This window comes from Pristiophorus japonicus, chromosome 3, assembly GCF_044704955.1.
Source record: "Pristiophorus japonicus isolate sPriJap1 chromosome 3, sPriJap1.hap1, whole genome shotgun sequence".
Lineage (NCBI taxonomy): Eukaryota > Metazoa > Chordata > Chondrichthyes > Pristiophoridae > Pristiophorus > Pristiophorus japonicus.
Genome location: NC_091979.1, coordinates 197,483,416 through 197,627,594, shown reverse-complemented (window position 1 = coordinate 197,627,594; position 144,179 = coordinate 197,483,416). Strand labels below are relative to the sequence as shown.

At 45.8% G+C, this 144,179-nt stretch overlaps 1 protein-coding gene, 1 long non-coding RNA gene, 2 other non-coding genes and 2 pseudogenes across 6 annotated transcripts; 4 read left to right on the top strand and 2 right to left on the bottom strand.

The window, feature by feature from the left end:
• The first annotated feature begins 1,781 nt into the window (after positions 1 to 1,781).
• Positions 1,782 to 1,900, top strand: LOC139260518 (5S ribosomal RNA; annotated as a pseudogene).
• Positions 1,901 to 1,903: 3 nt separating this feature from the next.
• On the top strand, positions 1,904 to 1,985 carry trnas-gcu (transfer RNA serine (anticodon GCU)). The gene has a single exon. It is a non-coding gene; the product is annotated as a tRNA-Ser (tRNA).
• A 36-nt stretch (positions 1,986 to 2,021) lies between these two features.
• Positions 2,022 to 2,094, top strand: trnav-cac (transfer RNA valine (anticodon CAC)). The gene has a single exon. It is a non-coding gene; the product is annotated as a tRNA-Val (tRNA).
• A 24,977-nt stretch (positions 2,095 to 27,071) lies between these two features.
• LOC139260067 (uncharacterized) lies at positions 27,072 to 30,246 on the bottom strand. Its single transcript, XR_011592714.1, has 3 exons — positions 29,976 to 30,246; positions 27,335 to 27,535; positions 27,072 to 27,144 (listed from the first exon to the last, which is right to left on the bottom strand). It is a non-coding gene; the product is annotated as an uncharacterized lncRNA (long non-coding RNA).
• creb1b (cAMP responsive element binding protein 1b) lies at positions 29,015 to 135,284 on the top strand. Of its 3 annotated transcripts, none has more exons than XM_070876194.1 (8): positions 29,015 to 29,243; positions 84,988 to 85,095; positions 89,342 to 89,485; positions 111,917 to 112,017; positions 117,722 to 117,861; positions 126,480 to 126,662; positions 128,882 to 129,038; positions 133,788 to 135,283. In XM_070876194.1, the coding sequence occupies exons 2-8, from the start codon at positions 85,000 to 85,002 to the stop codon at positions 133,930 to 133,932; spliced, it is 966 nt and encodes a 321-aa protein (XP_070732295.1). In that variant the 5' UTR covers positions 29,015 to 29,243; positions 84,988 to 84,999; the 3' UTR covers positions 133,933 to 135,283. The 3 variants fall into 3 exon arrangements, with proteins under 3 accessions (XP_070732295.1, XP_070732294.1, XP_070732296.1); XM_070876193.1 differs by lacking the exon at positions 29,015 to 29,243 and adding an exon at positions 30,395 to 30,544; XM_070876195.1 differs by lacking the exons at positions 29,015 to 29,243; positions 84,988 to 85,095 and adding an exon at positions 30,395 to 30,544 and having other exon boundaries at positions 133,788 to 135,284.
• Positions 60,623 to 60,861, bottom strand: LOC139260607 (U2 spliceosomal RNA; annotated as a pseudogene).
• Positions 135,285 to 144,179: the final 8,895 nt, after the last annotated feature.

Here is a 144,179-nt window from a genome sequence, read left to right as displayed (position 1 = left end):
GCCCGGTACCACCCAGAGTGGTAGCTCGTGCATCGCTCCATCATAGGAGATCTTTACGGGAGCACTGCCGATTACAGGAATCAGTTCTTTTGTGTAAGTTCTTAGTTTCGTGTGAATTGGAGTTAAGACTGGCCTTGAGGCCTTGTTGCACCACAACCTTTCGAAAGTCTTTTTGCCCATGATGGACTGGCTTGCGCCTGTGTCCAGCTCCATTGACACCGGGAGTTCAACATTCAGCATTATCGTGGTGAATGTGTGTACCCCATGTACCTCTGCCTCCTCTATCTGAGGCTCTGCTTCTTCATGATCCTCCTCTCCAACCTGGTGGTTTACAGGTTTAACAGGCTTTGCAGCTCACCTGCACACTCATTGGAGGTGTCCCATTGTTCCACAGCCCTTGCAAATGTATCCTTTGTACCAGCATGAATGGAAATGATGATCACCCCCGCAGCACCAACAAGGTGTTAATGGCCTTACCTTCATCGCCCTTGTTTGGTGGACTCTGAGACATCTGCGGACGTGTAGCTGCAGGTATGTGTGACCTGCCCTGTACGTTACAATTCGAAAACAACATCACTTTGTTCACAGTACTTGTAGCAGCACTTGTGTGCTGAGAGATTTGCTTAGTATTGTCACTGGTGGCAATGATCGCCTGGGCTATCGCTATGGCCTTACTCAAGGTTGGGGCCTCTACAGTCAAAACTTTGCGAAAGCCAAGTACGAAAAAGTCTCTGAGCATATGCTCCAAATGTCCTTCAAATTCGCAATGTCCTGCAAGGCGTCTCAGCTCGGCGACCTAACTCGCCACATTCTGGCCTTCAGATTTTTTGCAGGTATAGAACTGGTACCTCGCCATCAGAACGCTTTCCTTTGGGTTCAAATGCTCTCGGACCAGTGTGCACAAATCAGCGTACAATTTCTCCAAGAGTTTCGCTGGAGTGAGTAGATTTTTCATGAGGCCATACGTTGGTGCCCCACAGATGGCGAGGAGGATCGCCCTTCATTTGGCAGCGTTCTCTTCCCCATCTAGCTCGTTGGCCACGAAGTATTGGTCAAGTCATAAGAACATAAGAAAATAAGAATTAGGAACAGGAGTAGACCATCTAGACCCTCGAGCCTGCTCCGCCATTCAAAAAGATCATGGCTGATCAGGCCGTGGACTCAGCTCCACTTACCCGCCCGCTCCCCGTAACTCTCTTAATTCCCTTATTGGTTAAAAATCTATCTATCTGTGACTTGAATACATTCAATGAGCTAGCCTCAATTGCTTCCTTGGGCAGAGAATTCCACAGATTCACAACCCTCTGGGAGAAGAAATTCCTTCTCAACTCGGTTTTAAATTGGCTCCCCCGTATTTTGAGGCTGTGCCCCCTAGTTCTAGTCTCCCCCACCAGTGGAAACAATCTCTCTGCCTCTATCTTGTCTATCCCTTTCATTATTTTAAATGTTTCTATAAGATCACCCCTCATCCTTCTGAACTCCAATGAGTAAAGACCCAGTCTACTCAATCTATCATCATAAAGTAACCCCCTCATCTCCGGAATCAGCCTAGTGAATCGTCTCTGTACCCCCTCCAAAGCCAGTATATCCTTCCTTAAGTAGGGTGACCAAAACTGAACGCAGTACTCCAGGTGCGGCCTTACCAATACCCTATACAGTTGCAGCAGGACCTCCCTGCTTTTGTACTCCATCCCTCTCGCAATGAAGGCCAACATTCCATTCGCCTTCCTGATTACCTGCTGCACCTGCAAACTAACTTTTTTGGGATTCATGCACAAGGAGCCTACGGCCACACTAGTCTGAAAATGCCCGATCTCGTCTGATCTTGGAAGCTAAACAGAGTCAGGCCTGGCTAATACTTGGATGGGAGACTGCCTGGGAATACCAGGTGCAGTAGGGAAGAGACGAAGTGGCTGAGAGGTTAAGGCGATGAACTGCTAATCCATTGTGCTCTGCACACATGGGTTCGAATCCCATCCTCGTCGTCGTTGGCTTACAGCTTGACCATGTTTTACCACAGTGTTTCTGTAGTGTAGCGGTTATCACGTTGGCCTCACATGCGAAAAGTCCCCGGTTCGAGCCCGGGTGAAAACATTATTAAAATCCAAAAGAGTTTCATGCACAAGGACCCCCAGGTCCCTCTGCACCTCAGCATGTTGTAATTTCTCCCCATTCAAATAATATTCCCTTTTACTGTTTTTTTTCCCAAGGTGGATGACCTCACACTTTCCGACATTGTATTCCATCTACCAAACCTTAGCCCATTCGCTTAACCTATCCAAATCTCTTTGCAGCCTCTCTGTGTCCTCCAAACAACTCGCTTTCCCACTAATCTTTGTGTCATCTGCAAATTTTGTTACACTACACTCTGTCCCCTCTTCCAGGTCATCTATGTATATTGTAAACAGTTGTGGTCCCAGTACCGATCTCTGTGGCACACCACTAACCACCGATTTCCAACCCGAAAAGGACCCATTTATCCCGACTCTCTGCTTTCTGTTCGCCAGCCAATTCTCTATCCATGCTAATACATTTCCTCTGACTCCGTGTACCTCTATCTTCTGCAGTAATCTTTTGTGTGGCACCTTATCGAATGCCTTTTGGAAATCTAAATACACCACATCCATCGGTACACCTCTATCCACCATGCTCGTTATATCCTCAAAGTCGCTCCACAAAAGTTTCCCAATCGTCTCCCTCTGAAAATTTCTCACTGTTCTCTGCATCTTTGGGTTCGCTATCTGTATCTCGTCGCCAGTTGTAGTGTATGGAGAAAGAGTCAGACTGAACACTGTGAGCTCAAAGTAAAATGTGACTGCAGTCTTTTATTGCAGGTCTCCAGAGTTCCTCTCCAACCTGTGAAGCCTTCTGAAATACCTGTGCTCCCATGAGATTATGGGATCCCTTGGGACTCCGGGGAATGAGCCCTCTGGTGGCTGTACAGAGTAAATGCAAGTCCACATATATTACAGTCTCTCTCTCTCACTCGCCCGTCTCTCTCTCACTCTCTCTCTCTCTCTCTCTCCCCCATCTCTCTCTCTCTCCCATCTCTTTCTCTCTTTCTCTCCCCGTCTCTTTCTCTCTCTCTCACCCCATCCCTTTCTCTCTCTCTCTGTCCCCATCTCTCTCTCTATCTCCCCCTCCCCAGCCTCTCTCTCCCTCTCTCCCCACCTCTCTCTCCTCTCTCCCTTTCTCCCCGCCTCTCTCTCCCCCTCCCCGCCTCTCTCTCCCGCCTCTCTCCCCCGTCTCTCTCTCTCTCCCCCCTCTCTCACCCCATCTCTCTCTCTCTCTGTCCCCCACATCTCTCTCCATTCCCGCCCCCCCTCCCTGTCCCTCTCTCTCCCGCCCCACCCCTGTCTCTCTCTCTCCACACCCATTTCTCTCTTCTCCCATCTTTATCTCTTTCTTTCTCTCTGTCTCGCTTTCCCCATCTCTCTCTTCCCCCAAACCCCGTCTCCCTCTCTCCCCACTGTCTCTCTCTCTCTCTCTCCCCATCTCCCTCTCTCCCCACTGTTTCTTTCTCTCTCTCTCTCCGTCTCCTTCTCTCTCTAGCTCTCCCCATCTCTCAGGGAATGATCAGCCATGATCTTCTTGAATGGCGGTGCAGGCTCGAAGGGTCGAATGGCCGACTCCTGCACCTATTTTTTAAGTTTCTATGTTTCTCTCTCTCCCTGTCTCTCTCCCCCGTCTCTCTCTCTCTCCCCCCACCTCGCTCTCTTCCCCCAGCCTCCGTCTCTCTCTCTCCCCCCGTCTCTCTCTCCTCCCCCATCTCTCTCTCTTCCCCCCGTCTCTCTCTCTCTCTCCACCCCTCCACCCCATCTTTATCTCTTTCTCTCTCTCTCTTCCCGTCTTTCTCTCTTCCCCAACCCCTGTCTCTATCTCTCTAACTCCCTCCCTCTCTCCCTCCCCATCTCTCTCTTTCTCTCCCCATTGCTCTCTCTCTCCCCCGTCTCTCCGTGTCTCCTCGCCTCTTTCTCCCTCTCTCCTCCGCCTCTCTCTCCCCGCTTCTCTCTCCCTCTCTCCCCCATCTCTCTTTCTCCCTCTCCCCACCATCCTCTCCCACTTCTCTCTCACCCCTTCTCATAAGAACATAAGAACATAAGAATTAGGAACAGGAGTAGGGCATCTAGCCCCTCGAGCCTGCTCCGCCATTCAATAAGATCATGGCTGATCAGGCCGTGGACTCAGCTCCACTTAGCCGCCCGTTCCCCGTAACCCTTAATTCCCTTATTGCTTAAAAATCTATCTATCTGTGACTTGAATACATTCAATGAGCTAGCCTCAACTGCTTCCTTGGGAAGAGAATTCCACAGCTTCACAACCCTCTGGGAGAAGAAATTCCTTCTCAACTCGGTTTTAAATTGTCTCCCCCATATTTTGAAGCTGTGCCCCCTAGTTCTAGTCTCCCCGACCAGTGGAAACAACCTCTCTGCCTCTATCTTGTCTATCCCTTTCATTATTTTAAATGTTTCGATAAGATCACCCCTCATCCTTCTGAACTCCAACGAGTAAAGACCCAGTCTACTCAAGCTATCATCATAAGGTAACCCCCTCATCTCCGAAATCAGCCTAGTGAATCGTCTCTGTACCCCCTCCAAAGCCAGTATATCCTTCCTTAAGTAAGGTGACCAAAACTGCACGCAGTACTCCAGGTGCGGCCTTACCAATACCTTATACAGTTGCAGAAGGACCTCCCTGCTTTTGTACTCCATCCCTCTCGTAATGAAGGCCAACATTCCATTTGCCTTCCTGATTACCTGCTGCACCTGCAAACTAACTTTTTGGGATTCATGCACAAGGACCCCCAGGTCCCTCTGAACCTCAGCATGTTGTAATTTCTCCCCATTCAAATAATATTCCCTTTTACTGTTTTTTTTCCCCAAGGTGGATGACTTCACACTTTCCGACATTGTATTCCATCTGCCAAACCTTAGCCCATTCGCTTAACCTATCCAAATCTCTTTGCAGCCTCTCGGTGTCCTCTACACAACCTGCTTTCCCACTAATCTTTGTGTCATCTGCAAATTTTGTTGCACTACACTCTATCCCCTCTTCCAGGTCATCTATGTATATTGTAAACAGTTGTGGTCCCAGCACCGATCCCTGTGGCACACCACTAACCACTGATTTCCACCCCGAAAAGGACCCATTTATCCCGACTCTCTGCTTTCTGTTCGCCAGCCAATTCTCTATCCATGCTAATACATTTCCTCTGACTCCGCGTACCTCTATCTTCTGCAGTAACCTTTTGTGTGGCACCTTATCGAATGCCTTTTGGAAATCTAAATACACCACATCCATCGGTACACCTCTATCCACCATGTTTGTTATATCCTCAAAGAATTCCAGTAAATTAGTTAAACATGATTTCCCCTTCATGAATCCATGTTGCATCTGCTTGATTGCACTATTCGTATCTAGATGTCCCGCTATTTCTTCCTTAATGATAGCTTCAAGTATTTTCCCTACTATAGATGTTAAACTAACCGGCCTATAGTTACCTGCCTTTTGTCTGCTTCCTTTTTTAAACAGAGGCGTTACATTAGCTGCTTTCCAATCCGCTGGTACCTCCCCAGAGCCCAGAGAATTTTGGTAGATTATAATGAATGCAGCTGCTATAACATCCGCCATCTCTTTTAATACCCTGGGATGCATTTCATCAGGACCAGGAGAGTTGTCTACCTTGAGTCCCATTAGCCTGTCCAGCACTACCCCCCTAGTGATAGTGATTGTCTCAAGGTCCTCCCTTCCCACATTCCTGTGACCAGCAATTTTTGGCATGGTTTTTGTGTCTTCCACTGTGAAGACCGAAGCAAAATAATTGTTTAAAGTCTCCCCCATCTCTCTCTCCCCCTCTCTCCGTCAATTTCTCTCTCTCTCTCTCTCCCCAGTTTGTCTCTCTCCCCTTCTCTCTCTCCCCGTCTCTCTCTCTCTTTTTCTCTCTCTCTCTCCCCATCTCTCTCTCTCTCTCTCTCTTCCCTGTTTTCACAAAAGAGAGCGGCAATGCAGACACTTCTATCGAGGAGGAGGAGTGTGAAATATTAGATGGGATGAAAATAGTGTGAGAGGAGGTATTAAGGGGTTTAGCAGTTTTGAAAGCGGATAAGTCCCCAGGCCCGAATGAACTGTATCGCAGGCTGTTAAGCGAAGCAAAAGAGGAAATAGCAGAGGCTTTGAGCATCATTTTCCAATCATCTCTGGTGTCAGGTGTGGTGCCAGAGGACTGGAGGACAGCTAATGTGGTATCTTTGTTTAAGAAGAGAGAAAGGGATAGATCGAGTAATTACACACCAGTCAGCCTAACCTCAGTGGTGAGAAAATTATTGGAACAAATCCTGAAGGACAGGATAAATCTACATTTAGAAAGACACGGATTAATCAAGGACAGTCAGCATTGATTTGTTAAGGGAAGGCTGTGTCTGACAAACTTGATTAAATTTTTCGAGAAGGTAACCACGAAGGTTGATGCATATGATACATAAGAACATAAGAATTAGGAACAGGAGTAGGCCATCTAGCCCCTCGAGCCTGCTCCGCCATTCAACAAGATCATGGCTGATCTGGCCGTGGACTCAGCTCCACTTACCCGCCCGCTCCCCGTAACCCTTAATTCCCTTATTGGTTAAAAATCTATCTATCTGTGATTTGAATACATTCAATGAGCTAGCCTCAACTGCTTCCTTGGGCAGAGAATTCCACAGATTCACAACCCTCTAGGCGAAGAAATTCCTTCTCAACTCGGTTTTAAATTGGCTCTCCCGTATTTTGAGGCTGTGCCCCCTAGTTCTAGTCTCCCCGACCAGTGGAAACAACCTCTCTGCCTCTATCTTGTCTATCCTTTTCATTATTTTAAATGTTTCTACAAGATCACCCCTCAACCTTCTGAACTCCAACGAGTAAAGACCCAGTCTGCTCAATCTATCATCATAAGGTAACCCTCTCATCTCCGGAATCAGCCTAGTGAATCGTCTCTGTACTCCCTCCAAAACTAGTATATCCTTCCTTAAGAAAGGTGACCAAAACTGCACACAGTACTCCAGGTGCGGCCTCACCAATACCCTATACAGTTGCAGCAGGACCTCCCTGCTTTTGTACTCCATCCCTCTCGCAATGAAGGCCAACATTCCATTCGCCTTCCTGATTACCTGCTGCACCTGCAAACTAACTTTTTGGGATTCATGCACAAGGACCCCCAGGTCCCTCTGCACCGCAGCATGTTGTAATTTCTCCCCATTCAAATAATATTCCCTTTTACTGTTTTTTTCCCAAGGTGGATGACCTCACATTTTCCGACATTGTATTCCATCTGCCAAACCTTAGCCCATTCGCTTAACCTATCTAAATCTCTTTGCAGCCTCTCTGTGTCCTCTACACAACCCACTTTCCGATGTAGTGTATATGCATTTTAGCAAAGCATTTGATAAGGTACCATATAGAAACATAGAAAATAGGTGCAGGAGTAGGCCATTCGGCCCTTCTAGCCTGCACCGCCATTCAATGAGTTCATGGCTGAACATTCAACTTCAGTACCCCATTCCTGTTTTCTCGCCATACCCCTTGATCCCCCTAGTAGTAAGGACCTCATCTAACTCCTTTTTGAATATATTTAGTGAATTGGCCTCAACAACTTTCTGTGGTAGAGAATTCCACAGGTTCACCACTCTCTGGGTGAAGAAGTTCCTCCGCATCTCGGTCTTAAATGGCTTACCCCTTATCCTTAGACTGTGACCCCTGGTTCTGGACTTCCCCAACATTGGGAACATTCTTCCTGCATCTAACCTGTCTAACCCCGTCAGAATTTTATATGTTTCTATGAGGTCCCCTCTCATTCTTCTGAACTCCAGTGAATACAAGCCCAGTTAATCCAGTCTTTCTTGATAGGTCAGTCCCGCCATCCCGGGAATCAGTCTGGTGAACCTTCGCTGCACTTCCTCAATAGCAAGAATGTCCTTCCTCAGGTTAGGAGACCAAAACTGTACACAATACTCCAGGTGTGGCCTCACCAATGCCCTGTACAACTGTAGCAACACCTCCCTGCCCCTGGCAGACAAGTCACAAAAGTAAAAGCTCACGGGATCCAGGGCAAAGTGGCAAGTTGGATCCAAAATTGGCTCAGAGGGAGAAAGCAAAGGGTAATGGTTGATGGGTTTTTTTGTAACTGGAAGGATGTTTCCAGTGGGGTTCCGCAGGGCTCAGTACTGGGTCCCTTGCTTTTTGTGGTATACATCAATGATCTAGACTGGAATATAAGGGGTATGATTAAGAAGTTTGCAAATGATTCAAAAATAGGCTGTGTGGTTGATAATGAAGAAGAAAGCTGTGGACTGCAGGAAGATATCAAATAACTGGTCAGATGGGCAGGACAATGGCAAATGGAATTTATTCCGGAGAAGTGTGAGGTAATGCATTTGGGGAGGGCTAACAAGGAAAAGGAATACACATTAAATGGTAGGACACTGAGAAGTGTAAAGGAACAAAGGGACCTGGGAGTACATGTCCACAGATGCCAGAAGGTATCATCATCATAGGCGGTCCCTCGAACGAGGATGACTTGCTTCCACGAGTTCACAGGTGTTTCGATGAAGAACCCGATGTTGTAGTCCTGAACTCCAATTGAGGGTCTGGAAGATGCCTGTGGGTGAATTTTTTTCACGTGTGGTGGGCATTGCACACCAACCACCACACAGGCTTGACAGAACAAGGTCTTGGTCCAGTGGCAAGGGTTAACCAAGACGACTGGAGACCAGCCCTGCTGCACGGACCCAGCGGGCACACACATATCGCAGTGTGGGCTGGCCCATGCTGCCCCGGCCCTCGGCTCTTCTGGGCCTCGTACCCTCATCTGTCGCACCTCCGCCACAACCTCTCGCCACTCTGCCGCCATAAACATACATAGGCATCTCGCCACAAACACTCGCCGCTCATCCGCCCCGACCTTCTGACTCCTCTCTGTACCTGGGTCCCGCCGATGTTCCTGCCCACGCTCCAAAACGGAGACCAGGGTTTTGATGACGTCACCCAGTCGCCCATCTCAAAATCGGCGCACACTTGGAGTAGCTCATGCTGGAGGTTGAAATGGTAAGCTGCTCCAGCTCTTTAATAGCCCGACCTGCGAAGCTGTTCTCTCACAGGTTGGGGGGACAGAAATCAACAGCACAAGTGCCCCAATGAGAGGGGAGGTGCCAGAACACATGGCAAGAGTGGAATGGATGGGAAGGAGAGTGGAGAAGGAAAGAACTGGAAGGGTTGGAGAAGAGACTGTCTCTGTGAAAGAGTGATGAGTTAGACGGAATATATTCAATGACCCAGCCTTCACAGCTCTCTAGGGCAAGGAATTCCACAGAATTACGACCCTCTGAGGGAAGAAATTCCTCCTCATCTCAGTTCTAAATGGACAACCCCTTATTCTTAAATTATAAGAACATAAGAATTAGGAACAGGAGTAGGCCATCTAGCCCCTCGAGCCTGCTCCGTCATTCAATAAGATCATGGCTGATCTGGTCGTGGACTCACATCCACTTACCCGCCCTCTCCCCGTAACCCTTAATTCCCTTATTGGTTAAAAATCTATCTATCTTTGACTTGAAAACATTCAATGAGCAAGCCTCAACTGCTTCCTTGGGCAGAGAATTCCACAGATTCACAACCCTCTGGGAGAAGAAATTCTTTCTCAACTCGGTTTTAAATTGGCTCCTCCGTATTTTGAGGCTGTGCCCCCTAGTTCTAGTCTCCCCCACCAGTAGAAACAACCTCTCTGCCTCTATCTTGTCTATCCCTTTCATGATTTTAAATGTTTCTATAAGATCACCCCTCATCCTTCTGAACTCCAAAGAGTAAAGACCCAGTCTACTCAATCTATCATCATAAGGTAACCCCCTCATTTCTGGAATCAGCCTAGTGAATCGTCTCTGTACCCCTTCCAAAGCTAGTATATCCTTCCTTAAGTAAGGTGACCAAAACTGCACGCAGTACTCCAGGTGCGGCCTTACCAATACCTTATACAGTTGCAGCAAGACCTCCCTGCTTTTGTACTCCATCCCTCTCGCAATGAAGGCCAACATTCCATTTACCTTCCTGATTACCTGCTGCACCTGCAAACTAACCTTTTGGGATTCATGCACAAGGACCCCCAGGTCCCTCTGCACCACAGCATGTTGTAATTTCTCCCCATTCAAATAATATTCCCTTTTACTGTTTTTTTCCCAAGGTGGATGACCTCACACTTTCCGACATTGTATTCCATCTGCCAAACCTTAGCCCATTCGCTTAACCTATCCAAATCTCCTTGCAGCCTCTCTGAGTCCTCTACGCAACCCACTTTCCCACTAATCTTAGTGTCATCTGCAAATTTTGTTGCACTACACTTTGTCCCCTCTTCTAGGTCATCTATGTATATTGTAAACAGTTGTGGTCCCAGCACAGATCCCTGTGGCAGACCACTAACCACTGATTTCCAACCGGAAAAGGACCCATTTATCCCGGCTCTCTGCTTTCTGTTCGCCAGCCAATTCTCTATCCATGCTAATACATTTCCTCTGACTCCGCGTACCTTTATCTTCTGCAGTAACCTTTTGTGTGGCACCTTATCGAATGCCTTTTGGAAATCTAAATACATCACATGCATCGGTACACCTCTATCCACCATGCTCGTTATATCCTCAAATAATTCCAGTAAGTTAGTTAAACATGATTTCCCTTTCATGAATCCATGCTGCGTTTGCTTGATTGCACTATTTCTATCTAGATGTCCCGCTATTTCTTCCTTAATGATAGTTTCAAGCATTTTCCCCACTACAGATGTTAAACTAACCAGCCTATGGTTACCTGCCTTTTGCCTGCCCCCTTTTTTAAACAGAGGCGTTACATTAGCTGCTTTCCAATCCACTGGTACCTCCCCAGAGTCCAGAGAATTTTGGTAGATTATAACGAATGCATCTGCTATAACTTCCGCCATCTCTTTTAATACCCTGGGATGCATTTCATCAGGACCAGGGGACTTGTCTACCTTCAGTCCCATTAGCCTGTCCAGCACTATCCCCCTAGTGATAGTGATTGTCTCAAGGTCCTCCCTTCCCACATTCCTGTGGCCTGCAAATTTTGGCAAGGTTTTTATGCCCCCTAATTCTAGATTCCCCTATGAGTAGAAACATCCTTTCTGCATCAACCCTATCAAGCCCCCTCAGTATCTTATATGTTTCAATAAGATCACCTCTCATTCTTCTAAACTCCAATGAGTATAGGTCCAATGACGATAGCATTACATTTCCCTAAGTGATCTCAGTCGTCACTCACTGACATCCACCCCTAGCCCAGTTCACAGAGACTCTGCACCCACTTCGTACTCAGTTCTGAAGGTAGCAAGCCAGGTAGATAAGGTAGTTAAGAAGGCATACGGAATGCTTGCCTTTATTAGCCGAGGCATAGAATATAAGAGCAGGGGGAGGTTATGCTTGAACTGTATAAAACACTGGTTAGGCCACAGCTGGAGTACTGCGTGCAGTTCTGGTCGCTGCATTACAGGAAGGACATGATTGCACTGGAGAGAGAACAGAGGAGATTTACGAGAATTTTGCCGGGAGTGGAAAATCTTAGCTATGAGGAGAGATTGGATAGGTTGGATTTGTTTTCCTTGGAACAGAGGGGGCTGAGGGGAGACCTCATTGAGGTGTATAAAATTATGAGGGACATAGATATATTGGATAGAAAGGGTCAATTTCCCTTAGCAGGGGGCATAAATTTAAAGTGATTGGTAGAAAGTTTAGAGGGGATTTGAGGGGAAATGTCTTCACTCTGGGAGTCTGGAACACATTACCTGAAAGGGTGGTAGAGGCAGAAACCCTCACCACATTTAAAAAGTACTTGGATGTGCATTTGAAGTACCGTAACCTGCAGGGTTACGGACCTTGAGCTGGAAAGTGGGATTAGGCTGGATCATCATAGGCAGTCCCTCGAAATTGAGGAAGACTTGCTTCCACTCTAAAAGTGAGTTCTTAGGTGACTGAACAGTCCAATATGGGAATTAAAGTCTCTGTGACAGGTAGGACAGACAGTCATTGAAGGAAAGGGTGGGTGGGGAGTCTGGTTTTCCGCACGCTCCTTCCGCTGCCTGCGCTTGTTTTCTGCATATCTCGGCGATGAGACTCGAAGTGCTCAGTGCCCTCCCGGATGCTTTTCCTCCACTTGGGGCGGTCTTTGGCCAGGAATTCCCAGGTGTCGGTGGGGATGTTGCATTTTATCAAGGAGGCTTTGAAAGTGTCCTTGAAACATTTCCTCTGTCCACCTGGGACTCGCTTGCCTTGTAGAAGTTCCAAGTAGAGCGCTTGCTTTGGGAGTCTCATGTCAGGCATGCGAACAATGTGGCCCGCCCAATGGAGCTGGTCGAGTGTGGTCTGTGCTTCAATGCTGGGGATGTTGCCCTGATTGAGAACACTGACGTCGGTGCATCTGTCCTTCCAGGGGATTTGTAGGATCTTGCGGAGACATCATTGGTGGTATTTCTCCAACGATTTGAGGTGTCTACTGTATACGTCTCTGAGCCATACAGGAGGGCGGGTATCACTGCAGCCCTGTAGACCATGAGCTTGGCGCTAGATTTGAGGGCCTGATCTTTGAAAACTCTCTTCCTCAGGTGGCTGAAGGCTGCGCTGGTGCACTGAAGGCGGTGTTGAACTTCGTCGTCAATGTTTGTCCTTGCTGATAATAGGCTCCCAAGGTAAGTGGTCTTGGAAAGTGGTCCACGTTTTCCAGGACCACGCTGAGGATCTTGATGACTGGGGAGCAGTGTTGCGTGGCGGGGTCAGGTTGGTGGAGGATCTTTGTCTTACGGATGATTCATGTAAAGCTCACGCTTTTGTACACCTCAGTGAAGATGTTGACTATGACTTGGAGTTCAGTCTCTGAATGTGCGCAGATGCAAGCGTCGTCCGCGTACTGTAGTTCGACAACAGAGGTTGGGACGGTCTTGGATCTGGCCTGGATATGACGAAGGTTGAACAGGTTTCCACTGGTTCTGTAGTTTAGTTCCACTCCAGCGGGGAGTTTGTTGAGTGTGGAGCATTGCAGCAAGAAAGATCGAGAAGAGGGTTGGCACAATGACGTAGCCCTGCTTGACCCCGGTCCGGACGTGAATTGGGTTTGTGATGGATCCGTTGGTCAGGATCACTGCTTTCATGTCGTCGTGGAGCAGACGGAGGATGGCGACAAACCATGGACCGAAATTGCCTCCTTCCGTGCTGTAAACTTCTATGGTTCTATGATTCTATGAGTATGTGGCCTCCTATTCTTCTTACCAAAATGTACCACCCCACACTTATCTATGTTGAAATTCATTTTCCAATTACACACCAATTTTGCAAGTTTATTATGTCTACTTATATTTTTTGCCGTCTCCCTCAGTATTAACTATACCCCAAATTTGGTGTCTGTAAATTTTGAAATTTTACTTCCAATTCCTGAGTTTACATAAATGGTGAAACGCAGTGGTCCCAGCACCGATCCTTTTGGAACACCACTTCCCACCTTTTGCCATTCTGAGTAGCTACCCTGAACCCCTACTCTCTCTTTACTGTTTTGTAGCCAGCTTGCTATTCATTCTGCTACTTGTCCCCTCACTCCACATGTTTTGACCTTTGTCATGAGTCTACTATGAGTAGCTTATTGAAGGCCTTTTGAAAATCTAAATATATTACCACTACTACATTACCCTTGTCTACCCTTTCTGGTACTTGTTCAAATAATTCAATAACTTTGGTCAAGCATGACGTTCCCTTTTGAAATCCGTGCTGACTATTCTTTACTATATTTCCGGTTTTTAGATGTTTTTCTTTTATGCCTTTGAGTAAAGATTCAATTTTCTTTCCTACAACTGACATTAAGCTAAATGGTCTATAGTTCCCTGAACTTGTTCTATCTACCTTTTTAAGTATAGCTGTCTTTAGTACTCTGGCACTATTCCATTATCTAATGAATTATTTATATATATATAATAGTGCCTCTGTTATCTTTTCCCTAACTTATTTTAATATGTGCAGCTGAAAAGACAGCTATATTTGTCCAATGGTGTAACAGGTGTCATTGAGATGCACTGGATGCATAGTGTGATACAAGTGTCAGCATGGCTCAGTCAGTAGCACTCTTGCCTCTGAGGCATAACCTTTTAGGTTCAAGTCCCATTCAAAACACTGAGCATAATATCTTGGCTGACGTGACAGTGCTGCACTGTTGGAGGTGCCGTCTTTTGGATGAGACATTAAATAGAGGCCCTGTCTGCCCTCTCAGGTGGATGCAAAGGATCGCACAACACTATTTGAAGACCTGGGGAGTTTTCCTCACCGTCATTTATTGCCTACACGACTTAAATTACATACAAAATGTTGAGAAGGTGAAGCATGAAATAATAGCATTATGAAGCTATTTTGTAAAGCTCAAAAAGAAAGAAAAACTTTCATTTATATAGCGCTTTTCACGACCACCAGACCTCTCAAAGCGCTTTACAGCCAATGAAGTACTTTTGGAGTGTAGTCATTGTTGTAATGTAGGAAACATGGCAGTCAATTTGCACACAGCAAGCTGACACAAACAGCAATGTGATAATGAACAGATGATCTGTTTTCAGTGATGTTGATTGAGGGATAGATATTGGCCAGGATACCGGGGATAACTCCCCTGCTCTTCTTCAAAATAGTGCCATGGGATCTTTTATGTTCACCTGAGAGCAGGTTTAACGTCTCATCTGAAAGACATCACCTCCGACAGCGCAGCTCCCACTCGGGACCGCACTGGAATGTCAGCCTAGATTTATGTGCTCAAGTCCCTGGACTTGAACCCACAACCTTCTGACTCAGAGGCGAATTTCTGGTTTACAGGATGGAAATAACTGGCCTTAAAACCATAATTGGTTTGAATAAGTTGGTTTAATAAATAATATAATTTACAGCCGATTGTTTGCAGTTACTGAGCACTGAAACAACACAATACCAGATCATTTGGTCTAGAATGCACTTCCTGAAAGGGTGGTGGAAGAAGATTCAAGAGTAACTTTCAAAAGGGGATTAGATATACACTTGAAAATAAAACAATTGCAGGGCTCTGGGAAAAGAACAATGGAGTGGAACTAATTGAATCATTCTTTCAAAGGGCTAACACAGGTATGATGGACAAAATGATTTCTTTCTGTGCGGTAAGATTCTATGAGACTTCCAGCTGAAAGAAAATTGAATGACATCAAAGAATGGTCACACATTCTTCTGGAAAGCAAAGACTGTGGAGAAAGGTAGTGTTAAAACAGTTCTCTTCAAGTTTGGAATTCCTTGGATTATTTTGCCCCATTTATGAGATCCAGGACCAAGCTAATGGATTTGTTATAAAAAGTGGAAACAGATATCGAGTGAGTTCAACCCTACACGGATCACCCAGCCACCCCCACCCTCCACCCACCTCTCCACCTCGCCCCTGCAACCCCACCTTCATACTACATTGCTTTGGCAACATCCTTTACACGAGGACCTTGATGAAGAAGGTGCTGACAAACAAACGTGACATGCAGCACAAGATTTGAATGTCTACAACTCCAAGTGACTGGCACATTACTCAGTGTTAAGCATTCCCTGCTCTGAGGAGTTACCTCACCTGGATTCAGTGCAGTTTGACAGGGAGTACAACCTCCCGATTGCCTGACATGATCATACATGCATACATCAGGAGTTCCAGAGGCTTGTGTGTATAGCTAAATTCTGGCATTACCAAAGTTAAAATCTGTTTCCTCCACTTTAATAGGGCTAATAGACTATAAGAAGCTTAGTCATCTTTGGATTCAGGCAGGGTGCTGGAGGACTGGAGGACTGCTAATGTAGTACCCTTGTTTAAGAAGGGAGAAAGGGATAGGCCGAGTAATTACAGGCCTGTCAGCCTAACCTCAGTGGTGGGAAAATTATCGGAAAAATCCTGAAGGACAGGATAAATCTACATTTAGAAAGGCAAAGATTAACCAGGGACAGTCAGCACGGATTTGTTAAGGGAAAATCGCATTTGACGAACATAATTGAATTTTTCGAAGAGGTAACCAGGAGGGTCGATGAGGGTAGTGCGTACGATGTAGTGTATAGAGACTTTAGCAAAGCTTTTGATAAGGTCCCACATGGCAGACTGGTCATGAAGGTAAAAGTCCATGGGATCCAGGGCAAAGTGGCAAATTGGATCCAAAATTGGTTTAGAGGTGTGAAACAAAGAGTAATGGTTAATTGATGTTTTTGTGAATGGAAGGATGTTTCCAGTGGGGTTCCGCAGGGCTCAGAACTGAGTCCCTTGCTTTTTGTGGTATACATCAATGATCTAGATTTGAATATAGGGGGTACAATTAAGAAGTTTGCAGATGACACTAAAATTGTGGTTGATAATGAAGAGGAAAGTCATGGACTGCAGGAGGATATCAATCTACTGGTCAGGTGGGCAGAGCAGTGGCAAATGGAATTTAATTCAGAGAAGTGCGACGTAATGCACTTGGGGAGGGCTAATAAGGAAAGGGTATACACGTTAAACGGTAGACCACTTAGAAGTGTAGATCCCTGAAAGTAGGAGACCGGTGGGTAAGGTGGTTAAGAAGGCATGCGGAATGCTTGCCTTTATTGGCCAAGGCATAGAATGCAAGAGCAGGGAGGTTATGCTTAAATTGTATAATACTCTGGTTAGGCCACAGCTGGAGTACTGCGTGCAGTTCTGGTCGCCGTTTTATAGGAAGGACGTGGTTGCACTGGAGAGATGTGCAGAGGAGATTTACAAGGATGCTGCCTGGAATGGAGAATCTTAGCTATGATTGGGTAGGCTTGGTTTGTTCATATTGGAACAGAGGAGGTTTAAGGGAGACCTCATTGAGGTGTGTAAAATTTTGAGAGACCTGGATATAGTGGATAGCAAGAGCTTATTTCCCTTGGTGGAGGGGTCAATTACGAGGGGGCATAGGTTTAAAGTGGTTGGTGGAAAGTTTGGAGGGGATCTGAGGGGAAGCTTCTTCACACAGACGGTTGTGGGGGTCTGGAACTCACTGCCTGGAAAAGTGGTAGAGGCAGAGACCCTCGCCACATTTAAAAGGTGCTTTAATGGTCATTTGAAGTGCCATAACCTGCAGGGTTACGGACCTCGAGTTGGTAAGTAGGATTAGACTGGATAACCTCTTGTTGGCTGGTGCAGATACGATGGTAACTACTTCAGGGAATCTAAGACGGCCAGAGTGCTCACCTGTAGTAGTATCGATCGCCTGGATGGGTCGGAGAGGAATTTTCCCAAATTTTTTTCCCCAATTGGCCTGGGTTTTTATCTGTTTTTTTGCCTCTTCCAGGAGATCGCATGCTCCGTGTGAGGTGGAGTGTAAAATGTTGCGATGCATGGGGTGTCGCTGTTGTGTGGGGTCGGACTGGTTGGGCCGGATACTCTGTACTTGTCCGCCATTGTACATTGTTCATAGGTTTATATGTAACCTTCAGGGCTGTTAATCGAGGGTCGTGTGACTCTTTGTCGGACACACTGCGCTCTATATTTCTGTTTCTATGAAAACTAAAGCTTTCTTTGTTGTCATATTGAATTTAGATCATTTGATTTGAAATATTAATGGAGTTAGCTAGATAATACATTGTATTAACATACTGTGGCTGACATCCCTTCCATCAGACAGCCATGGAGGAATTTGGAAACAAGGATGAGAATGTTAAAAATCAAGGCATTGTTTAACCGGGAGCCAATGTCAGTCAGCGAACACAGAGGTGATTGGTGAATAGGAGTTGGTGCGAGTTAGGACATGGGCAGCAGAGTTTTGGATTATCTCAAGTATATGGAGGGTAGAACATGGGAGGCTGGCCAGGAATAGTCAAGTCTCAGGTAACAAAGGCATGATGAGGGATTCAGCAGCAGATGAGCTGAGGCAGGAGCGGAGTTGGGTGATGTTACTGAGGTGGAAATAAGCGGTCTTAGTGATGGGGTCGCATACAACATCAAGACTGCGAACAGTCTGGTTCAGCCTCGGACAGTTGCCAGGGAGAGGGATGGAGTCAGTGGCTGGGGAACAGAGTTTGTGGCGGGTACAATATTCCCAATATTTAGTTGGAGGAAAAGACCCAAAATGCTTTACAGCCAGTGAAGTACTTTTCAAGTGTAGTCACTGTTGTAATATAGGAAATATGGCATCCAATTTGCATACAACAAGGTCCCACAAACAGCAATGTGATAATGATGAGATAATCTGTTTATTATTTAATATTTTTTTAAGTTGTTGATTGAGGGGTAAATATTGGCTAGGATGTCGAGGAGTGTCAATGTTAGTGTTTTATCAGAAGAATCACTCAACACTCAGAGTTGGTTCCAACGCCAATGCGGCCTTTATTAACGCCAGCGGGGAGGAAGCCTCAGGACTGGATCCAGGCACTTCACTCCGCAGAACAAAGGGTTTCATGGATCTTTATATGTTTTACAACACTTTACTACAGTTACATCATATAGATTATAAATTTAATTAGACCAATAGATAGAGTTAGATTCTAAACATAAAGTGGCTCATGTGTTGCTAAGAGATGTGTTGCTAAGAGATGTGTTGCTAAGGGGTGTGTTGCTAGGAACGACTCATGTTCCAGGCCCCCCTTATCTTACTGCCCTTGGGTGCTGTCTTTGGTAGCCTCCTTATCTTAATCCTGTTACAGAGTCGTATTGTCCTTACTTCCACCAGAACATTTAGTCCTGAGGCCTGGCTGATTAAAGACACCTGCAGAATTTGCTTGTTATTCCTGTGTGTGGGAAACAACAATTATCAGTTTCCAGGAATGCGGTCTAATTCAGCTAACAGAAATCCCTTGAGGCTTCACTGGCAGCCATTTTATGATACAAGTTACATATAGTTCTAACCTTATACTACAGGTGCCGTTGCCCTAGGATGCCTAATGCCTACAACAAGGAGAATTGGCAAAAAGGTGGGAAATGGTGTTCCATAGGGATCAGTGCTGGGATCACTGTTGTATACAATTGACATCAACGATTTGGACTCAGGAATCTGAAGTCAAATTAAGAAATTTCCAAAAGGCACCAAATTGGAAGCTGTAGATACAAAGGAAGAATGCAACAAAATACAAGAAGACATTAATAAACTTGTAGAATGGGCATGTAATTTGCAAATTAATTTCAATATAGACAAGTGTGAGGTGGTGTACTCTGGTAAGAAGAATAAGGAGGCCACATTTGGTAGGTACATTTTGGTGATACATTTTGATAGGAAGAACGAGGGTATAAACTAAAGGGTACAAATTTAAAGGGGGTGCAGGAACAGGGAGACCTGGGGGTATATGTGCACAAATCGTTGAAGCTGGCAGGACAGGTTAAAAAAGCATACGGTTCCTAGGCTTCATAGAGACATAGAGTACAAAAGCAAGGAAGTTATGATGAACCTGTATAAAACACTAGTTTGGCCTCAACTGGAGTATTGTGTCCAATTCTGGGCGCTGCACTGTAGGAAGGATGTGAAGGCCATCGAGAGGGTGCAGAAATGATTTACAAGAATAGTTCCAGAGATGAGGGACTTAAGTTATGTCGATAGACTGGAGAAGCTGGGGTTGTTCTCCTTAGAGCAGAGACGTTTGAGAGAAGATTTGATAGAGGTGTTCAAAATCATGAGGGGTCTAGACAGAGTAGATGGGGAGAAACTGTTCCCATTGGCGGAAGGATCGCGAACCAGAGGACACAGATTTAAGGTGATTGGCAGAAGAACCAAAGGTGACATGAGGAAAATTTTATTACGAAGCGAGTGGTTATGATCTGGAATGCACTCCCTGAAAGGGTGATGTCGGCAAATTCAATCATAGCTTTCAAAAGGGAATTGGATAAGTACCTGAAGAAAATAAATTTGCAGGGCTACGGGGAAAGGGTGGGGGAGTGGGACTAGTTGAAGTGCTTTTGTAGAGAGCCGGCACAGGTTTGACGGGCCGAATGGCCTCCTTTGTGCTGTAACCATTCTATGATTCTATGATTCTACATACTACTTGGATAATAGTCTAAATGGGGTAGAGGAGACAAGGGATCTTGGGGAACAGATACACAAACCACTAAAAGTAGTGATACAGTTTAATAAGGCCATATAAAAAGCAAACCATCACTGAGGTTCATTTCTAGAAGGATAGAATTGAAAAGCAGAGAGGTTACATTAAACTACACTTGGAGTACTGTGAACAGTTCTGGTCTCCAAATTATAAAACAGATATAGAGGCATGAGAAAATGCAAAAAAGATTCACAAGGATGAGACCAGAATGGAGAGGTTATATCGATCAGGAAAGATTGAACAAGCTGGGATCATTTCTACAGAAAAGAAAAGGCTTGGGGCTAACCTGATAGTGGTCTTTAAGATTATGAAAGAGTTTAATAGGGTAGAAGTGGATAAAATGTTTCTTCTTCTTCCCACCAAAACTAGGGGTCAATGAATATAAGAGTCACCAATAAATCCAATATGGATTTTAGGAGAAACTTCATTGCCCAAAGGGTGGTAAGAACGTGGAACTTGCTACCACAAAGAGTAGTTGAGGCAAATAGCATTGATACATTTATGGGTAAGCTAGATAAGCACATGAGATAGAAAGGAATAGAAGGGTATGCTGATAGGGTTAAATGAAGGGTGGGAGGAGATTCGTGTGGCCAAATGGCCTTTTTCTGTGCTTTAGGGCTCAATTTTCTCCAAGCCCATTTTTTGGCATATTGCCAGAGTTATGCCCATTTTTCTAGGCCAGAAACGCTCCAGAAATATTTTGCCAAAGTTTCCCCGATGTATTATTCCAATTTGGCGCCACGCAGCGTGTCCAGTCACCTCGGGGGGTGGAGCCTGCTGTATGCACCAAAAAACAAAGCCACACCTTCTGCGCATGCGCGGGGAAAAAAGTTACGTTTTTACGTCGTTCCAATGGACGCGCATGCTCAGTACCGCTCGGATTTGGCAATCGGCCTTTTTTAAAGAGCCTGTTGTGTGTGTGAGAAGGAGTGCTGTGAGAGCATTGGGAAAATCGTAGTTGGAGCAATAGAAGATGCAACGTGATGCAAGGACCAAGAATTTTATACAGGAAGAAGTGGAGGCACTAGTTATTGTGACTGAGAACAGATGGCAGGAGCTGGACACCAGCAGAGGTCACATAAAAGTTCCACCCAAAGAAATGAAGAAACGCTGGAACCAAGTTGCAGACGATTACTGCGCAGTGGTGACCACCACGAGATCTGGAGGCCAGTGTAAAAAGAAATGGCAGGACCTTGGTCAAGTAGTTAGTGTAAGTAATATTTTCATTTATTCAAAAGAATTGCAATTGAAATTGTAAATGTGACCAGCTGTATATATCCCACCCAGCAGAAAGACACCCTCTCTAAAAAGTTGCATTTTCATCTTTGCAGAGGAAGGTGGCACATAATAAAAGGGAAAGAATTCAAACAGGAGGAGGCCCGACAAATCTGCACCCACTGACAACCTTGGAAGAGAGGGTTGCTGCTTTGATGGGTCCTGCCTGGAAAAAAGCAATCGTACTCCACAAGCTGGGCCCACACTCGAGGGAGAGGGTAAGTCCTGCAAATTCATCATGGTCCTTCAAATTTGCCTGCTGCCTGGCCTGCGATGTGTGAGTCTACTTATACCATCCACCCTGCCCCCTCCTCTGCTGTTAACCATTTGACTGTTCTGTTATCTTTTGCAGAACTTGAGGCCAACCGTGACAATGCAGATGAAGATTCAGACGAGGATGAGCCTGAAGAGGAGAACATCTTCTATTCCAACCCTCCAGAACAAGAACATGGGGGTGAGGTGTTGAGTTCTTAACTCTTAAACATAATCACACGAGGCACGTACTGCAGACACAGTCACTCTGTGACCTTCACCTTTATTACCTGGACCAAGGAGTGCTGGCCCTGCGAGGGACCTCCCCTTATATACCTGAATCTCCAGGTACGAAGTGTCTCCCACAAGTACACCCCGTGGTCAAGGTGTGCATTTCTAGTAAGTATGTACAGTATATAGTGGTTACATGAGGGTTACAATTGTATAAGGGTTACAGTAGTATGCTGGTTACATACATGACATGAGGGAGAGGGGATGGAACTGGATGAACTTCCCACTGTTGTACTGACTTTGGAGGAGGTGCCACTCATGGAGGTGACAGCCCCTTCCGTGACTAGTGGTTTGACTGTTGGTGGGACATTCCATGGTTTCACACCTTCCAAGGTTGCGGGTCCCAGTGGTGTGGTGCAGCGAGGCACACCCAGGGCCCCACCGTCCCAGGTTGCCAGTCCCAGTGGTGGAGTGCAGTGAGGCATATCCAGGGCCCCACCGTCCTAGGCTACAGGTCCCAGTGTTGGGATGCGAGTCACACCCTAACCCTAAATGCCGAGCTCGACCGCGCTCTCCTGAGGTGCAGGATCTAACAGATGTGGTTCAGATGATGTCATTGAGTGCGGAGAGCATTGATCTTACCCGATCACTCCTGGACGCCATCAGTGGGGTGAGTGATGAGGTAGCGGGACTATTGGGAGAAGTAACAGCAATGACACGGGAAATGGGAACGATATCTGGGACCATCAGTGAGGGAATAGTGGGCATGAGAAAGGGAATGTCAGAGGTGGTGCAAACCACGTCACTGACCATGAGGGAGGGAATGTTGCAGGTAGCTCAGACAGTTTTGCTCAACATAAGGGAAGGAATGTTGCAGGTCGTTGAGACACTGTCAGGACACATGAGGGACGGCCTGTTGGAGTTAACTGCTGCAATAAGGGAACACGCCGAGACCTCGCATCCATTGGCAGAATCAACAGTCACACCCACTCCAATTACCGCACCAGCCTCTGAAGAGCCCAAAGCCGGGCCCTCCAACTTGCCGCCTGACGCTGATGCCCCCCACCCTCAAGAAGTACAGTACCTGAGATCTTAGAAAGAATAAGCTTGGTATCAAGCCCAGAAACACTGTGCCACCGCCTGCGGGCAGGGGTGGTGGAATGTCCATGACCAAGCGCAGCGGGCGGTCTGAGAATAAGGGGGATGAGAGATGGGTGCAGCCGTTCTTTGCTGCTGCTGCTGTTATTATTATTGTTACTGTTGTAACTGTTCTCAAGTTAAAAGTTTTTTGTAAGTTATGTAAGTTTACAAGTTTATAAGTGATCTTAAAGTTTTTTAGGGATCTTAAAGTAAAGATTGATACAAGAAAAATGTTATGAAAGTTAAGGACATTGTAAACTTTTGAATAAAATATATTTTATATTAAAACTGAATCATGTTCCATTAACACAACACATTACGGAACAGCTCCAAACAGTAAACATGTCCATGTGGAATAGTTGTCGCTGCGCTCTCAGGCGTCAGTAAAGCGTTCACAGATGAGCTGCTGGTGCAATGCTCGAGCAATCATTAAAGGAGCCCGATGGCTACAAAACAAGCCGTGGAGGGGAGGGTGGGGGTTGGGGACGAGAGAGAGCGAGATGCCGATCGGAAGGCTTGGAGCCCGTGGAGAGAGGTGACTCATGCAGTGAAGACTGCAATGAGTGAGGTGGGGGTGGGGGGGGAGAGAGAGAGAGAAGTCACAAGACTCCAATTAGTAAAGGAGAGGGGGGGGAGAGGATAAGTCACAAAACCTTTGGGTGTGGTCCATCCATACAGACCTGGGGCTCAATTTTCCCCAGTATTTGCGCCGTTTTTTTGGGAGCAGGCTGCTTTTTCTGGCCCAACTTAAAAATCCCCAGTTTCCCCAATCAATTTGCACCAGCGTAACTCAGTTAGTTACGAATTTTTTAAGTCAGTTTTTTTTTCAGCCAAAGGGAGCGTAACCAGCCATCTACGCCACTTCTGGCCATTTAGGGAAATTTGGCCAGCTGATAGTTACTCCATTTCTGCTTAGGCCAGCGTATGTGGCCTGTCCTGAAAAACCTTCCCTAGAGTTAAGGAAATTGGTGCAGGTAACGGAAGCGTCGCAGAGGATGCCCGGACACACTGAAAGAATTGAAAAACACATAGCAGCAACTTACCTCCAACCCTGCCCGAAGGCTGTCCGGTCCCATTCTCGGTCCCCGGTTCACACACACATTCCGGCCCCATGAGAGAGAGAGAGAGAAAAGCTCGCATTGTGTCCTTGGTTACCATGGCAGCCCGATCTTTTTGGCACAGATCAAGGCTCCACCCCAAAACTAAAAGTCGGGTTAGGCCACTATCAACAAGTTTGCAGGCTGCGCCATTTTCACCACCCCCCCCGTGGTGGGCAATGGTAGCCGACTGAGAGCATCCGCACAGTTCTCAGTGCCTGTCCTGTGGCGGATGGTATAGTTATATGCTGATAGCGCGAGTGCCCACCTTTGTATGCAGGCTGAGGCATTAGTATTTAGCCCCTTGTTTTCAGCGAACAGGGATGTGAGGGGCTTGTGATCGGTTTCCAGCTCAAATTTGAGGCCAAACAGGGACTGATGCATTTTCTTTACCCCGAACACACACGCTAATGCCTCTTTCTCAATCATGCTGTAGGCCCTTTCGGCCTTAGACAAGCTCCTGGAAGCATAGGCGACAGATTGCAACTTTCCCGCAACGTTAGCTTGTTGTAATACACACCCGACTCCGTACGACGACGCGTCACATGCTAGCACAAGTTTTTTATACAATACAAACAGCTTGGAGCATAAAATGTTTCTGGCTTTCTCAAAAGCAATTATTTGTTTTTTTTCCCCTTACCCAGTTCTCAGCTTTGCGCAATAACACATGTAGGGGCTCTAAAAGGGTAATTAACCCCGGTAGGAAGTTACCAAAGTAGTTGAAGAGTCCCAGGAACGACCGCAGCTCCGTGACGTTCCGTGGCCTGGGCATGTTCCTGATAGCCTCTGTCTTGGTGTCTGTGGGCCGAATGCCGTCCGCCGCGATCTTTCTCCCCAAAAACTCTACTTCTGTTGCCATGAAGATGCATTTCGACCTCTTCAGCTGCAGCCCTACGCGGTACAGTCGCTGGAGGTCCTCCTCCAGGTTTTGTAGGTGCTCGGCGGTGTCCTGACCTGTGACCAATATGTCGTCCTGAAAGATCACCGTGTGTGGTACCAACTTGAGTAGGCTCTCCATGTTTCTCTGGAAGATTGCTGCAGCTGATCGAATTCCAAACGGTCATCTGTTGTAGATGAACAGTCCCTTGTGCGTGTTGCGATGCAGGTGAGGCCCTTCGAAAACTCCTCCAGCTCCTGCGTCATGTAGGCCGAAGTCAGGTCGAGCTTGGTGAACGTCTTGCCTCCTGCCAGCGTCGCAAATAGGTCATCTGCCTTAGGTAGCGGCTATTAGTCCTGTAGCGAGAAACGATTAATAGTTACTTTATAATCGCCGCAAATCCTGACTGTGCCATCACTTTTGAGTACTGGAACAATCGGGCTGGCCCACTCGCTGAATTCCACTGGGGAGATGATGCCCTCGCATTGCAGCTTGTCCAGCTCGATTTCCACTCTCTCCCTCATCATGTGAGGTACCGCTCGCGCCTTGTGGTGAATGGGTCGTGCCTCTGGGACCAAGTAGATCCGCACCTTCACCCGGAAAAGTTTCCAATGTCTGGCTCAAAAAGGGAAGGAAATTTGTTAAGAACCTGGGTACATGAGGCCTCATCAACATGTGATAGCGCTTGGATGGTATCCCAGTTCCAGCGGATTTTGCCCAGCCAGCTCCTTCCAAGCAGTGTGGGGCCATCGCCTGGGACAATCCAGAGTGGCAGTTCGTGCACCGTGCCCTCGTAGGTGACCTTGACCATGGCGCTGCCCAGGACAGTGATAAGCTCTTTGGTGTACGTTCTCAGTTTCGTGTGGATGGGGCTCAGGGCTGGTCTGAATGCCTTGTTGCACCACAGCCTCTCAAACATCTTTTTACTCATGATGGATTGGCTAGCGCCAGTGTCCAGTTCCATGGCTATGGGTAAGCCATTCAATTTTATGTTTAGCATTATAGGTGGACATTTCATCGAAAATGTGTGCACCCCGTGTACTTCAGCATCTGCCTCCTCTCTCTGAGGCTCGAAATTGCTTTGATCCATCATGGACCGATCGTCCTCTGCCATGTGGTGGTTGCAGCTCGTTTGCAAGCTCGTTGGAGGTGCCCCATTGTTCCACAGCTCTTGCAAACATTTCCTTTGAAGCGGCATGAATAGGCTGAATGGAAGCCTCCACAACGCCAACAACGTGTGAATTGCCTTGCATTCATCCTTTGTTGGGGACTCTGAGTCATCTGGGTCATCTGAGGCCTGCTGGCAGTTGCAGACTCGTGGGTTCTGCCCTGTACATTTCTGCTCGCAGTTCCAGTTAATTTATGCACATTGCTAGCACTGGTGTGCTGAGAGATTTGTTTGGTGTTATCACTGGTGGACATAAACGCCTGTGCTATCGCAATGGCCTTACTGAGGGTCGGTGTCTCTACAGTCAAAAGTTTTCGTAGGATGGTCTCGTGGCCAATATCCAGTACAAAAGAGTCTCTGAGCATTTGCTCCAGGTAGCCATCAAACTCACATTGTCCTGCAAGTCGCCTTAGCTCGGCAACGTAGCTCGCCACTTCCTGACCTTCAGATCGCTGGCACGTGTAGAACCGATATTTCGCCATCAGCACGCTCTCCCTCGGGTTAAGATGCTCCCGAACCAGTGTACACAGCTCCTCATACGACTTATCTGTTGGTTTCACCGGAGACAGAAGATTCTTCATGAGGCTGTAGGACGGTGCCCCGCAGACTGTGAGGAGGACCGCTCTCCTTTTTGCAGCGTTTCCTTCTCCGTCCAGCTCGTTGGCTACAAAGTACTGGTCTAGTCGTTCGACATAGGCTTCCCAGTCCTCACCCTCCGAGAACTTCTCCAGGATGCCCACAGTTTACTGCATCTTTGCGTTGGATTCATATACTCGTCGCCAGTTATTGTGTTCCTAACACAGATGAGACCGCACACAGGGAGGTTAAAGTAACAATGACCTCAGTCTTTAATAAGACACTCCAGAGTGAGGAACAGGCTTATATACAGTGCTCCCAAGGGATGCTGGGATCCCTTGGGACTTCAGGGGATGAGCTCCTTGTTGGCGGAACATGGGAGTGCATGCTTTACAGATACATAACAGTTATCCTCTTCAGGCTTGTCCTTGTCTGAATCTTCTTCTGCGTCGTCAAGTTCTGCAAAATGTAACAGAACACAGACAAATATTTAGCAGCAGAAGAGGGGGCAGGGTGGGTGGCATCAGTAGACTCACACAGTGCAGGCAGCAGGCTGATTTGAAGGACCACGATAAATGATAGCAACCAAAGCGTAGCTGAAGGAAAGATCCCAGGAACTAAAACATGGCTAGCCCGCGCAGTACTTAACATTTAGCAAAGTCAGACTGTGGAATTTGCAGGACTTTCCCTCTCCCTTGAGTGTGGGCCCAGCTTGTGCAGTGGTGGTTGCTGTTCTCCAGGCAGGACCCATCAAAGTAGTGACCCTCTCTTCCAAGGTTGTCAGTGGCTGCAGATTTGCCGGCCCTCCTCCTGTTCGAGTTCTTTCTCTTTTATTATGTGCCACCTTCCTCTGCAAAGACAAAAACGCAACTTTTTAGAGAGTCTTTCTGCTGGGTGGGACATATACAGCTGGTCACATTTACAATTGCAATTCCATTGAATAAATGAAAATATTACACTAACTACTTGACCAAGGTCCTGCCACTTCTTTTTACATTGGCCTCCAGATCTCGTGGTGGTCACCATTGCGCAGTAATCTTCTGCAACTTGGTTCCAGCGTTTCTTCATTTCTTTGGGTGGAACTTTTATGTGACCTCTGCTGGTGTCCAGCTCCTGCCATCTGTTCTCAATCACAGTAACTAGTGTCTCCACTTCTTCCTGCAAGAAATTCTTGGTCCTTACACCGCATTGCATCTTGTATTGCTCCAGCTGCGATTTTTCCTGTGCTCTCTCACAGCATTCCTTCTCACACACACAACTGGCTCTTTAAAAAGGCTGATTACCAAATCCGAGCGGTACTGAGCATGCGCGTCCATTGGAACGACATCACAAATTTAACTTTTTTTCTCGCGCATGTGCAGAAGATGCGGCTTCGTTTTTTCCCACAGCCGGCGAGGCAACTGGACACACTGTGTGGCTCCAAATTCGAATTTTACATCGGGGAAACTTAGGCAAATTATTTCTGCCGCATTTTTAGCATAACTCTGGCAATACGCCAGAAAACGGGCTTGGGGAAAATTGAGGCCAATGATTTTCTGTGAATTGTCAACAGCAGTCAAAAAATTATTAGACATTGTTCCATGGTCCAACCCCTTTCCTAGCCTGAGCCAGTATTGGACCACGTACCCTAACCTTACTGATTCCTGGGATGGGGGTATTGTCTTCTGAGGAGGGCTTGAGGAGACTACGCCTATATTCTCTAGAATTTAGAAGAATGAGAGAAGATTTCATTGCAATATATAAAATATTTACAGGGTTTGACAGGGTAGATGCTGGGAAGATGTTCCCCTGGCTGGGGAGTCTAGAACTCGGGGTCAGTCTCAGAATGAGGGGTTGGCCATTTAGGACTGAGATAAGGAGGAATTTCTTCACTCAAATGGTTGTAAATCTTTGGAATTCTCTACCCCAGAAGGCTGTGGAAGCTCAGTTGTTGAGTTTATTCAAGGCAGGGATTGATAGATTTTGGGATATTAAGGGAATCAAGGGATATGGGGATAGTGCGGGAAGGTGGAGTTGAGGTAGATCAGCCATGATCTTATTGAATGGCAAAGCAGGCTCGAAGGGCCAAATGGACTACTCCTGCTCCATGTTCTTATTGTATTTTATAGTCTCTTGAATACTCTTGAACACTCTTAGTTCACCTTAACTCTATTTATTTGGGAGCTCTGACAGCCATGTGGAGATTTAAGATGACATTCTCTCTCAATACAACTTGCTGTGCCACCTAGCTAGAGGGCGCTATATATTATCTCATTACACTTGTATATCGGCGTGGTCCTGGCCGACAAGACCATCAGCAGGCTGGGGCCATTAGAAGGAACAGCGTGCGGCAGCCCGGCCCAGAAATCGGCACAGTCCCAGTCTGCAAGACCATCAGCAGGCTGGGGCCATTAGAGGGAACAGCGTGCGGCAGCCCGGCCCAGAAATCGGCACGGTCCCAGTCTGCAAGACCATCAGCAGGCTGGGGCCATTAGAGGGAGCAACGTGCAGCGGCATGCCACTTCAGGGAACAGCACGTGCTGCTGCAGGAGGGCGATGGCTGACTGCAGTGCGGGCAGGTACAGCAGGAGTGGCGAGGTCGGGACAAAGGAGCGGCAAGAGTTCGTAGAGGGATGTGATCGGGATCGGGGCCCAGGAGAGGCGAGGGCCCAGGGGCAGCATGGGCCAGCCCACACTGCGATATGTGTGCGCACTAGGTCCATGCAGCAGAGCTGGTCTACAGTCGTCTTGGGTAATCCTTGCCACTGCACCAAGACCTAGCTCTGTCAAGCCCATGTGGTGGCTGGTGTGAAAAAAATTCACGCACAAGTATCTTCCACCCTTCAGGATGTAGTTGGGGATCCGGAATATCATTGAAACACCTGTGAACTCATTCGTTTTCAGCGTGGATGCGGGTCATCCTCGTTTAGAGCGACCGCCTATGATGATGGCACTTATATTATATAAAAACAGAAAATGCTGGAAATACTCAACAGATCTGTGGAGAAATAGAGTTAACGTTTTAGGTCGATGACCCTTCGTCGATGTTAACTCTGCTTCTCCTTGACCTGCTGAGTATTTCCAGCATTTTGTTTCGTTTTCAGATTCCAGCATCCGCAATATTGTGCTTTTGCCTTATGTTCGCTTAAAAAGATGATAATCATTTTTCTCATACAAGCACTTTAGACCGTAATCCTACTTAAAATAAACTAAAGTCAACGCTCTTGTGAAACACCTCGGGACGTTTACTACGCTGAAGGCTGTTCCTCCCTTCAACAACAAAATGAAGGTCCGCGCATGTGCATATTTACCGGACCACGGGCGGGGCAGGAAGCGGTTCCTTTGAGGTGCAGCGCGCGCTCTCTCGCCGAAGCGTCCCAGAGAGATCGCATATAGATCAATCTTTCTTCCACATATAATCTCTAAGGATCTGGAAAATAGCACGTTGGAACCTATGCATTGTGTAAATTGCGCCTTAATTCCCGCCTACAGCACAGCTATGGAAAGTTTGAATTTGAAAGCACTGCGCATGCGTTTGTCGGACGCGTGCGCAAGGAAGTCGGTTGGGCGCGTATGCGCGTGCGCAACGCAGCAAGCACGCGAGGCCTGTGCGTTTACGTGCGCGCGCAGTTTAGCAGGGACGCGCGTGTTGTGCGCGCATGCGCAAGCAGGACCTCTGGCCCCTTGGAGCCCCCAAGTGGGCGAGCGGATGCGCGCGTGCGCAGAGTCGATTCCCTGCGCCGGAGCCGCCGAGAGCCAGCCGCTCAGTCAGTGAGAAAGAGTGACGCGGTGGAGGTGTAAGGGACTGACGCGGTGTTTACGTCTCGGTGTGAGTGTCCAGTGGCAGCAGAGAGAGCCGGGACTGAGGGAAATAAAACCGGTAAGAGACAGAGAGCGAGATAAATCAAGAGAGAGAGAGGGAACCGGGGGGCGAGGGGAAGCAGGAGCCGCAGAGAGCGCGGGGAGGGAGGTGGCTGGGGGGTGAACAGCAGCTTTCTCCTGGATCTGAACAATGGCGGCTGCGAGTACACAGGGCTCCCAGGCTGGAGAGGGAGAGAGGAGGGAGAAGAGCTCTCTCTGCTCATGCAGCAGCCTCCAGCACTGTTTACATCGAAAAGGCATTTCTCCCCTTCCAGAAAAACCCCGCCAAAAATCTTACTAAACCACCAGCCATTTTTTTTCCACTTTCGATTTTGGCTTGTTGGCTGGAAATAGTTTTTAAGTCAAAATGCAGACAGAAAAGCAATTTTGTTGCTGTTGCAACACCATATTAAAAAAAATCAGTACACTTTGAAGAAAATGGGCGCCAGACCACTGCTATTAACAAGAAATGAGAGACCACGAGTAAATGTTTCTTGTGCCATTGCTATCATGTCTATACACATATAACCCAAAAAAAACGCAATCCTGCTAATTTTTCTCTCTCCTGTTTTATGGGTTTACAAGAAGTAGGATATTGCTGTACAAGTACCCTCTGAATATAAAGGTGCAGAAATACATAAGTTCCACACGTAATGGTATAGGGTATGAATTCTTCCAGGAGTGCAGAAGACCCATGGTTGTGGGTTTATAATGGTCTTTTGTACAAATAAAAAAATGTAGCTTGACCACTGTTACTGATTTGTCACACTGCAGCAGTTGTACGGAAATTACATATGAAAATTATACATTTTCACAGATATTCGCTTCATGATAATGAATGATGCTACAAACAGCTTTAACTTTTTTTTAATTGTTTTTGTTGAGGGTGAAACTTCAGTAAAAATGCATATTAAAAGTTATAAATAGAATATGCATGACCAATTGTGACATTTCCTCAATTTCTATTACCAGTTCAAATTTAAAATGTTTTATGCGACACTTTGAGGGTAGTTAAAGGATTCATTTTGTTTTATAGGAACCATGCAATTAGATAATGCAATAAATTATGTTTTTTGTTAACTATATGCAGGTATGTTAACATTTTTGCATATTTCCTGAGAGATCCTTGGATTTAATGCTGTTCTGCAACAGTTAATACAGTAATAAGAAAAAAAGAGTTGACATTAAATAAAATGACTTAGAATCATTGTGCATTCTTGGTTTTACCATCAAGACTTTTTTAATGAAACCGCTGCTATTCACCATTGCATAATACAGTCAGAAAGCTTATATATTTTTGCACAAAGTACACAGTGAAGTGCTGATTTTATCTGAGGTCATAACATTATACAGCCAGGTAATGTGTACTTCTGTTAGATTGTGTATTTTGGTGGGCCGCATATAGTAATTGCTCTCGGGTATTAGTGTCTGTTCCAGTCAAGAGATTAGAAACTTCTCCTATTACAGGAATTTAAAAAAAATTGACATGTTTCCTTCTTTGCAATCATAAGTGGAAGAGTTAAGAGTGGGAATCATTTATCTAGGTTTTTTTTTTAAAACTGCAAATGGGTTTCAAGGGATGTAACAAAATACATATTTTCAGAATACTTGCATCAAGGTATTTTTTAACTTATTCATAATTTATTGTGAAGTGAATATATATTTACACAGGATATCTTGAACTTAGAGTTAGTATGGGGCAGCTAGATGTCCATTTTATAACTTCATTAAAGAAACAGTAGTAAATTGCCTCTGGCATTGTCAATGGTCAGTTGGTGAATATAAGTTTTAAAAATTATATTTATATTGGGAGAGACTTCAGAACTTGCTTCACAGAGCCACCTAGTGGCTGGATCCCACATTACATCTGTCTTAGCCATCTATCGCCACATCTGGCAGGATCACTGCAAGCTGTACTGGGCCTCACTCTTTGCCAAAACTGCTCACTCATAGAGGATCATTTTGGATACCACCCCATTCCTCTGGCTTCTTTTCTCCACTACCAACTACCTCCTTGAATTCCACTACTCTGCCCCTTCAGCATCAAAGAAAACCCAAAGATGTTTTATAATTACATAAAGAGTAAGAGGATAACTAAGGAAAAAGTAGGGCCTATTAGGGACCAAAATGGTGATCTATGTGTGGAGGCGGAGGATGTTGGTAAGGTACTTAATGAATACTTTACAGCTGTCTTCATAAAAGGAGTACGGTGCGGACGTTGAATTTAAGGAGGAAGAGAGTGAAATATTGGATGGGATAAACATAGTAAGGAGTGGTGCCAGAGGATTGGAGAACTGCTAACATTGTACCGTTGTTTAAAAAGGGAGGAAGGGATAAACCGAGTAATTGCAGGCCAGTTAGTTTAACCTCGGTGGTGAGCAAATTATTGGAATCAATTCTGAGGGACAGTATAAACCTTAATTTAGAAAGACACAGATTAATCAAGGATAGTCAGCATAGATTTGTTAAGGGAAGGTGGTGCTGACTAATTTGATTGAATTTTTTGAGGGGGATAAATGAGGGCAGTGCATTTGGTGTAGTCTACATGGACATGGATTTTAGCAAGGCTTTTGACAAGGTCCCACATGGCAGGCTGGTCAAAAAAGTAAATGCCTATGGGATCCAAGGGAGAGTGGCAAATTGGATCCAAAATTGGCTCAGTGGCAGGAAATAAAGAGTAATGGTTGACAGCTGTTTTTGTGACAGGAAGGCTGTTTCCAGTGGGGTTCCACAGGGCTCAGTACTCGGTCCCTTGTTTTTTGTAGTATCTATTAATGATTTAGACTTAAATGTAGGGAGCATTATAAAGAAATTTGCAGATGATGCAAAAATTGGCCATGTGTTTGACAGTGAGGAGGAAAGCTTTAGACTGTCGGAAGATATCGATGAACTGGTCAGTTGGACAGAAAAGGAAAATGGAATTCAATCTGGAAAACTGAGGTAATGCATTTGGGGAGGGGCAACAAGGGAGGATGCTGAGGTGTGGAGGAACAGAGGGACCTTGGAGTGTATGTCCACAGATTCTCAAAGGTAGCAGGACAGGTCGATAAGGTAGTTAAAATGGCATATGGAATGCTTATATAAATATAAAAGCAGGAAAATTATGCTAGAACTGTATCCAACACTAGTTAGGTCACAGCTTGAGTACAGTTCTAGTCACCACATTACAGGAAAGGTGTGATTGCACTAGAAAGGGTCCAGAGGAGATTTACGAGGATGTTGCTAGGACTAGAACATTTTAGCTGTGAGGCAAGTTTGGTAGGTTGGAATTGTTTTCTTTGGAACCGTGAAGGCTATGGGGAGATTTAATTGAAAGAAAGACTTGTATTTTACATAGCGCCTTTCACGGCCACCAGACGTTTCAAAGCGCTTTACAGCCAGTTAAGTACTTTCGAGGGTAGTCACTGTGGTAATGTGGGAAACGCAGCAGCCAATTTGCGCACAGTAGGATCCCACAAACAGCAATGTGATAATGGCCGCCTTTGATCTTACAAAGGCCTTTGACATTGTCAACTATAAGGGACTATGGAGCATTCTCCTCCATTTCGGCTGCCTCCAAAAGTTTGTCACCATCCTCCGCCTGCTCCACAACGACATGCAAGCTGTGATCCTAGCCAACGGATCCATCACAGACCCAATCCACGTCCGGACCGGGATCAAGCACGGCTGCGTCATCGCACCAACGCTTTTCTCGATCTTCCGTGCTGCAATGCTGCATCTCGCTCTCAACTAGCTCCCTGCTGGAGTGGAACTGAACTATGCAACCAATGGAAACCTGTTCCACCTACATCGCCTTCAGGCTAGATCCAAGGTCGTCCCATCCTCTGTCATCGAACTACAGTACACGGACGACGCTTGCGTCTGAGCACACTCCGAGGCCGAAGTCCAACCATCGTCGACGCCTTCACCGAGGCGTACGAAAGCATAGGCCTTACACTAAACATCCGTAAGACAAAGGTCCTCCACCAACCTGACCCCACCACAAAGCACAGCCTTCCTGGCCATCAAAATCCATGGCTCAGCCTTGGATACCTTGGGAGCCTATTATCAGCAAGGGCAGACATCGATGATGAGGTCCAACACTGCCTCCAGTGTGCCAGTGCAGCGTTTGGTCGCCTGAGGAAGAGTGTTTGAAGACCAGGACCTCAAATCTGGCACCAGGCTTATGGTTTACAGGGAAACCCTCAACGCCTCCTTGGTGAAGTGCAACATCCCCACTGGCACCTGGGAATCCTTGGCCCAATACCGCCCAAAATGAAGGAAGAGCATCCAGGAGGGCGCTGAGCACCTCGAGTCTTGTCACCGAGAGCATGCAGAACCAAGCGCAGACAGCGGAAGGAGCGAGCGGTAAACCAGGCTCCCCACCCACCCTTTCCTTCAACCACTGTCTGCCCCACCTGTGACAGAGACTGTAATTCCTGCATTGGACTGTACAGCTACCTGAGAACTCACTGAGTGGAAGCAAATCTTCCTCGATTTCGAGGGACTGCCTATGATGAATGACCAGATCATTTTTTTTTGTTATGTTGATTGAGGGAGAAATATTGGCCAGGGCACCGGGGATAACTCCCCTGTTCTCCGAAATAGTGCCTTGGGATCTTTTACGCCCACTTGTGAGAGCAGACGGAGTCTCGATTTAACGTCTCATCTGAAAGACAGCACCTCCAACGGTGCAGTGCTCCCTAGATTGTCAGTCTAGATTTTTTTTGTGCTCAAGTCCCTGGATGAGGAGCCTAGATAGAGTGGATAGGAAGACCTATTTCCCTAAGTAGAGGGGTCAATAACCAGGGAGCATAGATTTAAAGTAGTTGGTAGAAGGATTAGAGGGGAGATGAGGTGAAAAATTTTTCACCCATAGGGTGGTGGGGGTCTGGAATTCACTGCCTGAAAGGGTGGCAGAGGCAAAAACCCTCATCACATTTAAAAAGTACTTGGATGTGCACTTGAAATGCCGTAACCTACAGAGCCATGGACCCATGGAATGTGGGATTAGATTGGGTAGCTCTTTTTCAACCGGCATGGGCCGAATGGCCTCCTTCTATGTCGGAATTTTCTATGATTCCACTCTCTAACTGTCCCCCATGCCAGATGACATTGTAAATGGTTCACCCTCCTTTGGGACTGTCCCCCCTCTCTTTTCAAATCCACTGTCATCACCCCACTCCTCAAAAGACACACTTGATTTCTCTTGACCTTGCAAGCTATTGCCCCAAGTCCAACTCCTCTTTCCTCTCAAGTACTTGAACACGTCGTCACCTCCCTAGTCCATTTCCATCTCACCTGCTTCCTGTCAGTCAGATTTCACCCAGAAGCAGTAAAATGGTTCTAAATGTAACTGACCATACCCTCCTCCTCCTTCAATGACACTCCTTTCGCTTGGCTCTATTATTACCAAATCGAGAGATGTTTTTCTTCTCATCGACACACGTTTGCTTTGGGTAACCCTCCCCCCAGGATACAACCTTAACCTCTTTTCCTCATCTACATGTTGCCCGTTGGCAATATCATCTGCAGATATGAGGTCGGCTTCCACGTGTACATTGATGACACCAACTGTACCTCTCCGCCACCTCCATTGATTCCTTCATGCCCTCTGTGTCAGTCTACTTGTCTGATTAAAAAATATAATGGTCTCGGTTAAGGAGATCTTCGAAGTGCTCCTTCCAGTGGGCCCTGGCTGCCTCATGGTCTTTAATGAGTGTCTCTCCATTCTTGGCCAGCAGTGGGACGGGGTGGGGCCTTGGATGCTTGGGCCGTAGATGGACTTAACTGCGCTGAAGAAACCTCACACGTCGTGGTTATCGGCCAACTGCTAAATCTCCTATGCTTTCTCCACCCACCAACTATTTAGGTCGCGGGTTTTTTGTTGGATGTCGGCCTTCAGCCGCTGTAGAGCTGCTTGGCTGCTCCCGAATTGGGTTGCTGCTTTAGGTTGAGAAATGCCTTGCGCTTGCGGCTTATTAGCTCCTGGATCTCCTAGTCGTTCTCGTCAAACCAGTCTTGGTGTTTCCTGGTTGAGTGACCGAGCATCTCTTCGCAGGCGCTGGTTATGGAAGCCTTGATGGCAGACCAGGCACTGTGGGCATTCGGGGTCATCGAGGGTCGCCAGGTTGGCAGTGAGGCGCTGGATGTACAGGTATAGGGCCTCCTTAACTAGGTCTTTTGGGTGCCCCAGTGTTGATTTTTCTGCAGCATTTTTTCTGTTGCCTTCGCTACATTGATAATGGAGGAGCGGATTAGGTGGTGGTCCGTCCAGCAATCGTCGGCTCCTGTCCTGGCGCGCGGGTGATGCGCCCGTCCTTGTGATCCCTCGACTGAACGATGACGTAGTACAGCAGAGGCCAGTGCTTGGAGCAAAGGTGTTGCCTTGATGCCTTGTACATGTCCCTCTGATGGAACAAGGTGTTGGTGATGACAAGGTCATGTTCTAAGCATTTTGTCAGGAGCAGGGTACCACTGGAGTTGGTTTTCCTTACCCCCTCTCTGCCGATCACGCTTCCCCAGAGGTCTGTGCCCTTACCAACTCTGGTGTTGAAGTCGGCGAGGAGGATCAGCTCGTCATCCGTAGGGACTCGGGAGAGGGAATGTTCACGGCTGGAGTAGAATTCGTCTTTGGTCTCATCTGTTGCGTCGAGTGTTGAGGCATACGCGCTGATGACTGGCGCACTGGTTCCCAGAGGGCTAGGGTGAGTCGGAGAGTCATGAGACGTTCGCATACCCCGCAGGGGGAATCTCTCAGATTGCCCACCAGCTCATTCTTGACAGCGAAGCAAACTCCATGAAGGTGGCATTCTTCTTCTGGTTTGTCTTTCCAGAAGAAGGTGTAATCACCACATTGTTCTTTGAGCTGACCTTCCCCTGCCCGCCGGGTCACACTTAGGGCAGCCATGTCAACGTCGAATAAAAACAGAAGCTGCTGGAAATCTCAGCAGGTCAGGCAGCATCTATGGTGCCACAGATGCTGCCTGACCTGCTGAGATTTACAGCATTTTCTGTTTTAATTCCAGATTCCAGCATCCGCAGTATTTTGCTTTTATATTAGATGTCAACCACATCTGAGCTCCTGGGCAACAATAGCTGTGCGGCGTTCTGGTCTGTCGCTGTTGGGGTTATCCATGAGGGTCCTGACGTTCCAGGTCCCGAACTTCATTTTGAAGGGTGGAAGATGCCTGAGCTTAACAAGGTTTTGGTCCAATGGCAAGGGGGTCCGAGACGACTGGAGACCAGGCTCTACTGTATGGGCCTAGTTGCCTATGGTGGGATGTGAGCTGTAATCTCAACACTGGGCAGCGCCTTTGGGAGAGGTGGTGGGAGATCTCGGGTGTGATGAGGGACGCTGGGGCCCTACTCCATTTTAGCTTCTCAAAGGGTCGTGAGAGAAGTCAGAGTGGCCGCCGCCATTACTCGCATCAGTTGCCCGACATGTGGCTTCGCCAGCTGCTTTCGTCTCCGCAGATTGGGTGGCTGGCCGAAAGGACTCTGGGGTCACCGCTGAGGCCGGCGTTGAACTGGCCGAAGGGACTCTGGGGCTGGCGTTGAACTGGCCGAAAGGACTCCAGGGCTGGCGGTGAACAGCGGAGCTCCCTAGGGAGCTGCCATCCCGGGCGCCAGCTTGGGAACAAAAAGATCTCCTTAACCGAGACTCTGCCTTCGACACGAGCGTCCTCGACTCCATCACACAGCATGCTACCCGCCACCATCTCAGCAAAATCCCAGCCCTGCACGAGGTAGAAAAGGCCATCCGTCAGCTCAAGAACAACAAGGCATCAGGCGGAGAAGCGCTATTGGCACAAATGCAGGACCTCATCTTGAATCTGGAAGGAGGACAGCATGCTAGGAGATCTCAGAAATGCCATGACTATCTTCAAAAAAGGGAACAAGTCCGACTGCGGTAACTACAGAGGAATCTCTCTGCTGTCAACCCCTGGGAAATTCATTGCAAGAATCCTCCTCAATCGTCTTCTCCCTGTGGCTAAAGAGCTCCTCAGTGGATGGAATCCGCATTGCGACTCTAAGAGGCGTGACAATTACAAGAGAAATGCAGGGAACAGCATCAACCTTTGTATGTCGCCTTTGACCTCACGAAGGCCTTTGACACTCAACCATGAGGGACTGTGGAGCGTCATCCTCCATTTCGGCTGCCCCCAAAAGTTTGTCACCATCCTCCGCCTGCTCCACGATGACATGCAAGCCGTGATCCTGACCAACGGATCCACCACAGACTCAATCCAAGTCTGGACCGGGGTCAAGTAGGGCAGCGTAATTGCACCAATGCTTTTCTCGATCTTCCGTGCTGCAATGCTCCCATCTCACTCTCGACAAGCTCCCCGCTGGAGTGGAACTAAACTATAGAACCACCCATCGCCACCTCCAGGCTAGATTCAAGATCGTCCCATCCTCTGTCATCAAACTACAATATGTGGATGACGCTTGTGTCTACACACACTCCGAGGCCGAACTCCAAGCCATCGTCAACACCTTCACCGAGGCGTACAAAAGCATGGGCTTTGCGCTAAACATCCGTAGGACACAGGTCCTCCACCAACCTGACCCCGCCACACAGCACTGCTCCCCGGGTGATCAAAATCCACGGTGAGGCCTTGGACAATGTGAACCATTTTCCATACCTCGGGAGCCTACTTATCAGCAAGGGCACACATCGATGACGAGGTCCAACACCGCCTCCAGTGCGCCAGCGCAGCCTTCGGTCACCTGAGGAAGAGAGTGTTTGAAGTCCAGAACCTCAAATCTGACACCAAGCTTATGATCTACAGGCAGTAGTGATACCCACCCTCCTATATGGCTCAGACGTGGACCATATACAGCAGGCATCTCAAAATGCTGGGAGAAGTACCACCAGCGCTGTCTCCGCAAGATCCTGAAAATCCACTGGGAGGATAGACTCACCAACATCAGTGTTCTCGCTCAGGCCAACATCCCCAGCATCGAAGCACTGACCACGCTCGACCAGCTCTGTTGGGCGGGCCACATATTCCACATGCCTGACACGAGACTCCCTAAGCAAGTGCTCTATTCGGAACTCCTACACGGGAAGTGAGCCCCAGGTGGGCAGAGGAAACATTTCAAAGACACCCTCAAAGCCTCCTTGATAAAGTGCAACATTCCCACCAGCACCTGGGAGTCCCTGGCCGAAGACCGCCAAAAATGAAGGAAGATAACCTGGGAGGGCGCTGAGCACCTCGAGTCTCGTCGCCGAGAGTGTGCAGAAACCAAGCGCAGACAGCGGAAGGTGTGTGCAGCAAACCTCCTCCCCACCCACTCTTTCCTTCAACCACTGTCTGCCCCATCTGTGACAGAGACTGTAATTACCGCATTGGACTGTACAACCACCTGAGAACTCACTGCCTATGATGATGACTTGTCTGATCCATTCTTGGATGAGTCAAAATTTCATCCAGCGGAGCATTGGTAAAATTGAAGCCATCGTTAGAAATTCTGTAGCCTCCCCATCTCCCTCTGCAGCTACTGTTTGCTTGAACCAGACTGTTTGCACCCAATCCAACCCCAAAGCTGAACTTCCGCTAAATCAAGTGTCACAATATGCAACAACTTGCATTTATTTAGCCTCCTGACATAGAAAATCATCTCAAAGGGCTTTGTAGAGGAGCAAGAAAAAAAAAAAAATGGTGAGACAAAGAAGGAGCTTACAGGTTGAACCTCCCTTATCCGAGACTGCCTTGTCCGGCACCATTCCTGGCCGCTCCGACATGAACAAATTGAAGTCCTTCCTCGCTGCTGACTCCCGCAATTGTTGGCCTGATCCCGGATCCACTGCCCCCTCCCACGATCTCTCTGCCGTACTCCCAGCCCCAAGCTAGCCAGCCCCGATATCCCCTTGCTCAGTACCTGTACCATGCAATTTAAAGTGACCTCCCCTCGTCTGGCAAAATCCTTTATCCGGCACAGACCAGGTCCAGGGGGTGCCAGATAAGAGAGGTTCTGTATTAGATGGGGTGACCAAATCTTTGTTGAAAGAGGTGGATGTTACTTCTACCTCTTAAAATGACCTGCCTCCACCTCTGCCTCAGCCCATCTTCCAATGAAGCCCATGTCTATGTTTTTGTCACTTCTGGACTCTATTCCACTGCTCTTCTGGCCAGTGTCCCATCCTCCATCCTGCACAAACTTATGCTCATACAAAACCCTGCAGCTATTATCCTGTCTGTCTTGACTAATGCCACTGTCCTCATTAACTTACATTGGTTCCTGGTCCCCCAAAGCCTCATTTAAAATTCTTGTCTTTGTGTTCAAAATTCTTCATGACTTCGTCTCACTATATTTTTAACCTCGTGCAATGATACAACAACCCCTTCCTCTTCCTGTTTCTCTGAATCCAGCCTGTTGTGCATCCACCCCCTTTCACTTTGCCGACATTCTGGAATCTTCTCCCTAAACTGCTCTGGCTCCATTTAAGACGTTCCCTAAAATCCACCTCTTTCACCAAGCATTTGGTCTTTATTTCTAGTATCTTTGTCTCATCGTCCATTATTTCCTTTGGGATGATTTTCTATGTTCGAGGACTAAATAAATGCAAGTTGTTGCACATTGTGACACTTGACATAGTGAAATTAATGGGAAGTGTGTGACCAAAATACCGAGACTTTGGGAAGTGAGGCCTGTAGATAAGAAGTGCACTGCTACTAGTTAATACAGATATTTTGATAAGAGTTTATATGTCAATGTCAGAAAGAAAAGTATTTATTTAAGTATATCTAAGCTTACTGTTCACTCAATACTGCATTTGTAACTTTTGTGTCTGCCGTAAAGACCAGTTTTATGCTTCAGTAGTATGTGCAAATCTTGTGTATACCATAGCAGAAAACTCGTGGTTGGAAACTATACAGAACAAGCTATTTCAGAATAGATAAAAGGAATTATTGGGTGACTCTTTTTTATTTAATTGTTTTTTGCAAAGTACATCAAAATCAGACTTGAAGGGTTAACATATACCTGCCATTATTTGACACATAGTTTGGGAGATGAAGAAAGAACTTCAACTGCAGGTAATCTCTATGTCCCAAAGCGCTTTACCGCCAATTATGTACTTTTGTTGAAGTGTAGTCACTGTTGTAACGTAGGAAATGTGGATGCCAATTTGTGCACAGCAAGGTCCTACGAACAGCAATGTGATAATGACGAGATAATCTGTCTTTAGTGATGTTGGTGAAGGGATAAATATTGGTCAGAACATCGCAGATAATTCGTAAGATCATCGCAGAAAAAAAAACATAAGATGATCAGCAGGACAAGAACAGCTGCCATCTGAGGTGCATTAAATGCAGTTGCTTACACTGCCTTGGATTGTTCCATTGATTTACTGTTTGCGATGGATGGTTGTCTTAATTCCTAAACGGTAAACATGAACTAGATGGAGCAGGAAAGAGAATCAGACATGGAGGACCACAAGACCCTTACAGAACCATCGCATTTTATTCTTAACCAATTTGATTGGGATGAAAATCAGGAAGCTGTGTTACAGACATACGATACTCCCCCCCCCGCCCCCCCCTCCCAACCCCCAGACAGATTTTGCTCTTTGCCTCCCTACGGGCCGATGCTCAAATGTAAAGGATGAAGAAAAAAGTTTCATACAGATGCATCTTGTAGGGTCAAATTACCCCTTTTTATATCCCGGTTTGCCCCTCCGGGGGGGGCGTGGGGTGCTGGAGTTAACAGGGCGCAATGGCTCTTCGCCCAGAGGAGCGGCGTCTCCGGGAAAACTGCCCTGGAGTCTTGAGGGGCGCTGTCACCGCCCTGCACCGACCCCTTTGCGCCCCACGGGGGTCACGAGGCTGGTGCGGGCGGATGTCAAGGGGAGGCCTTTAGCGACCCGGGCCGCCATTTATATTTGTCGCCTGACTCTTGTGTCAGCCCGACAATGGCAGCCCTTGCATCGATCAGACCGTCATTGTGCAGTCCGGCACTGCGTTTTGGGTGCCGGGCTGCTGGCCTGGTTGATCTTGTCCCTGATGGCCCAGTGACGGCCTGCAGAGTGTCAGCGACCCTCCCCTTTAATTCCACGTCGGGGGCGAAACTTCCGAGTCGGGCGCAGGAAACCCTGGCTCCGGGAGGTTACCGCCTTCAATCGGGGCAAGGGGCAATTTCTACCACTTGTTAAATCTGTATTGAATATGTATTTTGTGAAATCACCTTTTGTATTAACCAACTATGTACCTGATGATTATTAACAGGATGTAAGCATTTGTTATAACCTCACACATGTACCATGACTTGTATTTTTGATATGTAACTTCTATAGTTCTTTAAATCATTTTTAGCATTAATCAAATAAGTCCTTACTACTAGGGGGATCAAGGGGTATGGTGAGAAAGCAGGAATGGGATACTGAAGTTGCATGTTCAGCCATGAACTCATTGAATTGTGGTGTAGGCTCGAAGGGCTGAATGGCTTACTCCTGCACTTATTTTCTATGTTTCTATGTAATTCCCCTGCTTTTTTTTGAAATGGACGCATTTATTTGTAACAGAAAAATGTTCCGATTGGGTCCCCTTGATCCCGTGACCTGATTGGTCCCCTTGGAGGATAAGACACACACAGCAGCCTCTCTGGAGTGTGTAATTAGAACCACTCTGCCTACGAAATCGGTGCCTTTGCAAAGTGTAATTCGAGCCATTCTGACGACCGACTCCAGACAGGAGAGAACTCACTCTTGCAGGTTAAGACCACCCCGCCCTCTATCCCAGCCCAAGTTCCCGCTCCATCCCAGCCCAAGTTCCCGATCTTACCACTCCGCAATGCCATAGATGGGGGTCACGGATTGTTATCAGGTTTATTGGGTATGAAGTGAATAGTGACAGTGTCGTGACTTCCGGATTTCAACCACCCCAATTATGTCATTTGTCACACATGCACCGAGCTTTCTGAGAAATCGGGGGTGGTTTAAAGAGGATGGGGTTGGAAGAATGTGATCAGTCTTCGCTTAGTTCACTCTTTCTTCTCTGGTCCCCTCTTTTTTTTTTCCCGTCTCCTCTCTTTCCCCCACCCCCGTCCGTCCCCTCTCTTTCTCCCCTCCCTCCTCCCGTCCCCTCTCTTTCTTGCCCCCCTCTCCCGTCCCCTCTCTTTCTTGCCCCCCCTCTCCCGTCCCCTCTCTTTCTTGCCCCCCCTCTCCCGTCCCCTCTCTTTCTCACCCCCCCTCTCCCGTCCCCTCTCTTTCTCACTCCCGTCCCCTCTCTTTCTTCCCCTCCGTCCCCTCTCTTTCTCCCCCCCCCCCCCCGGCCCCTCTCTTTCTCCCCCCCCCCCCACCGTCCCCTCTCTTTCTTTCTCCCCCCCCAGTCTCTCTTTTTTTTTTCTCCCCCCCCCCCCCGGCCCCTCAGTCACCATCCATCAACATAGGCAGTCCCTTGGAATCGAGGAAGACTTGCTTCCACTCCCACAGTGAGTTCTTTGATGGCTGAACAATCCGATACGAGAGCCACAGACCCTGTCACAGGTAGGACAGACATTTGTCGAGGGAAGGGGTTGGTGGGGCTGGTTTGCTGCGCGCTCCTTCCGCTGCCTGCACTTGGCCTCTTCATGCTCTTTGCGTTGAGAGTCAAAGAGCTCAACGCCCTCCCGGATGTACTTTCTCCACCTCATGCGGTCTTCGGCCAGGTGTCAGTGGTGATGTCGCACTTCACCAGGGTGACTTTGAGGATGTCCTTGTAACGTTTCCGCTGTTCTTCTTTGGCTCGTTTACCAGGAAGGAGCTCCGCATAAAGCATTTGCTTAGGGAATCTCGTATCTGGCATGCGAACTATGGCGAAGCTGATTGAGTGTGGTCAGTGCTTCAATACTGGGGATCTTAGCCAGGTCGAGGATACTGATAGAAACATAGAAAATAGGTGCAGGAGTAGGCCATTCGGTCCTTCGAGCCTGCACCACCATTCAATAAGATCATGCCTGATCATTCACCTCAGTACCCCTTCATCCTTTTAGCCGTAAGGGTCATATCTAACTCCCTCTTGAATATATCCAATGAACTGGCATCAACAACTCTCTGCAGTAGGGAATTCCACAGGTTAACAACTCTCTCTGAGTGAAGAAGTTTCTCCTCATCTCAGTCCTAAATGGCTTACCCCTTATCCTTAGATTATGTCCCCTGGTTCTGGACTTCCCCAACATCGGGAACATTCTTCCTGCATCTAACCTGTCCAGTCCTGTCAGAATTTTATATGTTTCTATGAGATCCCCTCTCATCCTTCTAAACTCCAGTGAATATAGGCCCAGTCGATCCGGTCTCCCCTCATATGTCAGTCCTGCCATCCATTCGCTGCAGTCCCTCAATAGCAAGAACGTCCTTCCTCAGATTAGGAGATCAAAACTGAGCACACTATTTCAGGTGAGGCCTCACCAAGGCTCTGTAAAACTGCAGTAAGTCCTCCCTGCTCCTATACTCAAATTCCCTAGCTATGAAGGCCAATATACCATTTGCCGCCTTCATCGTCTGCTGTACCTGCATGCCAACTTTCAATGACTGATGTACCATGACACCCAGGTCTCGTTGCACCTCCCCTTTTCCTAATCTGCCGCCATTCAGATGATAATCTACCTTTGTATTTTGGCCACCAAAGTGGATAACCTCACATTTATCCACATCATACTGCATCTGCCACGCGTTTGCCCACTCACCTAACTTGTCCAAGTCACCCTGCAGCCTTTTAGCGTCCCCCTCACAGCTCACTCTGCCACCCAGCTTAGTGTCATCTGCAAACTTGGAGATATTACAATCAATTCCCTCATCCAAGTCATTAATGTATACTGTAAAGAGCTGGGGTCCCAGCACTGAGCCCTGCGGCACTCCACTAGTCACTGCCTGCCATTCTGAAAAGGACCCGTTTATCCCGACTCTCTGCTTCCTGTCTGCCAACCAGTTCTCTATCCACGTCAGTACATTACCCCCAATACCATGTGCTTTGATTTTGCACACCAATCTCTTGTGTGGGACCTTGTCAAAAGCCTTTTGAAAGTCCAAATACACCACATCCACTGTTTCTCTCTTGTCCATTCTAACAGTTACATCTGCAAAAAATTCTAGAAGATTTGTCAAGCAGGATTTCCCCTTCATAAATCCATGCTGACTTGGACTGATCCCATCACTGCTTTCCAAATGTGCTGCTGTTTCATCAATGTCCAAGTGTCTAAGTTCCCGGGCAACTATAGCGGTGCGGTGTTCCGGCCTGTTGCTGTTGGAATTGTCCATGAGGGTCCTGACGTTCCAGGTCCCGAACTTCATACTGACGAAGTGGAAGATGACTGTGCGTGAGTTCTTTTAACGTGGGGTGGCCGCTGCACACCGGCAACCACACGGGCTTAGCTGAGCAAGGTCTTGGTCCAGTGGCAAGAGGGTCCAAGACAATGGAGACCAGGCACAGCTCTATAAGCCTAATTGCCTACGGCGAAGTGTTGGCTACAAGTAGCGCCATTGATGGTAGATGGCCCGATGCTTAGTTGGTGGGCAGGAATTAGGAAGATGACTTCCAAAGTTATTTTAAAAGTTAAAAGTTGATAAAGATTCCCAATTTATTTAAAAAGTTTCTAAGAGTTAAAAAGTCTAAGATGTAAATCAGTAATAGTTTATAAAAGGTTATAACTCCCAGTCTCATTCACACACACAGTCTCTCTCTCTCTCTCTCTCTCTCTCTCTTTCCCCCCCCCACCCTCTCTCTCGCCCCTCCCCCTCCAGTCTCTCACTACCTTCGATTTTTCTCTCCCACAGAAGTACACGAAAAGTTATGTGTAGATAATCACAGCAATATTTGAGACAAATGTCCAAATGAGCAAAGTAGCTCCGGGCTCCTCAGCAAAGCAACATGGTCAGCAGCAGTATAGCAGTGCCGGGCTCCTCACGATACAGGCTCCACTTCCGGTTTCGAGGAGTCTGCACATGCGCTGGGCAGTTGTGCGCATGCTGTAGCAGGTCGGAGGCGGAGTCCAGGGCACACACAAAACTGTTGCAAATAATCACTCAGTTTGAAAATAGTGCCATGGGATCTTTTACATTCAGCTGAGGGGGCACTTCTAACTGTGCAGCACTCCTTCAGTAGTGTCGGCCATGTTTTTGTGCTCTGCAGTGGGTCTTGAACCCACATTTTCTGACTGAGGTGAGTGCTACCACTGAGCCATGGCTGACACTGTTGGGTTCAAAGACTTCAGTCATACATATAGCTAGTAGGGAGTCAGAAATGGGGAAAGTATCAGGGCTAGCTTTTTAATAGGTGGATCGGCTAAAGAGTAGCAGTTTGATTTTTACTATAAATAAATGAAAGTCGTGCACATTGAGACATGGGGGAATTCAGCCTCCCGAAAATGGCGGAGTCCAGTGGCTGCCGATTTGCGGTTGAATGGCCGCCGCTAGCGAAATTCACCTTGGTGGATTTTCCGGCGGTTCCCACTTTCGTCCCGCTGCTGCTGCCTTCAATGCGCGCACCGCCGATCTCCCATACCTCCATCTAAATTCAGCTTGAAAAATCTTCAATCCGCGACGTGGTGTCCTCGACGGCTTTTTCTGTTTTCTGTGTGTGGGACCTGGCGGCCATTAAAGGCGAGGGCCCACTGCTGTGACCGGCATTTTATTTTTTTGCCGGCCGATTTTCAGATCGGCCAAAGATGTCCTCAGGTTCAGCTGGGCCATCAACAGGCCGCTGGCCCGGCTGAAACCCTCCCTGGTGGTCCGGTGGACCTAAATAAAATCTTTGCAGAGTTCGCAAAGGTTCTCCCCTTTAAGTGACGTGGTGACGCACACATGTCATGACACCATCACCGACCTGCTGATGATTGACTCCATCCCACCTTCACTTCTGCCCCTCTAGTTGTTGATCCTCCACCCCCATTATGACCGAATTCCAATCTGCCTGAAAAAAAAAGACAGAGCTAAATTTCAGGAAAGAGACCACCTCATCCAGTGCAGCGGAAAAAACACTAACAACAGTAGGTGTGCCATATATCCGATGGGCCTGAATTTCTATCCCATGAAGTGCACAGGATAAAGATATATTGGCCATCCAAGGTGGATGAGCAAAAGGATTTTGTAATTATTAATCATTTACTGATTCTATTTTGTTAATGTGAAGCTGTTATCACCATACACTGAGATGGGCATTCGATTGCAAGCTGAAACAAGTTATTCTAACCTTAATACATCGTTAAAGCCACATTGAAATACTATCTTCAAAAGGGCAATTGATGTGTAGTAGGTGGTTCAGTGAAGAGCGATAGCGATTCCAGGATTTGGGGATCTAAGTTTTGAAACAAGACTGTTTCCATTCATAAAAGATTGAGACATATGATGCATATTTTTAAAATAGTAAGCATTAATATAGTTGCAATTAGGTCATGTATTTTAGACTGAATGCAGAATTGGAGGACGTAAATGTAAGACTATGACATCTCAAGCAACACCAGATTAAGAGGGGCTATTCTACCCCCAACTCCACCACCCCCCTCTCCCTTAGAGTTTTGGATATGTAGAATAGACTTCTACATAAAGCAGTTAATGCGGTTCTGGTTAATACCTTTTAAAATAGGAGCCAGATAAATCTTTGATTGGGAATGAGATTGAGAGTTACCTAGAAGGGTAAGTACAAATAGGTGATTGAATGCTTTGTTTGAGCATGCTTCCTGAATTACTAATACTCCCATGATTGTTAAGAAATGCACCTGGTTTAAGATGTATATTATGTATGCTATAAGGCTACATATTTACTGTGGAGTTTTGCTTGATGTACCTTCAAAGAGGCAGGTGGATTTTTAAAACTTTGCTGGGGATGCTACGAGGGTTGGGTGGAGTCCACAAAAAAGGGAAGACAGTGGAATAGGTTTGATGACCTGAAAAGGTGGCTTTCCTTCTGTTTTCTTAGGTTCTTGATCCCCATTACCTTGTAAACCGTCTCTCACCAGAAGTTATTAGTTATAGTTTATGAACCAACCCATTTCTTCCACTGCCCGTGTCCTAACTCGCACCAAGTCCCGCTCACCCATCACCCCTGTGCTCACTGACCTACATTGGCTCCCGGTTAAGCAGCGCCTCGATTTCAAAATTCTTATCCTTATTTTCAAATCTCACCATGGCCTCGTCCCTCCCTATCTCTAATCTCCCCAAGTTGTCTGCACTCCTCTAATAATGCCCTCCAGAGCAATCCTGTTTATAATCGTTCAACCATACCATGCCTTCTGTTGCCTTGGCCCCTCAGCCCTGGAACTCCCTGTCTTAACCTCTCCGCCTCTCTAACTATCTTTCCTCCTTCATGACGTTCTTTAAAACATACCTCTTTGACCAAGTTTTTGGTCACCTGCACTAATTTCTACTTATGCGGCTTGGTGTCAAATTTTTATCTCCTAATACTCCCGTGAAGCGCCTTGGGACGTTTCACTACGTTAAAGGCACTATATAAATACAAGTTGTTTTTGCTATTTGCCCAGAGCAAGATATTTGACATTGATCGGAGTATCATCTTGCGTCACATGCAACACATTTGCTGGAATTGCATGAAGTGATGTTTATATTTGCAAATCTGTAACAAATTATTCTTTCCTGTGGGTCGTTTCCACAACGAAAGGCATTTTTACATAGACAGGTCGTTAGCCTGACTCTCAATCCCTTATGTTCGTGAATTCAAGTCCCGCTTCAGAGATTTGAGCACAAAATCTAGGCTGTCATTGCAATGGAATACTGAGGGAGTGCTGCACTGTCAGAGATGCCGGGTGAGATGTTAAACTGAGGCGCCATCTGCCCACTCAGATGGGCGTAAAAGATCCCACGGCGTTATTTCGAAGCAGAGCAGGAGAGTTCTCCCCAGTGTCCTGTCCAATATTTATTCCTCAATCAACAGAACTAAAAATAGATTATTGTTGTTTGTGGGACCTTGCTGAAAATTGGCTACCGCGTATTTCGCGTTACAACAGTGACTACACTTTAAAAGTACTTCAGTGGCTTTAAAGCGCTTTGGCACCTCCAACATTGCAGCACTGCACTGAAGTGGTACTTGATAATTAGAATATTAGAAGCAATACAGCACAAGTTCAAAAATGCAACAATTGATCACTTCATGCAATTCCAGCAAATTAAAGGACAAATTCCTGTCACATTCCTACAGTTACACCTCGGTTCAAGAAAAAGACTTTCCCTCTCTGCCACAGCTTCACTCTGCCTGAAAGTTCCATGTTTGATAATCTGAGCCAGGGCCGTTGTTGGCTGCAACAATTGACCATCACATGACAGGGATCCTGAAGATTATTCAGTGGCCCTTGCTGGAAAATTTACATTTGTGGCTATTGGCGAGAATAAGATTAGGTTTGGCTGACGCTTCCATGACCAGGCAAGCAGCTGACTGTCCTAGTAACGGTGTGCTAAGTTCTGTGCTAAGTTACCTGATTTCAGCCAGGGCGGCAGCTCGTGCAGAATTGGCCAACATGCCACAAAGCCTGGCGAGGGAAAATATGTGTCGGGGTTTACATTTCTGATTGCTGTCATGGGATCCCTGTTAGAATGAGCATGTGTGCGGATACCTGGTCAGGACAGAATCGGGCTTCACTGTGATGCCCATGTAGTTGAGTATACCACCAGCTCTTACTGGGCAAGGTATTGGAATGTTGCTGGCATTCACAGAACTGTTCACCAGCATGAGACAGCACCTTGCAGAGAAAAAGCAAGAATAACTGGGCAAAAAAGAACTTTATCAGTGCACATTGTTGTGGGGAGGGGTTGAAGACTGGCAACATTCCAGTTTTACAATTACTATGCTGTCCTTACTCAGGAGTTCTCACCTTGTTAAGGTACACTGAATGCAAGAAGTAAATAATACAAAAGCAAAATACTGCAGATGCTGGAAATTTGAAATAAGTAATAACACCTTGTTAATGTTCAGTTACCTTTTGTGTACTTAAACCCTTCTAATCCCTCTAAGTGCTGTGGGGTTACAACTTGTACAGTACTAAGCACTGACTGCAGGTTAAATAAAGCTAGTTGCATTGCATGTAGTCTTATTTAGTTTATTCAGTGGTGATCTACAACGGGTTCTCAACCATTTTGCTTCTGAGGCGCCCCCCCCCCCTCCACCGTGTTATAAAAATTCCACGGACCTCCTGTAACACAATATTAAGAGTGGTTCATGTGACGTTAAAAACCGGCAGCAAACTCACATGATTCCCACAACAGAAAATTAGATAGATCACCAGTGCACCTAAGCTCCTGGCTCACTTCCCAATGCAAAATGGAGTCAACTTTCATGGCACGTGAGTGATGCCCCTAGGACTTGGACTTCGAGCTCCCGGCGGCAGCGGGCAGTTTGATCAGCTGCCATGGACAAGCAGTGGTTGGCCGCATAAAGAGTGTAAGTGAAGTCAGCCGAACGTTCGCCAATACTTTTTGGTTAATTCTCGGCCCATTACACCACAAAACAGACATCAAATCCCACCGACCTGTTGCTCCACTTACCCGATTTAAACATGGTGTGCAGTGTAGCGCATCCCGTGCGGCCTGTCAGCTGCCAACTGTCTCTAATGGATCTAGGGAGGAGAGGGGCCCGGGATCTCCACTCCTCCAACATCAATGGCGCATCTTTGTATTGAATTAAACTTTTTTTGGGAGGTGGGTTAAAAAAAATATTTAGCCTATTTCTTGATCTCGTTCTTAGTAATAAATGGGGCACCACTGACATCGATAGTGATCGGTCTCGCTCTATTTTTGTTGACTCTGCTCGCAGAATGAGATTTTTTAAAAGATTTTATTCTTGAAAGTGGCTGATTTGGTGGACCCCTTGAAATCTTCTTGCGGACCCCCGGTTAAGAACCCCGGATCTACAACTCATGTTGATTACTGTAATAGTCCTACCACACTATATCGGTCATCGCTGTAAGCGGTAAAAACTGTATTGGCATCCTTTAAATTATAATTTCTATTAAATAAAAGCTACAGGTTCAGCTTTCTGAATAACAAACTGAAAAGTCAGAGGATTGTTCTGTACATGCATTGTGCATCAGCTTAGTGAAAGGAAGCTAGTTGCAGAAGTTATATACATGGGGCAGAACTGGTATGTTGACTTGCCTAGAAAAAGACAGCAAACAGTACTGTTCTCTAACTGGAACATCTCCAACTCTAATTCCAGTGGGAAAATTCTAAAATTTAATTTTAAGTTAGCCGCAAAGGAATTAAATTGATGTGTTAAGTATTGATTGGTCATTTTTTTCCTTCTGCAGTTGGAGACATTGGCTTCACCCTTTCATCACCATAAACTGAGGCCTTACCCCCTGGCGTTTTCTAATGTTTGCTTTGAGCATTGGTGGCACAACCATGCTGATCTGATACTTAACAGGTGACAACCCCTCAGAGACATTTTGGGCTTTATCAACCTCCATCCTTAAAGTAGTGGTGCTAAACTAATAGATTTACTTGGCACAACCCTTTTTATAGCTTTAAAGCAATGCTTTTGTGAGCAACGAAAACCTATATTTAGGTTTGTTGAACTCCAGCCTTCATATGAGGTTACTAGAATTGCTCAGCAGTTGTGACATTTTTATGAATGCAGTGATTTCCATTCTAGAAAGGATCTTTTGTGATCTTCAAGGTAAAGTAGTTATATGTGAAAAGGTGCGAGTTGCCTTCTATGTGAGTGTCAAGACCGTATCTTATTTCACGTTATTAATCCCTGGCAGCAACTAAATAAATTGCCTCCCTAATTGTGGACTCTATCTTTTCTCATCCTTTGTTTTAATAAACATATAGTGCTGGGATGCCATCTTCCATACCAGTGCTTCCGCAGCCAAGGATTCTACCCCCTCCCCCCTGCCAAACTGTGGTTGACAATGTCCATCCCATTTCCCGCACTTCTGCTCTCACCTCTTCCCTTCTCTCCCAGAACCACGATAGGAGTCCTTCATCTTAACTTTCCACTTCACTAGCCTCCATATTTAACGATTCATCCTCAGCCATTTCCGTCACCTCCAACGTGATGCCACCAACAAACATATCTTCCCCTCTCTTTTCAATATTCCGAAAGCATCGTTCCCTCCGCGATACCCTGGTCCACCCTTCCATCGCCCCCAACACCCACTCCCCATCTCAGGGCACCTTCCCATGCCGGCGCAGGAGATGCAGCACCTACCCTTTTACCTCCTCCCTTCCTACCATCCAGGGCCCTAAATACTTCTCCCAAGTGAAACAGCGATTACTTGTACTACTTTCAATTCAGCATACTGCATTCGCTGTTAACGATACGGTCTCCTCTACATTGGGGAGACAAAAAGCAGAAGATTGGATGATCGCTTTGCTGAACACCACCATTCAGCAAAACGTGACCCTGGGCTTCCGATCGCTTGTCATTTTAATTCTCCGTCCCACTCCCATTCTAATTCTGTGTCTTCAGCCTCCAACACTGTTCGAATGAAGCTTGAGGAACAGCACCTTATCTTTCGATTCGGCACTTTATAGCCTTTCGGACGAAAATGGAGTTCAACAATTTCAGATCATAACCACTGCTCCCATTTTTTCAGTCATAAGTTGCAGGTAACAATTCTGCTTTTGTTACTTTCAGCTCCTCTAAACCCATCTTTTGTTTTATCATCTCATTACCACTCCATTTGCCTTGCCTTCCACCTGATCACAGACCTTCCCTTTTGTTGTCCGTTTCCCCCCCCCCCCCCCCTTTCTCTGCCACTGTACTTGCTTAAAACCTGTTTCATCCAATGTTCCCTATACGCTGTGTGGCCGTGCAGCACTCTGCTGGTCCCTGGTCTTGCACAGCCCAGGACTGGCTTTTTCATTGATAAACGCCACGTTTGCACAAAACTGAATGGACCGCGCAGCCTCTTAAAGGGGCCGCACACCCAAAACAAAAATTACAGGGAACATTGGTTACATTTTCCAGTCTGATGAAAGATCACTGACCTGAAACGTTAAATCTGTTTCTCTCTCCACAGATGCTGCCTGACCTGCTGAGTGTTTCCAGCATTTTCTGTTTATATTTCAGATTTCCAGCATCCACAGTATTTTGCTTTTGTATGTAGTGCTGGGCTACACTTCCATGGGAGTCAGGGGCACTTAGACATTCTGCTCCATTTCTGAATAACTTTGGATTTACGATCTATGTATCAGTGTTTCATCTGGCAGGCATGCAATTCTACCAAATGACTTATCCTGTTATAACTATAAACAAATTTGGAAAAGTGTTTCAAAAGTTGCAAGTCGTCTTTAAACTCACCGAAATTAACTTTACATATAAACAGAAAATGCTGGAAATACTCAACAGGTCAGGTAGTATTTGTAGAGAGAGAAACAGAGCTAACATTTCAGGTCTGTAACCGTCAGAACTGGAAAATGTTACAGATGTATCATCTATTCATTCGTATAATTTTCCAGTTCTGATGAAAGATCACCTGAAACATTAACTCTGCTTCTGTTTCTGCAGATGCTGCCTGGCCTGCTGAAAATTTCCAGCATTTTCTGTTTATATTTCAGATTTCCAGCAGTCGCAATATTTTGCCTTTTAAATCATCAACATTTTTTTACTTTAATCAGAGAAAATTCATCTTCAAATGGAATACGGTTGATCATTATAGCTGAGAAGAGCAGGATAGGAAAGATTTGCAACTGATCTCAATGAAATGCAACAGGAAGTCAGGGGAAAAAACTGGGAAGAATGAGAAAGTGCCTGGATAATAGAAGTCAATATTAGTTACAAACTGTGAGTTGCTTTGTTTCCAACTCAAAGGTGGTGATTACGCAAGTGAGTTGGCATGTGAAATTTTAGGTGCTGTACAGTAGCGCTGTTAACAGTGGTGGCTTATACATTCCTTTTGTGTAAGAGTCTGTGGCGCAGGTGCAGGTTGTCTGTCATGTAAGGGATCTGACGAGCAAGAATTGACTGATCACATTGTCAGAATAACTGCCCATCAACGGTATGGGGCTTGTGGAGCTTTGAGGATTAGAACACGTGGTCTGTTGTCGTGTTGCATGGTTAAACATGGTTATGAAATTATGCCTGAAGCCTTCCTCATGCTGCAATATAAAGGAAGAATTTGTTTATTCGTAGGAGGTGGCAGCATATGTGGGTTGTGCTTGATTATACATCGTTACTTTGATTTTTATAATTTTGTCATTATCAACATGAGAACCGTCCATGCTGGAGAACAGAACACTTTTCCTACTTTTGACACTTTGTCAGTATTTCATATCCCAGGATAGCTGTAGTTTCTGTGTTTTTCCATACCAGTCAACCTTGTAGTTCTCAGCATTGATTGTAAAGCAGTCTTCATTCTGCGTTGGCACTGAACTTGTGGAATGCAAATTGGAATCAGGGCCCAACTGACTCCAGGGCGAAGTGGAGCAAGACTAGCCTCCTGAAGTCGAGCTATACTCTGGGTTTAGATTGCAATAATTGTACTATTGAGACAAAGTGGTTCCACGTTGTATCAAGGATGTACACAGATGTAGTGTAAATGCACAATCTGTGACCCTGTCAATTAGTGCCAGATAATAACCGTGGACACATGCTTGGTTTGACCAGGTCTGAAGCTGTCCAAGGTCATTTCAGAGGTCATTTACAGCCATCGATGACTATTTGATCCAGATACTTTAGTCTGGATTTAAATCTAGAAATAAAAGACCAGTATTTCAACTCATTGCACTACCCAGTCTCCGAAGGATTTGATTTTAAATGAGCTGTTTCACAAGGTAAAATGCCTCGCCAGTTAATGAGGCTGGGGAAACAAGGAGGGCTACAAAGAGTTGCTATGACAACCATAAACAGCTTCCCTTTCCTTAATGGAAGAACATCCAGTGATATGCACCTGAAAGCTTCAAGCTGTCATTCATCCAGTAATGTTTGTCTGATACCTTCCAATTCATGCATCATCCATTTTAAACCTATGATTTCACATACTCCTAAGCTCTCCCATCTAACTCCACATGAACTAATGCTCAAAGATTTAAGTACCACTAAGTATCTGTTGCTCCACCATTCTTTATATACTGTTCATTGATAAAAGTTCAATTTCATCCATGCCACTGTAGTCTGTTGAATTCAGTGGAATGGATGAAGTGAAATCAGGTGAACCAGTTATCATTTTGACACCATTTAAGTAGTAGATTGAGGATTTAATATTTTGAATCACTAATTTTCCATAAGGTATCCATTAACAGTTAGAATTTTAAAGAGCATGCTGTTTGCTGTCAATTTATATAGTTGCTATCAACTTTTTCCATGATATTATTATGTCCAGATTTATACTGGAAACTGCCTATGTAAAGTCACACTATAAGTACACCCTCCTCCCACTGAATGTGCTGCAAAAACTGGCAGGAGGATGTAATTACAGTACGACAAGATTATGTAGGCAGCCCCCTTTACAAATGCAGACATAGGCATTTATAATGCAAATATATAAAAATAAGGACAGAATGTATGACTAACATTGGGACTGAATTATGTTTGCGTCCTGGTCCAATTATCCTCCCCATCCTCTACACTTGATCTTGAATCCCTGTGTGCAGAGCTACGGAGAAGGTAAATATATCATTACTCAAGAGGAAAATTAGAGTATGCAAGACAGACAGTAAAAAGGGCGACAAAGGGAAATAAATGGAAAGTGTATGAGTGCATGTACCCATCCCTATATATGAGAAAAGGACAAATTTGTGGAAGGCATTGGGAGAGCACAATATATACAAATAAGGGGAGTCTGATATAAGCCATACAAAAAGAAAGAATGAGAAAAAGAGGTAGAGACAAGCATAAGTCACAAGACCTTGTGAGAAGCATAGCGAGAGAAAAAGAAACAAAAATAGTCAACAAAGAGAGAGAGAGAGAGACAAGCAGAGACATATTTATAACAAGACTCTTTTGCCCACTTTTTGTAGCACCTGGTGGTAAAGTTGGGGCTCCAAATTTCTGGTAGGCATAGAAATGACCTTGTCTTTCTGGGAGTAGTAGGAAGGGGCTGCTGAGCTGGGGTATGCATTAATTTGTTTCTCCATGCAAAGGAGTGCAAGGGTTGGGGCTGAGTGGGGAGGAAATTTGGTGGCTGGATATAAGGACAGGAATGGTTGGGCAATCTGGAGTTTGAGAAGGAGCACGGAGGCAGGGCTGAGGAAGCATGAACCAATCAGATCTGTAGGACGCAGTGGAAAACTAGGAACAAAATCTTTTCAGATGAACGAAGTAATGTTATAAATTATTATGTAAACACCCAATAAATCATCAATTATAATATCAAAGTGAGTATTGACACCACTGTGTCAGACAACAGTGTGAAATAAACATACTGTTTTAGAAATAATTCAGATCTTGAAAATAGATAAAGCAGCCATGCCAGATGATATCCACCCGAGGGTCCTCTGGGAGATGGGACATGTGCTGTGTGAGCCCCTGGCTTGCATTTTTACTGCGGGTGCAGCGTCAAAAATCTGGAGTTCTGGACTCTGGACCGATTGGTGGCAAATCAGTGGCAGGGTTGTCCGGAATCTGTAAATTGTTCCGGAATCTGGACCTTGCCGATGTCGGGGCCCCGCTGCTGCCTGACATTGAGCCCCGCCTCGCCGCTGCTGCCCTTACCTCGGGGCCTCCTCACCGGCCCGCCCGAACTCCTCCTCAGCGGCGGGCCCTGCCCGAACAGCTCCTCAGCAGCGGGGCCCTGCCCGAACAGCTCCTCGGCGGCGGGGCCCTGCCCGAACAGCTCCTCGGCGGCGGGGCCCTGCCCGAACAGCTCCTCGGCGGCGGGGCCCTGCCCGAACAGCTCCTCGGCGGCGGGGCCCTGCCCGAACAGCTCCTCGGCGGCGGGGCCCGCCCGAACAGCTCCTCGGCGGCGGGGCCAGCGTCCCGGACAGCTCCTTGGCGAGAACCCCCCCCCCTTTCCGAAATCCAGAAATATCCAAACCTGGGCTCGGGTGTTTCCGGATTTGTGACGTCAGAAAGATGATCAAAAGCCCGGAATCCGGAACGGCCTCAGTCCCGAGGCTTCCAGATTCTCCAAGCTGCACCTGTAGCTCACTGCACTATGGGATGGTTCCTACAGTTTCGAAGGAGGCTAATGTAGTCCCCATTTTTTAAAAAGGTGACAAGATAGACCCAGGTAACTATAGGCCCATCAGTTTAACATCAGTAATAGGAATGAATCATAAGGGATGCAATATATGAATACTTAAATAGGGAGGGACATATTAGGGATACCCAACATGGCTTCATAAAAAAGAGGTCATGTCTCACAAATCTAATTGTATTTTTTGAAAAAGTTATAAAGTTGGTTGATGAGGGAAGCACAGTAGACATTGTCTACTTAGATTTCCAAAATCTTTTGACAAAGTAGTGCATAAGAGGCTTCTCTATAAGATCGGAGCCTCTGGTATTAGTGGAAATATATTGAGTTGGATTCAGAACTAGCTGGCAGGACGCAAGCAAAGAGTAGTTATAGATGGATTTGGACTTGTTTGGAGACCGGTCACCAGTGGTGTCTCGCAGGGAATCAGTGTTGGGACCGTTGCTTTTTACTATTTTTATTAGTCATCTGGACTTTGGGGTTATGGGAACAATTTTCAGACGATACCAAGATCTGTGCGAGTGCTAGAACTGTAGAAGTTGCTCGTCTTCTTCAGACAAATCTTAATGTGTTGGGAGATTGGGCTCAAGACTGGAAAATGATGTATAACTTTTAGACAAGTGCAGTGTTATTCATGTGGGCAGGGCAAGTGCTCAACATTCATACACCCTCCAGGGAAAGGCATTAACAATGGTGGAGCTAGAAAGAGATTTGGGCATTCTCATGCATACATCCTTAAAGGGTACACGAGCAATGCTGTAGTGATAGCTAGAGCAAATAGGGTGTTGGGGTGTATCCATAGGACAATTGAGTATAAGACTGTTTTGTCCTTATACAAGACCTTAGTCAGGCCACACTTGGAATACTTTGTCCAGTTTTGGTCTCCTCACATAGTGGGTAATATTGAGGCTCTGGAAAAGGTGCAGATGAAGGCCACTAGACTGATTCCAAGTCGATAGCATCTTAGTTATCAAGATAGGCTAAAAGAGTTGGGACTCAATACCTTAGAGGTTTATAAGATAATGAAGGGAATAGACGGTGTTCCAGCTTACAGTTTATTTCAATTAAATTGGTTACGCAGGACCAGGGATCACAAATTTAAGTTGTACAAGGCTAGATCTAGGTTAGACGTCAGGAAGTAGTTCTTTTCCCAGAGAATAGTTGACCTCTGGAACAAGCTGCCATTTCATGTGGATGCAGACGGCAGAGATCACCTCTTACTGCAACTGCAGGGAATTTAATGGCCAGAGTGATCTCTTCGTCTAGTTTTGATCGCCTGGATGGGTCGAAAAGGAATTTCCCAGATTTTTTTCCCTCCAAATTAGCCTGGGTTTTTAATCTTGTTTTTTTTTTTGCCTCTCCCAGGACATCACATGGTTTTGGGTGGAGTGGAGTGTATAAGTTATAATGCACAATGTATCACAATTGTGTGGGACAGGCTCAATGGACAAGATGGTCTTTACCTGTCCGTCATGGTTCATATGTTCGTATAATGAATTGGAGGTGGGGCGGGACTTACAGCAAAAGAGTCTCTACAAACTACTATGAAGTGTGAGACAATCACTCATAAAAATGGAGGGAGAGAGAAAACAGAATTATAGACCGGTTAGCCTGACATCAGCAGTAGTGGAGAAAATGTTGGAATCAATTATTAAAGATGAAATAGCAGCGCATTTGGAAAGCAGTGACAGGATCAGTCCAAGTCAGCATGGATTTATGAAAGGAAAATCATGCTTGACAAATCTTCTAGAATTTTTTGAGGATGTAACTAGTACAGTGGACAAGGGAGAACCAGTGTATTTGGACTTTCAAAAGGCTTTTGACAAGGTCCCACACAAGAGATTGGTGTGCAAAATTAAAGCACATGGTATTGGGGGTAATGTATTGATGTGGATAGAGAACTGGTTGGCAGACAGGAAGCAGAGAGTCGGGATAAACGGGTCCTTTTCAGAATGGCAGGCAGCGACTAGTGGAGTGCCGCAGGGCTCAGTACTGGGATCCCAGCTCTTTACAATATACATCAATGATTTGGATGAAGGAATTGAGTGTAATATCTCCAAGTTTGCAGATGACACTCAGCAGGGTGGCGGTGTGAGCTGTGTGGAGGATGCTAAGAGGCTGCAGGGTGACTTGGACAGATTAGGTGAGTGGGTAAATGTGTGGCAGATGCAATATAATGTGGATAAATGTGAGGTTATCCACTTTGATGGCAAAAACATGAAGGCAGAATATTATCTGAATGGCGGCAGATTAGGAAAAGGGGAGGTGCAACGAGATCTGGGTATCATGGTACATCAGTCATTGAAGGTTGACATGCAGGTGAGCAGACGGTGAAGAAGGCAAATGGCATGTTGGCCTTCATAGCTAGGGGATTTGAGTATAGGAGCGAGGAGGTCTTACTGCAGTTGTACAGGGCCTTGGTGAAGCCTCACCTGGAATAGTGTGTTCAGTTTTGGTCTCCTAATCTGAGGAAGGACATTCTTTCTATTGAGGGAGTGCAGCGAAGGTTCACCAGACTGAATCCCGGGATGGCAGGACCGACATATGAGGAGAGACTGTATCGACTGGGTCTGTATTCACTGGAGGTTAGATGCAGGAAGAATGTTCCCGATGTTGGGGGAGTTCAGAACCAGGGGTCACAGACTAAGGATAGGGTAAGCCATTTAGGACCGAGATGAGGAGAAACTTCTTCACTCAGAGTTGTTAACCTGTGGAATTCCCTACCACGGAGAGTTGTTGATGCCAGTTCATTGGATATGTTCAAGAGGGAGTTAGATATGTCCCTTACGGCTAAAGAGATCAAGGGGTGTGGAGAGGAAGCAGGAAAGGGGTACTGAGGTGAATGATCAGCCATAGGCTCGAAGGGCCGAATGGCCTACTCCTGCACCTATTTTCTATGTTTCTGTAATACTCTGTCAGATTTTTTTATTTTTATTTTTTTATTTAATTCGTAGCCAATCTTTCCAATTCTTTGTCAAATCACAAACGCCAGAGGTCACCTTGCACACATCAAGGATCACTCTGCGCCAATGCTCTTAGCCAAAAGGCCTAGAGCCACTGCACCGTTCCTGGAAGTACTGCAATACCAGGTTCGTGCCATGGAGGTGGATGGGTCAGGCCCCCCACACACCTCCGTGGAGGTGGATGGGTCAAGCCACCCCACCCACCTCCTATTTCCAAAAAGCATAGGAGAACCACCTTCCTGATCCAGGGAGAACCACTTTGGGGTCATGGTTACTCCCCTGTCAGGTCAGTTACGCATGATCTTAGCCAAAAGGCCGAGAATACTCTGTCAGATAGTACAAATACAAGATAGAGATTAAGCTGTATGTCGTGAGTGGGGAAGACACTGTCATGGCATGCATATACCACAGAATCTTTTTGGTAGGGGGTGATTGTTTGCACTACAGAAATGGTTCTGCAATCTGCTGCGATTTATTTGAAGAGAATGTGGTTTTGCAATCTGATTAGTTGCTGTGGCTCTACGTTATTATGGAATTGCATTCACACAAGCAAAAGCTTTCAATAGCAGATAGGCTTTGTTCCTTGAAATAGCGTGAAAATAATTGGTTTTGTCCTACCCTTTCAAATAAGGGTAGAGAAGTCCATCTGGCTGAGGGTAGGAAATGGAAAATATCTGAGAGATGAATCAGCCCATTATGGTTTATGAACACACTGTTTGAATGCAATCTTTGATTAGGTGAGGGCAGCAAAATAGTGCAGGACAATTTAAAAATACACTTTTGTTTTTAGCTATCTTGTAGAATTTGGTAAAATACTGATTTTTTGCTCACTGTAATTGTAACATCTGCTGAAGACTGACCTCCAAATCTAGATGGAAGTCTTAGTCTGCTGATGTAACACAGCGAGGGTTGAACTTAGAAGTAATTCAGTTGCTGTCACAAAAATAAAGCTCAACGTACAGTTCACCTACAACGAAACCTCAGCAAATAACTTTTTTGTATCCTTGAACTAGTTCTCCCGAGGAGCAGTGTGCTTTAATTCTCTATGTTGGTAAAATAATTATATATTCTCCATAAATTATTGCTTGGTTGAGAAGAGGTGGGCAAACAACCTGTACCCAAGCCTATATAATACCAATCCTGAGCCAAAAACTTGGCGTGTGACAGCATAGCCCTCGGAAGGAAATCCATTGATGGAAGTCCATTGATGGGGCAAGCTAATTTTTTGTGACAGAAATTGCTACTTAAAAAAAGTGTCACAGGGCCAATTGTAGTGTACGGCTGAGACTCACTGACTCTTTTTCACCCTCATGTTGTTTGCACTGACTCCCCTCTGCCTTTCAATCTTGCCTTTCTGCCCTGTTCTTGCTCAGCCACTGGGCAATGATGGGCCTGGTGATGCTGCATTCACTTCTAACTCGGTGAGCTCTAACTGCTTCTGGAACTTTTTAAGCAAAATCATGCGACTGGGACAGGAAAATGTGCCACGGGCAGTAAGTGAAGAAATTTGCATAAGACAATAAATCATTTGGCTGATTGAAATTTTTGCTGTATCGAATACTAATTTATCCAGACTTCAAAAGATTACAGTGACCGTTCAGTACTCACTGGTAGCACTCTCGTCTCTGAGTCAGAAGATTGTGGGTTCAAGTCCCACTCCAGGGACTTGAGCAGATAATCCAAATTGGCACTCTAGTACAGTATTGAGGGAGTGCTGCACTGTTTGAGGTGTCGTTTTTCAGATGAGCTGTTAAGCCGAGTCACCCGCCTGCCCTCTCAGGTGAACGTAAAATATGTTATGGTGCTGTTAGAAGAAGAGCAGGGAAGTTATCCGAGCCAATATTATCCCTCAACCAACATAACCAAAACAAATTATCTGGTCTTTATCACATTGCTGTTTGTGGGAGCTTGCTGTGCACAAAGTGGATGCCGTGATTTCTACATTAAAGCAGTGACTGCACTTCAAAAATACTTAATTGGCTGTAAAGGGCTTTGGGATGTGGTGCTATGTAAATGCACGTCTTTCTCTTTCAAAGGGTTAAAAATGTGTATTTTTTGTCACGTGGTCAGAATGAAAACTTTGGAATTAATTGCAAAGAGTGGCATTTGGTACAGCAGGTACTTTTATTGCTAAGGCTACTAATAATTGGAGCCCAGCAACAACTGCTTGACCTTGTACTTTTTGAGATGGTCATACCATTTAGCTAATCTGCTAATTATGGCTGAGTAAATTGTGGCCACTTAAACTTACAAATAGTATTAACAGGATTTCTTGTCATCTGTGTGACCATTTTTTACCTTGAGGTGGAATGCATTTCTCATTTGATAACTACTAGTGAAATGTTTGTGATTGATCATAAGACAGCAGTGTTCCCATTAATGACGCATAATGGTCATTTTTTTTTTGATCGCCACTAGAGCAGTGAAAAACATCTAGCAGTTTCCCTTGGCGTATTGGTACAAATGCATGCTGGCACAAGAGCATGTTGAACTCTAACATTAAATGTAGTACTGGTGGTTACAGTGGTGGGAGCAATGCTACCATTTTTTCATACATTGGCTTATGTATTGGTACAGATATTAAACAGAAGTTACATGATGATGTTGATACTGTATTCTGTTGAGATAGTTACACATGTTGGTACACAGGGTAGGCATGGGGAGTGGGTGTTGGTGCGCAGGGGCTAACCCTCACATTGACTTGTACCATTATTCAGTTAATGGTGTGTTCCCATCATCCCTCGTGATGGGAGCAATTTTAGGTGATGCATTAAGAATATCACAAGAAACATGCTGGTGCAATACTGAATCACACAGGATTAAGTACTTTTTTTCCCATAGCATATTTGTACCAATACTTGTAAGACTTGTGACAACACTGGAGTGTTCTGAAAATCTAAAGCAAGATAGAAGTGTGCTACAGACTGTTTAGGCTTTGAGCCTATGGGTTCTGCATATAACAACTTGCCTTTACATAGCGCCCTTAATGTAGTAAAACATCCCAAGGTGCTTCACAGGAGTGTTGTCAACAAAATTTGACCAAGCCATGTAAGGAAATATTGGGATAGGTGACCAAAAGCTTGGTCAAAGAGGTAAGTTCTAAGCATCTTAAAGGAGGAAGAGGCAGACAGGTTTAGGGAGGGAATTCCAGAGCTTGGGCCCTAAAGAGCTGAAGGCCCGTCTGCCAATGGTAGAGTGAAGAAAAATAGGGATGTACAAGAGGCCAGAATTTGAGGATTGCCCAGATCTCTGAGGATTGTAGGGCTGGAGAAGGTTGCAGAGATGAGATAGGGCAAGGCCATGGGGAAATTTGGAAACAAGGATGAGAATTTTAAAATCGAGGCAGTGCCGGACCAGGAGCCAATGTGAGCGAGTGCAGGGGTGATGGGTGATATGAATTCCTAATCTTAGCTGTACTATCTGAGGGAGGTGTTGAGTGGAGACAAAAAAAATTGAAAAGCAGCACTTCACTTCTTAAAAAGAAGTTAATGGAAAGCATTTGCATATCCTGGGACCAGAATGCCTGCCTACCCTCACAATTGGGGAATAGTGCAGGGAAACTTGAAGAGGAAGAAAACAAAATTAAATAGGAAAAATAAAAGAAATTGCAAACAATATTTCTGTATCACAGCTGAAATCAGCTATAGTTAACAAACAAGTGCTTGAACCATGCTTTTGTTGATTTGTTATACAGTATAAGAATTCTGAATTCAGAATTAAATTAGCTCCCCTTGTAAACCGAGCTGAGCAAGTGGTTCCAATCCTAACATGCCTGAATTAGTTATGCAAATGAGAAATCATTGAACAACTGACATCTCAAGATATATAAATAAATTTATAGACCTCTGAAGGGAATTGCCCAGTTCCACAGTAAAGAGCTTCTTCTTCAGGGGGTCTCTGGGACGTCCCTCCATTAAAAAAATATCAAAGCGTCTTTACATAAGATCAAGGAACATGAACAAATCCTGGCTTGCAAAGGGACTGACTGCATTGATTTAAAGAAAAATTCACTTTCTGCCACATCACAGAGGTGCTAGTAAAAATATTCATTAATCCTTTGAGTACAGGATTTCCTCTGCAACATTTAGCATGCATACATACAGGACAGTTATTTAAACATACACATAACGCCTGAGATATCTGCGCTCCTCTAATTCTGCCCTCTTGAGCATCCCTGATTATAATCGCTCAACCATTGGTGGCCGTGCCTTCTGTTGCCTATGCCCTAAGCTCTCTCTATCTCTCTCCTCTTTCAAGACACACCCTAAAACCTACCTCTTTGACCAAACTTTTGGCCACCTGCCCTAATTTCTCCTTATGTGGCTCAGCGTCAAATTTTTTGTCTCCTAATACTCCTGTGAAGCGCCTTTGGATGTTTTACTGCTAAATGTGCTATATTTAGGTCCTACAAGCTGAATTTAGAGATCTAGGAGTTAAATTAAAAAGTAGGACCTCAAAGGGAGTAATCCCAGGATTGCTACCAGTGCCACGTGCTAGTCAGAGTAGGAATAGCAGGATAGTCAAGATGAATACGTGCCTTGAGGAATGGTGCAAGAGGGAGGGATTCAAATTCCTGGGACATTGGAATCTGTTGTGGGGGAGGTGGGACCAGTACAAACCGAATGGTCTGCACCTGGGCAGGACCAGAACCGATGTCCTGTGTTTGCTCGTGCTGTTGGGGAGGGTTTAAACTAATATGGCAAGGGGATGGGAATCTATGCAGGGAGACAGAAGGAAGTAAAATGGGGGCAGAAGCAAAAGGTAGAAAGGAGATGAGTAAAAGTGGAGGGCAGAGAAATCAAAGGCAAAAATCAATAAGGGCCACATTACAACATAATTCTAAAAGAACAAAGAGTGTCAAAGAAACAAGCCTGGCTCTGTGTCTCAATGCGAGGAGCATTCGTAATAAGGTGGATGAATTAACTGCGCAGATAGCTGATAACGGATATTAAGTAATTGAGATTACGGAGACATGGCTCCAGGGTGACCAAGGCTGGGAACTCAATATTCAGGAAGGATAGACAGAAAGGAAAAGGAGGTAGGGTAGCGTTGCTGGTTAAAGAGGAGATTAACGCAACAGTAAGGAAGGACATTAGCTTGGATGATCTGGAATCTGTATGGGTAGAGCTGCGGAACACCAAAGGGCAGAAAAAGCTAGTGGGAATTGTGTACAGACCACCAAACAGTAATAGTGAGGTTGGGGATGGCTTCAAACAGGAAATTAGGGACGCTTGCAATAAGGGTACAGCGGTTATCATGCATGACTTTAATCTACATATTGATTGGGCTAACCAAACTGGTAGCAATACTGTGGAGGAGGATTTCCTGGAATGTATAAAGGATGGTTTTCTAGACCAATATGTCGAGGAACCAACTAGAGGGCAGGCCATCCGAGACTGGGTGTTGTATAATGAGAGAGGATTAATTAGCAATCTTATTGTGCGAGGCCCCTTGGGGAAGAGTGACCATTTTATTGTAGAATTCTTCATTAAGATGGAGAGTGACACAGTTAATTCAGAGAGGGTCCTGAACTTAAAGAAAGGTAACTTCGATGGTAATTGATGTGAATTGGCTAGGATACACTGACGAATGATACTTAAAGGGTTGACGGTGGATAGGCAATGGCAGACATTTAAAGATCACATGGATGAACTTCAATTGTACATCCTGTCTGGTGTAAAAATAAAACGGGGAAGGTGGCTCAACTGTAGCTAACAAGGGAAATTAGGGATAGTGTTAAATCCAAGGAAGAGGCACATAAATTGGCCAGAAAAAGCAGCAAACCTGAGGACTGGGAGAAATTTAGAATTCAGCAGAGGAGGACAAAGGGTTTAATTAGGAGGGGAAATATAGTGTACGAGAGGAAGCTTGAAGGGAACATAAAAACTGACTTCAAAAGCTTCGAGATATGTGAAGAGAAAAAGATTAGTGAAGACAAATGTAGGTCCCTTACAGTCAGAATCAGGTGATTTTATAATGGGGATCAAAGAAATGGCAGACCAATTGAACAAATACTTTCGTTCTGTCTTCTTCCTAGGGGACCGAGATCTAGCGAGAAGGAAGAACTGAAGGAAATCCTTATTAGTCAGGAAATTGTGTTAGGGAAATTGATGGGATTAAAGGCCGATAAATCCCCAGGGCCTGATAGTCTGCAGAGTACTTAAGGAAGTGGCCCTAGAAATAGTGGATGCAGTGGTGGTCATTTCCTAACATTCTATCAACTCTGGATCAGTTCCTATGGATTGGAGGGTAGCTAATGTAACCCCACTTTTTTTTTTAAAAAAGGAGGGAGAGAGAAAACACGGAATTATAGACCGGTTAGCCTGACATCGGTAATGGGGAAAATGTTGAAATCAATTATTACAGATGTAATAGCAGTGACAGGATCGATCCAAGTCAGCATAGATTTATGAAAGGGAAATCATACTTGCCAAACTTCTCCAATTTTTTGAGGATGTCACTAGTAGAGTTGGCAAGGGAGAACCAGTGGATGTGGTGTATTTGGACTTTCAAAAGGCTTTTGACAAGGTCCCACACAAGAGATTGATGTGCAAAATTAAAGCACATGGTATTTGGGGTAATGTATTGACGTGGATAGAGAACTAGTTGGCAGACGGGAAGCAAAGAGTAGGACTAAACGGGTCCTTTTCAGAATGGCAGGCAGTGACTAGTGGGTACCGCAAGGTTCAGTGCTGGGGCCCCAGCTATTTACAATATACTTTCAATTCCTTCATCTAAATAATTAATGTAATATCTCCAAGTTTGCAGATGACACTAAGTTGGGTGGCGGTGTGAGCTGGATGCTAAGAGGCTGCAGGGTGACTTGGACAGGTTAGGTGAGTGGGCAACTGCATGGCAGATGCAGTATAATGTGGATAAATGTGAGGTTATCCACTTTGGTGGTAAAAACACAAAGGCAGAATATTATCTGAATGGTGACCGATTAGGAAAACGGGAGGTGCAACGAGACTTGGGTGTCATGCTACATCAATCATTTAAAGTTGGCATGCAGGTACAGCAGGCAGTGAAGAAGGCAAATGGCATGTTGGCCTTCATAGCAAGAGGATTTGAGTATAGGAGCAGGGAGGTCTTAATGAAGTTGTACACGGCCTTGGTGAGGCCATACCTTGAATATTGTGTACAGTTTTGGCCGTCTAACCTGAGGAAGGACATTCTTGCTATTGAGGAAGTGCAGCGAAGGTTCACTAGACTGATTCCCGGATGGCAGGACTGACATATTAAGAAAGACTGGATCGACTAGGCTTATATTCACTGGAATTTAGAAGAATGAGAGTAGATCTCATAGAAACATATAAAATACTTTACGGGATTGGACAGATTAGATGCAGGAAGAATGTTCCCGATGTTGGGGAAATCCAGACCAGGGGTCACAGTCTAAGGGTAAGGGATAAGCCATTTAGGACCAAGATGAGGAGAAACTTCTTCACTCAGAGAATTGTGAACCTGTGGAATTCTCTACCACAGAAAGTTGGTGAGGCCAGTTCGTTAGATATATTCAAAAGGGAGTTACATGTGGCCCTTACGGCTAAAGGGATCAAGGGGTATGGAGAGAAAGCAGGAATGGGGTACTGAAGTTGCATGATCAGCCATGATCATATTGAATGGTGGTGCAGGCTCGAAGGGCTGAATGGCCGACTCCTGCACCTATTTTCTATGTTTCTATATATAAATGTAAGTTGTTGTATTACCTTAATATCATTTGGGTAAATTTTGGGTGGAAAAATATACACATGAAGTGTACAGCTGCATCGAAAGTTTAAATTATGGTATTCCCCAAATTACCAGGGCATAAGTTTGATTTACTGTTTGGTCAAAAATATGAACTTCAAAGCAAATCTTATTTTAATAGGATTTAACCTTTCGTACCAGGTTACACATGCAGGAAGAAGTCATTCAAGGCACCAAGGTTTGGGCCATGTTGAGCTATTTTTGATTCTCATCTTTCCTCAGACGCAAGTGTTTAATCCTTTACAGTCTGTCAGTTTCATTTCTTGAATCCTTCAACCAAGCTGGAATGCAATAAATTGAACTAATTCTTTACTGTTGGGAAATTACTACTTTTTATATTCAGCTATTTCATAAGTTTTTAGGAACGGCATAGGTTATTAAATTCAGCGGATGAGGCCGTGTGTACTACCTGCTTCAGTTACATTAATAAGTGCATTACATCTTTATTATCTTTTAGGTGAACAATTTTCACCTGATTTCTCTTACTTCTGACTTCCCAGTTTTAACTTGTCTCCCCATATATTCGAGCTCTGCACGATCATGAAATATTTGCATGGATCAACTTAATGCCTTTAAATTAGATTACCTCAATTTAGTTTTATAATGAAAAGAACACCAGCTACTTCTACCGTTCCCCTCGGTGTGAATTCTTGATACTTGGAATCATATTTGTTGTTTGCCTCTGTGGACTGTACCAGCTGTAATATTCCTCCTGTGACTGACTAGAACTATGCACATTACTCATGGTAGGGTATGTGGAAAACTAAATTTTGCCTGGATTGCTGGAGCCATATTTTTAAACTCAAATAATGCTAGTCAGCACATCTTCTCAACAATAAGCCAATAGCCTGAAAGTTAATTTTGGCTTGGTGTCAATTTTTAGTGTTAATTAGTCAACAGAGGGCATATATTAAATCGGAGTGTCCTGTGTATGCACGCCTTTGACTCGCGCCCCTTTTTGCACATGCGCTCAATCGGGTCGCGCTTGCGCAGTCCGATAGATGAGGAAGCCAGAAGTGTGGATGAACCGTGTGGAGCTGATTGCCACTGGAGCTGCTTCAAGGGCTTTTGGATTATCTCCAGAACATTTGCCTAAAATATCGCTGTGATTATCTACACGAACATTTTCACAGCCTTCTGTGGAAGAGAAAAATCGGAGGTTGGGAGGGGGAGAGAGCGAGCGAGCGAGACTGGGGCCCGAGAGAGCGAGCGAGCGAGACTGGGGCCCGAGAGAGGGAGCGAGCGGGACTGGGGTCCGAGAGAGGGAGCGAGCGGGACTGGGGTCCGAGAGAGGGAGCGAGCGGGACTGGGGTCCGAGAGAGGGAGCTAGCGGGACTGGGGTCCGAGAGAGGGAGCGAGCGGGACTGGGGTCCGAGAGAGGGAGCGAGCGGGACTGGGGTCCGAGAGAGGGAGCGAGCGGGACTGGGGTCCGAGAGAGCGAGCGAGCGGGACTGGGGTCCGAGAGAGGGAGCGAGCGGGACTGGGGTCCGAGAGAGCGAGCGAGCGGGATTGGGGTCCGAGAGAGAGAGAGGGAGAGCGAGACCGGGGTCCGAGTAAGAGAGAGAGGGGGAGAGCGAGACTGGGGTCCGAGAGAGAGAGCAAGACTGAGGGGAAGAGACGGATAGAGAGAGGGAGAGACTGTAGGGATGGGGTTGGGGTTGGGGTTGGGGTGGGAGGAGGAGAGAGAGACTGGGGCAGGGGAGAGAGACTGGGAGGGAGGGTGTCGTAGGGAAGACGGATCACATTCTTCCAACCCCTCCCCCTTTACACCCGCACCGCGTTCTCCCTCTCCTCTCCCTGTATCTGGTTTCTCGAAAAGCTTGATGCATATGTGACAAGTGACATCATTGGTGCGGGTTGAAATCCGGAAGTTACGACACTCACTATTCACTAAATACTGAATTACCTGATAACAATCTGTGACCCTCACACATTGTCCCATCTGTGGGGAGGCAGGGACGGTTAAGGGCAGGAACTTGGGCTGAGGAAAGCAGAAACTTGGGCTGGGGGGCGGGGGCAGGAACTTGGCCTGCGACAGGGCAGGAACTTGAGTTGGGGGATGGGTTAGGAACGTGGGCGGGGAGGTCTTAACCTGCGAGAGTGAGCTCTCTCCTGTCTGGAGTCGGCAGTCAGAATGGCTCGAATTACACTTTGCAAAGTCACATTACAGAGGCAGAGCAGTTCTAATTGCGCATCCCAGAGAAACTGCTGGGTGTATCTTATCCTCCAAGGAGACTAATCAGCAATCAGGTCATCCGCTCAAAGGGACCCAATTGGAGCATTTCGCCATTGCAAATAACCATGTCCATATTAAATACAAGTTGAACCTCCCTTATCCGGAACCTTCTGGACCTGGCCTCTTCCGGAAAAGGGATTTTTCTGGACGAGAGGTGGTCACGTTAAACTGGATGCTACAGGTACTGACCAAGGGGATATTGGGGCTGGCTGGCTTGGAGCTGGGAATGCAGCCGAGAGATCATGGGGGTGGGTAGGGTTGGGGGCTCGGTGGATCGTGAGGTTCAGGCCAGCGATTGCGGGAGTCGGCAGCGAGGAAGGTCTTCAGTTTGTTCATGTCGGAGTTCTGCGCATGCGGCACCCGGTGGCCGTGAATGGTTCCGGATGAGAGGTGGTTCCGGATATGGCGAGATTGCTTCTTGCAATCATAGAATCACAGAAATTTACAGCACGGAGGGGGCCATTTTGGCCCATCGTGTCCGCGCCAGCTGACCAAGAATTATCCAGCCTAATCACACTTTCCAGCTCTTGGTCCATAGCCCTGTAGGTTTACTGCACTTTAAATGCACATCCAAGTAGTATTTAAATGTGGCGAGGGTTTCTGCCACTATCACCCTTTCAGGAGTGAGTTCCAGACCCCCACCACCCTCTGGGTGAACACATTTCCCCTCATATTCCTCTAAACCTCCCCTCAATTACTTTAAATCTATGTCCCCTGGTTGTTTACTCCTCTGCCAAGGGAAACAGGTCATTTCTATCCACTCTATCCAGGCCCCTCATAATTTTATACACCTCAATAAGATCTCTCCTCCCCCTCCTCTGTTCTCAAGAAAACAAACCCAGCATTTCAAATCTTTCCTCAAAGCCAAAATTCTCCAGTCCAGGCAACATTCTTGTAAATCTCCTCTGCGCCCTTTCCAGTGCAATCACATCTTTCCTGTAATGTGCTGACCAGAACTGCATACAGTACTCCAGCTGTGGCCTAACTAGTGTTTTATACAGTTCAAGCATAACCTCCTTGCTCTTGTATTCCACGCCTCGACTAATAAAGGCAAGTATTCCATATGCCGCCTTAACCATCTTATCTGCCTGGTCTGGTACCTTCAGGATCTGTGGACCTGCATTCCAAGGTCCCTTTGTTCCGCTACACTTTTCAGTGTCGTACCATTTAATGTGTATTTCCTTGCCTTGTTAGTACTCCCCAAATGCATTACCTTACACTTATCCAGATTGAATTCCATTTGCCACTGTTCTGCCCACTTGACCGGTACATTGATATCTTCCTGCAGTCTGCAGTTTTCTTCTTCATTATCAACCACAGCCTATTGTAGTGTGTAAAGTCCTTACTCTACAGCATGAAACCACACGAGGCACATTCTGGGGACAAGGTCACTCTGTGACCTTAACTCTTTATTCACAGGACTCCAAAGACGATGACCCTGCGTGGGACCTCCCTTTTTATACCTGTGTGATCAGGTAAGGAGTGTCTCCCACAAGTTCACCTCTTGTGGTCAGGATGTGCATCTAGGTTGAGTATACAGTAATACAGTGGTGTTACATTGTGGTTACATACATGACATCAACTCCCCCCCGCCCCGCCCCCCCCCCCCCCCGCCAAGTCTTACTGGGATCATAGGTTTAGTCTTTCAGGTGGTCTACGCTCCCTCGTGGAGCGCCGCAGTTGGGGCTCTGGTTGTTGGACATTGACGTGAGTGTCTGTCACCTGTGGTGAGTCCGGGCTGACTGCAGGGACTGTGCATTCTTCTGATTGCTCTTGTTGCTCGTTCACTGGCGGTGTTGTGAGCTCCATCTCATGGTCTTCTTCAGGTTCCTCCGTGTCAATGCTGAACCTTTTTTTACTTGGTCCAGATGCTTCCGGCATATCTGACCATTGTTAAGTTTTACCACGATGACCCTGTTTCCCTCTTTGTCAATTTCAGTGCCCTCAAGCCATTTGGGCCCCATGGCGTGATTGAGGACGAATATAGGATCCTTTATTTCTATACATCTCCCCCTCGAGTTACGGTCATGGTACTCGTTTTGTGACTTGCGCTTGCCCTCAACTATGTCGGTCAGGACTGGTGAATGAGGGACAACCGAGTTTTGAGTGTCCGTTTCATTAATAGCTCTGCGGGCGGGACCTCCATGAGTGAGTGCGGTCGGGATCTATAGGCCAGCAGGAGACGCGATAGGCGGCATTGTATGGAGGGTCCTTGAATCCTGGACATACCTTACTTAATGATTTGGACCGCACGTTCCGCCTGGCCAATGGAGGCCGGCTTGAACTGCACAGTCCTGAAGTGGTTGATGCCATTGCCCGACATAAACTCTCGGAATTCGTAGCTTGTGAAACATGGGCCATTATCACTAACCAGGATGTCCGGCAAGCCATGGGTTGCAAAGATCGCACGTAGGCTTTCCACGGTGGTGGATGACGTGCATGAATTCAGAATGATGCACTCGATCCATTTCGAGCACGCATTTACCACAATAAGGAACATCTTACCCATGAACGGGCCCGCGTAGTCAACATGAATGCGTGGGCCAGGGCCACGGGCTGATCGGGGCCTCCCTGGGGGCATTACCCAGCTGGGCACACATCGTGCACCTGCGAACACACTGATCCAGATCTGAATCAATTCTAGGCCACCAAATGTGTGACCGGGTAATGGCCTTCATCAGCACAATGCCTGGATGCTCACTGTGGAGTTCCCTGATGAATGCCTCCCTGCCCTTCTGGGGCATAACTACCCGGCTGCCCCATAGTAGGCAGTTGGCTTGGATGGAGAGCTCATCCATCCGTCTGTGGAACGGTCTGACCTCCTCAGGGCATGCTCCGTGTGCGGGCGCCCAATCCCCAGTCAGGACACATTTCTTAATCGGGGATAGGAGGGTTAGGGTTCAGATTTTGATCTGGCGGGCTGTGATGGGGGAGCCTGCGCTGTCAAAGGCATCGACAGCCATGACCATCTCGGCGCTTTGCTCCGTTGCTCCCTCGGTGGTGGCCAGTCGAAGCCTGCTGAGCGCATCAGCGCAATTTTCAGTGCCGGGCCGGTGCCGGATGGAGTAGTCATAAGCAGCCAGCGTGAGAGCCCATCGCTATATGCGAGCTGATGTGTTGGCATTGATAGCCTTGCTGTCTGACAACAGGGATGTTAATGGCTTGTGGTCCGTCTCTAATTCAAACTTCCTACCAAAGAGGTACTGATGCATTTTTTTTTACACCATAGACACATGCAAGCGCTTCCTTCTCGACCATCCCATATCCCTGTTCTGCTTGAGAGAGCAACCTGGAGTCATAAGCCACAGGTTGTAGTTGACCCTCAGCATTGCCCTGTTGTAACACGCACCCAACTCCATAGGACGATGCATCAGAACCAATTTTTTACAGGGGTCCTACAGGGTCAACAACTTATTTGAACAAAGTAGGTTTCGCGCCTAATCAAAAGCCCGTTCCTGACAGTCCCCCCAAAAACAATCGCAACTCTTACACAGGAGCACATGTAGCGGCTCCAACAACGTGCTCAAGTTCGGCAGAAAGTTCCCAAAATAGTTCAACAATCCCAGGAATGAACGCAACTCCGATGTGTTGCAGGGCCTGGGTGCTCGTCAAATAGCCTCTGTTTTGGATTCGGTGGGCCGAATCCCATCTGCAGCAACTCTCCTGCCCAGAAACTCAACCTCAGGAGCTAAGAACACACATTTAGACTTCGAGTCGCAGGCCTACCCGGTCCAGTCGGCGTAGTACCTCCTCCAGGTTGTGGAGGTGTTCCTCGGTGTCTCGTCCGTGATGAGGATGTCGTCCTGGAATACGATCGTTCCAGGAATGGATTTAAGCAGGCTTTCCATGTTTCGTTGAAAAATCGCGGCCACTGATCGAATGCCAAACTGGCACCTGTTATAAACAAACAGTCCCTTGTGCGTGGTGATGGTGGTCAGTAGTTTAGATTCGCCGGCCAGTTCCTGGATCATATAGGCTGAAGTGAGATCCAACTTGGTGAACAGCTTGCCGCCTGCCAGCGCGGTGAAAAGGTCCTCCGCTCTCGGGAGCGGGCATTGATCTTGTCGGGACACCCGATTGATGGTGGCCTTGTAGTCGCCACAGATCCTGACAGAGCCATCCGCTTTTAGGACGGGAACGATGGGGCTCGCCCAGTCACTGAATTCAACAGGCGAGATGATGCCCTCTCTCAACAGAAGATCCAATTCGCTCTCGATCTTTTCCCGCATCACATACGGCACCGCTCTGGTCCGGGGTGATGTGTATGACTACTTTAGTGCCTTTGAAAGTCCTGACGCCAGGGTTGGAATAGTGAATCGAATTGTTGTAGGACTTGTGAGCACGAACTTCGCTCCACAGATGACATTGCGTGAACATCCCCCCATTTCCAGTTCATCTGGGCTAACCAGCTCCTCCCCAACAGTGCGGGACCATTGCCCGGGACAATCCAAAGCGGCAGCCGATTCACTAACCCATTGTGTGTGACAGCCAACATTGCACTGCCAAGCATCGGAATGATTTCTTTAGTGTAATTGTGTCTCAATACGTGCTAATTTGGTTCTACTGGCTTTTAAGTGGCCATAGCTTCTCAAATTGCTGAACGCCCATGAGTGACTGGCTGGCCCCAGTGTCCAGCTCCATGCCGTTTAATAAAACCCTCATCATCATTGGTGGCGTTCTGGTGTATGAATTGTGAATATTCGCCACATGGACCCGCTGAACCTCGGCGTCCATTGATTTGCCCCAAAAGTCATCCTGCCTCAAAGAACCCTTTTCTGATCCATCCGCCTCATATATTAGTCTGGTTGCAGACTTCCTGCACATTCGAGCTAAGTGGCCACTGAGATTGCAGTTCCTGCAGACAAACTGTTGAAATCTGCAAGATCTAGCTGAGTGTTATCCCCCACACCTCCAGCATGAGTTAAAGTATCCATTGTTGGGAACAAAGGGACTATGGCCAGGCATTCCGCGCTGACTATCCCTTTGACTGCTCTTAAGTACCCCATCCCGGGCCGCATTGTCCACTGTGATGGTGTGAATATCCGTTCAGCCTGCCATTGTCTCTGTTGAAGCCCTACTCTGGGGTCTATTGCTGCCTGGGGAGTGTCGGACTGCCCCTGCCTGCCTGCCGGGCTCTGAGTCGCATTGATGATGTTGACTCCCTGATCCATCGCCGCGTTACAGGCAGAATTGCGCGCGTATATTATTTTCGTCTCTTCCTCCCCCGCCATGAAAGTTTGAGCCATCAACGCCGCCACTTCCAAGGTCAAATCCTTGGTCTCAATTAATTTGCGGAAAATTCCCGCATGACCGATGCCCTTGATAAAGAAGTCCCTTGGAATCTCCACCCTGCAAGCGTCTGTGAACATACAGAGGCTGGCCAAATGCCGGAGGTCCGCTACGAAGTCTGGTATGCTCTGTCCGTCACGATGTCGGTGGGTGTAGAATCTGTGTCGGGCCATATGTATGCTACTCACCGCTTTAAGGTGCTTCCCGATCAATTTGCTAAGTTCTTCAAAGATTTTGTCCGCTGGCTTTTCGGGTGCTAGTAAGTCCTTCATGAGCGCGTAAGTCTTTGGTCCGCAGCTGGTCAAAAGATGAGCCCTTAGCTTGTCGGCCGCTGCATCGCCCAGCCATTCTTAAGTAACGATGCTTTGCTGAAGCCTCTCGACAAAATCGTCCCAGTCTTCCCCAACACAGTACCGTTCCTCTGTGCTACCAGTGGCCATTATCGTGGGCCGTGAATTCCCGTTTTTCGTCGCCAATGTAAAGTCCTTACTCTATAGCATGAAACCACACGAGGCACATTCTGAGGACATGGTCACTCTGTGACCTTAACTCTTTATTCACAGGACTCCAAAGACGATGACCCTGCGTGGAACCTCCCTTTTTATACCTGTGTGATCAGGTAAGGAGTGTCTCCCACAAGTTCACCCCTTGTGGTCAGGGTGTGCATCTAGATTGAGTGTATACAGTAATACAGTATACAGTAATACAGTGGTGTTACATTGTGGTTACAAACTTCTTCTTCATACCTCCAACATTCAAGTCCAAGTCATTGATATATACCACAAAAAGCAAGGGACCCAGCACTGAGCCCTGTGACACTCCACTGGATACAGCCTTCCAGTCACAAAAACACCAATCAACCATTACTCTTTGCTTCCTATCTCTCAGCCAATTTTGGATCCAATTTGCCACTTTGCCCTGGATTCCGTGGGCTTTTACGTTCGTGACTAGTCTGTCATATGGGACCTTATTAAAGGCTTTGCTAAAATCCATATACACTACATCATGTGCATCGACCCTCCTGGTTACCTCCTCTCAAAATTCAATCAAGTTAGTCAGACGCAACCTTCCCTTAAATCCATGCTGACTGTCCTTGATTAATCCATGTCTTTTCAAATGAAGATTTATCCTATCCCTCAGGATTTTTCCCAATAATTTTCCCACCACTGCGGTTAGGCTGACTGGCCTGGAATTACTCAGTCTATCTCTTTCTTCCTTTTAAAACAAAGGTACAACATTAACAATCCTCTGGCATTACACCTGTAACCAGAGAAGACGGGAAAATGATGGTTGGAGCCTCTGCTATTTCCTCTTTTGCTTCTCTGAACAGCCTGGGATACATTTCATCTGGGCATGGGGATTTATCCACTTTCAAAGCTGCTAAGCCCCTAATACTTCCTCTCTATGTTTATCTCATCTAATATTTCACACTGCTCCTCCCTCATTGCAAAGTCTGCATCACCCCTCTCTTTTTTTTAAACAGATGCAAAGTATTCATTAAGAATCATACCCACGACTTCTGCTTCCACACACAGATTTCCTTTATGGTAAAGCATCTTTGGGTTTTCCCTGATTTTACGTACCAACATTCTTTCATGCTTTCCTGATATCTTTTATAATTGCACCCCTGCACTACTTATACTCCTCTAGAGTTTCTGCAGTATTGAGTTTTCGGCATCTGTCATAAGCTTCCCTTTTTTTCTTTATCTTACCCTGTATGTCCTTTGGCATCCAGGAGGCTGTAGATTTGTTAGCCCTACCCCTTTTTTTAAGGGAACATACTTGCTCTGTACCCTCAGGAGCTCCTCCTTGAATGTCTCCCACTGCTGTCACACTGATTTACTATCAAGTAGCTGTTTCCAGTCCACTTTGGCCAATTCCCTTCTCAGCTCAGCAAAATCAGCTTTACCCCAATTGAGAACTTTTATTCCTGGTTCACCTTTGTCCTTTTCCATAACTGCCCTAAATCTTACTGAATTATGATCACTAGCACCAAAATGATACCCCTTTCACCTGCCCCTCTTCATTTCCCAAAACCAAGTCCAGAACCACCCCCTCCCTTGTTGGGCTTGTTACATACTGGCTAAAGAAGTTCTCCTGTATGCATTTTAGAAATTCTGCACCCTCTGTACCATTCACACTGCTTTTTTCCCAATTAATATTAAGGTAGTTGAAATCCCCCACTATTACAGCGCTATAGTTTTTGCACTTCGCAGCAATTTGCCCACATATTTATTCTTCTATCTCCCTCTGACTGTATGGGGGTCTATAGTACACTCCCAGTAGTGTGATCGCCCCTTTTTTGTTCTTCAATTCAACCCATATGGCCTCGTTTAATGAGCCCCCTCACATATCATCCCTTCTCAGCTGTAATTGTTTCTTTAATCAATACTGCGACCCCCCCCCCCCCCAAATCCCGTCTGAAAACCCTGTAACCAGGAATGTTGAGCTACCATACCTGCCCTTTCAACCATGTCTCAGTAACACTATAATATCGTACTCCCAAGTGTCTATTTGTGCTCTCAGCTTATTTGCCTTATTCCCTATACTTCTTGCATTGAAGGTATATACCATTTAGTGGTAGCAAACTCCCTTGTTGTCTATTTTCTAGCCCTTGCTTTCCCTGTCTTCCAAATTCACTTTCTACTTTTCTGCTACCCAATCCAGCATTGCTTCTCTCCCTACTGAATCTATTCTCCGGTTCCCATCCCCCTGCCAAGCTAGTTTAAACCCTCCCCAACAGCACGAGCAAACCCCTCCGCGATGATATTGGTCCTGGCTCTGTTGAGGTGCATCCATCTGGCTTGTACAGGTCTCACCTCCCGCAAAAACTGTCCCAATGCCTCAGGAATCTAAAACCCTCCCGCCTGCACCATTTCTCCAGCCACGCATTTATCTCTATCCTCTATTTCTGTACACACTAGCACGTGGCACTGGCAGCAACCTGGAGATTACCACCTTTTGAGGTCCTGTTTTTTAATCTCTCTCCTAGCTCCCTAAATTCTGCCTGCAGGATCTCATCCCTCTTTCTACCTATGGGTACTGACCGATATGGACACGACCTCTGGCTGTTCACCCTCTCCCCCCAGAATGCCCTGCATCCTTGACCCTGGCACCAGGGAGGCAACATACCATCCTGGAGTCACGTCTGCGGCCGCAGAAACGCCTGTCTGCTCCCCTGATTATTGAATCCCCTACCACTATAGCTCTTCCATTCTTCTTCTCTTTCCCCCCCCCCCCCCTCCTCCCTCCGTGCAGCTGAGCCACCCATGGTGCCATGTACTTGGCTTTGGCTGCACGCCTAAGAGGCACCAGTACTCAGAACAGAATGTGGGGGGGGCGGGGGGGCTCCTTGCACTACCTGCCTAGTCCTCCTCTTCTGTCTGGTGGTCACCCACTTCCTCTCTGCCTGCACACTCTTTAGCTGTGGGGTGACCACTTCTAGAAACGTGCTATCCACATAGCTCTCAGCCTGAGGGTCCTGTTGTCAACTCATTTGTACAGCGAGGGGCTGAGCTGAAGCACATGCTGAGAAACTTCCTGCTTGCAAGGTATCAGCCTTGGCTCAGTGGTAGCATTCTCACCTCTGAGCCAGAAGCTTGTGGGTTCCACTCCAGAGACTTCAGCACATATTCTTGGCTGACACGCCACTGCAGTACCACGGGAGTCCTTAGAGGTTCCCAGACAAAATCCTACAATTCATTTGCCTCTCTTTCAGGAAATATTTGTTGAAAATTTTATGCAAAGCTGAGAGAAATGCTCCAGAATTAATCTTTAACTTCTCGGACCGACATTTTGTAATCCATGATAACAGGAGACAATGTCAGGAATGTTTGTCTTGCAACACATAGCTACTTCATAGGTCCAGTGAGAAGGAGGAACTGAAGGATATCCTTATTAGGCGGGAAATTGACGGGATTGAAGGCCGATAAATCCCCAGGGCCTGATAGTCTACATCCCAGAGTACTTAAGGAAGTGGCCCTAGAAATAGTGGATGCATTGGTGATAATTTTCCAGCAGTCTATCGACTCAGGATCAGTTCCTATGGACTGGAGGTTGCTAATGTAACACCATTTTTTTTTTAAAAGGAGGGAGAGAGGAAATGGGTAATTATAGATCGGTTAGTCTGACATCAGTAGTGGGGAAAATGTTGGAATCAATCATTTAGGATGAAATAGCAGCACATTTGGAAAGCAGTGATAGGATCGGTCCAAGTCAGCATGGATTTATGAAAGGGAAATCATGCTTGACAAATCTTCTGGAATTTTTTGAGGATGTAACTGGCAGAGTGGACAAGGGAGAACTGGTGGATGTGGTGTATTTGACTTTCAAAAGGCCTTTGACAAGGTCCCACATGAGATTAGTGTGCAAAATCAAAGCACATGGTATTGGGGGTAATGTACTGACGTGGATAGAGAACTGGTTGGCAGAAAGGAAGCAGAGTGAGATTAACGGGTCCTTTTCAGAATGGCAGTTAGTGACTAGTGGAGTGTCGCAGGGCTCAGTGCTGGGACCCCAGCTCTTTACAATATATATTAATGATTTAGATGATGGAATTGAGTGTAATATCTCCAAGTTTGCAGATGACACTAAACTGGGTGGCGGTTTCAATGTGTAATTAGAACAACCCTGCCGGCGTAATCGGTGACTTTGCAAAGTGTAATTTGAGCCATTCTGACTGCCGACTCCAGACAGAACATATCCCTTGGAAGATGGGACTCACTCTCTCAACTTAAGACCTTCCTCCACCCACCAAACAAGTTTATGACCCACCTCTCAAGTGCCTGACACTCCCTGCCCCCCCCCCCCCTGCCCAGGCCAAGTTTCTGACCTCCCCCTGCCCGAGGTCCTGACATTCTCGCGCCTACCCAAGTTCCTGATGTTCCCCACCGCCACCACTTCCCCCCCACCCACCGCGTTCTTGACCACCTCTCCCTGCCCAGGTTCTCGAATACCCCCCCGCTCCCACGGATTCATGACATTCTCCTCGCACCAAGTACCTGACTGATGACTTGACTTCCGGATTTTGTCCAGTCCAATGATATCACTTGCCACATATGCACTGAGCTTTGAGAAATCAAACAGGTGTAGGGGGAGGAGAGGCAGAACGTGGTGCAGGCGTACAGGAGATGGGATTCGTCTTACCATCTGGATCACGTTTTCGCCCCCCCCCCCCGCCCCCGCCAGCTCTTCCCCCCGCACGCGCCCCCTACCCCTCCGCCTCTTCCCTCCCCTCCCCCACCCACCCAGTCTCTCGCTCTCTCTCTCACTCTTCCCCCCCCCCCCCCCCAAGTCTCGCACCCTCTCTTTCCCCCCCCACCCACTCGCCCTCCCACTCTTCCCCCCCCCCCCAAGTCTCGCCCCCTCTCTTCCCCCCCCCAACTCTCGCCCCCCCAAGTCTCGCCCCTTCTCTTCCCCCCCCAAGTCTCGCCCCCTCTCTTCCCCCCCCCCAAGTCTCGCCCCCTCTCTTCCCCCCCCAAGTCTCGCCCCCTCTCTTCCCCCCCAAGTCTCGCCCCCTCTCTCCCCCCCCCAAGTCTCGCCCCCTCTCTTTCCCCCCCCAAGTCTCGCCCACTCTCTTTCCCCCCCCAAGTCTCGCCCCCTCTCTTCCCCCCCCCCCAAGTCTCGCCCCCTCTCTTCCCCCCCCCCCAAGTCTCGCCCCCTCTCTTCCCCCCCCCCCCAAGTCTCGCCCCCTCTCTTTCCCCCCCCAAGTCTCGCCCCCTCTCTTCCCCCCCCCAAGTCTCGCCCCCTCTCTTCCCCCCCCAAGTCTCGCCCCCTCTCTTCCCCCCCCAAGTCTCGCCCCCTCTCTTCTCCCCCCAAGTCTCGCCCCCTCTCTTCCCCCCCCAAGTCTCGCCCCCTCTCTTTCCCCCCCCAAGTCTCGCCCCCTCTCTTCCCCCCCCCCAAGTCTCGCCCCCTCTCTTCCCCCCCCCCAAGTCTCACCCCCTCTCTTTTCCCCCAAGTCTCGCTCCCTCTCTTCCCCCCAAGTCTCTCGCGCCTCTCCCCCCCAAAGTCTCTCGCGCCCCTCCCCCCCAAGTCTCTTGCGCCCCTCCTCCCCCAAGTCTCTCGCGCCCCTTTCCCCCCCCCAAATCTCTCTCTCTCTCTCCTCCCCCCTCCCCCCCCCCCCCAAAAGGCTCTCGCGCGCGCTCTCTCTCTCTCTCTCCCTTCCCCAGTCTCTCTCTTTCCCCCCCCCCCCGATTTCTTCCCTCTCTGAGAAGGCCATGTAGATAATCACAACGATATTCTAGGCAAAAGTACTGGAGGCTCTTGGTACAGTGATTGATTTTTGGAAGATAACCCAGCAAGCTCAGACTCGAGCTCCAAGCTCAGCAAATTGGCTTCCTCATATATCGGACCGGATCGAGCGTGCATGTGCAATAATGGGAAGGAGTCCACGGCATCAATGTGCTGAAGGACAAAAATGTTCATGCAGGTAATCACTCCGTTTATTTATGGCTGTAACTATTTGTGACACCAAAGTTCTGAATGTTCCCCTTGGGGGAACAAGACCGGATTTCTGATTGGTCTCCTTGGAGGATATGATATGCCCAGCAGTTTGACAGGAATGTATAATTGGATGCTACCTGTCTGAGTAATCCGGTACTTTGCAATTTGTAATTTGATCCATTCATTCTGACTGCCAGGCTCCGACACAGTACTGCTTTCAGAGAACAGACAGGGCACAACCTCGCCATTTAGAACCTTCACCACCCACCCCTGCAACAAGTTCTTGACCTTGTGCCCACCCCCGAGCTTCTAACCTCCCCCACACACCGCAACAAGTTCCTGAACTTTTCCCTCCTAAATGAATTCCTGACCTTCCTTCCTCAACCGGGGGGGTGGGGGGGGGGAGGGAGAATGTTGTGCTGGTGTAAACAGGGTGGGGTTGAAAGAACTGTCTTCCCATCTGGATCATGTTCTCGCTCTCATTCTCTCTTCCTCTCGCCCCCCCCCCCCCCCTCCCCCACACTTTTTGATCTGGATCGTGTTCTTCCCCCTGTACCTGTATAACGAGTGATTAAGCTTGACTGAATTATCACTTAACAGCTGTTGTTTACACTTATATTCTGAAACAAATTTGAATATTATTCTAAATTTGTGTGTTTTACAGAAGAGAGTGATGAATCAATTTTACTTTGAAGCCAAAACATCTTTAATGTACGGGAAACCGTTTGCACAGGTCTGCTTGCAGTCTATGTAAAGCCGCTTCACAGTGTGGAGCTCTCTGATATGCTAAAAGTAATTCTGCATGTGATTGTGGCATAGTGCAGGTTTTTAAACTGTCTAGTTTTTATTTATGGCTTTCACCAGTAACTTCTTGAATGCTAAATTAATCTCAATAAATTTTGATTGATTTTTTTTTTTACCTGACTGACATGCCAAGCATGCAACTATCTCCGAATCATTCTGTTTTTGAGTCTCGCCGTATTAGGTTTCTTTGCATCTCTTTCAGCTACGATGGATGTGTGCTCTGTCCGGGTTCCCCTGCCCTGGTCTCGAGTACACCATTTAAAGAAATTGTGTAACCTAAATTTAAGGAGAGTATGTTTCAACAAACTATATAAAGAGACTAATTAGAAGCTGAAATTTCTAATGAAAAACTAGGAGAATTCCTGTTTTACTCAGTAATTAACTAACCACTAGTAAAATTGCATTCCCAGAAATCACACATTTCAAAGATGTGGTTTGCTATGATTGTGATATGGAGAAAATTTGAGTATTTTCATGTCTTGTGTTAAGAATGAATAGCTCAGAGGTTTTTAAAGGTTTTTTGTAGCATTGAATTTTTCCCCCTCCGTTTTGACCCAGAACATTTTTTTTCTGAAGATTTTTGGTGGTTTCGATACCGAATCATACATATCATAAAGGTTCCAGGTTGAATTCCCTGTCCTCTTTAGTTACTTCATCTTGCCTGTGCAGGAGTGATGGGAGTCTGTTGCCAGACCTGTCCCTGGGATAGAAGGCGGGGGGTGGCGCAGCGTGAAATCGCCTTGCGAGCCCACTCCTGGTAGATATCCAGTGATCCAGGACGAGGCTCAGCTTTGCTCCCCTTTCTACAATCAGATACTCATTAAAGAAGTTCTGGTATGAATGATGGTCACTTGGTCATGGTAGTGAAAGGCTGATGCTACCTGTGAGTCCACTGTCTTCAGGCAAGGAAAACGATAAAAATACACCTGAATTTAAATTTTTCAAAATGAAAACTGAAAAATTACTGAAGGAGAAGGATATTAAAAACAAATACCCCCTATACATGTTACATATGTCCATCGGCCATTTATTGTATACTGACCAAGAGCAGCAACATCTCATAATTAGGCATGGCATATTTATGTAACCATCGAAGTACAGAGATACATCAGTGCAGCTACTGAATATAAATCTTATTTGCAATGTTGCAATGCTCTTTTGTGAAAACATAGACATAGAAAATAGGTGCAGGAGTAGGTCATTCGGCCCTTCGAGCCTGCACCACCATTCAAGGAGTTCATGGCTCCATTATTTTGAAAAAATTATTTTTCACTATTTTCAATTTTCACTATTTTCACAAAAGCATTATTTTGAAAAAAACTATATCTACGAACTCACTGTCATTGATGTTGGTGGCACAAAGTTTTTCTTTTTTTCCTCCCCTTCCCCATCGCGCCTCAAGAAACAATTCTGTTCAATATGCTGAGAGTCCATTTAAGCTCTTCAATTACTCCCACTCCCCCGCTGTTTCCCCATAGCCATGCAAATTTTCCTTTTCAAGTATATATCCAATTCCCTTTAGAAAGCTACAGTTGAATCTGCTTCCAGCACCCTTGCAGGCAGTGCATTTCAGATCATCATAACTCGCAGTTTAAAAAGAATTCTCCTCATCTCCCCTCTGATTCTTTGCCAGTTGTTTTAAATCTGTGTCCTCTGGTTACAGACCCTCCTGCCAGTGAAAACAGTCTCTCCTTTACTCCATCAAAACCGCTCATCATTTTGAACACCTCTATTAAATACCCTTTAACCTTTTCTGCTCTAGGGAGAACTATCCCAACATTTATGTGTGGCTACACAAACAGGAAAGCATTCACTTTTTTGAATAACTTGCCAAATAAATAACTTGATGTACAGTGGGCACCTGCTTTTCCCTGTAAGTTATACTCCCAATAGTGTATGTTGCTTATGCTTTCATTCTGTATTTTGGTACTGCAGGTAAAGGACACAATGGATTCTAGTGCAGAGGTTCAACATGGTGACACTGCAATTTCAGAAACGGAAACCCACCAGCTCAGCACAGCACAGCTTGCCACTATAGCACAGGTATTTTTTCAGTGTGCTTAACAAATGACATTTTGTGACCAGTGACAGCACGAATATTTCCAGCTTCAGTTATAAATCTTTTGAGATATTATCCAACCCCATCTTAGAAGGTAGAATGTTGACCTGACTGTTGTGCACTGCATTTGCAACTATCCTTTCACCTCAGAATGGTTTCAAAACCTTCTATCTGATAAATCTGTCAGGGTGTTTAGGACCAGTGCCACAATTGGTCTCAGTGACCCTGGCTAGGGAGTGGAAAAATCAGCCAGGGTCCCTGCTTCACGCAGATCCAGTAACAGATTCAGTGGTAGTAATCTTGCCTCTGAGTCAGAAGGCTATGGGTTCAAATACTGTCGGAGGTGGCATCTTTCGGATGAGATGTTAAACTGAGGCCCCGTTTGTCCATTCGGGTGGACATAAAAGATCTCATGGCACTCTTGTACAGCTTTCTTGCTCTTTTCGCTTTGTTGCTTTAAACGTCAAATTACACACACACTCAGTTGTAGCAAATGGCAGGATCAGGTCTTTTATTCAGACATTCACACTATACAAACCAAGTATGAAAACTACTGAAACACAAACACTTCACAAACCAATTTTCTGCTTGCTCTGATTCCAGTGGCTGCTTGTGAGGCACACACCTTCCGAATGTCTAGTGTCTAATGTGTATGTGTCAAACTCATCTTTATACCAAAAAAGCCTTTGAACTCTTATTTCTTTGCATAGTACATTTAGACAATTAACATGCAGACGATGTAGAATCAAAATGGCATTGTCCTGAAATCACGGCTAACTGCTTTCTGAACTACTATACATAAACCAGATCATAGTAACAAAGGTACACTCAAATACTTAACATACAGGTAAATGACCAGCTACTCATTTCAATGGCTAAATGGCTATCATCTAGCAGCCTGTTTGGATCCAATCATCCTGTTTTAATCCAAACTTCAATCTTCCAACTTTTAACCCTTTCGATATCTCCAGACCGCGCCAAAGCAAAGCGTTTCAGAAATGTGGGCTTGCGCTCCCACAGGCACTATTTCAAAGCAGAGCAGGGGAGTTTCCCTCGGTGCTCTGGCCAATGTTTATCCCTCAACCAACATCACTAAAACAGATGATCTAGTCATTATCACATTACTGTGTGTGGGTGAAAATTGGCTGCTACGTTTTTTATAATACACCAGTGACTACTTTGTTAGTAGTCAACCTCCTTTCTTCTATGGTTCACAACAATATTTTTGAGTAAGCACAAGACATTTTGTAGTGTCATACTCTCAGTCCCGTTCCTGGTGGGCCAAGCTCGCAGCACAAACCTGTCCTTAATTCACCTTTAGTTGAAAGAACAGAAGTGTCACTGTGAATCTGTGCTTTTTTGACCTTTGGTGCAACTTTTGCTGACACTTAACCTGTTGTGTTAATTACTACATGATGCTAAATTATGCATTAAATCTGCATTCTTGAGCACTGTCATCATTCACCTTAGACATTCTGTCTTACAAAGCAATAGCTGCCATTCATATATATACGAAGGGATACCATTTATAGTGGTGACCTTGGAGTCTGCTGCATTTTTCAAAATAATTATGTTTTTAAAGGCGCTTCAATACCATCATGTGACTTTACATAGTTTCCTAGCAGTGTTGAGCATAACAGTTAAAAATGGGGTGGATCTTTTGATTTGGCTCAGGATTGTAACATTTGTTTCACTGGGTGGATAAGCCCAGCCAAGAAAGAATAAGACTAGGTTTATTCAAAAAAATGAGGTGCACTGTCCCTCCTTAACCACTCTGCAGGCTTCCACGTAGTCGACCACACCATCCTTGTCCAATGCCTCTCCTCCATTGTTCAGCTCACCGGGGCTACACCACGCTTGCTTCCACTCTTACCTGCGCAATCGTAGCCTGAGCATCTCTAGCACTGGCTTCTCTTGCCCAAGTACTGTTACCTCTGTAGTCCACGAAGGATTTATCCTTGGCTCCCGTCGCCCTAATCTACATGCTATCCATTGCTGACATCATCCGTGAACATGAGGTCAGCTTTCACATGTACATTGATGACACCTAGCTCTTTATTTATTCCTCATCTTCACTGCAACCCTTTTCTTTTTCCTGGGGAAGGTTCCTGCTCCTTCAACGTTGTTTTAAAATTAAATCCTTTACTCCTCTGCATTATAATTGCCTGTTACATTTCCCTATGTTACACCAGTAACTATATTTCAACAGTACTTCATTGGCTGTGAAGCACTTTGGGGCATCCTGAGGTTCCGAAAGGCCGCACGTACATGCAACTTCTTTCTTTTTCGTTTAACGATTTCTCAATATTGTATGAAGGACCATGGGCTGGATTTGAGGCTTTTCTGTTTTTGGGGTGAAAACGAGGGTGGGGCGGGAAAGTTACCGGCCAGTAATAGGTTGCGCTTTAGTAAAGAAGTTTGGGCATCTGGGCCCTGCGCCACGATGCACAGCACTAAGGGAGATGTTGTACGACTTTCATGGTGCAAGGATGGGAAACTCGCGAACTAAAGTGCCGGGCCGTGTGCGCTCCAAGATAGGCCTTGCGGTAGGGAGGGGGGCTTTTTAAAAAAAAAAAAACCACAAACATTCCCAAAACATTGCCCACGCCACCACAACATAAATCCCTAAAAAAATTAAAAGAACAGTCACTCTCACTTACCTTTACAGCACCATCACCGGCATGGCTGGACCGCTCTGGTTTCCGCGAGGCGCGATTCCAAGCGTACGGGTCGGGTTTGAGTCAAAACTCGGACGGTGTCGCAACCAGAGACGTTGCACACCCAGTGCAGCTTTTCCCGGCGATACTGCTTAGCGCTGCCGCAAAACCAGACCCGAGGATCGCGACCGAACGCAGGAGACCTCGCTGCCCCATTTCACGCCGCTCCAGGGCAAAACCCGAAGCGCAAAGGACTGGAAAATCCAGCCCCTAGTCTCTCGTCACATCGTTAAATTTTGTTCTGATAAAATTAGGTACTGATATTAGTTATCCCCCAGTTTACAGCACCTCATTAGTTTAAATATAATTGTTTTTCAGTATGGTCTCAACTCGTAATATGCTGTATCGGGAAAAACTGTTTACCTTCTCAATAAATTCTGCATTGACACATATCTTCCCATTTTCAAAACCCACCTCTTCAACTGCATCTCTAGCCACCTCTTCCAATTCTCTCTAAAACTCCTCTTTGGTGTCTGATTGCCCCTTTGTAAAATGCTATCCAGTCTTGAATGACTGGCAAGTTCTTTTAGCTTGCCATTGAGAAGATTGAAGCCACTGTCTTTGTGGCCCCTGCCACAAACACTCCATCCCCCTTCCCAGTCACCATATTAGGCTGAACCAGATTGCATCCTCAATGTCTTATTTGACCCCAAGCTAAGCTTCCGACCGTGTACCCTCTCCATCACTTCTGTAACATTCCTCTTCTCTGCACCTACCTCAGCCTATCTGCCACCAAACCCTTGTCCATGCCGACGTTCCATCCAAACTCAACTATTCCAGTGCCCTTCTGGCCAGCCACCCTCCACCCTTGTTATTCAGCTTATCTGAAACCCACCTTTTTGATTTCTTCTAATATTTATTTTTGAATAACAACAACTTGCATTTATATGCACCTTTAAAGTCGTAAAACGTCGCAAAGTGCTTTACAGAAGCATAATCAGACAAAAAAATTGACACGAGCCAAAGAAGGAGACATTGGGACAGGTGACCAAAAGTTTTGTCAAAGAAGGTAGGTTTTAAGAAGAGACTTAAAGGAGTAAAGAGAGAGGCGAAAAGGTTTAGGGAGGGATTCCAAAGCTTGGGGCACAGACAACTGAATGTACGGTTGTCAATAGTGGGAAGAAGGAAGTCTGAGTGCACAAGATGCCAGAATTGGCGGAGCACAGAGTTCTCGGAAGTTATGGGGCTGGTGGAGGTTGTAGAGATAGGGAGGGTTGAGGCCATGGAGGGATTTGAACACAGAATGAAAATTTTAAATTTGAGGTGTTGGCAGACCAGGCAAGAGCCAATATAGATCAGCGAACATGGGAACAGCTCCCTGAAGAGCCTTGGGCCATTTTTCTACATTAAAGTCATATTGTTAAGTGTTTAAAAAAAGTTTGTGTTTCCTGCTCGGAGTATGTTTGTTTTTTTTCATGTTACAGTATCTATATTTGAATGAAATGATTTGAATTAATTTTTGAAGGATGAACTAATTACAGTAACCAAGTTTCCTCATATTTAATATATACAGGTAACAATGCCTGGAATCCAGTCAACAACCAGTCCAACAGTAACTTTCGTGCAGTTGCCGAATGGACAGACTGTTCAAGTCCAAGGAGTTATCCAGGCAGCTCAATCATCCGTTATACAATCACCTCATGTCCAGACTGTACAGGTAACTCCCACTAAGTTAGCCATGTGCTCCAAGTGTGGCTTATATGGACCAAAATATAAGCCACACTTTTCAAACATTAGGGATTAATTTAAGTTTGAGGTGCAGCTTACGTGCAAGCATGAATTATTTTCCGGGGTGGGGGGGAATTGCTCAAATCTGGTCTGCTTGTGAGTAAACAAGCTTCCAGTTTTCCTTTCCGCGTTTATTTTTTATGACTTGTTGCTTGTTTTAGTAATTGTTCTGGTTGTCCTACATCCAGGAATTACAGGTGATTTCCATTTTTCTTAATGTAGAGAAAGCTTTACACCAAATTCGATGACATAGAGCAGTCAGATCTGAAGTGGCTATCATTACTATTTTTCCTTATTTTCAGTGTTTTGTTGGTGTTACTGAAACAAGCAGTAATTCTCAAGTATTTTTGTAAGAGCTTTCGCTGAAACTCGCAAGAGGCTGATGCAATATTTTGTTCATCGTAAAGCTTCATTCCCTTTATGATTTTATTAGATGTGTATGTCTTTGAATTTCTTTTGTTCTGAATTTGTCATCCCTTCTTAAAAGAAAATGGCTCTGTCTGTTTTTCTCCTAAAATACCTGGGCTTTGTCTCCTCTTAAATTTGCCCAGTAAGCTCAGCTGTATCATCTAATGTACAGCAGATGTAGTCAGTTTGTTTGATTGGAGGTTCACTTACCAAAAATGTTCGTGAGCGTGTGTTTCAGAGTCTATAATTATTTGATCTCAAACACTGAATGATTGATCCTTGTCCATGGTACAGACACAGACACAGTTAGACCACTATTTTATCTGTTGTTGAATATGATCCAAAGGTAATACAGAAGCTCATTGGCTTTGTGGGGCACAGGCACGAGTACTGGGGAAAGAGGGAGCTGTTCTGTTGGGATGGGCTCCACTTGAACTGGGTTGGAACCTGTGTGTTTGCGAATCGAATAACTAGGGCAGTAGCCAGGGCTTTAAACTAATGAGTGGGGTGGGGGGGGGGGGGGGAGGATTTAGGAAAGATTACATTTAAAAACAGCAAGAGAAATGTCAAGGCTCTAGAGCAGAGCTTTGGGTAAAAATAAGCAGAGTGGGTCAGCAAGGGACAGAGAGTAACAAAGGTAATAGGGCATCAGTGACTAAGGTGACATCAGGGAAAAATAGAAAAAAGTCAAAGCTAAAGGCACTATATCTGAATGTGCAAAACATTCGCAACAAAATAGCGCAGATAGTAATTAATAGGTTTGATCTAATAGCGCTTACGGAGATGTGGTTGCAAAATAACCAAGGTTGGGAACTAAATATTCCAGGATACTTAACTTTTAGAAGAGAGAGACAAATTGGAAAAGGAGGATAATAAAGGATGTGATAAAGACAGTAAAGAGAAACGATCTTGGCTCCAAAAATCAAGAAGTAGAATCAGTTTGGGTGGGGCTAAGAAACAGCAAGGGGCAGAAAACATTGGTGGGAGTTATTTACAGGCTCCCAAATAGTAGTTGTAATATAGGGCAGAGTATAAATCAGGAAATGAGAGGCGCATGTAATCATGGGAAACTTTAATCTACATGTGGACTGGACAAACCAAATTTGCAGTAATAATGTGGAGGACAAATTAATGGAATGTTTGCAAGATAGTTTTCTAGATCAGTATGTTGAGGAATCAACTGGGGAGCAAGCAATTTTAGATCTAGTATTGTGTAATGAGAAAGGATTAATTAATAACCTTGTATTAAAGGGTTCCTTAGCGAAGAGTGACCATAATATGATAGAATTTTATATTAAGTTTGAAAGTGATTTAGTTAAATCCGAAACGAGAGTCTTAAATCTAAACAAAGCAAACTACGTAGCTATGAGGGGTGAGTTGGCTGAGGTAAATTGGGAAACTACATTAAAAGGTATGACGGTAGACGAGCAATGGCTAGCATTTAAAGGATTAATACATAATTTACAACAAATATACATTCCTTTAAGACACAGGTGCCGAAATTTCCCTCCACCAGAAATGGGGTGCACCTGCCGATTTTTAAGTGCACCATCTGCCCAAATGCATGGGCAGACAATCCGGAGAAATTCAGCTCTTTGGTTTCTTTGGAGTGGGTGGATGTGGTGTCATCAGCGGGTCGGAGGGGCCGTCGACAGAGGGGCGGACGTGCGAGGGGGTCGGAGCTGCCATCGCTCCAAGTCATCAGCACAGCGCTGATGACATCAGCGCGATGCGAACATGTCGCGTTGACACGTCACAACATCCCTCTCCATCAGTTAATGGGGAGGACTGCCGCAAACTCTACAGCTTTTTCAGTGGCAAACACCGGGCCACCAGGGAGGATTTTGGCCGGGACAGCAGCCGGTACCCAAGAGGGGTAGCGGGCTGCTCGTTGGGGCCCGGCCGAACCCATAGCCGCCATTGTATGGCTGACCTGGCAGTCGGCCGACAATTAAAATAAAAGGGCAGCCGCGGCAGTGCGCCCTCCACTTTAACGGTGGGCGCGCCGCCCAGCCACAAGAAGGTTTCTACCGAGGAAAACTGTCAGTGGCACCAGCCGGCGGCTAATCCACTCCCGCAGGGCAATTTCACATGCGGGGCAGAAAGGGGGTCGCCACTGGTTGGTAAGGGGTCGATGGGGCAGCAACACAGATGGAGCGGAGATGTTCTCCGCCAGGAAAATCCACAAGGGCAATTTTCAAAATGTCGGCCCCTCTGTGCCAACCGAACGGTGAGTGCTTACCGAGTGGCGGCCACGGTTCTTATTGAAAGGGCCAATTTCGGCCCCAAAAACTCCACCGGAAAAGTGGTCCAATCATGGCTAACAAGAGAAGTTAAAGATCAAAGGAAGAGGCTTATAATGTTGCCAAAAAGAGCAGTAATCCTGAGGATTGGGAGGATTTTAGAATTCAGCAAAAGAGGACCAAGAAATTGATAAAGAAAGGGAAAATAGAACATGAGAGTAAACTAGCGAGAGAAATAAAAAGAGACGGTAAAAGCTTCTATAAGTATGTAAAAAGGAAAAGATTAGCGAAAGTAAATGTGGGTCCCTTACAGGCTCAGGCAGGAGAAATTATAATGGGGAATAAGCAAATGGCAGAGAAATTAAACAAATACTTTGTGTCTGTCTTCACAGAAGAAGACACAAAAAACCTCCCGGAAATATTGGAAAACCAAGGGTTTAGTGAGATTGGGAAATTGAAAGAAATTAATATTCGTAAAAAAAATAGTACTGGAGAAATTAATGGGACTGAAAGCCGATAAATCCTCTGGACCTGATGGCCTACATCCTAGAGTTTTGAAAGAGGTGGCTATAGAGATAGTGGATACATTGGTTGTCATCTTCCAAAATTCCATAGATTCTAGAAAGGTTCCCAAAGATTGGAAGTTAGCAAATTTAACCCCGCTATTGAAGAAAGGCAGGAGAAAAAAAACGGGGAATTACAAAACCGTTAGCCTGACATCAGTAGTAGGGAAAATGTTAGAATCTATTATTAAGGATGTGGTAATAGGGCACTTCAAAAAATAATAATAGGATTGGGCAGAGTCCACACGGATTTATGAAAGGGAAATCATGTTTGACATTTTTTGAGGTTGTAACCTCTTGAGGCGGCAGTCGAGAGGCGGGAGTTCGTGGAGGCAGAGGCCTACAAAGACCCAGCGGGAGGTCGGACAGGCGGCGGCAGTCGAGAGGCGTGAGTTAGTGGAGGCAGAGACCTATAAAGGCCCAGCGGGATCGGACAGGCGGCGGCAATCGAGAGGCGGGAGATCGTGGAGGCAGAGGCCTATAAAGGCCCAGCGGGAGGTCGGACAGGCGGCGGCAATCGAGAGGCGTGAGTTAGTGGAGGCAGAGGCCTATAAAGGCCCAGCGGGAGGTCGGACAGTAGGCGGCAGTCGAGAGGCGTGAGATCGTGGAGGCAGATGCCTATAAAGGCCAGCTGGTGCAGCTGCAGCGAAGTGAGAAGGCAAAAAAGAAGTAGAAAGAAATCGCAGGGTGACGTCACAGCCAAGGGGATTGGTGAGTAGCTTTTCTTTTTTTCTTTATCAGTACGTAACCTTTAGCATTGTTATTGCCAAATTAAGTTTATCTAAGGATTAAGTCATGGCAGGACAGCTCGGACACATGTTATGCTCCTCCTGTACTATGTGGGAAGTCAGGGACGCTTCCGGTGTCCCTGACGACTACGTGAGCGGGAAGTATATCCGCCTCCAGCTCCTGACGGACCGCATTGCGGCACTGGAGCTGCGGGTGGATTCACTCCGGAGCATGCACGATGCTGAGAATGACGTGAATAGCACGTTTAGCGAGTTGGTCTTACCGCAGGTAAAGGGTGCACAGCCAGATAGTAAATGGGTGACCAACAGGAAAAGCAGTGCAAGGAAGATAGTGCAGCGGTCCCCTGCGGTCATCCCTCTGCAAAACAGATACACCGCTTTGGGTACTGTTGAGGGGATGACTCATCAGGGGGGAGCAGCAACAGCCAAGTTCATGGCACCGTGGGTGGCTCTGCTGCACAGAAGGGCAGGAAAAAGAGTGGGAGAGCTATAGTCTTGATAGTCTGCATCCCAGAGTACTTAAGGAAGTGGCCCTAGAAATAGTGGATGCATTGGTGATCATTTTCCAACAGTCTATCGACTCTGGATCAGTTCCTATTGCCTGGATGTAACATCACTTTTTAAAAAAGGAGTGAGAGAGAAAACGGGTAATGATAGACCGGTTAGCCTGACATCAGTAGTGGAGAAAATGTTGGAATCAATCATTAAGGATGAAATAGCAGCTCATTTGGAAAGCAGTGACAGGATCGGACCAAGTCAGCATGGATTTATGAAAGGGAAATCATGCTTGACGAATCTTGAATTTTTTGTGGATGTAACTAGCAGAGTGGACAAGGGAGAACCAATGGATGTGGACTTTCAAAAGGCTTTTGACAAGGTCCCGCAAAGAGATTGGTGTGCAGAATCAAAGTGCATGGTATTGGGGGTAATGTACTGACGTGGATAGAGAACTGGTTGGCAGACAGGAAGCAGAGAGTCGGGATAAACGGGTTCTTTTCAGAATGGCAGCAGTGACTCGTGGCGTGCCGCAGGGTTCAGTGCTGGGACCCCAGCTATTTACAATATACATTAACGATTTAGATGAAGGAATTGAGTGTAATATCTCCAAGTTTGCAGATGACATTAAACTGGGTGGCGCTGTGAGGTGGACACAGAGTGACTTGGACAGGTTAGGTGAGTGGGCAAATGCATGACAGATGCAGTATAATGTGGATAAATGTGAGGTTATCCATTTTTGGGGCAAAAACACGAAGGCAGAATATTATCTGAATGGCGGCAGATTAGGAAAAGGGGAGGTGCAACGAGACCTGGGTGTCATGGTTCATCAGTCACTGAAAGTTGGCATGCAGGTACAGCAGATGGTGAAGAAGGCAAATGGTATGTTGGCCTTCATAGCTAAGGGATTTGAGTATAGGAGCAGGGAGGTCTTGCTGCAGTTGTACAGGACCTTAGTGAGGCCTCACCTGGAATATTGTTTTCAGTTTTAGTCTCCTAATCTGAGGAAGGACGTTCTTGCTATTGAGGGAGTGCAGCGAAGGTTCACCAGACTGATTCCAGGGATGGCTGGACTATCATATGAGGAGAGACTGGATCAACTGGGCCTTTATTTACTGGAGTTTAGAAGGATGAGAGGGGATATCGTGGAAACATATAAGATTCTGACGGGACTGGACAGGTTAGATGCAGGAAGACTGTTCCCGATGTTGGGGACGTCCAGAACCAGGAGACATAGTCTTAGGATAAGTGGTAGGCCATTTAGGACTGAGATAAGGAGAAACTTCTTCACTCAGAGTTGTTAACCTGTGGAATTCCCTGCCGCAGAGAGTTGTTGATGCCAGTTCATTGGATATATTCAAGTGGGAGTTAGATATGGCCCTTACGGCTAAGGGGATCAAGGGGTATGGAGAGAAAGCAGGAAAGGAGTACTGAGGGAATAATCTGCCATGATCTTATTGAATGGTGGTGTAGGCTCGAAGGGCCGAATGGCCTACTCCTGCACCTATTTTCTATGTTTCTATGAATAGATAAGGGGTAACCAGTGTATTTGGATTTTCGGAAGGCATTTGATAAGGTGCCACACAAGAGGTTATTAAACAAAATTAGGGCTCATGGAATTTGGGGTAATATAATAGCATGGATTGATTAATGGACAGAAAACGGAGAGGAATAAATGGGTCATTTTCGGGTTGGCAGACTGTAACTAGTGGGGTTCCCACAAGTGCTTGGGCCTCAGCTATTCACAATCTGTATCAATGATTTGGATGAGGGGACCAAATGTAATATATTCAAGTTTGCTGATGATACAAAGGTCGGTGGGAATGTAAGTTTTGAGAAGGATCCAAAGAAACTTCAAGGGGATATAGACAGGCTCAGTGAGTGCGCAAGAACACGGCAAATGGAATATAATGTGGCGAAGTATGAAGTTAGCCACTTTTGGGAGGAAAAATAGAAAAGCAGAGTATTTTTTAAATAGTGAGAGATTGGGAAATGTTGGTGTTCAGAGAGACCTGGGTGTTAACAGCAGCAATTAAGAAAGCAAATGCTATGTTGGCCTTTATTACAAGAGGATTTGAGTATAAGTGTAAAGATGTCGTCTTGCAATTATATCGGGCCCTGGTGAGACCACACCTGGAGTATTGTGTACAGTATTGGTCTCCTTATCTAAGGAAGGATATACTTGCCATAGTGAGAGTGCAACGCAGGTTCATCAGTCTCATTTCTGGGATGGCAGCATTGTCCTATGAGGAGAAATTGAGCAGACTAGGCCTATATTCTCTAGAGTTTAGAAGAATGAGAGGTGATCTCATTGAAACACACACAATTCTTATCGGGCTCGACAAGGTAAATGCAGGGAGGGTGTTTCCGCTAGCTGGGGAGTCTCGAACCAGGGGTCACAGTCTCAGAATAAGGGATTGGCCATTTAGGACTGAGATGAGGAGAAATTTCTTCACTCAGAGAATGATGAATCTGGAATTCTCTACCCCAGAGTGCTGTGGATGCTCAGTTGTTGAGTATATTCAAGACCGAGTTCGATAGATTTTTGAATATTAAGGGAATCAAGGGATATGGGGATAGTGCAGGAAAGTGGAGTTGAGGTAGAAGATCGACCATGATCTTATTGAATAGCGGAACAGGCTCGAGGAGCCGAATGGCGTACTCCTGCTCAAATTCTTATGTTCTTAAGAGAGTCAAGCTAGACACTTAACAAATTGGATAGCATACCAGAAATGACCATTCCACCGCAGCATGAGAAAGTAATTCACAAGAGGCTATTCAGATATATCACATGGTGAGACATTTCATTTTCTACCAGGACTTTACCATGAAATTGTGTGATATTTTGTTGCAAAAATAACCATCTCACAAGCCTGGCAGGGAGTCAGCTTTATCATAACACATTTTAAATGAAGTGGCCTGTATACATTTAACAGGCTGCTGGTGGGAATTTACATCCCTGGACTTCACCTCAAGGCATATTGTACATTTAACCAACACAGTGTTCTGTGTTCGCAGACAACCTATTTCACAGAACTGAGAATAATTGTGCTGCATCATTTCTATGGTAATTATAGTTTGCTTAATGCAAGCTGCTTCTCGAGCTATTTACAAGACAGTGGCAAGAGAGCGAGCACAGCTTGGGTACAATATATATTACACAGAGTATACTGCACAGAAACAGGCTGTTTAGCATAACTGGTCTATGCCGGTGCTCCACATGAGCCTCCTCTCGCCCTGTTTCATCTTACCCCATCAACATATCTTTCTATTCCTTTCTCACATGTGTGTTTAACTAGCTTCCCCTTAAATGCATCTGTGTGATTTGCCTCAACTACTCCTGGGGTAAATACCTGCCACGGTCCAGTTTGAAGAACTCTGTAGTCCAGATGTGGACCACTGCCCATCATTTGAGTAGCCCCAGTGTGCAATATGACTGGTTGATGAGTAAGGGTGGAAGGAGAGGAGAAAAAGGTTCGCACAGTAAGGCTGGATTACACAAACATTCGGAATTAATTACTAGCATAAACAGAATGGAAAGAGTTGGTAAAACGAGTGAATTATCAACACTGTTGTTTGAACGGCAGGTGACTCACTTCCCTTGGTTATGATGCAGCGTGCATTCCTTAGTGTGGTTTGCCTACCTTATTTTAACAAAATTAATTTGTCTTGAAATTACCCCTGCGCTATTTGCATATGAAGTTTCTTGGTCTATGTTTAAATATTGGTTAAAAGATGCGAGCTAATAATATCAGACAACACAATTAAACATTTCATCATCTTTGCATCCATTGTCTACGTCAGGCATTTTCACATCATTAAAACTTTGCTCCTTGCAGAGTAAAGCTTTTACCACAATAAAATTGAGATTTTCATCCCCTAAGTCCAGACTGAATTCTGTCCCAGGTCCCAGAAATGAAAGGGTAGTATTCATCCAGTATTTACTTGGCTATACAAAATGTGTACCATGAGGTTATATTGCTTTTAATACTTGCATTGTCTTTCTCCATATAAAAAATTGCATAATGCCTTTAATACAGCAAAACATCCCTTTACAAAGAGGATGTGGGACATCGAGGAGAGTTGGGGGATGCGAGCAGAGGTCGGTTTTGGGGAAATTGCTGAATGTGGAGAGAAAAGTAGAGACAAGGTAGAGGAAGAAATTTCCAGAGTGCTGTGGTGTGATGACTGAAGGCTGTTACCTATGGTGGAATGGAAGTCAGATATATATTTAATTGCCCATTCTGACCCAGCTGTAGACATGTTTTCGTTACATGCTATTATGTCAATATTTATTTTAATCAATGATTCTGACCCTCACATTTGTTGCTTATAGTTTCTGCGTTAATATAGTGTACATGCATTTTAGTTTGATTTTCCTTGGTTTGACAATTTTTCCTTTTTATATCTTCCCGTAACCTGATTTCATTTTTTTTACTATCCTGTCCTGTTTAGCTTCCTTATTACTATGCACATAATAAACCCAGTTAAAAGCTAGCTAGTCAGAAATTATGATTTATTGGCAGAGGCAGGGTTGGGACAAGCCATGGAGGGATTCATAGACTAGGACAAGGATGTTGGAATTCCGTGTGCCGGGCGGGGTGGGGGGATAAGGATTCAGTTCAGTTTAGCAGGAATGCTGTGTCTAGTAATAAGTGAGTAGAAAAAAGTTAAACTGAACATGACGGTGAATGGGATAGGATGGAGTTGGTAGAGTTCTGGATGTGTTGAGAGACCAACGAGGAATGGTTTGTAAAAGTTGAGCCAAGAGGCAGAGACAAGTGATAGTTCAGAGAAAAAAAGACTTGCATTTATATAGCGTCTTTCACGACCGGTTGTCCCAAAGCGCTTTACAGCCAATGAAGTACTTTTTGAAGTGTAGTCACTGTTGTAATGTAGGAAACGCGGCAGCCATTTGCGCACAGCAAGCTCCCACAAACAGCAATGTGATAATGACCAGATAATTTGTGTTTTAGTGATACTGATTGAGGGATAAATATTGGCTAGGACACCAGGGATAAGTCCCCCTGCCCTTCAAAATAGGATCATGGTACCTTTTGCGTCCACCTGAGGGTAGATGGGGCCTCAGTTTAACGTCTCATCTGAAAGATGGCACCTCCAACATTTTGTGCTCAAGTGTCTGGAGTGGGACATGAACCCACAACCTTCTGACTCAGAGGCGAGAGTGCTACCCACTGAGCCACAGCTGACACTGGAGGTGGAAGTTGGGAGAGTGTGGGAGGGCAAGCCTGCATTTCTGAAACTCTTTGCTTTGGGGATTTAAAGGGTTAAAAGTTGGAAGATTGAAGATTGGATTAAAACAGGCTGCTAGACGATCTAATGCCTTTTAGCCATTGAAATGTTGAGTATTTGAGTGTAACTTGTTACTATGCGAATAATAATCTATGCATGGAATCAAAGGACCCAAGTTTCGGGCCGCGCTTAGAACGGCGCAGCCCCGACCTGGACGCCCGTTTTTCGCGCCAGAAAGTGTGCCTAAAAAATACTTACAGATTCTCCGGCTCCCTGCAGGTCCTCTGGAGCTGGGCGCGGCCCAGCACGAGCTGTGGGGGTCGGAGCCAGGTCCCTGCGCTGAAATCAGTGCCGGGACCTGTGGGCGCGCATGTGCAGTACCCAAAACTGTGTGGGAGGGGCCCGAAGCACGCAGCCCCTAGCCCTGGCCGAATGGCCTCACTGGGGCTGTGTGGATCAGGCTGCACCTCCCACGCCCAGCTCCTGCTTCCTCCCTTCAGCTGGCTGTCTCAAAATGCCCCCCCCCCCTCCCCCCCCCCTCAGCTCCCGCTCCGACTCTCTCCCCGACCCAACCTGATTCGACTCCCCCCCCCCCCCCCCAGACTCGACCCGACTTCCGCTCCCCCGCCGGGCCCGTTCAGCCTCCCTCCCTCTTTCTTTCCTCCCTCCCTCCATTCTCCCCTCCCCCCTTCCTTCCCTCCCTCCGTTCTCCCCTTCCCTTCTCCCCTTCCCTTCTCCCCTTCCCTTCTCCCCTTCCCTTCTCCCCTTCCCTTCTCCCCTTCCCTTCTCCCCTTCCCTTCTCCCCTTCCCTTCTCCCCTTCCCTTCTCCCCTTCCCTTCTCCCCTTCCCTTCTCCCCTTCCCTTCTCCCCTTCCCTTCTCCCCTTCCCTTCTCCCCTTCCCTTCTCCCCTTCCCTTCTCCCCTTCCCTTCTCCCCTTCCCTTCTCCCCTTCCCTTCTCCCCTTCCCTTCTCCCCTTCCCTTCTCCCCTTCCCTTCTCCCCTTCCCTTCTCCCCTTCCCTTCTCCCCTTCCCTTCTCCCCTTCCCTTCTCCCCTTCCCTTCTCCCCTTCCCTTCTCCCCTTCCCTTCTCCCCTTCCCTTCTCCCCTTCCCTTCTCCCCTTCCCTTCTCCCCTTCCCTTCTCCCCTTCCCTTCTCCCCTTCCCTTCTCCCCTTCCCTTCTCCCCTTCCCTTCTCCCCTTCCCTTCTCCCCTTCCCTTCTCCCCTTCCCTTCTCCCCTTCCCTTCTCCCCTTCCCTTCTCCCCTTCCCTTCTCCCCTTCCCTTCTCCCCTTCCCTTCTCCCCTTCCCTTCTCCCCTTCCCTCACTCCCTTCTCTCTCTCCCCCTCCCCTCCCTCTTTCCACTTCCCCCCCTCCCCCTCCCCGACACTGACAGAAAGCAGAGAGCTGCCTTTGTGAAGTATCTCAGTAATTTTCATACTGGGTTTGTTTAGTATGAATGTTTAAATAAAAGACCCAATCCTGCCTTTACTATAACTGAGTGTGGGTATAATTCGCCGTTTAAAGCAACAAAGCGAAAAGAGCAAGACAGCCTAAGTGTAGATTTTTGTACGCTCAGAAAAACCTTGCCTACACTTAGAAAATCAGGCGTAGTTACAAATCAGGCGTAGGGAATGGTGGGGGGGGGCGGGGAGGGGGGGAAGTGGAAAGAGGGAGGGGAGGGGGCGAGAGACACACACAGACAGCCAGAGAGGTAGAGACACACTCGGGGGGGGTGGGGGGGCTGGGGCCCCGTCCCAGCATGCTGTTGGAGGGCTCCCGGTGCTGCAGTCGGTAAGTAGAAATTTTTTTTTTTAATTAAAATTTTAATTAATTTTTTTGATTGATTTATTGGTTGATTTATTGATGTATTTATCATTTATTATTGATGGTGGCTCTTTATTTGTAAAACTGAAGTGTTTAATGTTTGTAAACTTGCCTTTAAACCCCTCCCCCCCCCACCCCCACCATTCCCTACGCCTGATTTGTAACTACGCCTGATTTTCTAAGTGTAGGCAAGGTTTTTCTGAGCGTACAAAAATCTACACTTACTCCAAACTAACTTAGAATGGAGTAAGTTTTCGCTGCCTAATCTTTCAAAACAGGCGCAAGTGGCCAGACACGCCCCCTTTTGAAAAAAAAATCTGTTCCAAACTGAAACTATTCTAGCTGACTAGAACTGGAGCAAACTAAATGCTGAGAATTGCAATTTCTAAGATACTCCATTCTGAACCAGTTGCTCCAAAAAACAGGAGCAACTCAGGCCGAAACTTGGCCCCAGTGAAACTCCTCTGCTGATCATCTGAGTTGTGTATAGTAATTCATGACATGCCATTTTGATTCTACATTGTCTGCATGTTAATTGTCTAAATGTACTATGCAAAGAAATAAGGGTTCAGAGGCTTTTTTTGGTATAAAGATGAGAGTTTAGACACTGGACACCAGGCACTGGAATCTCTGAAGGTGTGTCATAAGCAGCCACGGAAAGCAGAGAGCTGCCTTTGTGAAGTATCTCAGTAATTTTCATACTGGGTTTGTTTAGTATGAATGTTTAAATAAAAGACCCAATCCTGCCTTTACTATAACTGAGTGTGGGTATAATTCGCCGTTTAAAGCAACGAAGCGAAAAGAGCAAGACAGCCTTACAACAGAGACCACATGAACATTGAAGATTAGCTCGAGGTCAAGCAGGACACCGAGGTTGCACACTGTCCGGTAATGAATTGATAGACATAAGTATTAAAGAAAAGAGAATTACAGGGGATAGCCTATTACATACCAAATAATCTGCAGGATTTAAACTAGTGGGATGTTGTCACATATGGTGAACAAATTAGAATTGCATACTCTATGTAAGATCCAGGATGTTAGGCAGAAATTGTTACTGCAGTGATTCCCAGGAACTGACTGCACCCCTCTCAACAGCTGGGAGCGGTACTGGAGGTTTCCCTTGATGTACCTTAAATTCCCCTTCCCATACAGTGTTGGGGGGTGGAGAAGGGAAATAGCTGAATAATCCCAAAGATGTGAATTGGCAGATGGAACTGTTGGATCGTAAGAAAGCTTTTTTTTTTTCCCTCTTATGTAATGCTTATCGCATGAGATCAGACATCGGTTGGCTCTGTGAATAGGGTGACAATGTTTTTTCCACACCTTCATGCACATTCAATAGGGCCCTCAAATTTTTGGATTTTATACTTTTGGAAAATTCCATTAATCTATAATTTCTTCAAAATGCCTGCTGAATATGCTGTTAGAACACAATATGCTTCACACACAATCTATGCAGCTCAGGTAACTGAATAGTTATACTATTGTGTCAGCTGAATAGGAGTCTTAAAGAAGAGGATATCCAGTGGGGGTCTAGAGTATATTTTAGTTGGACCATTTTTAATGGTTACCTCAGTGATTGATTTAAGTTCCTTAGATATACACACCACGGCCAGACTAGTGGACAATAACAACAACTTTCATTTAGATAATGCCTTTAACATAAGACGTCCCAAGACATTTTCCCAACGGAAAGTGGTCGCTAGAGTTCTCCTCAACCATCTTCTCTCTGTGACCGAGGAGCTCCTCCCGGAGTCACAGTGCGGATTTTGGCCCCTACGAGGCACAATGGACATGATCTTTGCAGCGCGACAGCTGCAGGGAGCAGCGCCAGCCCTTATACATCGCCGCCTTTGACCTTACAAAGGCCTTTGACACTGTCAACCACGAGGGTCTATGGAGCATCCTCCTCAGTTTTGGATGCTCCCAAAAGTTCGTCAACATCCTTCACCTGCTCCACGACGACATGCAGGCTGTGATCCTTACCAACGGCTCCATTACCGACCCAATCCACGTCCAGACCGGAGTCAAACAGGGCTGCGTCATCACTCCAACCCTCTTCTGAATCTTCCTCGCTGCCATGCTCCACCTCACAGTCAACAAGCTCCCCGCTGAGGTGGAACTTAACTACAGAATCAGTGGGAAGCTGTTCATCCTGCGTCATCTCCAGGCCAGGTCCAAGATCACCCCAACCTCTGTCGTCGAGCTACAGTACGCAGATGACGCCTGCGTCTGCACACGTTCAGAGGCTGAACTCCAAGATATAGTCGATGTATTTACTGAGGCATACGAAAGCATAGGCCTTATACTAAACATCCGTACGACAAAGGTCCTCGCCGCACAGCACTGCCTCCCAGTCATCAAGATCCACGGCGCGGCCCTGGACAAAGTGGACCATTTCCCATACCTTGGGAGCTTCTTATCAACAAAAGCAGACATTGACGATGAGATCCAACACCGCCTCCAGTGCGCCAGCGCAGCCTTTGGCTGCCTGAGGAAAAGAGTGTTCGAAGACCAGGCCCTCAAAACTACCACCAAGCTCATGGTCTACAGGGATGTAGTAATACTCGCCTTCCTGTATGGCTCAGAAGCATGGACCATGTACAGTAGACAGCTCAAGTTGCTGGAAAAATACCATCAACGATGCCTCCACAAGATCCTACAAATCCCCTGGGAGGACAGACGCACCTCGATCAGGCCAACATCCCCAGCATTGAAGCACTGATCACCCTTGGTCAACTCCGCTGGGCAGGCCACCTGTCCGCATGCCAGACACGAGACTCCCAAAGCAAGTGCTTTACTTGGAACTCCTTCATGGCAAACGAGCCAAGGGTGGGCAGAGGAAATCTTACAAGGACATCCTCAAAACCTCCCTGATAAAGTGCAGCAGCCCCACCGGCACCTGGGAGTCCCTGGCCAAAGACCGCCCTGAGTGGAGAAATTGCATCCGGGAGGGCTCTAAGCACCTCGAGTCTCATCACAGAGTGCATGCAGAAAACAAGCGCAGGCAGTGGAAGGAACGCGTGGCAAACCTGTCCCACCCTCCCTTACCCTCAATGACTGTCGGTCCCACCTGTGGCAGGGACTGTGGTTCTCGTATTGGACTGTTCAGTCACCTAAGGACTCATTCTAAGAGTGGAAGCAAGTCTCTCTCGATTCCAAGGGAGTGCCTATGATGATGAGTGGACAACAACAACAACAACTTTCATTTAGATAATGCCTTTAACATAAGACGTCCCAAGGCACTTCACAGGAGCATTATCAAACAAAATTTGACAGAGCCGTATAAGGAGCATTTAAGACAGATGACAAAAAACTTGGTCAAAGAGATTTTAAGGAACATTTTAATGGAGGAAAGAGAGCTGGAGAGGGTTAGGGAGGGAATTACAGACCAGAATTACAGGTCCCTTTAGAGCCTAGGCAGCTGAAGGCACGACCTCCAAAGTTGGAGGCAATGAAAATCAAGGATGCACAAGAGGCCAGAATTGGAGGAGCGCAGAGATCTCGTAAGGTTGTAGGGCTGGAAGAGGTTACAGAGATAGGGAGGAGTGAGGCCATGGAGGGATTTGAAAGCAAGAATGAGAATTTTAAAATCAAGGTGTTGCCAGGCCGGGAACCAATGTAGGTCAGCAAGCACAGGGAACATCTTTAGATATATCAAATTATCATCATAGGCATATCCTCGGAGTCAAGGATGACTTGCTTCCAAACTAAAAATGAGTTCTCAGGTGATTGAAGAGTCCAAGGCGGGACCTACAGTCTCTGTCACAGGTGGGGCAAACGGTGGTTGAAGGAACAGGTGGGTCGGGTGCCTGAATTGCCGCGCGCTCCTTCCGCTGTTGACTCTTGACTTCAGCTTGCTCTCGGCGAAGAGACTGAAAGTGTTCAGCGCCTTCCCGAAGGCTTTTTCTCCACTTTGGGCGGTTTTGGGCCAGGGATTCCCAGGTGTCGGTGGGGATGTTACATTTTTTCAAGGAGGCTTTGAGGGCGTCCTTGAAGCGTTTCATCTGCCCACCTGGGGCTCGCTTGTTGTGTCGGAGCTCCGAGTTTTGGGAGTCTCATGTTGGGCATGTGGACCATGTGGCCCGTCCAGTGGAGCTGATCGAGCGTGGTCAGTGCTTCGATGCTGGGGATGTTGGCCTGAGCGAGGACACTGACGTCGGTGTGCCTATCCTGCCAATGGATTTGCAGGATCTTGCGGAGTTGGCGTTGGTGATACTTCTCCAATGTTTTGAGGTGCCTGCTATACATAGTCCATGTCTCTGAGTCATTTAGGAGGGCGGGTATCACCACTGTAGACCAGGAGCTTGGTGCCGGGTTTGAGGCCATGGTCTTCAAACACTCTCTTCCTCAGGCGACCAAAGGCGGTGTTGGACCTCGTCGTTGACGTCTGCTCTTGTTGACAGTAGGCTCCCGAGGTATGGAAAATGGTCCATGTTGTCCAAGGCCTCGTCGTGGATTTTGATAACCAGGGGTTAGTGCTGTGTGGCGGGGGCGAGAAGGGAGAGGACCTTTGACTTACGGACGTTTAGTGTAAGGCCCATGCTCTCGTACGCCTCGGTGAAAGTGTTGACGGTGGCTTGGAGTTCGGCCTCGGAGTCTGTGCAGATGCAAGCGTTGTCTGCGTACTGTAGTTAAATGACAGAGGGCGACCTTGGATCTGGCCTGGAAGCGGCGGAGGTTGAACAGATTCCCGTTTGTTCTGTAATTTAGCTCCACTCCAGTGGGGAGCTTGCTGAGGGTGAGATGGAGCATTGCAGCAAGGAAGATCGAGAAGGGCATTGGTGCGATGACACAGCCTTGCTTGACCCCGGTCTGAACGTGGAATCCGTGGTGAATCCATTGGTCAGGATCACGGCTTGCATGTCATCGTGGAGTAGCTGGAGGATGGTGATAAACCTTTGAGGACAGCCGAATCTGAGGAGGACGCTCCATAATCCCTCACAGTTGACAGTGTTGAAGGCTTTTGTGAGGTCAAAGAAAACCACGTACAAGGATTGGTGCTGTTCCCTGCATTTCTCTTGTATCTGCCGTGTGGTGAAGCTCATGTCCATTGTAACCCTTAGTGGGCGGAATCCGCATTGCGACTTTGGGAGGAGTTCTTCAGCCACAGGAAGATGATGACTCAAGAGGATTCTTGCAATGACTTTCCCAGTGGTTGACAGCAGGGAGATTCCTCTGTAGTTACCGCAGTCGGACTTGTCACCTTTCTTGAAGATGGTCACGATTACAGTGTTTCTGAGATCTCCTGGCATGATCTCCTCCTTCCAGATAAGAGAGATGAGGTCGTGGATCCGCGCCAGTAGTGCTTCTACGCCATGTTTTAGTGCTTCAGAAGCTTGTATGATGGACAGTTCTTGACTCTGAAGTATTGAAGTTTCATTTGGTCTTAAATGTCAGACATCAAGGGATAGTAATTACATGGTGTTCACCCTCTCGAGTGGCTGAAAGTAAAATGATGGTGTAGGAGTAAGGCACAGCTCTTAAGAACTGTTTGATCCTCTTTTACATCTACCATAAGATCTCGTGAGGGTGGTGCCCAAATCTTCCCATTGATTGGAGCATATCTTGCATCTCATCATATTGTTTCGGGAAAGATCAAATTGGGAACTGAACCTGTTGCAGCCAGACTGAGCAAGTCATTCTCCAGAGCATCTGGACCCAGGCAGTTTGCCTGGGAGTCACTGGCTGGTGCCATGTGATTGGGATGAAGTTTTGCACAGCATATGAAAGGAGTTTAGTAAGGCATCTAGTACCAGGGTACAAGTGGAAAGTGGGGAGGGGTCCTAGACCCCAGTGAAGTCTAATGGTTAACTTGCTGATTTAGGCAAATGTTGCATTTATTATACAATCATAAGAAATAGGAACAGGAGTAGGCCAAACGGCCCCTCGAGCCTGCTCCGCCATTTAACATGATCATGGCTGATCCGATCATGGACTCTGGTCCACTTCCTTGTCCGCTCCCCATAAATTTTATCCGGTAAGAAACTGTCTATCTCTGTCTTAAATATATTCAATGACCCAGCTTCCACAGCTCTCTCAGGCAGCGAATTCCACAGATTTACAACCCTCAGAGAAAAAATTCCTCCTCATCTCAGTTTTAAATGGGCGGCCCCTTATTCTAAGATTATGCCCCCTAGTTCTAGTCTCCCCTATCAGTGGAAACATCCTATCAGTGGAAACATTCTCTCTGCATCCACCTTGTCAAGCCCCCTCATAATCTTATACATTTCGATAAGATCACCTCTCATTCTTCTGAATTCCAATCAGTAGAGGCCCAACCTCCTCAACCTTTCCTCATAAGTCAACTCCCTCATCTCCGCAATCAACCTAGTGAACCTTCTCCGAACTGCCTCCAAAGCAAGTATATCCTTTCGTAAATATGGAAACCAAAACTGTATGCAGTATTCTAGATGTGGCCTCAACAATACCCTGTATAAATGTAGCAAGTCTTCCCTGCTTTTATGCTCCATCCCCTTTGCAATAAATGCCAAGATTCCATTGGCCTTCCTGATCACTTGCTGTACTTGCATACTAACCTTTTGTGTTTCATGCACAAGTACCCCCAGGACCCGCTATACTTGCAGCACTTTGCAATTTTTCTCCATTTAAATAATAACTTGTTCTTTGATTTTTTTCTGCCAAAGTGCATGACCTCACTTTCCAACATACTCCATCTGCCAAATTGTTACCCACTCACTTCGTCTGTCTTTGTCCTTTTGCAGGTTTTTTGTATCCTCCTCACACATTGCTTTTCCTCCCATCTTTGTATCGTCAGCAAAATTGGCTACGTTACACTCAGTCCATTCTTCCAAGTCGTTAATAGAGATTGTAAATAGTTGGAGTCCCAGCACTGATCCCTGCGGCACCCCACTAGTTACTGATTGCCAACCTAAGAATGAACCAATTATCCCGACTCTCTGTTTTCTGTTAGTTAGCCAATCCTCTATCCATGCTAATATATTACCCCCAATCCCATGAACTTTTATCTTGTGCAGCAACCTTTTATGTGGCACCTTGTCAAATGCCTTCTGGAAGTCCAAATACACCACATCCACTGGTTCCCCTGTATCTACCCTGTTCATTACATTCTCAAAGAATTCCAGCAAATTTGTCAAACATGATTTCCCCTTCATAAATCCATGCTGACTCTGCCTGACCGAATTTTGCTTTTCCAAATGTCCTGCTTCTGCTTCTTTAATAATGGACTCCAACATTTTCCCAACCACAGATGTTAGGTTAACTGGTCTATAGTTGCCTGCTTTTTGTCTGCCTCCTTTTTTAAATAGGGGCGTTACATTTGCAGTTTTCCAATCTGCTGGGACCTCCCCAGAATCCAGAGAATTTTGGTAAATTACAACCAATGCATCCCTGCCGCTACTGCTCTTAAGACCCTAGGATGCAAGCCATCGGGTGCAGGGGATTTATTCGCCTTTAGTCCCATTATCTTACTGAGTATCACCTCCATTGTGATTGTGTTAAGTTCCTCCCCCCCCCCACCCACAGCCCCTTGACTATCCACTGTTGGGATATTGTTTGTGTCCTCTACCGTAAAGACTGATACAAAATATTTGTTCAGAGTTTCTGCCATCTCCATGTTCCCCATTATTAATTCCCTGGTCTCGTCCTCTAAGGGACCAACATATATTTTAGCCACTCTTTTCCTTTTTATATACCAATAGAAACTCTTGCTATCTGTTTTTATATTTCGTGCTAGTTTATTTTCATAGTCTATCGTCACTTTCTTAATCATTTTTTTAGTCGTTCTTTGCTGGTTTTAATAGCTTCCCAGTCTTCTGTCCTCCCACTAGTTTTGGCCACTTTGTATGCCCTTGTTTTTAATTGGATACTGTTCTTTATTTCTATAGTTAGCCACGGATGGCTATCTTCTTTTACACCCTTTTCTCCTCACTGGAATATATTTTTCTTGAGAGATATGAAATATCTCCTTAAATGTACACCACAGTTCATCAATCATCCTACACTTTAATCTATTTTCCCAGTCCACTTTAGCCAACTCTGCCCTCATACCATCACAGTCTCCTTTATTTAAGCTTAGTACACTGGTCGGAGATCCAACTTTCTCACCCTCCATCTGAATTTGAAATTCAACCATGCTATGATCACTCATTCCAAGAGGATCTTTTACGAAGAGATTGTTTATTAATCCTGTCTCATTACACAGGACCAGATCCAAGATAGCCTGCTCCCTCGTTGGTTCTGTTACATACTGCTCAAGGAACCCGTCCCTTATGCACTCTATGAACTCTTCATCAAGGCTACCCTGACCAATTTGATTTGTCCAATCAATATGGTGGTTAAAATCACCCATGATTATTGCTGTTCCCTTTTTACAAGCCCCTACTATTTCCTGGTTTATACTTCAACCAACAGAGTTGCTACTGTTAGGGGGCCTATAGACTACACCCACCAGTGACTTTTTCCCCTTTTATTGTTCCTTATCTCCACCCAAACTGTTTCAACTGATCATTTGAGCCAATATCGTTTCTCACTATTGCAGTGATTCCATCCTTTATCAATAGAGCTACCTCATCTCCTTTTCCTTTCTGTCTGTCCTTCCGGATTGTCAAATACCCCTGAATATTTAGTTCCCAGTCCTGGTCACCTTGCAACCACGTCTCTATGATGGCTATCAGATCACACCCATTTGTATCTATTTGTGCCGTCAACTCATCTATTTTGTTATGAATGCTATGTGCCTTTAAATTAGTTTTTTTACCCTTTTTTCCTGCTTGTTTCCTCTCTCCTTCAAACTCACTTTCTTTATTTTTGCTTTCTAATTCCAGCTTTACTCCCCTCCCTACCGAATATAGTTTTTCAGGTTCCCATCCCCCTGCCAAGCTAGTTTAAACCCTCCCCAACAGCACTAGCAAACCCCTCCGTGAGGATATTGGTCCCGGCTCTGTTGAGGTGCAACCCGTCCTGTCTTGTACAGGTCCCACCTCTCCCAGAAGCGGTCCCAATGCCTCAGGAAAAGCCCTCCCACCTGCACCATCTCTCCAGCCACATATTCATCATCTCTATCCTCCTATTTCTGTACTCACTAGCTCGTAGCACCGGGAGTAATCCGTGATTACAACCTTTGAGGTCCTGCTTTTTAATCTCTGTCCTAGCTCCCTAAACTTTGCCTGCAGGACCTCATCCCTCTTTCTACTTATGTCATTGGTCCCGATATGGACCACGACCTCTGGCTGCTCACCCTCTTGTTCTCCCCCCCCCACACCACCACCCCAGCCCCCCCAAGCAATACTGTAATATGAACTAAATTGTTACCTAATCCTGTTGTAAATTACAGCAATTTGCTGCAGCTAGTATCTTCTACTTTAAAATTGCTACTTAGAGACAGGCTGAGAATGGATGCCTTGAGTAAAACTTGTCACAGCTGTCATACTAGATGTCATTCCATATAAAAATGAATTTCCCAGGCTGTCTGTAAATTATGTGTTCCGATAGCATCTTCAAACAGATTCTGGAGGTGAGAAGTATTACCCTCCCTGTTTGGAAATCCTTAACCTGTGTTTTGACACATCTCCTGTTATGCCAGTTGAGGTGAGGATCTGTCGGAACAAACTCCACAACTCAGAGCCTGTACGTTTTGATGGTTGTACGGTGTCTGTTGATTTTTCTTTAGATTTGCAAGACTTGAGGGGGAGATGAAAATAGGGAGTTGATCCAAAACCACTTTTTTGTTAGATTGACCGACTGTGTGCATCAATCAGGAGGCCTACTTGGTAGTTCACGTTAGTAGCATTCTAACGTGTAAAACCTCTGAGTCAGAAAGTTGTGGGTTCAAGTGAGACCCGAGCACACAATCTCGCTTGACACTCGAGTGCTGCACTGTCTTTTGGATGAGATGTTAAACCGAGGACCCGTCTGCCCTTTAGGTGGACGTAAAAGATCCTAAAGCACTGTTTTGAGGAAGGAAGTTTCTCCTGGTACCAAAGCAAAATGCTGCAGATGCTGGAATCTGAAATAAAACAAAAAAGGCTGGAACTACTCAGCAGGTCAGGCAGCATCTGTGGAGAGTTAACGTTTCAGGTTTTGACGAAGGTCATCGACCTGAAACGTCTATCCACAGATGCTGCCTGACCTGCTGAGTAGTTCCAGCATTTTCTGTTTTTATTTGTTTCTTATGGTATCCTGGCCATTATTTATTCCTCACCCAACATCCCCAAAAGAAATAAATTATCTGGTCATTATCACATGGCTGTTAGTAGGAATTTGCTGAGTGTAAATTGGCTGCCGAGTTTCCTCCATTACAACAGTGACTGTACTTCAAAAGTACGTAATTGGGCTGGTGGGTGGGGTGGCTTGACCCATCCACCTCCACGGAGGTGTGTGGGGGACCTGACCTATCCACCTCCATGGCACGAACCTGGTATTGCAGTACTTCCAGGAACGGTGCAGTGGCTCTAGGCCTTTTGGCTAAGAGCATTGGCGCAGAGTGATCCTTGGCGTGTGCAAGGTGACCTCTGGCGTTTGTGATTTGACAAAGAATTGGAACGATTGGCTACGAATTTCAAAAAAAAAATTTAAAAATTGGCTGTAAAGCACTTTGGGATGTCCTGAGGTCATGAAATGTGCTCTATAAGTCTTTATTTTTCTTTTTACCTTGTACAGAACTTACAACAAGATTGGTTAGGAAAATATCACTGGCCAAACTTAGTTTTAAGTCCCATTTATCCTTGGTCTGAAAACTACAGTTTCAGTTAATCTATTGCTGCTGGAGTATTTACCTTGTGGCTAAATTGTAAACTGGAAGTAAACAACAAGATGGACAGAAGACTGAAACTTCTCTCTTTCAGATTTCAACTATACCAGAAAGTGAGGATTCCCAGGAGTCTGTGGACAGCATGACTGACTCGCAGAAACGTAGAGAAATTCTATCAAGACGACCTTCATACAGGTAACGGAGAACTTATCAGTTCTTTCTGTGACAGACTTAATTTGGATTGAACTGCTGACTCTTACAGAGTTTAACCCCAAATGCTGTCCTCCTGTGTAGCAGGTTCCTTCATAGGAAGGGGAGCTGCCTTAAGCCCAAGTACACAGTAAGATGGGCACCATTCATTTTCCTGCTTGCCATTTTGAAAACAAACCTGAACAGGCTAATTGAAAAGTTGCACAAGTTGGCTCCTTTATTGGCCTAATGGGCAAAGGCAATGCTTGATGCACTGAACCATACGGACAAGAAAGGTTCTGAATTCCATTCCCAGTCCAATCTCAGCTGAGGCAGCAGTTGATGCCGAACAATTGGTCTTGTGGGGCCCCTGGACGAGTGAAGATATAAACTATCCATGGTTCATGATTTTCTGTCAAGTGACTTCTCTATATGTGTTAACGTCAGGTAATGGGATTGAGTTTGGAAGTGTTGTCCTTTTTTGTATTGTCCACTTACAAACCAGCTCTCGCTGTCTGGGTTCAAAGGTGAAAAATGGTCGTTTTACCCAAATATCGGAGGAAGGCTGATGGCCGTGGAAATGTAGTTGCAACAGATTTTGCGACATTAACATCAAGTTAACCAACAGCCAGCAGTAAAATTTATTTACCCACGTGAGTTATATTGGTCGCAAATAAAAATCTGGGACTTTCCCGATATGTGTCCCCACCACGCTCCCTGCATGAAGATTAGTGAGGACTGAGAGTCTCTCGGGAATAGCCTTTATTCAAGCTCTCCTCTTTTATATTCTGACCTGAATTTACTTGGATTTTATTTTTAACATGAATTTGTCGATATGTAGATCCTCCAGTAGAATTCCTTGATTGACCACATTAAAGTCAGTTAAAGGATATGTCTGCTCAGTTTTATAGAAACTTAGAAAATAGGTGCAGGAGTAGGCCATTCAGCCCTTCGAGCCTGCACCGCCATTCAATAAGATCATGGCTGATCATTCCCTCAGTACCCCTTTCCTACTTTCTCTCCATACCCCTTGATCCCCTTAGTCGTAAGGGCCATATCTAACTCCCTCTTGAATATATCTAATGAACTGGCATCAACAACTCTCTGCGGCAGAGAATTCCATGAGTTAACAACTCTCTGAGTGAAGAAGTTTCTCCTCATCTCAGTCCTAAATGGCCTACCCCTTATCCTAAGACTATGTCCCCTGGTTCTCGACTTCCCCAACATCGGGAACATTCTTCCCACATCTAACCTGTCCAGTCCCATCAGAATCTTATATATTTCTATAAGATCCCCTCTCATCCTTCTAAACTCCAGTGAATAAAGGCCCAGTTAATCCAGTCTCTCCTCATATGTCACTCCAGCCATCCCTGGAATCAGTCTGGTGAACCTTCGCTGCACTCCCTCAATAGCAAGAACGTCCTTCCTCAGATTAGGTGACAAAAAAACTGAACACAATATTCCAGGTGAGGCATCACTAAGGTCCTGTACAACTGCAGTAAGACCTCCCTGCTCCTATACTCACATCCCCTAGCTATGAAGGCCAACATACCATTTGCCTTCTTCACCGCCTATTGTACCTGCATGCCCACTTTCAGTGACTGATGAACCATGACACCCAGGTCTCATTGCACCTCCCCTTTTCCTAATCTGCCGCCATCCAGATAATATTCTGCCTTTGTGTTTTTGCCCCCAAAATGGATAACCTCACATTTATCCACATTATACTGCATCTGCCATGCATTTGCCCACTCACCTAACCTGTCCAAGTCACCCTGCAGCCTCTTAGCGTCCTCCACAGCTGACACAGCCACCCAGTTTAGTGTCATCCGCAAACTTGGGAGGTATTACACTCAATTCCTTGATCTAAATCGTTAATGTATATTGTAAAGAGCTGAGGTCCCAGCACTGAGCTCTGCGGCACTCCACTAGTCACTGCCTGCCATTCTGAAAAGGACCCGTTTATCCCGTCTCTCTGCTTCCTGTCTGCCAACCAGTTCTCTATCCACGTCAGTACATTATCCCCAATACCATGCGCTTTGATTTTACACACCAATCTCTTGTGCGGGACCTTGTCAAAAGCCTTTTGAAAGTCCAAATATACCACATCCACTGGTTCTCCCTTGTTCACTCTGCTAGTTAAATCCTCAAAAAATTCCAGAAGATTTGTCAAGCATGATTTCCCTTTCATAAATCCATGCTGACTTGGTCCAATCCTGTCACTGCTTTCCAAATGCGCTGCTATTTCATCCTTAATGATTGATTCCAAAATTTTCCCCACTACTGATGTCAGGCTAACCATTTTCTCTCCCTCCTTTTTTTTTTTAACAGTGGTGTTACATTAACTTCCCTCCAGTCCATAGGAACTGATCCAGAGTCGATAGACTGTTGGAAAATGATCACCAATGCATCCACTATTTCTAGGGCCACTTCCTTAAGTACTCTGGGATGCAGACTATCAGGCCCCAGGGATTTATCGGCCTTCAATCCCATCAATTTCCCCAACACAATTTCCCGCCTAATAAGGATATCCTTTAGTTCCTCCTTCTCACTATACCTACTGTCCCTTAGTACATTCGGAAGGTTATTTGTGTCTTCCTTCGTGAGGTCAGAGCCGAAGTATTTGTTCAGTTGGTCTGCCATTTCTTTGTTCCCCATTATAAATTCACCTGAATCCGACTGCAAGGGATCTACGTTTGTCTTCACTAATCTTTTTCTCTTCACATATTTATAGAAGCTTTTACAGTCAGTTTTTATGTTCCCTGCAAGCTTCCTCTCGTACTCTATTTTCCCCCTCTTAATTAAACCCTTAGTCTTCCTCTGTTGAATTCTAAATTTCTCCCAGTCCTCAGGTTTGTTGCTTTTTCTAGCCAAATTATATGACTCTTCCTTGGCTTTAACACTATCATTAATTTCCCTTGTTAGCCACGGTTGAGCCACCTTGCCCGTTTTATTTTTACTCCAGACAGGGATGTACAGTTGCTGAAGTTCATCCATGTGATCTTTAAATGTTTGCCATTGCTTATCCACCGTCAACCCTTTAAGTGTCCTTTGCCAGTCTATTCTAGCCAATTCACGTCTCATACTGTCAAAGTTACCTTTCAGGACACTAGTTTCCGAATTAACTGTGTCGCTCTCCATCTTTATAAAGAATTCTACCATATTATGGTCACTCTTCCCCAAGGGGCCTCACACAACAAGATTGCTAATTAGTCCCTTCTCATTATACATCATCCAGTCTAGGATGGCCAGCTCTCTAGTTGGTTCCTCGACATTTTGGTCTAGAAAACCATCCCAAATACACTCCAGGAAATCCTCCTCCACTGCATTGCTACCAGTTTGGTTAGCCCAATCAATATGTAGATTAAAGTCACCCATGATAACTGCTGTACCTTTATTGCACACATCCCTTATTTCTTGTTTGATGCTGTCCCCAACCTCTACTACTGTTTGGTGGTCTGTGCACAACTCCCACTAGCGTTTTCTGCCCTTCATAACAGCCGTGGGGAAAGGAGTTTGGCTCCAAACAAGCCTCGAGATCTGCTCCAGAGTTGTCTTCCCACTCTGGCATGGTTTACAAGTTAGCTGGTTCCAGTGTGGCTTTTGGCCCGCTTTGTAGTCATTGCTTCCACTGTTTGCATGGGAACCGCCCACTGCAGCTGATATCACTCGAATGGTCAGACTTGGAGCAAGAGCCTACTTGAGGATCTCCACATCAACAACAACAGTGAAAAATGAGTCGAAGAAATTACGAGTGACTGTATGAACATATAATACAACAACAACTTGCATTTTTATAGCGCCTTTAACGTAGTAAAACATCCCACAGCACTTCACAGGAGTGTAATCAAACAAAATTTGGCACAGCCACATGAGAGGTACAATTTACGGCCTGCCTTAGAGGAGAGCGAGGTGGAGATGTTTAGGAAGGGAATTTCAGAACTTAGGGTCTAGGCAGCTGAAGGCACAGCTATCAATGGTGGAGCGAAGGAAATCGGGATGCGCAAGAAGCTAGAATTGAAGGAACACTGAGTTCTCAAGAGGGTTGTCGGGCTGGTGCAGGTTAGAGATATGGATCTTGAAAGGGCTGATTGGAAACAAAAAGTACTCCCTCTTGCCTCTCAGCCCTGCTTTAAATTTAATGTTACTCGAGGTAGACCTGGCTCCTAGCCAGTCAGATGCATCTATTTCTGTATCAATTGCAAATTCAGCTTGGAAATGTGATGTGCAGTTTTAATTACTAACTAAGGTATATGGAGAAGAGCTTTGTCTGAAATTGACATAATCTATTGTTCACACAGTTTGGCAAAAGGTGTTAGAATATAACATTGTTCGTCTCCTAATGACTTACCATTGTTGGAAAACGGCAAATCATTTTCTCTGGCTGCAGTACACTTTAGTAATGTAAAATACAATTTTCTATGTAAGCTAAATCATTTATCATCTGTAGAAAGCATGAAGTTGCATTTATATAGCGAGTTGCCACATCCTTAGGACAATGTAAAGCACTCCACAGCCAATGAAGTACAGTCACTATTGTTATATTGGTAAAAGTGGCAAACAATTTTCACACAGCAAGATCCCACCAACAGCAAATGAGATGAATAACCAGTTAATATTTGGTGGTGTTTGTGAGAGGAAGGCTAGCCACAGATACACCTGTAGTTATACAATAAAAGCTTTCAAATAATCTATAAAAGATTAGGGTAGGTTGAGGAATCACCTTTAATGGAACACATGTCAGTATGTACTGTTCTGGTCAGATGTATGTCTAAATATTCAATTTTATACAAAAAATGTGGTTTTCTCCCCCCGCCCCCTTTTGTATAAAATACTATTCCCTGTCGGGGAGGTTAAGCAGGTAACCAGCTCTGAAGCCTCTTTCTGTCCTTCTTCGTAACCAATCACTAAGAAGTGTGCAAAAAGATTTTTGTGTTTTCTTTGAAATTATTTCCCCATTCACATTTGTGATGCCCTGGCTGAGATTGAAGATTTGAGTCCCCTCATTCCAAACCTCTGATCAGCTGATTTATAATGTACTCAATAACAATAACTTGCATTTGTATAGCACCTTTAACGTCTTAAGACGCTTCACAAGAGAGTTATCAGACTAAATTTGACAACGTGCCATACAAGGAGATATTTGGACAGGTGAACAAAAGCTTGGTTGGCTTTACAGGGAGGGAATTCCAGAGCTTAGGGCCTAGGCAGCTGAAGGCACAGCCGCCAGTGGTGGAGCAAAGCAAATCAAGGATGCGCAAGAGGCCAGAATTAGAGGAACGCAGAGATCTCACAGGAAGGTAGAACTGGAAACGGTTACAGAGATAGGGAGAGGCGGGGCCACGGAGGGATTTGACCACAAGGGTGAGAATTCTAAATTTGAGGTGTTAGAGGATCGGGAGCCAATGTTGGTCAGCGAGCATGGTGATGAATGGACTGAAATCTAGTGATACTCGGCCAGAACAGAATTGACTTTCGAGCCATTTACTGCCATCAAAAAGTATTTCTGGAATACCATTTTGTCCAGCAGCTGTCTGAGTATTTTTTGTTCTGAAATGTTGGTTTCTGTTAAGGTTTATATACATGGTTAAATGTTCAGTTCAGCATGAGATACTTCACTGCTTTGACTATATTTGTAGCTTAGCATGAGTATTTATTGAGTGATTTCCTTTCGAGTCCCTAATCAAGTCTTGTTGCATTCCCTTTTAAGGAAAATCCTGAACGAACTCTCTTCTGACACCCCTGGTGTGCCAAGAATCGATGAGGAGAAATCTGAAGAAGAGTCTGTCCCGACAGTTACTACAATGACGATGCCAACTCCCATCTATCAGACCAGCACCGGGCAGTACAGTATGTACATGTCCTATATCCTTCCCTTACAGAAATACTACAATTTCACTGCAATTAATCGGGGCTGGGAACTTTCCTTTACAGTTGTATGGGGGGAAAATATCCAAATTACAAAGTGACTATACTTAAAGTACTTAATTGGCTGTAAAGCGCTTTGGGATGTCGTGAGGTTGTGAAAGGAGCGATATAAATGCAAGCCTTTCTTTCCTTTAAGTCTTTTTAACATAGAAATTAAAGCACAGGAACAGGCTATTTGGCCCAACTGGTCTGTGTCGGTGTTTATGCTCCACACAGGCCTCCCACTCTACTTCATCTAACCCTGTCTGAATAACCTTTTCCTTTCTCCCTCAAGTACATATCTAGCTTCCCCTTAAGTGCTTCTATGCTATTCATCTCAACTACTCCATGTGATAGCAAATTCCATATTCTAACCACTCTTGGGTAAAGAAGTTTCTCCTGAACTAATTATTGTATTTATTACCTCATAGTTTTGGACTCCCCCATAAATGGAAATAGTTTCTCTACGTCTGCCCCGTCAAACCCCTTCATAATCTTAAAGAACTCTTTCAGGGCAGCCCTCCTTTCCAGAGAAAAGCCCCAGCCTGTTCAGCCTTTCCCGATGGTTATAACCTTTCTGATTTGGTATCATCCGTGCAAATCTCTGTACCCTCCACTGACGCAATATCCTATTTGTAACCTGGAGACCAGAATTGTGCACAGTGCTCCAAGTGTGATCCAACCAAGGTTCTTTACAAGTTTGACAAAACCTCTCTTTTTAATTCTATTCTTTTAGAATTTGATTGAAGTTTTCGAAATGATAAAGGGAATGGACTCATTTGGATAGGTTATTTGAACTAGATAGGGATGAGAGGACAGGAGACCATATAAAATCCATAGAGAGAGTTAGGTTAGATCTGTGTTGTCCAATACATCAGCTACATAACAAAAACAGATTCTTTGGTCATTATCTCATTGCCGTTTGTGGGAGCTTGCTGTGTGCAAATTTATCTGCCGATTTTCCCACATTACAACAGTGACTACACCACTCCAAAAGCACTTCATTGGCTGTAAAGCACTTTGAGACGTCCGATGGTCACGAAAGGTGCTATATAAATGCAAGTCTTTTCTTTACCTGTCGCTAATTTGGGAATTGGGAATACAGAAATGGCTAATTGCATTTCTGATTAGTAAAATTTAAAAAATGACTAATAGACAGCATTGTTAGGCATTTGATCTCAATACTCATATTCACACGTTGAAGAACTTCTACTTTGATCCTTTTGTGCATTTTTTTTGAGTGCTGCTTAGCAATGTTCCCGTTAATTTTTTGGGGACAGCCCATTCAAAATAACGCTCATTGAAAAGCCGGCTGCGTGGGCGGATCAGGGAGCCGCACGTCAGCGCAACTTAAAAGAAGCATTGCCTGTGGGTCAGCTATTTATCAGTGCCATTATTCGCGTTTCAAGTAACAATTACGCATTAAATGAGAATTAAACCCAGCGGTGGTGTCGCTCTTCTAAGTAGTTCACCCTCCATTTAATTCCTATAGCTGTTTCTTATCTGCTTGAAGAATTATTTTTAGTCGCTTATTTAGATCTCGAGGTAAATTATGTCACTGTCAACTCCCAGTTCCTGTGTCAACGTCGCCCTATTTTAATACTGAAACTGATGCAGTTACGACAAAGTTTACACAGGAACTACAAGCCCTCAATTAATATGATTTAGAACATGAGAAAAGGACATTCGGTCGATCATAGCTCGTTCTTCTAGATTTATCCACAGTATTAACCAGGAGAAATAATCACCCTCTCAACTTGAGCAAGCTGAGTAAGTGCTCTTGGGTTGTTCAAAGGTGCAGACAATGGACACAGTAGAGAAGAGAACCCCCCCCCCCACCCCTGAAAAAAGACTAAAAGGAATGGTTCCACTCTGCAGTTTAGTTCCCTTGGAAAAATGTTAACATTTGAGGCAGCCAATGTCTGGGCACATAGTTGGTTGAGATTATTCTAGAATTTGAGCGCATGATCTAGTCTGACACTTCATTAGAGTACTGCATTGCCTGAGGTACAATCTTTCGTATGAGACATTGAACTGAGACCCTGTCTGGTAGCTCAGGTGGTTGTCAAATATGCCACAGCACTATTCGAAGAAGAGCAGGCAGTTCCCCTGGCATGTGAGTCAATATTCTCTCAACAATGACCACCAAAAAAGATTTAACTTGTTTAGATTCATTTTGGTGCTGTTTCTGGGACCCTGCTATGTACAAAATGGCTGCCACGTTTGGCGACCTAAATGTGAGGAATGCCTCACAACGATATGGGATCGGCTTGATGAACCAGTGAGTTTTTTCCTGACCATAATTTTTCGTATGTTGGTATGCAACAACTGCATTTCTAAACAGCAATTTGTTGTATGTGAAGCGCTGTGGGGTGTTTCTGAGAGACCTGATAATGTACCATATAAATACATAGCGTTAACTGAGCATTGCTTTCTAAACCTTTGCAGTCCTTAATCTTTGCCTTAGTAATTATAAAGTAATCTATCTACAGCGCTCCAGTGTGGTTTCTGCTTCAGATTAATCTTTTGCACAGCAGTGCAAAGATATTTACAATACCACATTAGGTTTATCTTTTTGAATGAAGCCATATAGGCAGGAGCTTCTCTTCTTAGTGGTGAGATTTTCAGTCACTATATCACTCTCTCCCTCTCCCCAAAAATTGGAAGAAACCAGTAAGTTTGGAAAGAGATAAATGTGCCAGCTTATCCAGTAGCTAAATTAGGTTTAGTCAGAGGAAGCTAAGTACATTTGCTTTGTAATTGTATTGCATTAACAAGAGTGGATAATCATGTGATAATATTGTCCCAATCCATCGGTGGTTGTGAATTTTCATGGCCACTGCAGTATGACCGCTATAGAATAGAATCAAACAGCTTATAAAGAAGCCATTCAGCCCATTGTGCCTGTGCCAGCTCTTTGAAAGAGCTATCCAATTAGTCCCACTCCTGCTCTTTCCCCATAGCCCTGCATTTTTTCCCTTTTCAAGTATTTATCCAATTTCCTTTTGAAAATTACAGTTGAATCTGCTTCCAGCACCCTTTCAGGCAGTACATTCCAGATCATCATAACTCAGTGTAAAAATAATTCTCAGTATCTGGTTCTTTTGCTAATTGTTTTAAATCTGTGTCCTCTGGTTACTGACCCTCCTGCCACTGGAAACAGTTTCTCCTTATTTACTCTTATCAAAACCCTTCATTATCACACGTCTGTGAAATTCCCTCTTAATCTTGTCTGCACCAGGCAGAACCATCCCAGCTGAAGTCTCCAAATTGTGTGGATGGTCCAAATTGATTCATAGAAAATAGGTGCAGGAATAGACCATTCGGCCCTTCGAGCCTGCACCACCATTTAATAAGATCATTCACCTCAGTACCCCTTTCCTGCTTTCTCTCCATACCCCTTGATCCCTTTAGCTATAAGTGCCATATCCAACTCCCTCTTGAATATATCTAACGAACTGGCCTCAACAACTTTCTGTGGTAGAGAATTCCACAGGTTCACAATTCTCTGAGTGAAGAAGTTTCACCTCATCTCGGTCCTAAATGGCTTACCCCTTATCCTTAGACTGTGACCCCTGGTTCTGGGCTCCCCCAACATCGGGAACATTCTTCCTGCATCTAACCTGTCCAGTCCCGGCAGAATTTTTTATGTTTCTAGGAGATCCCCTCTCATTCTTCTGAACTCCAGCGAATACATTCGATCCAGTCTCCTCATTTGTCAATCCTGCCATCCCGGGAATCAGTCTGGGGAACCTTCGCTGCACTCCCTCAATAGCAAGAACGTCATTCCTCAGATTAGGAGACCAAAACTGAACACAATATTCCAGGTGAGGCCTCACCAAGGCCCTGTACAGCTGCAGCAAGACCTCCCTGGTCTGATACTCCAATCCCTTAGCTATGAAGGCCAACATGCCATTTGCCGCCTTCACCGCCTGCATGCCAACCTTCAATGACTGATGTACCATGACAGCCAGGTTGCATTGCACCTCCCCTTTTCCTAATCTGCTGCCATTCAGATATTCTGCCTTCATGTTTTTGCCACCAAAGTGGATGACCTCACATTTATCCACATTATACTGCAACTGCCATGCAATTGTCCAAGTCACGCTGCAGCCTCTTAGCATCCTCCTCACAGCTCACACCGCCACCCAGCTTAGTGTCATCTGAAAACTCTCAATTCCTTCATCTAAATCATTAATGTATATTGTAAAGAGCTGGGGTCCCAGCACTGAGCCCTGAGGCACCCCACTAGTCACTGCCTGCCATTCTGAAAATGACCCATTTATCCCAACTCTCTGCTTCCTGTCGACCAACCAGTTCTCTATCCACGTCAGTACATTACCTCCAATACCATGTGCTTTAATTTTGCACACCAATCTCTTGTGTGGGACCTTGTCAAAAGCCTTTTGAAAGTCCAAATACACCACATCCACTGGTTCTCCCTTGTCCACTCTACTAGTTACATCCTCAGAAAATTCTAGAAGATTTGTCAAGCATGATTTCCCTTTCATAAATCCATGCTGACTTGGTCCGATCCTGTCACTGCTTTCCAAATGCGCTATTTCATCTTTAATAATTGATTCCAACATTTTCCCCACAACTGATGTCAGGCTAACCAGTCCATAATTCCCTGTTTTCTCTCTCCCTCCTTTTTGAAAAAGTGGTGTTACATTAGCTACCCTCCAGTCCATAGGAACTGATCCAGAATCAATAGACTGTTGGAAAATGATCACCAATGCATCCACTATTTTAGGGCTATTTCCTTAAGTACTCTGAGATGCAAACTATCAGACCCTGAATCCCATCAATTTCCCTAGCATAATTTCCTGACTAATAAGGATTTCCTTCAGTTCCTCCTTGCTAGACCCTCGGTCCCCTAGCATTTCCGGAAGGTTATTTGTGTCTTCCTTCGTGAAGACGGAACCAAAGTATTTGTTCAATTGGTCTGCCATTTCTTTGTTCCCCATTATAAATTCACCTGATTTTGACTGCGAGGGACCTACGTTTGTCTTCACTAATCTTTTTCTCTTCACATATCTGTAGAAGCTTTTGCAGTCCGTTTTTATGTTCCCAGCAAGCGTTCTCTCGTACTCTATTTTCCACCTCCTAATTAAACCCTTTGTCCTCCTCTGTTGAATTCTAAATTTCTCCCAGTCCTCAGGTTTGCTGTTTTTTCTGGCCAACTTATATGCTTCTTCCTTGGATTTAACACTATCCCTAATTTCCCTTGTTAGCCACGGTTGAGCCACCTTCCCCGTTTTATTTTTACTCCAGACAGGAATGTACAATTGTTGAAGTTCATCCATGTGATCTTTAAAGGTTTACCATTGCCAATCCACCGGCAACCCTTTTAGTATCATTCGCCAGTCTATTCTAGCCAATTCACGTCTCATACCATCGAAGTTTCCTTTCCTTAAGTTCAGGACCCTAGTCTCTGAATTAACTGTGTCACTCTCCATCTTAATAAAGAATTCTGCCTATGGTCACTCTTCCCAAAGGGGCCTTGCACAACAAGATTGCTAATTAATCCTTTCTCGTTACACATCACCCAGTCTAGGATGGCCAGCCCTCTAGTTGGTTCCTCAACATATTGGTCTGGAAAACCATCCCTAATACACTCCAGGAAATCCTCCTCCAGCGTACTGCTACTGGTTTGGTTAGCCCAATCTATATGTCGATTAAAGTCGCCCATGATAATTGCTGTGCCTTTATTGCACGCATCCCTAATTTCTTGTTTGATGCTGTCCCCAACCTCTCTACTACTATTTGGTGGCCTGTACACAACTCCCACTAGCATTTTCTGCCCTTTGGTATTCCACAGCTCTACCCATACAGAGTCCACATCATCCAAGCTAATGTCCTTCCTTACTATTGCATTAATTTCTTCTTGAACCAGCAACGCTACCCCACCTCCTTTTCCTTTTTGTCTATCCTTCCTGAATGTTGAATACCCCTGGATGTTGAGTTCCCAGCCTTGGTCACCCTGGAGCCATGTTTCCGTAATCCCAATTATATTATATTCGTTAATAGCTGCCTGCGCAGTTAATTCGTCCACCTTATTACGAATATGCCTCGCATTGAGGCATAGAGCCTTCAGGCTTGTCTTTTTAACACACTTTGTCCTTTTAGACTTTTGCTGTATTGTGGCCCTTTTTGATTTTTGCCTTGGGTTTCTCTGCCCTCCATTTTACTTTTCTTCTTTGTCTTTTGCTTCTGCCCTCTTTTACTTCCCTCTGTTCCTGCATAGGTTCCCATCCCCCTGCCATATTAGTTTAACCCCTCCCCAACAGCGCTAGCAAACACTCCCCTTAAGGACATTGGTTCCGGTCCTGCCCAGGTGCAGACCGTCCGGTTTGTACTGGTCCCACCACCCCCAGAACCGGTTCCAATGTCCCAGGAATTTGAATCCCTCCTCCTGGACCCCTCCTCAAGCCACGTATTCATCTTAGCTATCCTGCAATTCCTACTCCGACTAGCACGTGGCACTGGTAGCAATCCTGAGATTACTATCTTTTGAGGTCCTGCTTTTTAATTTAGCTCCTAGCTCCCTAAATTCAGCTTGTGGGACCTCAGCCCGTTTTTTACCTATATCGTTGGTACCTATATGCACCACGACAACTGGCTGTTCACCCTCCCCTCCAAAATGTCCTGCAGCTGCTCCGAGACATCCTTGACCCTTGCACCAGGGAGGCAACATACCATCCTGGAGTCTCGATTGCGGCTGCAGAAACGTCTATCTATTCCCCTTACAATTAAATCCCCTACCACTGTCGCTCTCTCACTCTTCTTCCTGCCCTCCTGTGCAGCAGAGCCACACACGGTGCCATGAACTTGGCTGCTGCTGCCTTCCCCTGATGAGTCATCCCCCCCCAACAGTACCCAAAACGGCGTATCTGTTTTGGAGGGGAATGACCGCAGGGGACCCCTGCATTACCTTCCTTCCACTGCTCTTCCTGCTGGTTACCCATTCCCTATCTGCCTGAGTAACCCTTGCCTGCTGTGTGACCAACTCACTACACGTGCTATTCACGACATCCTCGACATCGCGGATGCTCCAGTGCCACAGTGCAGTCTGTCAGGAGCTGCAGCAAGATATACTTCCTGCCTGAATTCCCACATAGCACAGGAGGAGCATGACACGTGTCTGGGCTCTCCTGCCATGACATAACCCTTAGATTAACTTAATTTGGCAACAATGTCAAAGGTTACCTACTGATAAGGAAATAAAAATCAGAAAAAAAGATTAAATACTCACCAATCCACCAGCCAATCACTTACCAGCTTGGCTGTGACGTCACCCTTCGATTTCTTTCTACTACTTTGTTTACCTTCTGCCCCTGCACATGTACCAGCTGGCCACCTCGACGCCTCTTATAGGCTTCCTCCGACTGCCCGCTCGAACTCCCGCTGCCTCCTCGACGCCTCTCGGGCCTTTTATAGGCCTCCTCCGACTGCCCGCTCAAACTCCCGCTGCCTCCTCAATGCCTCTAGGGCCTTTTATCGGCCTCCTCCGACTACCCGCTCGAACTCCCGCTCATCCTATTAAATTCTCTTAAAAGGATTGGCACAAATGCCTAGAGGGTGTCACTGTCAATTCTTGAGTCAAACCAAGCCACTTCTCTTCAGTCAGTCTGCTTCAGCCACACTGATTTACCACATTGTGCCTGGGAAGGGAGATAAAACAATAATGAATGTGTGTCCATTCCTGTTGAGAGTGGAGCAGTCCAGTGTTCAGAACACTTCACAAATGCTGTCAGTTTGAAGCTCCAGGAACAGGGCATGATTGAGAAATGAAGGTCAGGTCCCCCCCCTCAGCTTGTTTATTTGAATGCCACCCTGATAGATGCAACCCTTCAAAAATAAATGAAACCTGTCTGTCTAGAAAGCCAATGTGCAAAGACTTGTAGAGCCTATAATTGGAACTAGGGCTTCAAAAAAACCCTCCTAGGAACAGCTGCTGGTCAGTTTTTGAGTATTTTGAGTATTACAGCCCAGAATATTATTAGAAAAAGATGTTCCAATTCTGGTCCCTTGAGCATCCCCTATTTTCATCGCTCCACCATTGGCAGCCGTGCCTTCAGCTGCCAAGGCCCTAAGCTTTGGAATTCCCTCCCTAAACTTCTGCTCCTTTTTACCTTTCTCCTCCTTTAAGACATTCTTTAAAATCTATCTCCAAGCTTTGGATCACCTGTGCTATTACCTCCTATGTGGCTCGGTGTCAGATGTTTGATAATGCTCCTTTGAAACACCTTGGTACATTTTACTAAGTTAAAGGCGCTATATAAATATAAGTAGTTCTTGTTGCAGACTGAAGTTGTTGTTGATTAAAAGGCTGCAGAAATATTCAGATTATATATTTATAGCAGCATTGCCTGCTCCCAATTGCAGATTTACTAATATTAGGGAAGAAAGCTCAAATTAAATTACACTCCCTGCCCAGCCCAAATTAGGACTACTTTTAAAAGTCTCCATTGTAACAAAGAGGCTTCACTGAGTCTTTCTGAATTTAAGTCATTGTTTGATTGCAACTTTCCATTGACCTCATTGTTTGCTGTTGCCAGTTGCTATCACACAGGGAGGTGCAATCCAACTGGCCAACAATGGCACGGATGGGGTGCAAGGACTCCAGACGCTAACTATGAGTAACGCATCAACGACCCAGGGTGGAGCAACCATTGTACAGTACGCCCAGAGTCCCGATGGACAGCAGATCTTTGTCCCGGGCAGCCAAGTGGTCGTACAAGGTGAGGTGTTTTCTCAGGGACTTCTCAAAAAAAAACCTGACGTCCTTTCTAACTTTACAACTCGAGATATTGCGAGTCTCGTGTCTATGTTCTATGATTCTGTGGCACAGCCTATCAATGCAGTGTTTCACCAAGGTTGTTTCAAATGTTGGTTTTATTGTGTGACTGCAGACCTTTATCTCTGTTATACATCCTGTTTTGTATTTGCTAAATTTCGAACCAATTTGACAAAGAAGGGAGGGGAGTTAAATAATGTACCGTGGATTCATAGAATCATACAGCACAGAAGTAAGCCATTCAGTCCATCGTGTCTGTGTCAGCTCCTTGAAAGAGCTATCCAATTAGTCCCATTTTCCCTGCTCTTTCCCCATAACCCTGTAAATTTTTCCCCGTCAAGTATATATCCAATTCCCTTTTGAAAGCTTTCAACACCCTTTCAGGCAGTGCATTCTAGATCACAACACTCATTTTGTTAGGTATTTTTTGAATCGGATGTCGTAAATCAATGAGAAACGTCATGAATTGCTTGGCACTGTGCCACCTGTTGCTGAGAGTGGAGTGGTCAGTGCTCCAAACACTTCCCCATGTGCTGTCGGTTTGGAGCACCAGTGACATGGCATTCTCAAGAGCAGAAGGTAAGGGCTCCCCTCAGCCTGTTTATTTTTTTCCCTCTCTGTTACATGCAGCAGTTCAAGATCTGCTTGAATAGAAAGCCCTCTAGGTTAAGACCTTTGCAGACAGGCTGCTACCTTTTCCATTATGGCACAACTGAATGTTCAAAATGTTTCATTTTCTTTGTTGACGATGAGATTTTTTTAAAGCAATTTAAAGTGAGAGAGGGTTAATGCAGTTACAGATTCTGTCATTAGGTGTTACTAGTGCATTTTTGAATAATGCTTGGTGGAGCCAGATAGTGGTGATAGAAAGTATCATCCGCGATCCCAGCATTTTGACACTTTCAACTCAACATTTGCATCCCTTTTACAAATGGATCCGTTAAATACATATTGGAAGCAACCATGGATCATGAAGGCTTAGGTGCAATGGCCCTCCGGCTTTGTGATTTTTTTTCTTCGAGCTGACTGAAATGATTCGGGGACGAATGTGTATGTAGTTGGTAAGCAAAGTCACATTCAATGATCTTGGAGAGGAAAGGGATATTAGAGTTGAGACGGTAATTTGAAAGAGTGATGGTTGAGGGTAGGCTTTTTGTGGGGGGATCTGTGTGATGGTAATTTTAAGAGTGGTGCCCCAGTAAAGCGAGCCATTTACAATGTTTGCAAGTATGGGGAAAGGATGTGAGGGATTATTGAGAGGTCAGCAGTTGAATGGCGAGGGGATTGAAAAAGTAGATGGATCTCATGGAAGAGGTGGGCTTGGAGTGAGTGAGGGAATTGGAGGCAACATGCAGTCTCTGGCAGGGATGTCCATAGCCGGGTTTTTTTTAAATCCGGTAGCCCAGGAACATTCAGGCCATGGCTGAGGTCAGTTAACTCATAACAACAAAGATGATGAGAATTAAACAGGGAATTTATCCAGCCTGTATAATTGGCAACATAAGAGAGAGGCCTTGACCTGAAAGCAGTGGATTAATACTGGGCACCACACAAGAGTTAGCACATCACTCAGATAATAGGACATTCTGGAGCTCAGATCAAGGTTACAGCTCTTCCCTCAAGTATAACACTCAATTTACACCACCCAAGCAAGTCTATTACAGACTTCACTGTGAACTAAGACCAAGCTCTCTCTATGCAGGAGCTAAACTCATCCCTTCACTCTGGCATACATATTTTCAGCTTTGTCGTGAATTTTAAAATTATGTTCAATATGTAAAATTGCGACAATGTTCAAAACAAAAAATCTGCACCTATCCTACGCTGTATGCATGGTATCAGTAAATATAATTGAAACGCTATACAATACTGTTTTTACATGCAAGATTACTATTTTCTGGTAACTTAAACTTGAGACTTCAAGTATCCTTGGAAAATTATATTTTCTATGTTTATTTCAGATTCCAGCATTTGCAGAATTTTTTTTTTGTATATTAGAAGTTAATATCTGCAGTATTCTGATGTGAATCAAGATAGTTCCTTAAGTAATTAGAGGTCAAGATGTGCTGGCTAGTTCCCTATAGTACTGATACATTAGGACATTGACAGAGTTGACATTTATTTGTTTGTCTGATGTACTCTCTTATGGTGATTTTCACTCAGGTGCCACTGGAGATGTCCAAACCTATCAGATCCGTACCACTCCCAACTCCACTGCCGGCCAGGGAATGGTGATGGCGTCATCCCCAGTCCTGCAGAACCAGCCACAGAATGCTGAAGAAACCACTCGCAAACGAGAAATCCGCCTCATGAAAAACAGGTACTTTTCTTTTCCTCCAATCTTGGAAACCGATGGCTATCCCGTCATGGAAAGATCATCCAAGTTGGTTTCAAGAAAATCATGACTGTGCTCTTCTGAAGGGGTTAGTGGGTAAAGGTGCCACCTGGTGCAAGTCCCAGCTTCCAAGTGCACGTGCGTGCAGCAGATGGCGATGCGGGGACAAACCATGGGCACACAGTCAAAGTGAAGGAATCCGGGGCAGTGGCCACCCTAGGTCACAGCCTATCGCGCTCCCATTGCCCGCATCCTGTGCTGTCCCTCCCGTCCAGTTAGCGGCCACTGCAATGTGGGCGCGTGTGCTGCTCGGCGTCTCTGAGTGTGTGCGGTGTGTGCCGAGGGGAGCTTGCCGGGGGAACAGGAGCACGAGCTGGAGGAGCCCAGGACACCAGATCAGCACCAGGAGTCATACAGCACGTTTGCGGCGGAATTTTTCGAGACACAATACTGGGGCGATGAAGCTACTGGTTTGTGTCACTGATCACATCTATGTCAAGAAATTTCACTGTCAATCTTGGGGAGTCCAAGATAACAAAAGATTCTGGAGATGTATACTCGGATAGCCGTGTGTTTCTGAACAATCTAAACATCTTATATTTTCTCCATCTTTTATTTGTTATACAGTATCCATGGTTTCAAAACCCATGGAATAATAAAACATTTCAATTCAGTCTTTTTTTTAAAAAATTCTGGATCTGTGCTCACGAAACTAATCTCAGCTGAGGTAACAATTGGAACAATTAATCTCAACAACCCTGTGATAGAGGGAGAACAAATCAGCTAGAGTTCCCAGTACTCGTCACTAGACCGTGAACCGGACCGACAATTGTAGAGTGTGAACATCAGATGCGAACAGGATCAGGCTTGACTGTGATGTCCGCCATGGTCAACTCTTGCTTGCACGTAGGACAATAGAAGCTTACGGCATAGCAGGGGTCCATTTTAATGATATCTGACTCAACTACTTCCATATAACAATGCTGTATAAAAAAAATTGCCCTGACCTCTCTTCTCATTCTCTTAGTTTTAAATTGAAGACTCCTTGTCGCTGACCCCTTAACCAGAGGAAATAGTTTTCCCCCAATTATCCCTATCAAAGTGATTCATAATTTTAAAATCTCATCTGCTACAGTGGAAATAGTACCAGAATCTCATAAATATAGGCCCGGATTATGCAGAGCTTACACCCTTGTAAGCCCTGCAAGTTCCAGGTTTCCACATGCACGAAAACCCTGAACTTGCGATCTGTCAAGGATCGTCTTGACAGATCCTTTGAACCGAAAGAAAAATCACTTTCACTGGCGCAGAGTTGAGCTATTTGCCCAACTACTGCCCAGCAAATGCCCACGAAGCCCTTTCGCCTAGTAAAAGCAGGCCTCATTTCACCAGCATGAGGGTTAATATAAAAGATCATTTAAAAATAAAAAATGGTCCACAAACATTTAAAATTAGTTTCTGTAAATTTTGGCCCGGATTAAAATACTTAATGATTTTTCAAAAAATTTAATTTTTACTGTGAATGCTTCATTAAAGGGACTTTTAATTAAATGTGAAAATGGGAGCATTTATTTTTATTAAGAGTTGTGGAAATTACTTAATTATTTGGGGATTCCTCATATGCGAATGGGGATTCTGTTCGTAAATGGAATCCCCATGAACATATGAGCAATCCTCCTTTCTGATTTGAGGACCTGGCCCACATGATCCCAGGGATGCTTGCGAACCCTAAGATGCGTGGGCTTTTATGCTGGCATACGCCTACAGGCCTAGGACCCGAAGCCCAGGAGCCAGCAGGTTGGTTCAAATTTTTTTTGGGTCAGAGGTGTATTCCAGAGGTACATCTCCAAGCACAAATTCAAGCCCAATATTCCCATCCTGATGTGTGGTTTTAATGCCCTTTATGTAATAGGATGCCCAAAATGCAGAGTACTCTAGCTCTGTCCTGACAGTTGTCTTAAATTGATCACAACCTCTTTACTCTTGTACCCTGTGCCCCTATTTATAAAACTCAAAATGCTGTTCACCATTTAATGCCTTTATCTATTTGTACTCACATTTTCAAGGAACTATATATTTGAACATATCTGTCTGTCACTCCACAACTTTCAACATCTTCCCATTGTGTTTATTCTCCATTCCTTACTTTTCCTCAAACGCATTGCCACTTCTCTGCATTAAATTGCATTTGCCTCCCATCTGCCCATTCCTACCGATGTCCTCCATCATCCTCACTGCCAACCCCCCTAGTTTTGCGTCATCGATATATCTGGTGATGCCAATATTTGACAGACCACAGGCCGCCTTACTTGATACCACTTTGAAGTTATCATCGTTAAACATTTTCCCAATTCTTTTTCCTCAATGAAAGTGAAACTCGGAGTACTCCCAATGGGCCCAAGTTTCCCCAGGAGTTGCTCCGTTTTTTTTGGAGCAACTAGATTTTTTTGGAGTAACTTGAAAATCGCAATTCTCCCCATTTAATTTGCTCCAGTGTAAGTGAGTTAGTTAGGTTTTTTTTTAGTTTTGTTTATTTTTCAGAAGGCGGCATTGCCAGCCACTTACGCCTGTTTTAGCCATTTAAACAAGTTTAGCCAGCTAAAAGTTACTCCAAAGTAACTTAGCCCAGCGTATGTGGCCACTTGTGTCCGCTCAGAAAAACCTTGCTGTGAATTAAGAAATCAGCGCAGGTAGCCAGAGATGGGGGCAGGAAGGGAAGCAAGAGGATTTTGCAAAGCACTAAACACCTTCACAACAACATTAAAGAAGCATAAAACCATCATCAATAATAAATGAAAAATAAATCAATTACTAAAAAATAAAAAGTCCTACCTCGCTGACTGCAGCACGCACCGGCAAGCCCTTCGGCCAGGGCTAAGGGCGGGAGGCTCATAACAAGCAGCAGGAGAACCCTCCGGGCTGGTTACCCTGAGAAGGTGGTGGTGGGCCTTCTTGAACGGCTGTGGTGATGGTGCTCCAGCATTTATGGCTTTCTTTTGTCTCTACTGTATGACACTAGCATGAGGCACTGCAAAATCTAACTTAAGCAGTGGGTCAATTCATTCTTGTTGGACAATATAAATAAAAATAAATATGTTGGTCTATTTTGTAGTAGCAATCTTAGAATTCCGCCGCAAATGAGCTGTATGCTGATCTGGTGGCCCGGACTCCACTGCGCATGCGCATAGCTGCCGGCACTGTTTTCGGTGCAGGTCTGTAACTCCGCCCCCCCCCCCCCCCCTACTGTGATTGCCACGCCGCGCCAGACCCTAGGATGGTCCACAGAGCAGAGAGAATCAGCAGCTTCATTTTTGGTGCCATTTTTGGAGTAGAAAGTCGGCCCCCGCACAGGTACGTGCGCTGGAAAAAGGGGTTGGGGAAACTTGGGGCCAATGATTCAGTGCATAAATGCACCGTGTGGTGTGGTGTATTCAACCATACACACCAACCTGGGCTTGAATCCTGGTCCCTACAGAGTTTGCTGAGGTCCCTACAGCGTTTGTTGATTTCAGTGAACCTCAGGAAGAGAAAGAGTAAAGCAGCATCCCCACTCCTGAGTGTTATCCAGTGACCTCTGGCTAGAGTATGCGCATTTGTGGGCAGGGGGTGGGGACCAGGTTCAGACTCAACTATCTATAACTATAACTAACTAGTTGACAGCCTTACACAGAGATGCATAATGGCTACCTGATGGTTAGGCACCAACAATAACTTGCATTTATATAGCGTTTTTAATGTGGTTAAACGTCCCAAGGAGCTTTCATCATCATCATAAGCAGTCCCTCGGAATCGAGGAAGACTTGCTTCCACTCTTAACATGAGTTCTTAGGTGGCTGAACAGTCCAATACGAGAGCCACAGACTCTGTCACAGATGGGACAGATAGTCGTTGAGGGAAGGGGTGGGTGGGACTGGTTTGCCGCAAGTTCTTTCCGCTGCCTGCGCTTGATTTCCGCACGTTCTCGGCAACGAGACTCGAGGTGCTCAGCGCCCTCCCGGGTGCGCTTCCTCCACTTACGACGGTCTTTGGCCTGGGTCTGAGTGGGGATGTTGCATTTTATCAAGGAGGCTTTGAGGGTGTCCTTGTAACGTTTCCGCTGCCCGCCTTTGGCTCATTTGCCGTGAAGGAGTTCTGAGTAGAGCGCTTGCTTTGGAAGTCTCGTGACTGGCATGCGAACTATGCCAGACACGAGACTTCCAAAGCGGAGCTGATCACGTGCGGTCAGTGCTTCGATGCTAGGGATGTTAGCCTGGACAAGGACGCTAATGTTGGTGTGTTTGTCCTCCCAGGGGATTTGTAGGATCTTGCAGAGACATCGTTGGTGGTATTTCTCCAGCAACTTGAGGTGTCTACTGTACATGGGGCTTTACAGGAGCACTATCAAACAAAATTTAACACCAAGCCACATAAGGAGATATTAGGACAGGTAACCAAAAGCTTGGTCAAAAATGTAGGTTTTAAGAAGCGTGTAAAAGGAGTAGGGGTTTAGGGAGGAAATCCAGAGCTTCAGGCCTGGACAGCTGAAGGCACAGCCGTCAAAGGTGGGGTGAAGCAAGAGACCAGAATTGGTGGAGTGCAGAGGGTTGTAGGGCTAGAGGAGTATGCTAGTTTGAGACCCTGCTTTAAAGTGATGGCGTCGGGGGGAGTGGAGGAAAGAGGAAAATTTAGGAGAGGAAGATATTTGTCAGAGGTGGCATTGTCTACTTATTTTAATTCTTCCCTTCCCACTTTCAGGGAAGCAGCACGGGAGTGTCGTCGTAAAAAGAAAGAGTACGTGAAGTGTTTGGAAAACCGGGTTGCTGTGCTGGAAAATCAAAACAAGACGCTCATTGAAGAGCTCAAGGCACTCAAGGACCTGTACTGTCATAAATCCGACTAGCACGCCACTGTCATTCATGCGAATGATCAAGAGACTTGCCCCAAAAGACTATCAGCATGAGCTGGGCGACTCTGCTATCTTTTCTAATGATTTCTCTCCTACACGGGAAAAAAAACAAAAACTGCATGGATGCAGTTCCGGCAGCTGCACGCCCATGCGCCAGGGGATCATGCATCGGATCGCAGGATCCAACCTGGTCAAATCTTTCTTGTTCCAAACTCAAGACAGCCTGGAACCTGGTTTGGACAATTGGAATTTTTCACATGAACATTTTTATATACGAACTAACTTATTGGTACAAAACAATTGTCTAGCGTGACCAGGAAAAATCATAAGCAAACATTTTAGTTTAGTGTCTTCCCCTTCCACCCCTTCCCTTCATTCTTTTTTTCTTCTTGTTGCTCCTGAGCGCAGTATTGTCACGGTCATCCCATTGAGCAGAGTGGGAGCTCGAGTCTGCAACCATGGCCTTGCCTTCATGGCACCTTCAGGTCCATATTATTAAAGGCGCACATTCGTGGGGCGACACGGATGGCTATGCTATCCTCTTCTCACCAAGCCATTTGTAGGATATGCCAGATTACAGCTCAGCAACAATACAAAACCACACCGCACACTGTTGGTAAGTGACTCAGAGTGGTCGGCCCATGTTGGGGCTGAAGACCCCTTTTATCCAGAGAGTTCTGGATACCGAGCGCCTAAACTGCTTCGCTTACCGGCAGTTGAATTAATCGCCTTTTTTTAAAAAAAAAATCTGAGCTTGAATTTTAAAAGTCTTGTTGGTTTGCATTATGTATCTGCATATATTTTTTCCTCTCTAAACGGTGTTGTGATCCAGCCAGACTGTTCTGTCAGTCAAATTGAGCTGACTTAGCCCATGCCCCAAAGGTGGTGAGGCTGGAAGGAATGTTAGTTTTGTATTTATCATTCGACAAAAAAGTATGTGAGGGATCGAATCATAAAACCAATTATTGCTGTAAAACAGCACCCAGAGCAAAGTGGGTGTAAAGCGCTGTTTTTTTTGGGGGGGGTGGGGGGAAGAATAATTGTTGTGAAACTGGTCACCTTGTTTGATGCCTTTGCACTGTATTAATAACACTTTACATTTTTATACTGTATATATATTTCTAAAAGAAGTGTGACTGCAAGGAAAAGAAAACTAGAAAAGGCCAAGGATTTGTGATGCAACCCCTTTACTGCTCAGTAGATAGAGCAGTGCTGTTCCATCAATCTTGAGGTTCAACCCCTTGTCCCCACCCCACAAAATAAACTAGCCCAGTGCAAATTTTAACAGAACAAAGGAGCAATTTTTTTTAAGCTTTTTTTAAAGATGTATTATGAAGAGGATAACAAGACGTGCGATGCAGGGTGTCGCATGAAAGATCTCAGCACACCAATGCGTACAAACGTTCAGTGTCTGGAGCGGGAATAACATCCACCGCAAGCGATCATTTAATGTCTCCCTACAGGTCACAGTGTTGCGATTGCACCAGTTAGGCAATTCTGCCATCCGTTGAGAAGCAGCCTTGGCCAAGGATCTAATTTAGCATAAACTTAGCACTGCCCAGTCTGTCTCAAGGTGTTGTTACAGAGTCAGCTCACTGCAGCCTAAGACACTTTTTGACATTTAAGACAGTCAAGCATGTCAAGTGTAGACAAATTCATCTGTTAGTGCAAAATGGAACAGAAAACTAGGAGGGGAGAGCGCGAGTGAAAGAAAGAACTTGCATTTCTATAACGCCTATCATGACCTCAGCACTTTACAGCCAATAAAGTACTTTTTTGAAGTGTAGTAACTGTTGTAATAGAAAATAGGTGCAGGAGTAGGCCATCCGGCCCTTCGAGCCTGCACCACCATTCAATAAGATGATGGCTGAACATTCCTTCAGTACCCCGTTCCTGCTTTCTCTCCATACCCCTTGATTCCTTTAGCCGCAAGGGCCATATCTAATTCCCTCTTGAATATATCCAATGAACTGACATCATCAACTCTCTGCGGCAGGGAATTCCACAGGTTAACAACTCTCTGAGTGAAGAAGTTTCTCCTCATCACAGTCTTAAATGGCTTACCCCTTATCCTAAGGCTATGTCCCCTGGTTCTGGATTCCTCCAACATCAGGAACATTCTTCCTGCATCTAACCTGTTCAGTCCCATCAGAATTTTAAATGTTTCTATGAGATCCTCTCTCATCCTTCTAAACTCCAGTGAATACAGGCTCAGTCGATCCAGTCTCTCCTCATATGTCAGTCCTGCCATCCCAGGAATCAGTCTGGTGAACCTTCGCTGCACTCCCTCAATAGCAAGAACCTCCTTCCTCAGATTAGGAGACCAAAACTAAACACAATATGCCAGGTGGGGCCTCACCAAGGCCCTGTACAACTGCAATAAGACTTCCCTGCTCCTATACTCAAATCCCCTTGCTATGAAGGCCAACATACCATTTGCCTTCTTCACCGCCTGCTGTACCTGCATGCCAACCTTCAATGACTGATGAATCATGACACCCAGGTCTTGCTGCACCTCCCCTTTTCCTAATCTGCTGCCATTCAGATAATATTCTGCCTTCGTGTTTTTGCCCCCAAAGTGGATAACCTCACATTTATCCACATTATACTGCATCTGCCATGTATTTGCCCACTCGCCTAACCTGTACAAATCATCCTGCAGCCTCTTAGCGTCCTCCTCACAGCTCACACCGCTACCCAGTTTAGTGTCATCTGCAAACTTAGAGATATTACACTCAATTCCATCATCCAAATCATTAATATATATTGTAAAGAGCTGGGGTCCCAGCACCGAACCCTGCGCCACTCCACTAGTCATTGCCTGCCATTCTGAAAAGGATCTGTTAATCCCGACTCTCTGTTTCCTGTCTGCCAACCAGTTCTCTATCCACGTCAGTACATTACCCCCGATACCATGTGCTTTGATTTTGCACACTAATCTCTTGTGTGGGACCTCGTCAAAAGCCTTTTGAAAGTCCAAATACACCACATCCACTGGTTCTCCCCTGTCCACTCTACTAGTTACATCCTCAAAAAATTCCAGAAGATTTGTCAAGCATGATTTTCCCTTCATAAATCCATGCTGACTTGGACCGATCCTATCACTGCTTTCCAAATGTGCTGCTATTTCATCCTTAATGATTGATTCCAATATTTTCCCCACTACTGATATCAGGCTAACTGGTCTATAATTACCCGTTTTCTCTCCCTCCTTTTTTAAAAAGTGGTGTTACATTAGCTACCCTCTAGTCCATAGGAACTGATCCAGAGTCGATAGACTGTTGGAAAATTATCACCAATGCGTCCACTATTTCTAGGGCCACTTCTTTAAGTAAGGGCCACTTCCTTAATGTAGGAATCATGGCAGCCAATTTGCGCACAGCTAGTTCCCACAAACAACAGTGTGATAATGGACAGATAATCTATTTTAATGATTTGATTGTGGGGATAAATAGTAGCCAGGACACCAGGGAGATTTCCCCAGCTCTTCAAAATAGTGCCATGGGACCTTTTACATCCACCTGACAGGGCAGACAGGGCCTCAATTTAATGTCTCATCTGAAACAACCTCCAACAGCAAAGTACTCCCTCAGTATGGCACCAGTGTGTCAGCTTAGATTATATGCTCTGGAGTGGGACTTGAACTCACAAACTTAAGATTCAGAGGCAAGAGTGCTACCATCATCATAGGCAGTCCCTCAAAATCGAGGAAGACTTGCTTTCACTCTAAAAGTGAGTTCTCAAGTGACTGTTCAGTCCAATGCGGGAATTACAGTCTTTGTCACAGGTGGGACAGACAGTCGTTGAAGGAATGGGTGGGTGGGGAGTCTGGTTTGCCGCACACTGCTTCCACTGTCTGTGTTTGGTTTCTGTATGCTCTCGGCGATGAGACTTGAGATGCTCAGTGCCTTCCCGGATGTTCTTCCTCCACTTTGGGAGGTCTTGGGCCAGTTATTCCCAAGTGCTGGTGGGGATGGTACACTTTATCAAGGAGGCTTTGAGGGTTTCCTTGGAGTGTTTCCTCTGTCCACCAGGGGCTCGCTTGCCATGTAGGAGTTCCAAGTAGAGCATTTGCTTAGGGAGTCTCGTATCAGGCATGCGGATGATGTAGCCCACCCAACGGAGCTGGTAGAGTGTGGTCAGCGCTTCAATGCTGGGGATGTTGGTGTGGGCAAGGACACTGACATTGGTGCGCCTATCCTCCCAGTGGATTTGCAGGTTCTTGCGGAGGCAGCACTAGTGGTACTTCTCCAGTGCTTTGAGGTGTCTGCTGCATATCGTCCACGTCTCTGAGCCATATAGGAGGGCTATAGACCATAAGCTTGATACCAAATTTGAGGTCCTGGTCTTCAAACACGCTCTGCCTCAAGTGACCGAAGGCTGCGCTGGCACACTGGAGGCAGTGTTGGACCGACTGAGCCAAGGAAGAACAATTGTTCTCTATGATTGGCCTCTCTTGCAAAACATCTGGGTTTGGGCAGTTAACAACAGCAACCCTTTCCCACGTCCAGAGTCCACTGCTGTGTCCTACATCGTAAGAAGTCAGTTTAGTAGGATCTGCTACACTCATAATAAAGGATGAAACTGAGTACTATGTACAATGAACAAGTATGACCTTAGCTCCTTTTAATAATGCTGGGATCCCTTGGGACTCCCAACAGGTGGGCCCTCTGGTGATCAAGTGTCATACAGGTTACAAAGGATTAAATACATAACATCACTCCCCCGTGAAGTCAACAGTACACTTATTTACAAGGTGAGACGATCTGGGGCTTTGCTCTCCCTTGTCGATCGTCTCGGTACAAATGCGGGTGTGGGTGGGTTGCTCAGTTCTTCACTGGGCTGTTGGGCAGCCGGCCTTGCCAGGCTGTTGAGGATGATGAGTTCGGCTTCGTGGTCAACCATGATGTCAGTTGCCACTTGTGTGTATGTTGGAGGGTCAAAGTTGGTGGTGTCGTCTTCGGGTTGTTCGTAGCTGTTGGTGAACCGCAATTTGATTTGGTCCAAATGTTTTCTGTACATTTGTCCATTGGTCAATTTGACCTGAAACTCCCTACTCCCTACTCTTTGGCTGTGACCGTGCCAGCGAGCCATTTGGGACCATGTTCACAATTGAGCACAAACACAGGATCATTGATCTCAATATCGCGTGACAAATTTGCGCGGTCATGGTACACACTTTGTTGATGTCATGGAGTTCAGGGTGAACAAGAGAGAGCCTTGTTTTTAGCACCCTTTTCATGAGCAGCTCGGCTGGGGGAACCCTGGTGAGTGAGTGGGTCTAGCTAAGCAGCACTCGGAACAGCCGGGTCTGCAGGGAGCCTTCCGACATTCGTTTCAAGCTATGCTTGATGGTCTGAACTGCCCGTTCTTCCTGGCCATTGGATGCGGGCTTGAACGGGGCAGGTGTGATGTGTTTGATCCCGTTACGCGTCATGAATTCCTTGAATTCAGCACTGGTGAAGCACGGCCCATTGTCGCTGACTAGGACACCAGGCAAGCCGTGCGGGCAAATACGGTAGGGAATTCCACAAGTTAACAACTCTCTGAGTGAAGAAGATTCTCTCATCTCAGTCCTAAATGGCCTACGCCTTATCCTAAGACTATGTCCCCTGGATCTGGACTTCCCCAACATCGGGAACATGCTTCTCGCATCTAACCTGTCCAGTCCCGTCAGAATCTTATACGTTTCTATGAGATCCCCTCTCATCCTTCTAAACTCCAGTGAATAAAGACCCAGTTGATCCAGTCTCTCCTCATATATCAGTCCAGCCATCCCTGGAATCAGTCTGGTGAACCTTCGCTGCACTCCCTCAATAGCAAGAACGTCCTTCTTCAGATTAGGAGACCAAAACTGAACACAATATTCCAGGTGAGGCCTCACCAAGGCCCTGTACAACTGCAGTAAGACCTCCCTGCTCCTTTACTCAAATCCCCCAGCTATGAAGGCCAACATACCATTTGCCTTCTTCACCACCTGCTGTACCTGCATGCCAACTTTCAATGACTGATGTACCATGACACCCAGGTCTCGTTGCACCTCCTCTTTTCCTAATCTGCTGCCATTCAGATAATATTCTGCCTTCGTGCTTTTGCCCCCAAAATGGATAACCTCACATTTATCTACATTATAATACATCACCTAACCTGTCCAAGTCACCCTGCAGCCTCTTAGCGTCCTCTTCACAGCTCACACTGTCACCCAGTTTAGTGTCATCTGCAAACTTGGAGATATTACACTCAATTCCTTCATCTAAATCATTCATGTATATTATAAAGAGCTGGGGTCCCAACACTGAGCCCTGCGGCACTCCACTAGTCACTGCCTGCCATTCTGAAAAGGACCCGTTTATCCCGACTCTCTGCTTCCTGTCTACCAACCAGTTCTCTATCCACGTCAGTACATTACCCCCAATACTATGTGCTTTGATTTTGCACACCAATCTCTTGTGTGGGACCTTATCAAAAGCCTTTTGAAAGTCCAAATACACCACATCCACTGTTCTCCCTTGTCCACTCTGCTAGTTACATCCTCAAAAAATTCCAGAAGATTCGTCAAGTATGATTTCCCCTTCATAAATCCATGCTGACTTGGACCGATCCTGTCACTGCTTTCCAAATGCGCTGCTATTCATCCTTAATGATTGATTCCAACATTTTTCCCACTGTCAGGCTAACAGGCTAATTACCCGTTTTCCCCCTCCCTCCTTGCTTAAAAAGTGGTGTTACATTAGCTACCCTCCAGTCCATAGGAACTGATCCAGAGTCGATAGACTGTTGGAAAATGATCACCAATGCATCCGCTATTTCTAGGGCCACTTCCTTAAGTACTCTGGGATGCAGACTATCGGGCCCTGGGGATTTATCAGCCTTCAATCCCATCAATTTCCCTAACACAATTTCCTGCCTAATAAGGATATCCTTCAGTTCCTCCTCCTCACTAGACCCACTGTCCCCTAGTACATCCGGAAGGTTATTTGTGTTTTCCTTCGTGAAGACAGAACCGAAGTATTTGTCCAATTGGTCTGCCATTTCTTTGGACATATTATACATTCACCTGAATCCGACTGCAAGGGACCTACGTTTGTCTTCACTAATCTTTTTCTCTTCACATATGTATAGAAGCTTTTGCAGTCAGTTTTTATGTTCCCTGCAAGCTTCCTCTCGTACTCTATTTTCCCCCTCTTAATTAAACCCTTAGTCCTCCTCTGTTGAATTCTAAATTTCTCCCAGTCCTCAGGTTTGTTGCTTTTTCTAGCCAATTTGTATGCCTCTTCCTTGGTTCTAACACTATCCTTAATTTCCCTTGTTAGCCACGGTTGAGCCACCTTCCCCGTTTTATTTTTACTCCAGACAGGGATGTACAATTGCTGAAGTTCATCCATGTGATCTTTAAATGTTTGCCTTTGCTTATCCACTATCAACCCTTTGAGTATCCTTTGCCAGTCTATTCTAGCCAATTCACGTCTCATACCGTCGAAGTTACCTTTCCTTAAGTTCAGGACCCTTGTCTCTGAATTAACTGTGTCACTCTCCATCTTAATAAGAATTCTACCATATCATGGTCACTCTTCTCCAAGGGGCCTCGCACAACAAGATTGCTAATTAGTCCCTTCTCATTACACATCACCCAGTCTAGGATGGCCAGCTCTCTAGTTGGTTCCTCGACACATTGGCCTAGAAAATCATCCCTAATACACTCCAGGAAATCCTCCTCCACCGCATTTCAACCAGTTTGGTTAGCCCAATCAATATGTAGATTAAAGTCACCCATGATAACTGCTGTACCTTTATTGCACACATCCCTTATTTCTTGTTTAATGCTGTCCCCAACCTCACTACTACTGTTTGGTGGTCTGTACACAACTCCCACTAGCCTTTTCTGCCCTTTGGTATTCCACAGCTCCACCCATACTGATTCCACATCATCCAGGCTAATGATCCTCCTTACTATTGCATTGATTTCCTCTTTAACCAGCAACGCCACCCCGCCTCCTTTTCCTCTCTGTCTCTCCTTCCTAAATGTTGAATACCCCTGGATGTTGAGTTCCCAGCCTTGGTCATCCTGGAGCCATGTCTCCGTTAACTGTTAACTGCTGTCTACGCAGTTAATTCGTCCACCCTATTCCGAATACTCCTCGCGTTGAGGCACAGAGCCTTCAGGCTTGTCTTTTTAACACACTTTGTCCCTTTAGAATTTTGCTGTAATGTGGCCCTTGTTGTTTTTTGCCTTGGGTTTCTCTGCCCTCCACTTTTACTATTCTCCTTTCTATCTTTTGCTTCTGCCTCCATTTTATTTTCTTCTGTCTCCCTGCATAGGTTCCCATCCCCCTGCCATGCTAGTTTATCTCCTCCCCAACAGAACCAGCAAACACTCCCCCTGTTCTCGGAATCCCTCAAATTCACAATGTCCTGCGAGATGCCTTAGTTCGGCGACATAGCTCGCCACTTCCTGGCCCTCCAATTGTTGACACATGTAGAACCGATATCTCGCCATCAAAACGCTTTTCTTAGGATTTAGGTGCTCCCGGACCAGTGTACACAATTCTTCGTAGGATTTCTCTGTTGGTTTTGCCGGGACCAGGAGACTCTTCGTGAGGCCATAAGTTGTTGCCCCACAGAAAATTAGGAGGATCACCCTTCATTTGGTAGCGTTCTCGTCCCCTTCCAACTCGTTGGCCACGATGTATTGGTTGAGTCTCTCCACGAAGGCTTCCCAATCGTCCCCTTCTGAGAACTTCTCCAGGATATCGACTGTTCTTTGCATTTTTGCGCGGTTGTTCGTTACCTCGTTGCCAATTGGTACTCATAATAAGGATGAAACCAAGTATTGTGTGCAATGAGCAAGTGTGACCTTAGCTCCTTTAATAAGACTCTAGAGTGCAGGTACCTCTTGAGTGGCCTGCTTATATACCGTGCTCCTAAGGGATGCTGGGATCCTTTGGGACTCCAACAGTTGGGCCTTCTGGTGGTCAGGTCAGGTGTCATACAGGTTACAAGGGGTTAAATACATAACAGGATTGAGCGGAATCTTCATAGTATTCTCAGTAAGTGTGCCTGCTTGGCCGAGTTCAGCTACAATCTCAGTTACAACATCAATTTTCTGTGCTGCTAGTAGCCCAGCGAGGTTCGATCCTGATTCAGGTCTGCAAAATGTGAAGATGTATGCTGACACCTCCACAACCAGATTAGAGGTGGTAGAGTTCCTTTGATAACACCTGCAATGGGGAAAATATGTGCAGTGTTCTTCCTTAAAGCAATTACCCCCTCATCATATGAGACGGACCAATATCCTCCCGCTGCTCACCTTTTATAGGTGCCTTACTACCTTCAAAATAAAAAATGTTTAGCTCCACAGTTGCACAAATTAGAAACTTAAGTATCCACAAGAGCCAAACACATCAAATGTGCAGATGATATGAACTACTTAAATCAGTTCTGACGAAGGGTCATCGACCTGAAACATTAACTCTGTTTCTCTCTCCAGAGATGCTACCTGACCTGCTGAGTATTTCCAGCATTTTCTGTTTTCATTTCAGATTCCAGCATCCGCAGTATTTTGCTTTTGTACTTAAACCTGTTATTGATCGTGGAGATTTGTTAGATATTTACAGTCGCAGTTATGCTGTTGCTTGCGCATAGATGCTAAAAGATTTTGGGGTGACCATCAATAGAAAAAGTGGCAGTATGATTCCGAAGACAGCGCACGTACTAAAGATGAGAGATCTTCTCAAAGATGCCGTTTAAAATTGCAGTACAACTCTGCTTGTGCAGCTCTAATCTTGAAAGGATAAATATTGGTCAGTACACTGGAGAAAACTCCCCTGCTCTTTGAAATAGTGCCACAGGATTGTTAACATCCACAGGCAGACTGGACCTCGATTTAACATCTTCTTAGAAAGACGGCACCTCAGACAGTGCAGCACTCACTCAGTACTGCACTGAAATGTCGGCCTAGATTTTGTGCTCAGGTCTCCGGAGTGGGATTTGAACCCAGTACCCTCTGACTCCGAGGTAAGAGTGCTACCCACTGAGCTATGGCTGGCAAGTTTTAGAGTGCTGTAGAGGGGAGAGAGAAGAGGATAATGGACATGAGACAAAATACTATGGGAAGTTGAGGGGGAGACAGATTTTAGGTCGAAGAGTTAGGATTTTAAGAAGCTCTTTCACAGGCTTGGAACAGTGCAAATTAAACCCACAGTCTGCCCTACAAGGGAGTCCCTAATCTAGTCATGGAAACT

Excerpts from the sequence above, each read along its gene's own strand:
- creb1b (XM_070876194.1), top strand. The coding sequence starts at position 85,000 with ATGGATTCTAGTGCAGAGGTTCAACATGGTGACACTGCAATTTCAGAA. Across the intron at positions 85,096-89,341 it reads AGCTTGCCACTATAGCACAG|GTAACAATGCCTGGAATCCA; the intron begins GTATTTTTTCAG and ends TAATATATACAG. Across the intron at positions 89,486-111,916 it reads CTCATGTCCAGACTGTACAG|ATTTCAACTATACCAGAAAG; the intron begins GTAACTCCCACT and ends TCTCTCTTTCAG.